Source organism: Zootoca vivipara, chromosome 16 (assembly GCF_963506605.1).
Source record: "Zootoca vivipara chromosome 16, rZooViv1.1, whole genome shotgun sequence".
Taxonomy (NCBI): domain Eukaryota; kingdom Metazoa; phylum Chordata; class Lepidosauria; order Squamata; family Lacertidae; genus Zootoca; species Zootoca vivipara.
In genome coordinates, this window is record NC_083291.1 from 36034163 (window position 1) to 36176369 (window position 142207).

The following is a 142207-nucleotide window of genomic DNA, read 5'->3' on the forward strand; positions in this document are numbered from 1 at the left end:
CTACTCCAGAAGGAGCATGAGGTGTCTCCCACCAGAGGTGGTATCCCTCCCCTAACACCCCACACATGCCAGAATTCTTCAGAGACTCCAAGTGGGGCACAGTTGGGGGGTAGGTTTGGTAAGACTGGTCAAATGTTCTTATCATTGTCTCCTAGAAGGGATGTAAGAAACATTTAATTTCTGTCCTCTCCCACTCCTGGCAGACCTGAGTTAAGATCTAAAGCTGGCATCCCCAAACTGCGGCCCTCCAGATGTTTTGGCCTATAACTCCCATGATCCCTAGCTAACAGGACCAGTGGTCAGGGAAGATGGGAATTGCAGTCCGAAACATCTGGAGGGCCGAAGTTTGGGGGTGCCTGATCTAAAGAATTGTGAAACTAATTCTTGAAGGCCAAGGGAAGTAAGGCTTGCTGAACTCAAAGGACTTATTTTAAAACGTGTATAGCCGGCACCCCCAAACTGTGGCCCTCCAGATGTTTTGGCCTACAACTCCCATGATCCCTAGCTAGCAGGACCAGTGGTCAGGGAAGATGGGAATTGTAGTCCAAAACATGTGGAGGGCCGAAGTTTGGGGGTGCCTGGTGCATAGGCTTTTAAGCAGAGGTTGGATGGCCATCTGTCATGGATGCTTTAGGTGAGATTCATGCATTGCAGGGCGTTGGACTAGATGACCCTTGGGGCACCTTCCAACTCTATTATTCTTTATTAATCCTCAAGTGTATGGGACTGCTTGACATAAAAGGCAGAGACATTTGGTTGTTTTTTTTATAACTGCATACAAAGCCGTCTATAAACTTAAATGGTTGTTTTTGAAAGCTTGTCTTCTGTCCCCATGTACATGTTATTTTGGGGTTCAGGATTGCCCTAAGCCTGCACTACCAGCCATGTCTATGGAGTGTGGCAGCCCACCCACCTGTTTTGGCTGGCAAATTGTCTTTGGGCTACAATGCTAAGCTGGAAAACTTTGCATCTGAAACTGCACTTGATTTGAGGCAAGGACTTCTCCCTCCACAGAAGCATGGGCAGGTTTTACCTCTCCTCTCCTCCCCACTTTTTATGCATCCAAAACGGGTGTGGGTGTAGAAGGAGAGAGATTGGGAGCTCTCTACTGGAAACCCTGCTCTAATGTGAATGTACTCTGTACTACTCTAGCAGCAGCTAGAATCACCAACCACATGTAACAAGATCCTGGTGATGCCCTTTAAATTTTATTCAAATAAACATGTAAATTTTAATGGCTCAGTGGAGTCTTGATTATTGTAGGCTGATTTTATGAAAATTGCTGTTACTAGAAAACGGCAATCTAGAGTACAGTGGTACCGCTGGTTAAGAACTTAATTCGTTCCGGAGGTCCGTTCTTAACCTGAAACTGTTCTTAACCTGAAGCACCACTTTAGCTAATGGGGCCTCCCGCTGCCGCCGTGCCGCTGCCGCACGATTTCTGTTCTCATCCTGAAGCAAAGTTCTTAACATGATGTACCGGTACTATTTCTGGGTGAGCGGAGTTTGTAACCTGAAGCTTTTGTAACCTGAGGTACCACTGTATATTCCAAGTGTGGTGTCAAAACCACACATTTCAGCAGGTTGTGCTTACTGTTTACAGCACAGTCCATGAATAATAAACAGTCTTGTGGCACCTTAAAAACTAGCAGTTTTGTTGTGCGTAAATTCTCAATGACTAGAGTCCACTTCACTAATTGAAGTAGATTCTAGTCTACAAAATCTTATGCCATGATAAATCCATTAGTTTTTACGGTGCCATAATACTCCTTTTGTTGATGTATCCTTGACAACTGACTTAGCCTCGAAGCCCAATATTTACTTTTGGAACTGCTGCCCTTGATCTTTGCCATTAGCATGGAATGGAGATTCCACAGCTTCCTTGTGTAACTTTTGAAAAATATATACATAAAGAGTTTTCAGACAGACTGGGTAAATCTGCATTCTACAATGATGCTCAAGTTTATTCTTGCAGCATTTAGGAGTTAACTTTAATGTGAAGGGAGAAGAGGAAACATTGTCTCAATGCTCTTCCTGTTTCCGGCTGAAAATGAGGGGGAAGGACATACTGGGTGGCAGTGAAGAAAATAAAGAACAGTAAAGGGCATGGAAGAAGATAAAGAGGAGGCATGTGAAAAAGAATGCTAGGATCAGAAAGGTACAGAAATGTCAGCGAAAACCTGGATGGGGGAGGAAAGCTGAGAAATTGTGATCAGTGTTGGAGGAAGAAAGGTGAAGCATTAAAGTAGTTCAGGAACAAAAGAAGGCAAATGAGCTGAGGCTGAATGTTAAGCAGTTGCTTTCTTAGGTCTAGCCATTTCTCTTGAGCAATTCGTCTTGGAAGACTTCAAATTCCTAATTTTCTTCTTATAAATGTAAATGGTGCTGGATAAAGGATAAAGAAAGGAATAACAGAAAGCTTCATCCCCAAAGAAATCAGGGTGGCAGCAGGAAGGATGAAGTTAAATCAGAAACACTGCATGACACTTTTAAAGACAAAACCGATCCTGCCAGTCACAGAGCCATCTTCCTGGTAGGAGTTTACCTTGACAGTGTGAAAAGTGTTGAGAATGGCATAAACCAAGCAACTCTCAAGAGTGAATGGGGTGAGGAAGAGTAAGTGGTGGCAACCTAAGAGGAGAAACCTGCCTCCCACCCTATTTTTCAGCAACCCAAGTGCCAGTCATCAGGCCCACTTGCTGCGTCTGCTGCTGGCTGCTGCTGGTCATGCTGAAAAGGTTCAGGGGCAGAAAGCAGGTGAGGGCCAGCTACTACCAAAAGAAAGAAAATAGGAGACGGAAGCTATTGCCTTCCTGTCCTCCTGTGCTTCCTCCAGGCAGCTGCTAAGCCACAGGGAAATGAGACAGTGGCTGCTTGCTTGGTCTGATCCAGCAGCCCTCATGTTCTTAATGTCCCAATAGCAACTTGATTTTGTCACTTTGCTTTAGCACACACACTAATAATAATAATAATAATAATATTTTATTATTTGTATCCCACCCTCCCCTGCCGGAGCTGGGCTCAGAGCAGCTAACATATTAATAACACAATATACATAAAAACAATCAATCAATTAAAATTAATTCAAATAAAGCCTTTCCAGGTATCCCCTCTTTGCTAACAGACAGGCAGCTCCTGTAAGGTACACCTGTATTTCCAATCTAACACTAGAACTCAAAAGACACCCACAATGTATTAGAAGATTCAGGACAGCTTAAAGAAAGTACATTTTCATGCAGTGCATAGTGAAAACCATGGAACTCGCTCCCACAGGAGGCAGTGATGGCCACCAACCTGGATGGCTTTAAAAGAGGACAAGAGCAGAGGGCTATTATGGATGGCTACTAGGAACGCGGGTGGCGCTGTGGGTTAAACCACAGAGCCTAGGGCTTGCCGATCAGAAGGTCGGCGGTTTGAATCCCCGTGACGGGGTGAGCTCCCGTTGCTCGGTCCCAGCTCCTGCCCACCTAGCAGTGCGAAAGCACGTCAAAGTGCAAGTAGATAAATAGGTCCCGCTACAGCGGGAAGGTAAACGGTGTTTCTGTGCGCTGCTCTGGTTCGCCAGAAGCGGCTTTGTCATGCTGGCCACATGACCTGGAAGCTGTACGTTGGCTCCCTCAGCCAACAGAGCGAGATGAGCACCGCAACCACAGTCAGTCACGACTGGACCTAATGGTCAGGGGTCCCTTTACCTTTATAGATGGCTACTAGCCATGATGACTATGCTCTACCTCCACAATTGGAAGTAGCAATGCCACAGAATATCAGCTGCTGGAAACCACAGAAGAGAAGGGTTGCTCTTGAGCTTGTATTCTGCTCCCTGATTTCCCACAAGGGGCATCTGGCTAGCCACCTTGAGACCAGGATGCCTGATCCAGGAGGATATTATGTTCTTAAATGTTAGCAATGGTAGCTGCTAAATGTAGTGGTATCTACATTTAGAAACCTTGCACCTTAACCATCGGTATTGGCAGTGCCGGATTTACATATAAGGTAAACAAGCTATAGCTTAGGGCTCCACTCTCTTGGGCCCCCCCAAAAAAGATTTAAGGGGGGGATGTACATTTCCAAAACATAAGATAAAAAACAAATTAAATAAAACATACAGGAACAGTGTGTTTCACTGTTTAAAATTTTATTTCAGTTCAACAATTAATTTGATAAAATACATATTTTGTTATGTGCAAATGACTTTAGATACCTATTAGGTCCATAAATTACCATATAGCATACTGTATATTCAACACAAAAAACAGCGACAATTTGTGACAAAGGACAGCTGGACATATAAAGAGCCCCATTACCTTCAGTAGCTTAGGGCCTCATTAAAACCTAAATCCGGCCCTGGGTATTGGTGCATTCTGCAACAAGAATAACACATGAAATAGATCATTCATATATACAGAAAAAGCAAACACCTGGCAATAGGCTGGGGGCGACTCAGGCTCCCGCCGAGGCTGCGCGCCCGATTCGCCCTCTCCGGAGCCCTACCGGTTACGCACGCTCGCTTCACTTTATTCGGTGCCGCCCGCCTGCTCCGGCCGGGCTTTGGCACCACGGCCTGGAGCCAACTCCGCCCTCAAGCGCGCGGCGGGACGAGGTACCGGAAGAAGAAGAAGAGCGAGCAGCCACCTCCCGCGCCAGACCGCGAAGGGTTAATCACCCCGCCCCGCGCCCAGCCCGGCCCTATCTCATTGGTGCGCCCGACCAACGACTGCCCGGGGGGCGGGCGGAGTTCTTACTCAGGCCAATGGGCTGGCGCCGTGACGCCGACGCCGCTCTTTCCCAACCCTTGCTCTCGCTGATCTTAGCCTGAGGGCGGGAGAAGAGAACGGCTGGCTCCCAAGATGGCGACGGCGGTTGTGGCGGGGCTCTCCGCGGGGGTTCCCACGGCGGCGGCGGCCGACTCTGCTTCGTCGGCCCCGGCCAGCGCCCGCGAAGAGGAGCTCCCTCGCCTGGAGCCGGCCGAGGTGAGGAGCCGCCTGGAGAGGAGCGCCCGGCAGTTCCGCAACCGGCGCAAGGTGCTCGTCCGGGGGCTGCCCGCCGACGTCGCTAACCAGGTGAGCCTTCTCCCCGCCCCCCTGCCGCTTTTCTCAGTCACCTTCTTCTGCCTGCGGAGGAGCTCTGCTGAACCCTGAAGCTTGCGCGCACGCGGCGAAGGGCGCTTCACTCACGAAAAGCGGCAAACTAATCTGCCTGTGGTTGAGAGTGCCTGACCCTACTGCCTTTCAGAAGCGCCATCTGAAAAAGATTCGAGATCTGGGTGCGGTAATTCGCCTTTGCTAGCGAAGCATCTTCACTACTTTTCTCACTTCAGTTCTCACCAAGTAAGAGCTGAAACAGACGAACAAAAAGTCCTTGGCGATTTATCTGTTTCCTGGCTGTACCATTTCCTACAGCAAGCAGTGGATCTTCTCTAGCCTTCAAGAAATAGATCTTTGCAAACAAAGCTAGTCAAGGAAAAGTTAGCGGAGAACCTTCTCTCTGACATAGGGTTCTATGTGTAGGGAGTATGGGGGAATATTCAAACACACCTCACACACCCCAGCTGCAACCCAGTACAGATGCAAATGTGTGAACACACAGTGAACACATGAGGGAAAGTTGGATGACGCCTTGTAGATGGGCCCCTGCCAACATGGCAACGTATTTTCTGTTCACTGGTATAGTTGTACGCAAACAAGGCTCATGCCTTTGTACATCCCTTTCACGCAGACACTGAATGTGCAGCCTCCAGGGGAGGAAGAGCTGGTGTCCAGGGTGTGTGTCTAGCAGCTATATAGCCACGTTGGCCCCTCACACATTTGCTGAAGGAAGGGCATGTTCTGAACGCCCTGCTAGTGGGAAGAGATGTGTGTTCTGCAATACAGACACTCAGACACCATGGTTCACAGACAGACTTCAGACCATGGATTTTGAATCTGACTCACACACCATGGCTCAGTTTGGACACCATACCACAAACTATAGCTAAGCCATAACCATAATTCAGCATGTCTGAATTGAGCCAGACACATCATCAATCTTTTCTATGGCTGTTGTAGAAGAATGCACATAATCCTATGGGGCTAGGGCAGGCATCCCCAAACTGCAGCCCTCCAGGTGTTTTGGCCTACAACTCCCATGATCCCTAGCTAACAGGACCAGTGGTCAGGGAAGATGGTAATTGTAGTCCAAAACATCTGGAGGGCTGAAGTTTGGGGATGCCTGGGCTAGGGGCAACCTCTCAGTTGTGTATTGTTTTGTTCTCAGCTGTGTATTATTGATATATTTCACTACACTTTTAATTTGTATGCCATCTTTCTGTATTGTTGTACCCAAGGTGGCTTACAAGCTGCAGAAACAACAGAATATACAGCCAGGATCACACGTCTCATAATGATCTGATCCAGTGAAAATAAGTCGTAATAAAAAGAACAACTTTAAAATAAACAAGTTCTATCAAATACTGTAAAGTAATATTCAATAATCTGTTAGGCAAAATATCACTCTCAAAATTATCAGCAAATAATAATTAACCAAATTCACTCTCAACAACCAGTAAATCATTACTAAACTATCATAAAGTCAAGTCACCAAACATAATAATACCACAATACATTCCCATAACCTACGCATTATGTTTTGAAATGCATGAACCAGAAGTAGGGTTGCAAACCATGAATTTAAAAGGCAAAGAAGTGCAAGGGGCATTAGTAGGTGTGGTATTTCTATGCAGAGTCCAAATGCATTCAAGATATTCACAATAGCAGTCACTGGTGATAGCCATTCATGTTGGTGAAAAAATGCTTATTATCTTGTTACATTTGGACTTTCTAGAGAACTCTGACACATCTGCTGCTGCTTCCTTGTATTGGATAGAATTTGGCCCTAATGTTCGATCTTTTTTCTTCTATAACCCTGTCACCTGTCAAGTGGGCAACATGATGTACCTGCTGAAGTGGCTTTTACTCTGAAACTTAAGCAGTAAGGAATATGTTGGCTTTTAAGGCGCCTGCAGGCTTCTTATGTTTTGGTGCATACATTACTAGAGAGATATAATTGTTTTCTTGAGTTAGTTGGCAACCACTTAGTGAGGTTGATGAGCAGCAGTTTTAACAAAGAAGAAAGATGACAAGTTATTCACACAACACACCATTAACATTGCTGAAAACCTTTCTCTAGGGATTGTAAATTAAACTGGCCATAGTTATCTGCTTTTGAGGAAACAAATGAGCATGTTTTATTACAGAATAGTGGCACTCCCACAGGATTGTTAAGGGAAATACAATGGTAAGGAAGCAGTACACTATCATTTTGTCTGTGTGTGTTTACGTATTTGCATCTCTTTCAAGATGTGTCACAGAACATGTGATGCAGTAACTTTGCTGAAGCTAATCAAGTGTGGGTTGACTGGTCATTGCCCACCTTGAGTTGGATGAATGGTGGACTAGAAATGTAATGAATCTACGGCCTCTATGCATATTCTCAGATTTAGTTCATAGAGACCTGAGGGGAGAGTGCTGAAGCCGGAAGAACTCTGATTTCAACCTTGAGCAGTTGAAAGACGATTGGTTGAAATGCCTCCAATTAATTGCATGCAAGGTGGAGAGCTTAAAAGCTTCTTTTGTGCTAGATTTCCTGGCACAGAAAGAGCTTTTAAGCTCTCCACTTTGCTTTTTGGTCTCTCTGAGGTTCTTGTGGGAACTCGGGCAGCCTTGTTGGCGTCTCCCAGAGCTCTGTAAGCAAAGCAGAGAGTTTTGGCCCACTATAGGTGGGCTGAAACTCCTAAATGGATAGATACCATTTCTTAGAGATAGGTGTTTTATAAACAGGTTCTAAGATGCACCTCTGTATAAACGTCTCATTTAAAAAAAAAAATTCTTATGAGGATTACATTTACATCCGCATCCTGTATGTAGTGGAGTGAATTGTCTGATCAGGAAGGGCAATTGAACTTTAGAAAGCACAGTGGAACTTCATAGGAAATCCTCATTGTGTACATTTTACATTATTACATAGAAACAGTTGAACAGCCCACCAGGTAAAGGTTTGACCCTGTGACCTGTCCTCATTGTTTGGGTGAGATCACTTGATTCCCAAGCCCTATTGATTGCTGCCAAAGTATCAGAGGCAGGCTTCTAGAATTGCCTTTAATTGGAATGTCTGCCTTTTCAAGGGCGTCAATAACACCCTCTCCCTAGAGTTTGTCTAGGTTTATGTTGGAAGAGTACATTGGAGTGTTTCAAGCTGCCTCTGGGTGGCACATTTCAAGCCAGAGTCTTGCTTATCCATCTACCGTATGCACTCTTGCTCTCATGGTCAGAATGTGGAGCTAGCTGGCTTGGCACAGTATGACCTTGAGCGAGATTGACTCCTTTCTGTGAAAAGATCACACATGCCTCAAATGAGGTAACCTGTTCAGCTCGCCTGCTTGCCAGAAGTGAAAAGTGTCTTGAGTAATAAGTGAAAGTGTTGCCTCGGGCAGCATAAAGCGCATGCTAATACTGACTTGCTGCTGATCAGGAAGACTGCAGTCTGGAAAGGAAGCTGATCTCCTGTGGTGCCAGCTGTTCTTGTTGATGATTTATGCTGATTATGCAATTCCCTCAGTAAATACAGACCATAATGTCATATTTAAGTGGAGGTATAGTGCCTTCTGGTTCTTTTCAATTAAAAGATCATCTTAGTTGAAAAACATTTAATTCCATCAACACAAAGTCATTTGGCAACTAATCCTTATAATGGTGAATGTAGGCCAGTTTTGTTTGTGAATCGTACCTTGAGACAATATTTATTACAGTACTAGATTTCTATACCGCCCTTCATCAAAAGAACTCTGGGCCATTCACAAGATAAAAATACAAGATAAAAGCACGAATAAATAGTTAAAACGGAGACAACAAAACAATACCCCCCCCCCATGCACATTTAAAAGGCTGTAGAGTATTGTTCAGCCAAAGGCCTGGTTGAAGAGGAACATTTTTGCCTGGAGCCTAAATATATATAATGAAGGTGCCAGACGAACCTCTCTATGAAGAGCATTCCACAAACGGGGAGCCACTGCAGAAAACACCTCAGTTGCCAAAAGTGAAGTTACAGGGAACCAGGCACAGGGCCTTTTCGGTAGTAGCACCCACCCTGTGGAACACCCTCCCATCAGATGTCCAAGTGATAAACAACCCTTTAAGTTTTAGAAGACGTCTGAAGGCAGCCCTGTATAGGGAAGTTTTAATGTTTGATGTTTTATTACGCTTTTATATTTGTTGGAAGCTGCCCAGAGTGGCTGGGACAACCCAGTCATATGGGCTAATAATAATAATAATAATAATAATAATAATAATAATAATAATAATAATAAAGCATATCCAAAACATCCATTGAGCAGGTAAGTTTGTTCCTCGTTTATCTCAGAATGGATGAGTTCAGAATAAATTACAACATTTAAACATATTTTACTATTTCAGATACATCATGTGAAAAGGAAAAGAGGCTATGTCAACCAGACCTTATTATAAACTGGCCACAGGGATTGTCCATGATCTTCAGTGTTAGTAGATATTCTAAAATCAGACCACACCACAGTAAAGTTATTCTTAATCTGACCTAACACAAGTCTCAGATAATTCAATAATTTTCTAATAATGTATCCCATATAAAACAGAGAGGGACTTCTGTTTTCCATCACATTCAGTTTTGAAGTTACAGCACTTAAACAAAGAATTATTTGTTTAAAAAGACTTCCCAAAACCATATTTGATTATTATAGGGCTTTTATGGACTTAGGATCAAAATGTGTATCTGATTACTTTATTTGGGGGGTGGCCAGTAATATTACTGAGTTTGAACCCAGAAAGGGGACTTTTAAGAGCAGAGCATATTTGCTATTTGACTTTGTCAGTTCACGCACACAGTGTTGCCAAACTTTTCTGTTCAACAAGAGGGAGCTTTTCAAACCAGTTCTGTGAAAACCTGAATTGTATGGCATGTTTAGTTGGACTTTGTCCAAGCCTGCAAGATAAATCTTCAGATAAAAAAATCCAGAACCAGGAAATGCTCAAAGTATTGATTAGGCTTTGCTGGAGTTACTGCCAGGATGTGGATGCAGCTTTTACTATCAAATGAAATACTCATTTCATGCTCTACAGTTTAGCAGGGGGGCTTGACTGGCTTCAGGAATGAGGGCAGGGTGTATTTTGCTGAAACTATCCTCTAGGCAGATTCTGGCCTCTGTGGACTGGGGTGGGGGAAGTGGCTGGGATTCCTTTTGATGAAAGAGGTAATGTTTCCCACTCTGGTTCAAACTGGATTTCTTCTGTTGACTTTACACAGGAAGTTCATGATCTGCTGAGTGACTACGAACTTAAGTACTGTTTTGTGGATAAATACAAGGGAACTGGTAAGTAAACTAGCATTACAGAATTCTCCTTTCTATCATAGGGTGGGTTATAGGGTGGGTTGACTGTTCAATTCTTGACAAATAGAAAATAATCTGCTGAACCTAGCTGAATGGACACCCCCTTTCAATAAATCTCCATTGAATGCAGATTCATGGGTAACTAAAAGATTGGGTTGATGCACATAGTTTTGAGAATGACATGGGTTGATGCACATAGTTTATGTAGGAGGGGATCTTTTCTAATATTCTTCTTGCTTGCTGGTGTGGACATTTTGTTTGTCTTGGTCTTACTGTCCTCTGTGTGTGATCATCCTTCAGTTTTGCACATTCAACCATATGTGAGGTGGCTAGTAACTTCATTTGGAAAATTAGAAGCCCAGGAGCCCCATGAGGTCTTGTATGTGCCACATGGGAGTATCTGGTTTTTGTGCTGGAAATAACACCATTGGCTTTTTCTGTTCATTTCTGAATATCCATAACTCACTCTCTACAGACTGGGCAAGGCTACATATATCTTCTGTCTTGTTTAAACAGTATAGTATTGTTGTGCATTCGAAATTGTTCATGAAAAGGAAAAGCTTCTGGCATGCATGCCTGAAGGTTGGTGATTCTAATAGTGGACCATTCATCACATCAATCCTAACATCAATCAAGGGATGCTGGTGGCACTGTGGTCTAAACCACCAAGCCTCTTGGGCTTGCTGATCGGAAGGTCGGTGGTTTGAATCCCTGCGACGGGGTGAGCTCCCATTACTCTGTCCCAGCTTCTGCCAACCTAGCATTTCGAAAGCACACCAGTGCAAATAGATAAATAGGTACCACTGCGGTGGGAAGGTAAACGGGGTTTCCGTGCACGCTGGCACTCGTCACGGTGTCCCGTTGTGCCAGAAGCCCAGAAAGCTGTCTGTGGACAAAAGCTGGCTCCCTCAGCCTGAAAAGCGAGATGAGCGCCACACCCCATAGTCGCCTTTGACTGGACTTTACCATCTCTTAATAAAATATTAATTTAAAATGGAGTAAAATTGGGATATAGATGTATGTGTAAATACATAAATGAAAAAAGAGGGAAGAAAGCAAACTTAGCAAGGGATGAATATCAGCAAATTTAAGACACTTCTATATTATTTGAACAGAGTAGTCACCAAGTTTATAAAAGGCACAAAATTTATTTAGGATGGGGAAACACCAAGAGTAACCACAGATGTGCTCTTAAACTGGATGTGTAACTCACTCCGTAAGCACCTAAAAGTCATGGGGTAAACAATATTAATTTATCATGTCCCTGGCAGTTAGTTTTATTATGGCATCTTTCAGCTCTGAATGTCAGATGTTGGCAATGAAAAGAAAATATTTGTCTGACTCATGCTGTGTTTGATATATATTGCTTGGCCACAACTAAGGACAGATTGCCGGACTGGGTAGATTTTCTGTCTAGTCCAGCATGACAATTCTTCTGTTGCGTACAGGCAACAACCAATTAACGTGCATCCGAATGACGTACGATTGTGTATGCATGCATACCCAGGAGTGACCCAAAAACATCACTAAACACATCAGAGGCACAACAGGGCGGGGCATACCAATGTGCAGTGGCCGGGAGCAGAACCTCTGCGCAAAATTGTGATTGACGGTATACACCTTGAAATCTATGCAGAGGTTTGTGGGCATTGACTTGTGTGTTGCTATGTAACGTCTTGTCAATAGCTTTTACATAACCTCCATCTCTTGCAGCTTTCGTCACGTTACTGAATGGGGAACAGGCAGAATCGGCCATTAAGCAATTCCACCTGAGCAAGCTGCGAGACAAAGAGATCACAGTGCAGTTACAACCTACAGATGCCTTGCTGTGCATTGCCAACCTGCCCCAGCTTTACACGCAGCAACAGTTTGAGGACCTGGTTCGGCCCTTTGGGAACCTGGAACGCTGCTTCTTGGTGTACAGTGAGAAGACGGGGCACTCCAAAGGCTATGGCTTTGTGGAGTACATGAAAAAGGATTCAGCAGCCAGAGCAAAATCTGACCTGCTGGGCAAACAGTTGGGAACACGGACTCTGTATGTTCACTGGACAGATGTTAACCAGTTGACCCTGGACCTCATTCATTCAAAGTGCTTATGTATAGATAAACTGCCACACAATTACAATGATATAGAAGAACTGAGGCAGACCTTCTCTGCCATCTGCCCTCCAACATTCTGTCAGGTAAGCACCTTGGGCCACAGGGAAGAGGGCTGCCCTTCATGCGCTTAGTGCAGCACTCAAAGCAGTTTCGCACAACAGGCTTATTGCACTTACTTTAGAATCCACTTCCCAGGATATTTCTGAAGCAACAAAAGATCAGGCTGCCACCCCTTCCAGTTTGCTTCTGTGAATAGCACAACAGTGTTGTGTTGCAAACTTCTTCAATAATGAAATTTAGAAACTTGCTGCTGGTCCTAAGTGCTTGGTCACTCACTTCCAGGGGATTAACATTTAGCACAATTTCCAGCTCAAAGAAATTTGTTTGCTTGAATCACACAACCTATCCCAAAAGCAAAAAGTTTGTTTTTCTGTGTGCTCAACATAGAATAATAGAAATGTAGAGTTGGAAGGGACAACAAGAATCATGTAGTCCATGTTGATTAGATTGCACTTCTGGCCAGGGTCAAGGAAATGTATAGAACGTGGAAGCCTAATCCTGTGGCCACAGACAGTCTCTGTTCAAATTCTATATAGTTTTGAAATCTTGGAATCTGTCTCCTCCATATTTTTGTGGTTTTCTGTAAACATGAGATGAGCTACTGTATATCCTTTTTGCCATCTGATAGCTGTAGCAACAGATGCAACCACACTAGTAAACTGTTTGCCACGCCAATTTAAGTAGAAGTATTAATCTGTTCTGGTTCAGGCAGTTGCATATTTTAAAAGCCGCACAAGCCCCATCAGTGCAAATGGGATATAATTAGCCAAATTACCGTACTTGCTTTAACAGTTTGGTAATGCTAGTAGCAGGGCTATTGGCTATAACTCCACCTTCCTCCGCCTCCCAATTCCATATAACAAAATGTGAATTGCAACATAGTGGTTTCTTTGACTGCATTGTTTGTCTTTTTGAGGGGGAAAGTGCTTGTTGGTTACCAACCTTAAGGCAAAAGAGGGATGAGGTTAGCTGTTGTGATTGTGCCAATGAGCCTCTTGTGGGGGGTTGCTGTAAGATTGTCCTGTCATTCGCCCCTAGCTCAGCAATTCTCTTGTAGTAGCTTGGTTCTCTTGACAAAATGAGCTGATACATGTCCCAGTAAGCCAGAGATAACCATTCTGGCTCTTTCCATATGTTGGACTACAATTCCCATCATCCCTGACTACTTGCCATACTGGCTAGTTCTGATGGGTGTTAGAATTCAACATCTGGAGAATATGCATTGACTACTCCTGCCCTAAGCGCAGGAGGATTTACTGATGCAGAATCTTGCTGGGATTCTCTGAGGCTGTAGGTTCTTCAGCTTTGGTTGGCTCAAAGCATATAAAGCAGCCATGTCCTCTTTCTTTTGTGCCGAGTCACCTTCTTACTGCCTTCTTTTCCTTTTGCATAGTTGGCATGTGGACAGGATGGGCAGCTAAAGGGCTTTGCAGTCCTCGAGTACGAGTCAGCTGAGATAGCAGAGATGGTCCAAGAGGCCACCAATGGCTTGCCACTCGCTGGAAACCACATCAGAGTGTCCTTCTGTGCTCCGGGCCCTCCTGGGCGAAGTATGCTAGCTGCTCTGATAGCAGCACAGGCAACAGTAAGGTTCAATTCACAATAATTACTATATGGTTTTATGTTGTGAGCTGCACTAAGATTTTCTTCCTAGCAAGTGGTATAAATATGTTAAATGATGCTTCTTTCTGTGTGTAGTTTGAAATCATCTTCTTGCCAATGCCACCTTTTGTTCCTTTCTCCACCTTTCTCCTCGTGCCTGTATCTTTTTTAGAGGTTTATAGTTTGGGTCCAGAGTTGGGTGTTGCATCTCCAGGGACTGACACAATGCCTCCATTGTTTTGGTTTTGGACAAACTTCTGCTCATCAACAAGGCTTCCTCCTGTAGCCATTATCTGTTCTATATGGGCATCCACTGTATTGTGCGGATGGTTTGATACTGATAGACTCATTAAGTAAAAAGGAGAGCAACTTAGTTACATGTTCAGCTCACCTCATTACAAGGGTGCATGTGTGATTCAAAACAAAATACAGCTCACAGAACCCCAAAGGTCTCCCTCCAATGGCCCAATGTGGCAGGCTGTCTGTCTTAAGTGTTCTGTGTTGTAAACTGTTAATTACTTTGTGAGCTGAAACCTTAACTGTACACTCGGATGCTCCCTTCCTGCATGGTTAGAGTCATGATCATGAAAAGGTTCTTCTATCAGTTAGTGGGTCCAGCTGCCTCTTGATTTATTTGTTTATTTGTTTTTTTGCTGCTGTTGCTTTTACAGGCACTTAACCGTGGAAAAGGGCTTCTTCCCGAGCCCAATCTTCTTCAGATTCTGAACAGCTTAGGGAATCCTACGTCAGTCCAGCTCTTATTCAACCCTCTCCTTCATGGAGCCATTGGAGGAAAGCAAGGCAAGTATGCATAAGGGGCCCTCAAATAGGATGTCTCTGAAAGCACCTTTGGTATTGAGCTATGTGATCTTGGGGTTTCCTCCCACAGTGAGCCCATTGAGTATGTTTGATCTCCTCAGCCCTAGTGGCAAATGCTAATGGCCAGATGTGTTATCACTGACTTGATTGGAGCTGCAATCGGACAGGGATCACTTGTATTCACGATATAGATATGTCAGTTGTTGTTTTTATATTGGGCTGTAGAAGAGCAGGTTCAAAAAGAGCAGGAATGTAACCTTCTACCAAGCTTTAAAAAGCGTGGCATGTATTCAGTGCTCATTATGCCGTATGTTCCCTTGTGAGGGAAGCTTTCCTCAGATCAGAAAGAGCTTGAATTCTTACCAAATATTTGTGTTTCATGCAAAATGGATAAGATGGCACTTTTGCAGATGTAGTATGTGCTTCAGAGTTCTTCATGAGGCAACCAAAATGGTGTTCCTTCTTACTCGTAGTTTATCTAATGTGAGGATTTGTATCTAACAAACTAGTGCTGTCAAGTAAAGAAAAAAAAACTAGCCTGGACTCATTCATCAAAAGCAAAAGTGAATAAGGTATTCTGACATCTTTAAAAGATGAAGGGTTTCACGATTTGGGCTGTCCTTTTTGGTTCAGTTTGCATTACAGCAGTATTTTGAGGGGTTGCTAAGGGATTCCCCACCCCATTACATTGGAGAGTTTTTAAAACTTTCCTTTTCTTTTTCAGGAATCCTAGGAGCCCCTCCATCAGTGCATCTGCTAAGCAACCCTGCCCTGTCCACAGCTCTGCTTCAGCTAGCACTTCAAAATCAAACACAAGCACAACAGGTAACTGCCATTCAGTGTTGCAGGTAAAACAACATTGATGTTAATCTTTGCCCTATCCATGGATGGGCTGGTGTTCCAGATTGTGGAAAGATAAAGAACAATCTCCTTGTCTCTCCCCCCCCCACTCCTAATAAACCCCCTCTATATACAGATACATATCTCTGCAGGGGCAGCGACTGCTATTGAAAACAAGTACCTTGGGTTTCTACATGGGGATCATTCTCTTCTGTCATTGGTGATCCTTCCACTACTCACCTGCAGCCTAACTCACTTTAGCCTCACACTCAAAAGAATCCAGTTGTATCTATTATTTAATTCTTCACTGGAGTTTCTCTGTGTACAGTTGCAATGCTTTGCCGAATGGCAGGGAGAATTTTAGCAGCTCTGGTTCCATCTGGTTCCTACAGGGCAAGATCTAGTCTGCTTGATCTCCTGGTAATAGAAATGTCCTTGGAGTGGCTTGCCTTTGTACACAGCAGCAGTTTGATGCAGGCTCTTACTTTCCAACTTCCTTCTCTGTTTTTTTTTCTTGTCTGTTTTAATTCTCTTGGCTTTTAGTAACCCTGTCTCTGGTCTCTATTTGCTTTCTGCTCCAGAAGGCATTTCTTGGAAACTTGCTCTTAGTCCAAAACCAGGTCTGGACACAACTCCTGCAGAACAAGGAAAACCAGGCCATATTCCATGTGAGTGCTGGGCCAGACCTGTGTGTGAAAATCATGCTGCTTGTGTGTGGGTGTTTATTGTGTGTGCGCTGCATGAAGGAGCACTGCAGGGACCATCCTCCAACTTTAATCATATTCTAGTCTCACTGGGGAGGATGTGTTGTGCAAGACATTCCCCTAGAACTAGGACTTCACTCTGTTTAAGCCTTAAACCCCATAGTTTCAGGGGGGTTGGCTTGCAGTAGCATTTAGCATGACTAGTACAAGGCTTTGTGATAAAGCGAGGGTTCTTGGTTGATGAGGAGCTCTTCACTGCCTCTTCACTTCCTTAAGGCTGAATGGGGACATATTTATTCCAGTGAGTGCTGTGTGCCTATGCACCACCAATTGAGCTGTACCGTTGTGGAGCAAAATTAATTGTGCATGATGGAGCAGTTCTGTCCATGGTGGTCTGAAGTTTTCCAAATATCTAGCATTATTTGACAAGGAGCCGTGGAGTAGAGGGCAAAGAGGTAGAGCTGCAAAAAAAAAAAAGAACAGGTCTGTTTTCCACATTTCCATCTCCTTCTGGGAGTATATCCAAATGGGTTGACATAGGCCCTCTGAATTTGGATGGGGTAAACCTCCTCCTGATGCCTCCTTGTTGAAAACCATTGCTTATCAGACTTCAGACTTTTGTTCTCAACAAGTTGGGTTTCAGAGCATAGCTTTCTAGGCTTCTATTCTGCTTTGCTGCCTCCAACCATTGATGGAAGAGTCTGCCACAAACAACTATTAGAACTTGCTGTGGTTGAGGTGGCATAGCTGCCAAGTTTTCCCTTTTCTCGCGAGGAAGCCTATTCAGCATAAGGGAAAATCCCTTAAAAAAAGGGATAACTTGGCAGCTATGGGGTGGAGTTGCATTGGAATTAAATAGCCCTGAATGTTGTGGTTTTGCCTGCTGTTAATGTTGTCCCTGTTGCAGCTGAACAGCAAAATCCATCCCAACTATCACAAAGAGGATCTTTCAAATAATAGTAACTCGTATACTCAGTTACAGGTAGGTAGCCGTGTTGGTCTGACGTAGTCAAAACAAAATAATAATAATAATAATAATAATAATAATAATAATAATAATATAATTAAGGTGCTACTGGAAGGAATTTTCTGGAAGGTGCTACTGGAAGGAATGTCTCTAAGGTGCTACTGGAAGGAATTACTATTATTATTATTATTATTATTATTATTATTATTATTTTGTTTTGACTATGTCAGACCAAGACGGCTACCTACCTGTAACTAGTACTATGGAAGGCACCACATTGAGCCGCATGAAATCAACCTCACTACACCCTCTGACTATTCATAAGGGTCTGGTGACTTCTGTTTCAGTGTATCTGAAGAAGTGTGCATGCACACAAAAGCTCATACCTATGACAAACTTAGTTGGTCTCTAAGGTGCTACTGGAAGGAATTTTTATTATTATTTTGTTTCGTATACTCAGAACAGTGGTGCAAGGAAGTTAGCAGCTGTATTGGATTGTCTGGGGGTTGCTTTGAAATGGAAATACAGCAGTAGAAGAACAGTTGGAGAATGGGGAAAGGGCATGAGTGTGCTGGAATTTAAGCTAACAGTTTGTGCTGTAGAATTCTGTTTGTGTTGCATTTCGGCCACTTGCAACAGCTAAACTCACTCAGTCTATACCGCAAAGTCCTGTGAAGTCCATCTGAAAGACATTGGTGCACTTCTCTCCTATCTGTAAAGCGCCATCTTTTTCAGGCTGTTCTGTATCTGAACATAGCTTGCCAGGAGTGTCCGGTGGTATTGAGTTACCTGGGCACTGGTTTAGCAAAATGATCTGCCTGGCGTCTGTAAGCTGCATTCAGGTGGTCTGCAGTATGTATGCATTAAATAGTCATACTGGTTTTAAATTGTATTATTATTGCTTCTTTAGATTCTTATATTGTACTTTATTGTGTTACAGTCTGAATTTAACAGAATGCAAAATGTTAGAAATAAAAGAAACAGTAAAAATAAAATTAAAAATCATACATCATCTAGCACAGCGCAATTGCTGCAACAGGCAGAAAAATCATTAAGTGGTCTATCAGCAATTTTCAAGTGGTCCTTGGGGGGGGGGAAGCTTGGGAACCACTGCTCTAGAGACATGAGTGATGTGGCTGTATGTAGTTGATCCCCCCCCTTTTTTAACCATTTGGATCAGTATGCCTTTGCCATTGCCTTGCTTGAGATTAGTGGTTTGTAGTGGATTATTGGCTTGAGTGTGTTGGATTTTAATCACACACAGTCTTGTTTCCTGTCTTAATTGTGGGAACGTATTGATTTGTTTGTAGAAACCAGGAATCTTGGGAGAGTCTCCACTGGGTTCCTTGCAGCATGCTTTGGGAATGCAAAACACACCAGCTTCTCAAACAGGAAATCAGTTGCTGAGTGAGATGTCCTCAGGTAAGTGCTTTGTGGTATAGGGTCATAACAACATCCTCTCCAGAATTTTATTTTTGAGTGATGGTTTCTACTAAAAGCTACGGAAATTATGTTCTTTTTCTCATTTAACTTACTTTGTAGATTTTTTCTTTTAGTAAAAGGTGACGATTTATACAAAATCTTTCAGAAACTAACCAGAAGAGAAACCACTTTAATAACTGTTGATTTATACTATTGTTATACAGTACTTTGTATTTTGAGTCTGCAATAAAGCTGTGTGTGATTTTTACCTTGCTGATCCAAGTCCAGAATTCTTTCATCACAACAGAAGCGTTTACTTGGGTTGCTGTATAGCAGACTCTCCTTTGAATAGGAGAAAGCTTTGGGATGTAGTGAGAGGGCCAAAGATTTTTTTTAAAAAAATCTTAGCATATGGTAATTGGTGCTGCACCTCACAGCAACTTCATCTCATCAAGATCTACTCCTACAGCAACTCAGTAACTGTTGGTATTTTTGCAAGCCACAGCAGTTGCTTCTTCAGCTATGTTCTGCTTGTGGTTCTGGCCCATAAGAAATCTTTCTGTGCATTTTATTTTCACTTCTCTTCACTCCAGAGTAGCTCCTGCAGCCCTGTGTGGAAATTAGGTTGGTGCCACTCCCTGTGTAGGAAGATCGGCAGAGCAAAGAACTCTGCTTACAGATCAAACAAGTATATCCTCAGGCCTGCAGTTGTTGATGAGGAAGGGAGAGGTTTCAGGCTAGTTGCACAGCAAGTTGTTCAGCAAGTCCTCATTTGGAGCAGGATAGCATGGAAGGGAGCAAATTAACTCTCCTTCCATGCAGTGAGTCCCGTAGTGTTTAATGAAGGGATGTTTTGAGTCTTAGCTCCACAGGAAGCCACCAACCTGAGCAATATAGGAGGAGAGTAGGATTTGCTACTTTTCTTGCATTGTCTGAAGGAGTCTCCCCACCCATGCCTTTGCTGAAGGTGGTGAAATAAACGATAAATTACAAGAACTCAGGCCAAAAGAAGATGGATTTCAAATAAATCTTCACAAGGTTTTATTGATGTGATGCGGAGTTTAAATGGGAATCAATCCCAATGTTGAAGGCAAATAAAGGTAAATTCCAGTAAAAATCAGGACAAGGCCCTGTTTCGACTATTCTTCGTCAGCAAAGATTCACAGGTCAAAGTGTACCAAATATGTTTGCCTTGAAGACGAAGAATAGTCGAAACAGGGCCTTGTCCTGATTTTTACTGGAATTTACCTTTATTTGCCTTCAAAATTGGGATTGATTCCCATTTAATCCACATCACATCAATAAAACCTTGTGAAGATTTATTTGAAATCCATCTTCTTTTGGCCTGAGTTCTTGTAATTTATCGTTTATTTCTGGACTTTGTTGAAGGTGGTAGCAAACTTTCACCCACCCATTGTGCTCTTGCCCCCATTGGAGCTTTTCCTTGTTCCTGTGGAAAGGACTCAGACCAGCAGTCTATGTATAAATCCCTACCAGGTTGTGTGGCCCCATTTTACTCCCTTCCTCACTGGCAAAAGCCCAGCAAATGACCTTCTGCAGCTTAAGGTATTTTAACCACCATGAATTAAAGAAGTGGTTAGTTGACAACATTTGAACAGTAAATTGACTGTTCCAACCTGATGATTTGGGTTCCAAAACTACTTTATTTTTGGAGGTGGCTCTCACCTGGGTGCATGTTCTCTCCTTAGGTGGCTCCCTACCTTCTGATATGGCTCCAGGACCTGTGAAGTCTCCAATCTTGCCTTCAGGAAACTTGCCTTTGCCATCCTTTCTGGGACCATTGGGAATGGAGAGGGAGAACTCTGTGATAGGACCCCACCTGACCCCGCCTGGGCTGCAAGGCCTCACCACTTCCATCCTGGGGTCTGTGATCAGTGGGCTTCAGAAGCCAAAGCAGACAGAAAATGGGCCTCCATCATCTGGGGTAAGTGTGAGGCTATCAATGAACTTTTGCGAGGAATCTGGTACCTTGTGAAGGTTTACGTTTGTGAAAATCTGAGTATATGTTATGTGGTGCCTTTCTGTCCTTCAGCATTGCAGTTCAGAAAGATGTGAGGGTCTTGACTGAAGTGCTTTTATATTGCATGACAGCTTCAGTTGTGCTTTTCCGTCCTATACACCGCCAGTGTGGTGTAGTAGTTAAGAGCTGTAGACTTGTAATCTGGGGGACCGGGTTCGCGTCTCCGCTCCTCCACATGCAGCTGCTGGGTGACCTTGGGCTAGTCACACTTCTCTGAAGTCTCTCAGCCTCACTCACCTCACAGAGTGTTTGTTGTGGGGGAGGAAGGGAAAGGAGAATGTTAGCCGCTTTGAGACTCCTTCGGGTAGTGATAAAGCGGGATATCAAATCCAAACTCCTCCCCCTCCTCCTCCTCCTCCTCCTCCTCCTCCTCCTCCTCCTCCTCCTCCTCCTCCTCCTCCTCCTCCTCCTCCTCCTCCTCTTCTTCTTCTTCTTCTTCTTCTTCTTCTTCTTCTTCTTCTTCTTCTTCTTCTTCTTCTTTACCTTTTCCCTTACAGCTCTCCTCCTGCTTTTGAATTCTTCAGTTCTCATGCCCCCATTGAAACCCTGGGTTGAAACTGTTGCAACTGGATAGAAACGTAACCAGTTCCTAGACTTCTAGATATTATTATCATTAAATTTATTACCTGCCCTTCACCAGCAGGTCCCAGGCAGGTTACAACAATTTAAAATTCAGAATTGAAAACAGTTAAAGCAAATTACAGTCACAGGAATAGGGTGTGCTCTGAAAACACCTATCTTGGATAGCATAGGCCAGGGTAAAGAAACCCGCATAGTGAAGAAGCCAGATGTACATTTGTGGTGAGGAGATTCCTCATCTTCAGGGCTGCCACAGAGAAGGCCCTGGGCCACACACACCAAACTTCTGAGGGAGGTATATCCCTCAGGAGGTGGAACTACCAAGAGGAGCCCCTTATAGCATAACTGGCTTCAGGGGTTTTCAAAATCGGGCTGCAAGTGATCAGCCGGAAGATGTTCAGCATAGTGTAGGCACTGTGTTTAGCCTGTCCACCCTTCTGTAATCAGTGCGTCAAAAGTATGTATATCCTCTTGCACATTTTATTAGAAGAAAAACTGCCAAGTGTTTGTCGCTGGGAATCTCTTTAAAACCAATACCGTGTTTCTCATATTATAAGACATGTCTTATATTTATTTTTTCCTCAAAAAAACACACTATGGCTTATTTTCAAGGGATGTCTTATTTTTTTCCTCCTCCTCCTGCCGCGTCCGGCATTGCTGCTGCGCCTATCACTATGTCTTATTTTCGGGGTATGGCTTATATTCCTTGAATGCTTAAAAATCCTGCTATGGCTTATTTTATGGGTATGTCTTAAAATATGAGAAACAGGGTAGATCACTTCACCAAGCGCCAACATTGGACTTAACGTTTAACTTTTTGTTTTTTAATAAAGGATGCATCCACCTTTTCTTCAAAAAAATAAAACTGTTTAACTTTTTTTATCACACAACGTGTGATTTGTCTTTGTTAAGGGCACCAGCTGGAAACCTCTAGGAAATGGTGCTCACTATTGCCTCTCTTACAGGTCTCTCTGCTAGGAGAGCCACCCAAAGACTTCAAGATTCCACTCAATCCTTACTTAAATCTGCAAAGTCTTCTCCCTACGAACAAGCCTGGAGGTAAGGTGGCCACATCTTAAGTGGTATTTGGCTAAATTGGACCTATTGAAATTAATGGGCCAAATTTAGACATGTTAATTTCAGTGGGTCTACACTGAATAAAAGTTAGCTGAATGCCATCCCTTATTTGGCACAAGAGAAATGAAAGTACAAAACTGTGTTCTCTAGTACTTGCTAAAAAAAATCATAATTTATGGTGTGTTTTGCGCTGTCTTATGGAGGCAGAATGGGTAATACCAGGGCAGAGGCATGGCAGTTTTTAGTGCTCTTTCTGCCTGCAGCTATAGGCCTTGCATGATTAGACAATGAGGGTGTTTCCTGCAGCCCTGAGGTGAGTCTAGAGTGGGACAAAGCCTATCCCATCCCTGGTTCTTCTACCGTGCTGCTTGCATGCTAATAGTCAACTCTTTTGATTTTGCAGGTGGGGCCAACAAAGCATTCAGCTTGAAGACTGGTGTACTGGGCAATGTTTCAAATCCCAGAATCCCACAGGCCTCCCTATCTGATGCTGGGTTGCCTTCTTCTGGGTTGACAGGAGAAGGCTGTGCTTTTGACTACCAGCCAGTGAGTACTTGAAGATCCATTATGAGCCATGGCTTCTGAATATAAACAGCAAGGTTAAAGAGCTGGAGTTGCTTTCATTTATCTTAATGCCCTTTAGGCTCTGCTTCTTCATTCTGTATTATTATTCTGTGTGACAGCATCTGCTAAAAAACATCCTTGTTTAGACAAGCCTGCCCAGATGCTTAGGGTGTAATTTTAATCTCTTTTAGTACTTTACCTTTTGTATGTTTTAGGGTTGTACTTTTTTATTGAGTTTATTGCCTTTTTTTGTAAAGCGCTTTGACTTTATTTTGAGATCGAGTGATGTATAAATTTTATGAAATAAATGTTATGTTCTTGTATGCACAGATTTCTAGTTCTCATTGGTGACCATATCAGTTCAAATGACATAGAATCAGAGTTGGAAGGGACCTTGAGGGTCATCTAGCCCAACCCCTGCAATGCAGGGTATGCAGCTGTCCCTTTAATGGGGATCAACCTGCAACCTTGGTGTTATCAGCACCATGCTCTAACCAACTCAGCTATGAAACGTTTGGGGCATAATTATATCCAGTTTACACAGCTTGGGATTAAAGAGTTCCTGCCTTTTCTCTTTTTCTATCAAAAGGACTTGGGAACGCGAATGTATCCCCAGGCCAGAGAGACAGGGCCCCAGCTAGGTGGATTTGCACACAACAAGCAGAAGGTAAACATCCATTGTTTTAAATGCCTCTACCTACCGTAGCTTGGATGGGGTAGATCCAGACACAGCCAACATGGTGCCCTTGCTGAACTGCAGCTCCCATAATTGCTGGCATGAATTGATGGGAGTTGGGAGTCCAGCAGCATCTGGAGGGCACCGTGTTGGCTACCCCTGGGCTAGTCCCAAGGGAGCTGCCTCTGTCGTATTTATATTCCTAAATACCATGTTGGATTTGATATGGTGGCACTAAAACATGTCGACTCCTGGCCTCATCTACTGAAAGGCAGTAGGTTTAGAATGCTGCAGTGCCATAACTATGAGATTTGTCGTTATGAAATGATGTGATTTGCGCTAGTTTAATGTGCATAGAAGATGGTCCGGTAAGGAACACCCACAAACTTGGTGGTTAAGAGCAAGCCGTCCTTGAAACGGCCGCTAACTGTGTAGCAGAATGCACAAGGAGGGCACAGAGCTGTGGAAGGTTGTGGGCAGGAAATGGACTCTTTCTTCTAACCATCCTGCAGTGCTGAACTGGTGACAAGCGCTGCTGCCATCCTCCTGTAGAGAGTGATTTGCAAATTGTATTATTGAGCTACCGGTAGATCTGATCCTATAGTTTGCATTGCCTGCATTGTATGAATTCTGACTGTATAGGCTGTAGCCCTGGGATGTCGTGCGTAAAATGCTTTTTTCTTTGCCTCTCTCTGTGTGCCAAAGGGTAAGAAGGAGGCATTGCATAGAACTGACAGGAAGACAGAACAGCCTTGTAAAATGAAAACATTCCTCTTATCAAAGGGAATGATGTGTTAGCTGCCGAAGACACGGAACTTACCTAAGGGCACCAGGGCCAGCCAGAGATATGAATTCGACAGTAATTGACAATACGCATAGATGATGTGAAGGGGGGGGGGAAGATGCGCAAATCACCATTGTCCCCTATAGTCCTGTTTATGTTACCACTGCCTAAGCCAGCATATGTTTACGCACAGAACGTGTACTAGTGACCTCCTTGCGTGCGTGAACCCCTTGCGTGCGCACTCTTACAGAGGAGGGGGAAAGAGCCCAAAAGAAGGGTATAAGAGAGCTTTGCAATTTGTGTTTCTTTACTCTTGTCGTGGAACTAACCACCTTGAGTCTCTTATTAATAAGAAATAAAATTCTTTCTCAACTAACCACCTTGAGTCTCTTATTAATAAGAAATAAAATTCTTTCTCTGGAAGAACTCAACCCCGGTGTCGTTTTGACTATTTCTGTCCTGCTTGGGGCAACTTAAAGGACCCTTAGTAGCTGATAAGGCTGCACTCCTTTCTCTCCCTCTCCAAGGCAAGTTGCATAGGCTGGTGGGAGGGGATCAGTCATTTTTAGTTGTTGCTGTCCTACAGTGTGGAGAGGGGTGTGAGAAGCTCTGCCCACAAGTAGCCGGTGTGAATCTTGTTCCCCTTTTCCAGGTGTCATCACCTGGGTTTGAACGGAACAGCCTTGGAGCCCCTCTGCCTCCGTTCTATTCCGGATCCCCAAGCTCCTATTTCACCAGCGGCCTTCAGGCTGGGCTCAGACAGAGCCACCTAAACAAAGTAAGATTTCCCATAATGCCGGTTGTGCTTTGTGTTAGGAAGCAAATTTGGATAGTTTTGGATGCTACACTGGCACACTTAACAGCTCCAGTCACTTGCTGCTGTGGTCTCATTTTTTTAATTTTTATTTTTGTTACTTGTTAAATTTGTATACCTCTCTTTACCCCAAGATCACAGGGCAATTGACAACATAAAAATACAAAATGAGAACACAAAATACATAAAAAACAATGACAAACCCATTCATTGGCTACCATGCTTTTCACTTGAGTTCGTAGCCACTAGTTTTCCCTATGACAACAGCTTTTGCACACAGCTGAAGATAGAAATGTCCAAACCTCAGTAGAATATGATCAAGGGAGATTGCAGACACTTTCAGATATAACCCACAAAGAGCATGAGTTGCAGATCCTGTAAAAGAAAAGGTGAACATGGAATTGCTTTGTTTATAGTGGGAATAGAGAATCTATTGTGCTGTTGGGTTCTAGCTCCCATCAGCCCCAGCCATCACGGCTGCTGGTCAGCGATCACAAGAATTATAGTCCCAATAATACCTGAAGGGCAAGAGCCTGGAATAAGAAGGAAAATATTGGTAGAATTCTCCAAGACTGGAAACATTGGCTGGGATCCAAATAACAAGAAAACTAGGTAGTTTATGTGCCTATTCTGTGCTCTGGGCTTGCTTTGCCAACATGATATATTGTAAACCTTTTGGAAACTGATGATGCTTTTTTAAAAAAAGCATTCTGATCTTGCATTGATCTGTTTAAAGTGCAAGATCCTAATGGACATGCCTTGGCAAGCGTAGTGATCCGTACTTGTATTACTAGCAGTCTCAAAATCTGCAACTTTAGACCCTTCTGTAGATTGACCCCAATATATAAATTAAATTAGTCTAATTTTATTCTATTATTTTGCACAGGGGGGTTTCTGGCTTCATTTGTTAGCGTGAGATTCTTGGATGCTTTTCTTCAGGAACTTTAAAGGAAAAGTATTTGGAGGGAAATCTCACAGGACAGCCAGAGAACCCGGGGTGTGTGTGTTAAAGTCATGCTAAGCAAACAAGCCAACCCATTCAGGCCACTTGTGAGAGCTTGTTTTGCCTCCGTATCCCTGAAGGATTGACATATTGCCTTTATCAGTGTAGTGTTTTTCATAGTATCACGCTGGGTAGTGGAGGGGAGTGTCAGCCTCGCAGTCAAAAATGATGTTCGTTCTCCTCTTGCCTTTTCTTCCAGGCAGTTGGGATGCCCCCTGTGAGTGCAGCAGATGGCATTATGGGACTAGGACCAACAAGTCACTCACACAGCACCTACTCAAAGGTGGGTTGGTACAACTTTGAACTTTGAAACCTTTAGCTCCTCCGTGTCTTGTCATTTCCCTAATTCTGCCTCTCTTCCCCTTCATTGCTTTTGCAGTCTCCGGTTGGTGGCCAGAAACGGGCCTTTTCCCACCTGCTCCCATCCCCAGAACCCAGCCCAGAAGGGAGCTATGTGGGTCAGCATTCTCAAGGCCTGGGAGGGCACTACGCAGACTCCTATATGAAGCGAAAGAGGATATTTTAATCAGTTTCCTATAGAAGCGCTCACTTTTCTTCTTCCCCAAATATGTAAATTTTTTGTAAAAATGTTTTTAATGTTTTACTTAGACTTGGTTTTAAGACTCTGTGCAGAGGACTTGGCTTCTGAGCATGGGATCCAACGCAAGCACATCCTGGGCTTTGAAGATGAACCCTTGGTGCTTTTTGCAGCAAATGCCCCTTTTCCCTAAGTGAGGCTATTTCGACAATCAGGAGAAGCACCACCAAGCTGCAAACAGCTCCCTACTGCCTCTCAGCCAGCTGGACCAAAATGAAACTGGATGCCTTTTCCCTACTTGGGCTCCTTCCTGTTCTGTGCTCTTATTGCAGTATATTCTACTTGCATGGTCCTGTTGAGCAAGGGCCTTGCTTTCTAGAGATACGAGTTTCTTGCCTTAACACTTTTTTCCAGCAAAGGAATGTACTTGCATCCTGTAGGTGCCTCTGGATTGCTGCAGTGTGATAGAGCAAACTGCTAAAGAGGAAGAAGATGGCAACGGAGAACTCTTGCGTGGTCACGTTGGAAAACACGGCCCTAGTCAGCTGCAGCCTGTCACCATCACTATGCTCCTGCAGCCCCCAGGTAGAGACATGGCTCTGCCTCCCCTGCAATCTGACTTTGCTTTTATTTTTTTAAACATTAAGTCTGTGTACTTATTTTGGTTATGATTAATTTGTAAATTACCTTTTTTTAAAAAAAAATCCATGCTTTTAGTTACTTCATTTAAAAATACATAGTTTAGAAGTGTGCGATCTTGGTAAACTCTATGAACTTGATTTATTTGTTTTAAATTCTCTCCCTCCTTGGGTTGTTGCTGTTCTTTTTCATTGGTTTAGACCAATTCCTTCTTGGGTGCAAAGGTTTTTTGAGTGAGTGTGGTTTTGTCTTAATGCTGATCCTGCAGTCTGATAACACTTAAGCCAGGCTCCTGTGGCTGGGTCTGCCTTTGGGTGTTGTTCCCTGGGGTGACTTAGAATTTTGCATAGCGTTTTTCCATCTTGGTGGCAACAGGAGTCCTCCATTTGGCTTTTTGAGAGGACCCAGCCTTGAAGCTACACCTGCACTTTTTGCAGAGCTAAGATTTTTGAGTGGGTTCCACTGAACTGGCATTTACAAGCTCCAGTTTGAACGGGCTGTGAATGATCCTCTTCCCCTTACACCGAGGGAGAAAAGATGGAAAGCACAACCCTATTCTGCCAGGACATTCTCCGAACAAGGTTTAGCTTGGTACAGAGATAAACGGCCCTATAAGTTGCTTAGGTTCACAATAGGAGATAGTTCCGTATTACCCTTTCTCAGCGTGTGGAGTTTGCTTTGAGACAGAGAAAGGGGTCTGTGGCCTTTTTCCTGGGGGATTTGTAGTTTAGCCTATATACATTTTCTGTTTTATAAACATGCTATGATGATTCTACTGTAGATACTGCTTGGTTAGCTGTATATGTCGTGGGATTTGAAATCCATTGGCAGCTGGATACCAACTTTCCAAAGTAAAGTTATATTTATATCAGACCTTCTCTCGCTTTTTCATTCTTTGTGCATGGAGCTTTAAGAATAATGAGCAGTGGAAGCAGATGTTTTTGAGCAAGCTGGATTGCCTAATCTCTGTACCATGATTTAGAACTGTATATACAATGGTAAAAATACACTCTAGAGCGGGTCGGCAACCTTCAGACCCGGGGGCCTCTCTGTATGGATCATGAGACTCTCCCCAGGCTGCTCTTCTCCCTGGGTTCCACCATTCCCTGACCCTGTTTGACACCGTACGCCAGCTCCCTCGGCCAGTAAAGCGAGATGAGTGCCGCAACCCCAGAGTCGTTCGCGACTGGACCCCGGTCAGGGGTCCCTCTTCCTTTACCTTTACCTTTAAATGAATACCACAACTTCTAATTTCTGGGTGGGGTGGGGATGGATTAAGTTTGAATGATATCCTTCCAGCATTGATTTGTGTTGTCTTTTGTAATATTTTTTTTCCTGTAAAGTATACTTAATTCCCTCCTCTATGACATATTGTATAAAATATTGAAACAAAATTACACATATACGGTACTTGCTTTGCTTCAGCATACAATTCAAGTTGTACAAAGTGCTCTCACTCCACTGGGCCAAGGAAATAATCTCTTCTCAGTTTATGAAAGGCTTGTCAGCCCTCAACCACTCTTGAAGGGATAGTATCTCCATTTGTGCCATAGATTTTAAACATAATACCTGCCAAAATACCGGTATTTAAAGTTTATATAAATGGACCTTGTTATAACAGTGTTGATGGAGGGCTTATTTACACCTTTGGTGCTAACTAGTGTATAAATCCAATATGCAGCAGAAGAAAGTGAGAAGGCTTATACCATAGTGATGTCCCAAAAGGAAAAACATGTAAGATTTAATGGTGACATGAGACAAGATGGAATAGGGCTACCATTGGCTTCTGGTTAAAATATTAAGATCTGCCATTTTCCAGAGAAACGGGTGCTACCATGGCTAACATGGTATTGAATTTAAGTGAATTCATGCACAGGACCTTTGGGACTTAATCCTCTTATGTTTAAATATGCCTGACTGCTCTGGGTGTATCCCAGCCAAGACTGTCGTTCTCTGAAAGACTGTACCTTGTTCTTCCCTTGTCCATGAGGAACTTACAAAATTGTTATTTTAGTCCTTTCAGCATCTGCAAAGTTAGGGGATATCCTGCGTTTCTAAGATGCTAAAACAGAAGCACTGAAAGTTCTCAAGGAGTGTTGTGCCCAAATGACTTGCAATAAAGCAGATCTGATTGGGTCTTCTGATTTGTTGCTTAAAAGCAGCTTGGGAAGGTGTAGTTGGTGGGCTCTAAACACTATTAAAAGCAGCAATGTTTGGTGGATTCTTATGGACAAATAGCTCCAGGGATGCAATTTGGGGGAAATGATGGTAAGGAAGGGTTAAGCCTTCTCTGCCAGCACAACTGCTTTGATCAAAATCCAGTTCCGCTTCCCCCCAAGCTACTTCTAAGAATAAAAAAGTCCTGTGGAAGAACCACTCACACAAATCTTTAATAAAAATTAATTTTTTAAAAAAAATGTCTTTTATTTGCAGCTTTTTAAATAAAAAAATGCAACTGATCTCTTCAGTCTCTTGCTTCTTATGTGATTTTGCTCTTGGCAAGTAACTTAATTCAGCCCTTTAGTATCATGATAGGGCCGGGCAGAAAAGTTTGGCAGGATGTTTTTCTCCAGGCGTCATATACCACTGAAAGAAAGATGCGATAATGAGACAGGAGGGCATCTAAAGACCCTTTCCTTTGGAGTACATCATCACATTTTATTTGTATGGCCTTTCCACAGTTAAAACAATGTTCAAGGCGGCTTACAAAATGAAAAGATCTACATAATTACAAACAGCGAAGTAGTTATAAAAATAAATGAAACACATTAAAAACTGCATAACCACATAAAAACTACAGTACTGTACTAATGCTTCTGCAGATTCTGCCCAAGGCCAGATAAGCGACCAGGCCACATTCCATCAATTGAGCAAGTTGAATTGTTGACAGTATTTATCTCGCATTTGGTAATTCGAAACGCTTCTCAGCCAACACTTTCTAGCCTCCGCCCACAAATGTTTCCAGCCGGAATACGCAAGGGAGAATATTTTTAAAAGGGGCGGAGGAAGAATAAGATAACGCCGCTTTCCAGGAGTGGGGAAGATCCCCGCGCAACGAACGAGGCTCCCCTTCCCCTCCGTTTCCACGGAAACAGCCGCCGCCCTCTGACCCCGGCGGTCACGTGGCGCCTGTCATGGCGGCCTCCTGGGCCGCGAAGGGCGGCGCTGGCGTCTCCCGGTGCGCGGGGCGCCGTCGGGTCCTGGCGGCGGCGGCCGGCCGGCTCCTGCCCCGGGGCTTCCGCACTGCAGGTGGGCGAGGAGAGAGCGGGGCTCCGCTCTCCCCAGGGGTCAGGAAAAGACTACCGGGGTGGGGGGAGGCTGGTTGCTCTTTCTTCCCTCCCCTCCCCCTTCCCTGTAAGCTTCCCCTGTCAGGGGAAAAGGCGGTGTGTCAATAAATGTACAACAGCAGCACAACTTGGTCACGAAGCGAGGGGCGCCTCGGGATTCATCGGCGGTGTTTTTGTACCAGCAGGATCCCTCTCCCCCTGTTGTGGCGCCAACAGCTCAGATTGTTCTTCGTAAGAAGTTCGATTTGGCGACCCAAACAAACTTTCTCCGAATTGGAGGAATTCAGAGGATCGCTGCTCCTCCTGCTATGCAGCCTTCCTCCAACCTGGTGCCCTCCAGAAGTTTGGGGGCAAATAGGAAACCTATACTGGGCGCCAGATTGCCATAGTCTACTATGCTTTAGTGTTATGCAAGAGGAGCCTTGTTGCTGTATGTACCCTGCCTTGAGATTGAATAGTAAAAGGCAAGGCTCTAAATGCATATAAATAAATAAAAATGCTGTGTGTTTTTCCCCCCAGTGACCTTTCAAGCAGAAGATGAGAACTCTGCCGCAGAAGTGTGAGTACCACAAAATGTAGCAGGGTTTAATTTTGGGGAGTAGAGTGGGTTAAACTAATCTTGGATCTTCTTTGAACGGTTGACATATTTTGTGCTGTTGATAGCATCATCTCAATGAGAATTTGTGGTTTGAAATATTGCTTGTTAATTGTAAGTAGCGTACATAGTTAGGCTAGGTCAGGCATCCCCAAACTGCGGCCCTCCAGATGTTTTGGCCTACAACTCCCATGATCCCTAGCTAACAGGACCAGTGGTCAGGGATGATGGGAATTGTAGTCCAAAACATCTGGAGGGCTGAAGTTTGGGGGGGGCTGGGCTAGGTGGTTGCAAGAGTCCCAGCAGCCTAATTTCTGCAGTGGTGTGTCCAGGTGGCAGCTTCACAAATCCTTGTGTGTGTTAACTGGAACTACAGGAAGCAAAGCACACTAGGTACAATTGTTTGTAGGGGGGGAGGCTGTTTTCAGTACATCTGGACTGCATACCAGATGTATATCTGTCTCCGTTCACAGCTGCTATGTTGATACACACCTGTTCCAAACTTTGAACACTTACAACTCAATTGGCTAGAGGAGCTTTTTGCTCTGTTGAGTCTTCAGCACTTCCTGATTGTTTCTTTTTAACATTACTAGGGACTGGCTTACCAGTTCTGCCTGCTGCATCCCACACCCCATTTGCCAACCTCCTGCACCTTGCCCAACCCTGCCCCCATCCATCCCCTCAAAAGTCCCCAATCGCCACGCTCCCCACATTGCTTTCTCTCCTTCGCCCATTGGTGCTGCTGCGGGGAATGAAGAAGAGGCGGTTCCCTCGTTGCGAGAAGCCAAGTTGCAGGGAACTAGGCAGAGGGCCTTCTCGGTGGTGGCGCCTGCCCTGTGGAACGCCCTCCCAACAGATGTCAAAGAGGAAAACAACTACCAGACTTTTAGAAGACATCTGAAGGCAGCCCTGTTCAGGGAGGCTTTTAATCTTTAATCGATCATTTTATTCTTCTGTTGGAAGCTGCCCAGAGTGGCTGGGGAAACCCAGCCAGATGGGCGGGGTATAAATAATGTTTTATTATTATTATTATTATTATTATTATTATTATTATTATTATTATTTAGTCTAATTATTATTATTGTCCCACCACCACTGACAGAATGCAGGCTTCCTTCTACCTGGAATGTATCACAGCAGCAGGGGAAGAACAAAATGGAGACTTTCCCCTCCTATTTCTGCCAGCTGTGGGGCCACCCACTTCTTCCTCCAGCCTACTCAGGTTGGGCATGCATGCATCCTTGTATTTTTATTTTATTTATACCCCACCCATCTGGCTGGGTTGCCCCAGCCACTCTGAGTGGCTTCCAACACTAATAATAATAATAATAATAATAATAATAATAATAATAATAATATCAAACATTAATAGTAACAATCAGATCCTATCTAAAAAGTCACAATAACAATGCCAGCATGACAACAGATGAGTGCAAATATAGTATAGAGGGATGAGAATATTTGGAATTCCAAACCTATGTCAGCTGTTAGATGTTGCTTGGTAATCTGTGCCTTTATGCAGAATCACAGGAGACTTCCAACCATGCTTGTAGCTTTTCAGCACCTGACAATTAGGGGGGGGGTCATTGATTGAAGATGTGCCTATGCTTTTTATCCTGCCTCAGAGTGAACGTGGTGTTTATAGACCGGTCTGGGCAAAGGATCCCAGTGCAAGGCAGAATTGGGGATGATGTGCTGCGCTTGGCTCAGAAACATGGCATTGAGCTAGAAGGTAGGTCTTAAGTACCCTGCTCTATCCGGCTACGTAGCAGTCCAGGCTAGCACCCTCTTTCCAATAGTGGCTAGCTAGATGCCGTTGAGAAGTCCAAATATAGCCCCTCTCCTGCACGCTTTCTTTTCTGATATGTACTGTCTCTGCACATGGAGGTAGCATTTAGTCATTTGGGCTAATGGTATGCACAAGAATGTGCAAGTATGCTTTTTTGGAAGTGCCCCAGCACTGTAAAATCCCTTCCTATTGACTTGCAACTCATCCCATCTGTTTAGGCAAGTTCAATTGAGATTGTAAATAACTTGGGTGTTACAGAGCAGCTTCTTAATTATTCTGTGTGCTTGCTAATGTGGCTATTGTATAATGACTTGCTCCTGTCTGTTGCTTTGTGAGGGCATAGCCCTAAAACTACTTAGCCAATGTTATTTGTTTCACTTTGTGTGGCAATGGGTGCTTTTTTCAAGTAACCTGGTCACAATATCAAGTTCTGGTATTATAACGGAAGGAGTAAAACTCAACCCTTCCTCCACTGTTCATCAATGTATAAATATTACACTCTCCCTCCCTCCTATCTCTCCCCTTGTTGTATGGGGGAGGGGACTAAGTCCCAACAGCTCTGGTATTTCCTCATATCAAAGGTGCCACAACTCCTTGATCATTTTGGTTGCCCTTTTCTAGTTTTATGATACACTTTTTGAGAGGCCAGGTAATTGGAATAGCACACAGCCTTCTCTGGACTTAGCAGCAAAAAATCTCTCCTTGTCTTTGCCTCTTATCACAGGTGCCTGTGAAGCTTCCCTAGCCTGTTCCACTTGTCATGTCTATGTGAGCCATGATGTTGTAGACAAGCTCCCCCAGCCTGATGAACGGTAAGGACCACCTTAGAACCATAGAATTGTAGAGTTGGAAGAGACCCTGAGACCCTTAATCTAGTCCAACCTCCTGCAATGCAGGAATCTTTTGACCAATGTAGAGCTCAAACCCATGACCTCGAGATTAAGAGCTCCAGGCTCTACCAACTGAGCCATCCCTTGACACTCTCCTTGTAGCAGAAATGGCCTTTCTTAGCTCCCTGCTGATGGCGTTCCACAACTTCCTCAGCGTGGCTGGGAGGGCCCTGCTCTCCAAGCCTGAAGAAACCAGATTTCTGGTGCAAAAAAAGGAGGCAGTGCCCCAGAGACAGAGAGAGACTAGTGGGGTAGGAGAGCTGAACATCATGCCAAAAAACTTCACATCGGGCAAACAATGCACCCCTTGGGTTTCATATAGTACATGAATAGGTAAAGGTAAAGGGACCCCTGACCACTAGGTCCAGTCGTGACCGACTCTGGGGTTGCGGCACTCATCTCACGTTATTGTCCGAGGGAGCCGGCGTACAGATTCCAGGTCATGTGGCCAGCATGTCAAAGCCGCTTCTGGTGAACCGGAGCAGCGCATGGAAATGCCATTTACCTTCCCGCTGTAGTGGTACCTATTTATCTACTTGCACTTTGACGCGCTTTCGAACTTCTAGGTTGGCAGGAGCTGGGACCGAGCAACGGGCGCTCACCCCATCGCAGGGATTCAAAGTAATTTGCTGTAGTTAGTGTTACCTCTGGAAGTGGATACTTGATTCTGACCAAACTAAGCCCCGTAGAGCACAATATATACATCAGGATGTATATTGATCAGAGGGATCGTTTCTTCTGGCAAGTTGCACTGCTTGCATGGACGTGAACGTTCACCATAGTGCAGTGTTGAATTTCATCTAGTGACTTCATTGTTTTTTGTTTAAAATGTGTTCAGATGAGCTATAATGTGGACTTGCTTGGTATTTTAGCACTGGTCATATCAACTCTTCTTCATCTTCTTATCAACCTTGGGAGTTATGGGTTGGAAGTCACTCTTCTTGTCTTCTTGTAGGGAGGAGGATATGTTAGACATGGCACCACTGCTTCAGGAGAACTCTCGCCTTGGCTGCCAGATTATCCTCGACAAAGAATTGGAAGGAGCAGAGTTCACCCTCCCCAAGATCACTAGGAACTTTTATGTGGACGGGCATGTCCCCAAACCCCACTGAGTGCAATGGAGCCAAAGGCTGGACCAATCTCCAAAGTGAGCCTGATCTCTTAAGCAGCTGTCGGAGAGCAAGACACCGATGCGGTCAAAGCATGCCTGATGCTTTAAAAAAATAAAATTGTGTTCTATGAACAAAAGACTGGTGCAAAGAAAAGAAATGTGTGTCTGCCAGAGGGCTACTCAGAATGAGTAAGGCCAGAGCTTTTTGCCTCTCTGAACCTCCCTTAAGCTATTGCTTAACTGCCTTCATGGCTTGAGAAGGGTGTTGGGAGATGTACCTCCCCCAGCCTAGAAGCACTTTCCCAAGCCCTGTGGGCAGCAGAGTGGGAAATGTTTCAAGGGGAGAAGAGAGGCTCCTGCACAGTAGCAGCACTGTTTTAAGGTTGGCACAGCCAGTAATGGCTTCATGGAAGGAAAGTACGGGGTTGTGTTGTGTTCTTTCTCTCTGTTTCTGTGTTTTCTCTTGGTGTACAAGCAAGTGTGTTAATTTTCATTGGGGGCTCCTTGTCTCTCACCTGCAGAGAAGATCAGTCACCAACATCATTCATAGCACCAAATAAGCTGAGAGGAGGAAGGCACTCGCCCCACAGCCTCTCTGGTTTTTATCAGTAAAAAAATAAAAGCGGCCTATTACTGTTGATCTTATATATACAGAGTTGTGTTTGATTGGGACAGGCAAGAACAATCTAGCTACTCTTCAATAGTATCTTCACATTAAAATTAATTGCAATAACCCAGGCATCCCCAAACATTGGCCCTCCAGATGTTTTGGACTACAATTCCCATCTTCCCCGACCACTGGTCCTGTTAGCTAGGGATCATGGGAGTTGTAGGCCGAAACATCTGGAGGGCCGCAGTTTGGGGATGCCTGCAATAACCCCTCACTCTTCTATTCCAACTTAACCCTAATGGCTAGGTCTCCCAATGCTTTAAAAAAAAATGCACAAGTTTGCATATTGGCAAGTCGTTTGGGGAGGAAGGAAAATAATTCCATTATAGCTCAGCTTTTAATACCATCCTTCTGGACATTCTCATTAAAAAGCTGACATGAACCTTTCTTCTACCATCTGTGACTGGATTAAAGACTTTCTGATAGATCAGACACAAACACTGAGGACTGGACATGTAACATCTAATTCCTTAAAAATCAGCACTGGCACACCACAGGGATGTGTGCTAAGTCCCTACCTGTATTCATTGTATACATACGATTGTGTATTACCTGACCCGTCTACTGCAATTATTAAGTTTGCAGGTGACACCACCATAATGGGTTTAATAACAGGTGGAGACAAATCAGCATATAGAGGGGAGGTCCAATATCTACATGGTGCCTAGGGAACAACTTGCACCTTAATATCAGCAAGACAAAGGAGATGGTGTTGGACTTTCAGAGGAAGAGAGGAGAACTAGCCCAGCTGTACATCGGGGAGGGCTGTGTGGAGAGTGTCTCTTCCTTTAAATTCCTAGGAGTTTATCTCAGTAAAGACATTACAGTGGTGCCTCGCTTTATGAATGCCTCGCACAACGAAAAACTCGCTAGATGAACAAGTTTTGCGCTCCGCGAGGCATTCATAAGATGACAAAATTTTCTATAACCGCCGCTTCGTCTTACGAAGCGCGGCCATAGAAAGCAGCAAAGGAAGATCAGCTGTCAGCGAGGGAAGCTGACAGCTAATCTTCCTCTCCCGGGGGGGGGGGGATGGAGCCAAAACGCGGCGGCGCGGCGGCTGCCCCTGCCTGTCTTCCCCTTGGCTCGGGGAAGACAGGTGGGGGCAAGCAGCGGCCGCTGCGATTCGGCTCCGTCCCCCACCGCCGCCTCTAGCCCCGCACCCCAGACACGGAGCGCAACTTCGGACGTCTCCGAAGTTGCGCTCCGTGTTCGCGGAGGCTGGCAAGAGGCGGGGGCGGGGGGAAGGTCTTCCCCCGCCCCGCCTCTCACCCTGCACCCCAGACACGGAGCGCAACTTCGGAGACCTCCAAAGTTGCGCTCCGTGTCTGCGGAGGCTGGCGAGAGGTGGTGGCGGGGGAAGGTCTTCCCCCGCCGCCTCTTGCAGCGCACAGCTGGCACGGAGCGCAACTTTGGAGACCTCCAAAGTTGCGCTCAGTGTTGGGGGAGGCAGGCAAGGCGGTGGCTGGGAGAAGAGAGCTTCTCCCCCTGCCGCCTTGCACACAGCCAACATCGGACGGGGCTTCGGAGACCTTCTCCGAAGCCCCGTTGCATGCCGCTGCCAGTCCCCCTGAGCCTATAGGAACTCATTGATTAAGTTTCAATGCATTCCTATGGGAAACTGGGACTCACTAGACGAAAAATTCGTTACACGAATTGACCCGTGGAACGAATTAATTTCGTCTAGCGAGGCACCACTGTACTTGGAAAATCAATACACCCAGGTGGTTAAGAAAGCCCAACAGAGACTCCATTCCCTCAGAGTATAGCGAAAGAACGATGTCAATCAACATTTGATGATCTCCTAATGGTCCACAATAGAAAGTGTCCTTTCATACTGCATCACGGTGTGGTACGCTGGTTTGACATTAACGGATAGGAAATGCCTACAGAGGGTGGTGAATACAGCACAAGATATTATGGGCTGTCCCATGAATCTGCTGGAACACATCGTGGAAGAATGTTGCCTCAGGAGAGTGAGGAAAATTCTCAGGCATGATTCACACCCTGCCCGGCACTTTCTTGATCTCCTGCCCTCGGGCAGAATATACATAAGCATGATTAGTTGCACCAACAGGGTAAAGAACAGCTTCTATCTGTGGGCTGTTAGGCTGCTGAATGAAAAGATAACAACAGGGCAACTGACTTTCGGGTTTGGTGGGTGTGCGTCAGTAAAGGAGGGGAATTAAGATTAGGAGCTGAGTGGGGGGTGTTCATGTAACCTCACTGTTTACAAGTTGTACAAGTGACAATAAAGTTTCACATTTCAAATAGTGCAAATGGTGACACACATGGGCGTACCCAGGATCAAAATTAGGGGGTGGGGGCAAGCCATGGTCATCCAGGTTGTGACATTTCAGCACGGAAAAGGCAAATGAAACCAAAATTTTATTATATTATATATATATATATATATATAATAAATATATATAAATCCGTCAAATCCAAATCCAACACAATTCTCAGAGATTCTGATCAACCAAAAAACGCTGAATTGTGCTAGCGATTGTAGGGGCATCTTGAGATTTCAGCTCAACATAGCTTACGAATTCCTCTCTGATTTTTTCTTGACTCTCATCATAAAACCGCAATCCGATAGAAAGCTGTTCTTTTCCAGTGATATCTGCTGTTTCACCAGCCATTACAGCGTAAGCTTTTGCTTGTTTACAATCTTCGATAATTCTTTCTTTGACAACTTCACCACATAATCTTATAATCTCAAAATGGATTTTTGGTGAAGTTTTTTCGACATCTAAGTGACTCTTTAGCTTCTCATCACCACAGTCAATTCTCAAATTTAAAAGGTCAAAGAAAACCCCCTCATCTCCTTTCCTCTAAGCGGCAAATCATGAGTTCCACCAAATATGATGCAAGAAATAAATGATGACAATATTTGTTTTCTTTAATCGTCTTCTGGTGATCACTTTGCAACTGGACATCAACAGGAACATTTTCCAGGAACACTTTTGCAGCAGCTGTTGACGTTTTGTGGTAGTGACTGCCGTGTTTTCTGCAATCTTCATGTATATCTTTAAACTTCCTGTACGGCCTTACTATGAATGACCCCAAAACTCCTTTTACTGTACCAATAGCAGGAGGAAACAGAAGGCAGTGGATGCAAAGAGCACCTTTCAAAAGACTTGAGTAAACCAACCAAGGAGTATATTGATCTAACCAGGGGCGGTTAAATTTTCTTTTCAAATGGTTGGCATTGGAACCAAAATCATACTTTGGTGGTGGAACCCAAGGATTTGAAAGCAATTCCTTCTTTTTTTCTGGTGGCAACTTAAGTGTGTGATCAAGATAATGGCCAATGTCATTTTCATGGTAGCCACCATATTCTTCAATGGTTGTTGAGGTCTCAGTTCCAGGAGCAGGTGAAGAACTACTGGACCCTTGATCCATAACAGTATCTGATGGTTTGGTCCGTTTAGTTCCATCTTCACCACTGCTTTCACTACTGTCATCGTCCTTTTTCTGTTTGATAGGTTTTCCACCTGAAAATCATAGAAAATAACATAGTAAACAAACAGTTAACAATCATTCACCCAAAAAATTGAAATAAAATGATGTAATAACTTTAGCATTAGATTTGCCTGCAGACAAGTCAGACGACAAGTTAGACTCGGCTCCTTTGAATAATACACATAAGAGCGTAACATTGATTATAATAAACCTCTCTTATTATTACTTGTTGGTGAACATGTAATAAACGTTATTTTGGATTTGTATTTGGGAAATTTGAAAACTCCACTGGTGTCACTAAAGATCTAAGCAATACTATAAAATAACTTTCACTCATAAATAACTGAAATTCATGGAGATAGAAATGAAAATTTAAAAATTATTAACTAACTTTTTGGAACCAGTTTCTTATATCCATTTAGGCAGCAGCCACGCACGATGTCTTCTAAATGTAAATAACTGGAATAAATGTGAAGAATTGGCTGTTTCAAAGAAACACTTATAGTAAACATCAACAGTGAATGCTAACTAACGCCTCACATTCAACTAAAATACTGATGAACTAGCAGTGGGCAGCTCAGTACAGTGGCGCAGAACTCACTAGACCCCTCCATGGGCGTACCATTTTGCCTTAGGCAAAAGCAAACTGAACAGTACAGTCTGATAAACACCCTAAGGACTTAAGCAAAAGCAAAAACTTGTAAAAAAAAATGGTCTCAATTGAACCCCCCAGAACAATAAGAATTTGACGACTTCCAGGCAAATCAAGCACCAAAATTTCCTGCAACCATCAAATAAATCGCCACCCTTGTTGTTGTTTAGTCGTTTAGTCGTGTCCGACTCTTCGTGACCCCATGGACCATAGCATGCCAGGCACTCCTGTCTTGCACTGCCTCCCGCAGTTTGGTCAAACTCATGTTCGTAGCTTCGAGAACACTGTCCAACCATCTTGTCCTCTGACGTCCCCTTCTCCTAGTGCCCTCAATCTTTCCCAACATCAGGGTCTTTTCCAAGGATTCTTCTCTTCTCATGAGGTGGCCAAAGTATTGGAGCCTCAGCTTCACGATCTGTCCTTCCAGGGAGCACTCAGGGCTGATTTCCTTAAGATTGGATAGGTTTGATCTTCTTGCAGTCCATGGGACTCTCAAGAGTCTCCTCCAGCACCATAATTCAAAAGCATCAATTCTTCAGCGATCAGCCTTCTTTATGGTCCAGCTCTCACTTCCATACATCACTACTGGGAAAACCATAGCTTTAACTATACGGACCTTTGTCGGCAAGGTGATGTCTCTGCTTTTTAAGATGCTGTCTAGGTTTGTAATTGCTTTTCTCCCAAGAAGCAGGCGTCTTTTAATTTCGTGACTGCTGTCACCATCTGCAGTGATCAAGGAGCCCAAGAAGGTAAAATCTCTCACTGCCTCCATTTCTTCCCCTTCTATTTGCCAGGAGGTGATGGGACCAGTGGCCATGATCTTGGTTTTTTTGATGTTGAGCTTCAGACCATATTTTGTGCTCTCCTCTTTCACCCTCATTAAAAGGTTCTTTAATTCCTCCTCGCTTTCTGCCATCAAGGTTGTGTCATCTGCATATCTGAGGTTGTTGATAAATCGCCACCCTATTTGTTATATAATTGATAATATGAAATTCACAGCATGCTATAGTCTGCAGGAGAACAATATGAAAGTATTCTATAGGTGGCACTTTACCCCCCAAAAACTTGCAAAAATGTATGGAGGACCAAGTCCCCAATGCTGGCGTTGTAAAAAAGAAATTGGAACATATTACCACATGTGGTGGACCTGCCAGGAAATTAAAAGATATTGGAATAATATATATGAAGAAATAAAAAAACTATTTAAACAACCAATAAAAAAAAGGCCAGAAATATTCTTATTAAACATACTACCACCAGAAACTCCAAAAGAAACAAAATTCTTACTGCTGTATGCAAAGACTGCGGCCAGGGTACTAGTGGCAAGAAAGTGGAAGAGTGAGATCTTACCCACTGTATTGGAGTGGCAAACACTCGTGCTAGAATACGTACAATTGGCCAAACTTACTGACTCAGTAAGAGAATCATCAACACAAAAAGTATCCAAAGAGTGGAATGTCTACAAAAAATATCTAAAAGTGTATTATCCTAATAATTCCATATTGGCAGATATAGAATAACGTTTGTAATATAAAAATGAGATTAAGGAAAAATAGAGAAGAAAGGAAGAAAACTATAACGAAGACCCGTAGAAAGCAAAGAATCTGAAACTGTAACATTAGAAGGACGGGAAGTGTCTAAGAGGGAAGAAATAGGATGTAACATAAAGATGGTATACGGTTCACATTGCGAAGAAGAATTTATTTTGAATTATACATTTAGTTTTTTGTACTTATCTTTTTGTATGAGATACGATGAGAAGAAAATTTCCGTTGTATTTATATCATGCATATGTTATACTCTGTATTATTTTAAACAATAAAGTCTTATATTTATAAATATATATATATATTTGTTATATAATTATTACTTTACTTCAAATCAGGCACCAAACCCTGTCCACAAATGAACTGAAATAACAAGCCCCTACCACGGATATAAATTCAAATTGCTAACCAACTCAGATTAAATTACCTTAATCTACCAACAAATTAAAGATAATTCACCTCTGCTCACCAGTGCAATTTTTTTTGCCCCCTAGATTAGCATGAACCAAGCTCAGGTCTAAAGGGGGGGAAGGGGGTGACCAAATTCGGAAAAGAACACTACCGGGCCAAATCACGGGATAATTCCCAAGTTATTTATTTATTTATTTATATAAACTATTAACAGTATCAACTATTTATCTATCAACTTCAAATCCAGACTGGAAAACAGTTTATTTTAAATCCCCGTAGGCCACGTAGCTAAGTGGGGGGGGGGGAGCCAGCTGTGGTCTCAGCCCTGGGTGAAGCCTCTAAAGGGGCACCACTGAGGCTCCCAACCTGCCAGGGGCTTTCTCCAACCACAGCCCCTCCTTGGGCTCCAGAGTCTAAAAATGTCCCTGATCACTGGAGGGATGATTAGCAGTAGTAGGAAAATGGGGAAAACAACCCCCCCCCGGGTCTGTTTTTGGTATCAGAACATCACCTCCTGTTTCTTTTTGGACACAGAAGCACTTTGAGTACAGTACGTACTGTATTGCTTGCTTATTTGGAGTACAGTACTGTATTGCTTGCTTAGGGAGCCAGATGGCGCTGTGGGTTAAACCACAGAGTCTAGGGCTTGCTGATCAGAAGGTTGGCAGTTCGAATCCCTGCAATGGGGTGAGCTCCCGTTGCTCAGTCCCAGCTCATGCCCACCTAGCAGTTTGAAAGCACATCAAAGTGCAAGTAGATAAATAGGGACCGCTCCGGCGGGAAGGTAAACAGCGTTTCCGTGCGCTGCTCTGGTTCTCCAGAAGCAGCTTTGTCATGCTGGCCACATGACCCGGAAGCTGTCTGCGGACAAACGCCGGCTCCCTCGACCTATAGAGCGAGATGAGCGCGGCAACCCCAGAGTCGGACACGACTGGACCTGATGGTCAGGGCCCCCTTTACCTTTACCTCTAATATTTAAATCATTAAACAAAATGAACTCATTAAATGCAACACCAACTCAGGAAAGTGGCTCACACATGTTGCTGCACAGATATGTGAAGTAGGTTGTAGTCTTGATGTTTGTGTGTGTGTGTTTTGGGGTTGTGCAGAGAAAGAAAGTTGCTGGCTAGAAAACAGCACCAGAAAGGCCTTGGTTCAAATGTCTAGCTTTTGAGAGAGTTTTGCTGAATCAGACCCAACACTGTTTCCAATATTGTCTCTGGAAAGCCATATGCAGGTGATGCCCCCAGTATCTGCCCCTAGTAGATACACTGCAGTTGAACATGGAGGCTCTGTTTAGGTACGGCTACTAATAGCCCCATAGGGAGCCACCCTTCCACTACATTACCTCATTCTTCTTAAAGCATTTCCTGCTCAACCACAAACACTGAGGACCCTCAGTTAATGCCTCTGCTGCCTCAGTTTCCCAATCTGTAAAAGAAGGCATTAAGTCCTACCTTGACAGCATCCCCTCCTACCATGGAAGGGACAGGTCATTTGGCACTCTAGACGGGACTCCGGAAGACAACACTCTTTCCTCAGGGATGCTACCGCCAACCTCTCTCCACACCCCATCCCGCGACCCCGGCCCTTTTGTAGTCTTCCTAATGGTCCGCACCCTCCCCTTATGGCTGCCGGCTCCCTGGGCTTCCAGCTGTATCCAATTAAACGCCCTCCCCGGATCACTGCAAGCAATATCTGGTGGGGTCGGGAGAGCCGCGCTTCCCCGCTCCTTCTGGGCCGCTAAGCATGGAGGGCGAGCTTTTCGTGGACGGGCAGCTCCCGGATTTCTCCGTCCTGCAGGAGCTGCTCAGCCCGCCGTGCCTGGAATCCGAGGCAAGCAGCAGCTCCAGCGGGTCCGATCCGGCGGGCGCTGGGCCAGAAGCCGCCGCTCCCAGAGGATTCAGGTTAGCTCCTCTTGACACCTGCTCGTGAGAATGGGGCGAATCCAGATCAGTTTGACCCTAAAGGAGGGAGGATCCGAAGCGCCCCCTTCTTCTAGATCGGCCCCAGGGCACCGGTCCCTGACCGCAGGCAGGCGAATCCAATTTCACTTTAGGAGCCCATTGAGAACAAGCGAGGGCTGCAGCCTGCGGACGCCCATTTCAGAGCAAGCCCCTAAACTCCGTAGGGTTTACTTTCGAGTCAATGTCCGTAAGATCGGGTTGTGCGGGCTGATCTATGCGTATGTCTTGCATGGGTGTAGTCACAGGGGGACAGCTGGATCCTCAAAATCAAGTAAGTAAATAAAATTTATTAATTAACTGACCAGTTGTCGCAGATAACTCGGTTCTACTTCCACCCCCAACATAAAGCTTGCCTCCCTAAAATAAATCCTGGCTACGCTCATGCTGCTAGGGAATAAATCCCCTTTATGGGAAGATTAATTTCTCGATAAAACTGCTTAGGATCGGCCTGCGAGACCGATTCTTCGCGCGCTTCCTCGAAAGCAAGCCCCCACCTGGGCGCGCCAATCCTTACTCCTAAGTAGCAGCGCGTCCGGTGGACCGGCTTCCAAGTCAGCAAGCATTGGATCCGGCCTTCGGCGCAGCTCCACGTGCGTGCGTGCGGCCCGGGCAGCTCCTTAGCGCGCGCGCGCTGCCCCGGATCGCCAGCCCGCCAAGCGGCGCGAGCCTCCGCACGGGCCACCGCCATTGGCCGAGGATTCGGGTGTGGCAGGGGCGCCTGAGGGGAGAGGCAGCAGGAGGGCGCCTCCGGGGAGGTCAGTCAGGGGTGAGAGGACGGACGGAGGCGGCGACGAGCGCTGAGAGCTCCGCCTCGTCAGGGCTGGTGAGACAGAGGCGCCTGTCCTTGGCGCAGCCCCGGGGCGGAGCGGCGGCGGCGGGTCGCCCCAGTTGGGCGGGGCAGGGGGCCGCGGGCCTCCCCCTGGGCGTTCCGTCTTTCACAGGGGCCGCGCCAGCCCTCCAGGGCGTGGCCTCGCCTCGCCTCAAAACCCTTTGGAAAGGAGGGCGAGCCAACCGCTTCCACTGAAAGGATGAGTCCCTTCCCACCTGGAGGGAGAACCGGGACTGTTGGTTGGTCCCCCTTCTTCCCCAGGTAGTTGTGCTCCAAACTCAGCCGCCCAAATTGCTCGAGGAATCCTCCTCAAGAGTCGAATTCCCCTTCCCTCTCAGGACGGCCACCTGCTTTCTGCTGAAGTGATCCTGGGAGATATAAGGAGGCCCGTCAAGGGTCAGCTAGTCCTCCCACTAGGGCAGGGCCGGATTTAGGTTTGGTGAGGCCCTCAGCTACTGAAGGTAATGGGGCCCATTATATGTCCAGCTGTCCTTTGTCAACAAGAAATCGTCGCTGTTTTTTGTGTTGAATATATGGTAATTTATGGACCTAATACTGTAGCTGTCTGAAGGCTTTTGCACATAACAAATAGGAGCCTACGCAACACAAAACACTGCTGCTGTATGTAGGTTTCATTATATTTGTTTTTTATCTTATATTTTGGAAATGTACATCGGTTTTTTCCCTTTGATTTTCTGGGGGCCCCCAAACTATAGCTTGTTTAGCTTATACGTAAATCTAGTGCACCACCTATCCATGAGATCTGAGTGTCTGGACGCAGAGTTGCTCGCTCTTCTCATCTGTGCGGCAGCCCTTTCCAGGGCCGCTTCTCGTCCCGCCCCTTCAGCCGGTCTGGGAAGCGGGCATCTCCGGGCCCGGCTTTTTGAAGACCTTCATTTCTGTAACTCGGGAGTAAGAAAATCTCTCCACGGGATCTCTCTCCTTATGCCACACCCGCCCGCCTTCCGAGTCGGGATAACTTGGGGAAGCTCCTTGGTTTCAGGAAGGTGCTCATTGCAAGGAATTCCTGAACTTAAAAGCAACTGTTTGTAGTTAGTTTAAAGTCCCTGCTTCTACAAGCCCTCGGCGCACGAAGGCAGGTGGTGTGTGGGGATCTGGCCAAGGGGATCTAGAAGTATCTGACAGTTCGCAGGGAATGATCCGGTCTCGCTCTGAAAGTGTGTCAGCGCCCCTAACGAGGCTGGCCAACCCGGTCCCGCCCCGCCCCCGTGCTGTTTTTGGCTTTTCTCCTCGCCGCAACAGCCCTCGGGTTCCATCTACTGGCTATCATTGGGAACCGTTAAAGAGCCGCGGGTGCTAACTGTGCGAGCTTCGAGGACACCGCGACACTGGAGGGTTTGCTATTGCTGCAGGCAGCTCTCGAAAAAGCTGCGCTTGGTTTTGGCCACTAGTCCGTCCGTCCTGTCCCGGGGGGTTGAGGGCAGAGCGGAGGGATGCTTTTTACTGGGTTCGTTGCCTCGTGGCCGCAACCCACCCAGAGCCGTCCCGTGGGAACACTACCCGCGTGGATGGCGAAACGTGCTCACGATCTTGCCTTTCAAAGAGTTTGGGGAGGTGGGGACGCGATCGCCAAGCGCGAAAGCGGCTCGCTCGGACGCCGGGCGGCTCTTCCCGGCTGACGGGCTGCCCTCTGCTTCTCCCTCCTCCGCAGGTGCGAGACCCTCGGCGCCATGGCCTGCTGCCTCCAGCTCTCGGACCCCAACGCGCTCAGCTTCCTGCAGGAGACCGCCCAGCTTCTCTCCCCGCCGGAGCCCATTGGCAGAAAGCCAGACAGGCCCCCGAGGCCGGCGGACCGGGACGCGCGCCCGAGGCGCAGCGCCAGGGCGTCTCCAGGCGCCGCTTTGGATGCCCTGAGCCTCCTCAGCCTGCACTGCGTCAGCCTCGGCGCGAAGCCCACGGATCCGGTCGAGCGCGCAGAGGCCGATGCGGCTGCCCGGGAGAGAATCCCTGGCACCCTCGCCAAAGAGCTCCCAGCCCAACGCCTGCGCGCAGTCGGCGCGGAGGCGCAGCGCGAGACGGACGCCTTCCCTGCGGCCGAGTCGCCGCGGGCAGGGAGGCGAGTCTCCCGCAAGCAGCCCAGACCCCAGCGGAGCTGTGAGGCCAGGGACCCCGCCTTCCAGGGGGTCACGTTTCGGATGCAGCTGAGCTTCTGCAGAAAGAGCTCCGGGGGTTGTCGGCTCCTCATTCGCCCGCGATACAGCAGGTACAGCCCGCCAGCTTGGGAAAGAGCAGGTTGCGTTTCTCTTCTGCTTGGCTGCAAACGCAAAGCCGGCATGAGATGTTTCATGAGATGCTTTGCTTTTTCCGCCTCGTCTTTAACGCCCCCTTAGAGCCCTAAGAAGGCATAGATGTACCTCTTGTAGTCTGCTTCTATGGCCATTCAATGGGGCTTCCTCCGCAGCAAGTCTACAGGGCAGGCAGACGTCTTGTGGTGAGGAGGAGGCCTAACGCTTCGCCTGATGGGAGAGTATTTGCAGGATAGCCAGACCTAAATACAGGCAGCCTAATATGTTTGAAGTTAATGAGTGACCTCCAACTGCATTCATACTCGAGATCTAATGAAATCAATGAACTCCAGTCTTCTCTCAGTATGAATAACACTGGAGTCGAAAAAATGAAATTTTGTTAAATTAAAAAGCACCTAGTACAAGCATCCCCAAACTTTGGCCCTCCAGATGTTTTGGACTACAATTCCCATCTTCCCCGACCACTGGTCCTGTTAGCTAGGGATCATGGGAGTTGTAGGCCAAAACATCTGGAGGGCCACAGTTTGGGGATGCCTGACCTAGTATAACAGCACTTTTGTATTTATTTGTTAGATTTCTGAAAGGCAAGGACAGATTTGCCGGTCAGTTAACAACTGAGGTGAATCTTATTGGCACAGGATATGTTGACTTATCTTATTAGTGCTTGCATGGTGTAGTTTTATTTAGAAGTCTCTTTTTAACAAACAAAAAACAAAAAAACAGCATGGCGGGGATTGGTCAAATTGGATTGAAAGCATGGCATGGAAGGAGGAGGTGTTTTGCCCCTTTTATCCTGAGAATAAAAGTTCAGAGGAGCCAATTTCAACTAACAACTTATGTCTTCCTGATTGAAAATATATTGCCCCTTTCTTAGAACACTGGATAAAACAAATTCTGTTTAACATGCTGGAAGGGAGTGATTAATGCTGCTGTTTTTTCAACCACACCTGTGATGTAATTTTGACATGTTCATTTAACACACTATTATACATAGATGCCAAGTTTTCCCATTTCTCACGAGGAAGCCTATTCAGCATAAGGGAATTTCCCTTAAAAAAAGGGAGAACTTGGCAGCTATGTATTATACCACATTAAACAGCCATGGCTTCCCCACAAGGAATCTTGGGAACTGTAATTTGTTAAGGATGCTGAGAGTTGTTGGGACACCCACCCACCCCTCTTCTCTTCACAGAACTACAATTTCCAGAGTGGTTTAATAATCAATCCCTCTGCTCGGGGAACTGTAGCTCTGTGAGTGGAATATCCCTGAAGTGAGCTGCAGCCCAATATAGGAAAAGAGGTGGTAAGTGAACCCCTAGCTACTTTAAATGAATTCAGATCTCCAGGGACTGATGAGATGCACCCAAAGGTACTAAAGGAGCTTGCAGATGTAATCCCAGAGCCTCTGTCTATAACAGAGAATTCTTGGAGAACAGGTGAGGTCCCTGCAGGCTGGAGGTGGGCAAATGTTGTCCCCATCTTCAAAAAGGGGAGAAAAGAAGACCCTGGTAACAACTGACCGGTGAGCTTGACATCAATACCAGGAAATGTCCTAGAAAAATAATTCAGCAGTTAGTCTGTGAGCACTTAGAAAATGATGCTGTGATTACTAAGACCCAGCATGGGTTTCTCAAAAACAAATCATGCCAGACAAGTCTCGTTTTTCTTTCTTTTTGATATAACATACCGGTACATGATGGAACATACAAGGGAATGTTGTGGATGTAGTGCAGGCATCCCCAAACTGCGGCCCTCCAGATGTTTTGGCCTACAACTCCCATGATCCCTAGCTAACAGGACCAGTGGTCAGGGATGATGGGAATTGTAGTCCAAAACATCTGGAGGGCCGAAGTTTGGGGGTGCCTGATGTAGTGTATCTTGATTTCAGTAAGGCTCTTCACAAAGTCCCACATGATACTCTTGCAGAGAAGCTGGCAAAATGTGGGCTGAATGAGGTTACTATTGGGAGGATTTGTGGCTGGTTGACTGACTGAGCCCAAAGAGTACTCATTAATGGTTCCTCGTCATCATAGAAAAAGGGACAAGTGGGATGCCATATGGTTCTGTCCTGGGCGCATTGTTGTTCCAACATCTTTATAAACAACTTGGATGAAGGAATTGAGGGGATCCTCATCCAATTTGCAGATGACACCAAACTGGGAGGGGTAGCTAATACCACAGAAGACAGATTGGGGATTCAAAATAACACTAACAAATTGGAGAACTGGGCCAAAACTAACAAAATGAATTTCAGTTAGAACAAATGTAAGCTGGACAGAAGAACCAGCTGCACAAATACAAGATGGGGGACACCTGGCTTACCAAGTGTGAAAGGGATCTAGGGGTCTTAGTGGATTGAAAGTTTAGCATGAGTCAACAGTGTGATGCAGCAGCAAAAAAAGATAATGCTATTCTAGGCTGCATCAACAGAAGTATAGAGTTCAGGTCAAGGGAAGTAATAGAGCCACTCTATTCTGCCTTGGTCAGACCACACCTGGAATACTGTGTCCAATTCTGGGTACCTCGATGTAAGAAGGATGTGGGTTAAACAACAGAGCCTAGGGCTTGCTGATCAGAAGGTCGGTGGTTCGAATCCCTGCGACGGGGTGAGCTCCCGTTGCTCGGTCCCAGCTCCTGCCAATCTAGCAGTTCGAAAGCACATCAAAGTGCAAGTAGATAAATAGGTACCGCTCCAAGCGGGAAGGTAAACTGTGTTTCCGTGTGCTGCTCTGGTTCGCCAGAAGTGGCTTTGTCATGCTGGCCGCATGACCTGGAAGCTGTACGCCAGCTCCCTCGGCCAATAATGCGAGATGAGCACTGCAATCCCAGAATCGGTCACAACTGGACCTAATGGTCAGGGGTCCCTTTACCTTTACCTTTTATTGACTAGCTGAAATGTGTGCAGAGGAAAGCAATCAAGATGATCAAGGGACTGGGAAGAGATCTGATAGCTATCTTCAACTACATCTTAAGGGCTGTCACATGGAAGATGGAACAAGCTTGTGTTCTCCTGCTCTGTAGGGTAGGACCTTTACCAATGGCTACAAGTTACAAGAAAGGAGATTCCAAATCAACATCAGGAAGAACTTTCTGACAGTAAGAGCTGTTTGACAGTGGACTAGACTCCTTCATTGGAGGTTTTAAGCAGAGGTTGGGTGGCGTTGAGATTTAGTTAAGATTTGTCCATTACAGGGGGTAGGACTAAATTACCCTTGGGGTCCCTTCCAAGACTATGATTCTGTGATTCTATGGGAAGCATAGCTAATGCCACAGAATACAGAATCAGGATTCAGTGTGTTCGTAACAGATTGGAGAACTGGGCCCAAACTAACAAAATGAAATTCAACAGGGACAAATGTCAGGTTCTACACATAGGCAGGAAGAACCAGCTGCACAAATATAAGCTGAGGGACACCTGGCTTGCTAGTAGTACATGTGAAAAGGATCTAGGGGTCTTTGTAGACCACAAACTGAACGTGAATCAACAGTGTGATGCAGCAGCAAAAAAAAAAAGCTCATGCTATTCTGCACCAACAAAGGTCTAGTTTCCCAGTCAAAGGAAGTAATAGTACCACTCTATTCTGCCTTGGTCAGACCACACCTGGAATATTGTATCAAGTTCTGGGCACCTCAATTTAAGAAGGATATTGACAGGCTGGAACATGTGCAGATGAGGGCGATCAAGATGATCAAGGGTCTGGAAACCAAGCCTTATGAGGAAGAGTTGAGAGAGCCATCTTCAAACAACTGAAGGAGTGTCTGTCACGTGAAAGATGGAGTAAGCTTGTGTTTTGCTTTGGAGGGTAGGACCTGGACTAATGGATTCAATGGAAGGACTAAACATCAGGAAGAACTTTCTGTTTGACAGTGGAATGGGATCCCTCAGAAAGTTTTGGACTCTCCTTCCTTGGAGGCTTTTGAGCACTGGTTGGATGGCCATCTGTCATGGATGCTTTAGTTGATATTACTTCATTGCAGGGCATTGGTCTAGATGACCCTTGGAGTTCCTTCCAAGTCCACAATATATGATTCTATGAATAGGGGTACTCCAATAACTCTCAGCATCCTTTACAATTTTCTGGATTTTTTGGGAGAAAAGAGGCAGTGTGGTATCATGGTTTGAGTTGGGCTAGGACCTGGATTACCTCACAGGGTTGTTGTGAAGATAAAATGAGGAGGAGGGAATGCATGTACGTACACCACCTTGAGCTTCTTGGAGGAAAGGTGAGGTGCAAATGTAATATACAGTATATATATATGCCATGATTATTTAAAGTGGTGTAATAGTGCGTGCCGTAGGTGGCACTGTGGGAGGGACACGGGTGGCGCTGTGGGTTAAACCACAGAGCCTAGGGCTTGCCGATCAGAAGGTTGGTGGTTCGAATCCCTGAGATGGGGTGAGCTCCCTTTGTTCCGTCCCAGCTCCTGCCAACCTAGCAGTTCGAAAGCACGTCAAAGTGCAAGTAGATAAATAGGTACCGCGGGAAGGTAAACGGTTTTTCCATGTGCTGCTCTGGTTCGCCAGAAGCGGCTTTGTCATGACCACATGACCTGGAAGCTGTACGCTGGCTCCCTCGGCCAATAACACGAGATTAGCGCTGCAACCCCAGAGTCGGTCAAGACTGGACCTAATGGTTAGGGGTCCCTTTACCTTTAATAGTGCTTTAAATGTATGGGGCAGAGGGGCCTTAACTCTGAAATATTTTCAGTCGGAGAAGGTAAATATAATTGTAGCTCCATTTCTGGGATGAGTTACATATAACTCTAGAAGCATATAACTCTAGAGGCTTTAAATACCCGGGCCTGATTTTACTACTCCACGGGCTTTCACATTCATTAATGTTTTCTTTTTAAACATGTGTTGTATGGTATAATTCTAGTAAACCTCGCTTATTTTGCTTCTGTCTGTAATGGAAGTGGATTAAGTGGCAAATGATGATTCTAGGAGATGTCATAGGTTTCTAATCCCTCACTCAGCAATAGATTATTGATGTTTAGGTCTCCTTGAATGCATGACACAACTCTCAGCCTCAATTCCCCAGTCATCAAAATGGGAATAAGGTGGCCTGTTTTGCAATGATTGAAGACAGTGAGATGAGAAAAATGGTTATTGGTTCTCTTGAGTCTCGGGAATCACTGCAGAGTGCAAAACTAAGTCAATTAGTTTAGAAATTAGGTTTCTGAAGCAGATCTAAAATAATATACATCTAATCTGTGTTCAGTGGAAAACTTGGGAAAAGAAGCCGAACCCCTTTAGCAAGAGAAGAATGCAAAGCTGCCAGTTCCAAGGAGGAAGAAGGATGTCCCTCTACCCACAGTATGTCAATAATTTAGGCAATAATTACTTGTAGTATCAGCTGGCAGTACTTGGGATACTAAGGACTAAAAAAAAGCACTTGTTGTGATAATTTTTTCTCCAGGAGAAGTACAGAGCGGGGAGGGTCTTGTTCCACTTGCCAAGCATGTGGTTTTTCTGTAGCAAACCAATGCACAGTTGTTGTTTCACCTTTTGGTAAAGCTAGTTTTTTTAAATACAAAAAACAAAAAAACAAGGGAGGGGGAGAGAATGAGAGGAAGTAAATGGATGCCTACTCTATTTCAATGTTTTCATTTATTTTTTTAGAAAACCATCCATCCCAGAGTCACTTCATGCCTTTAGTGGTTGCTGTAATAAACCCACAAGTTTGAAAGGGGGGGGTTATTTCTCTAAATACTCAGTATGCCTTAATGGTGGGTTGTGATGAACTAAGTGTAGCCATAAACAGGACATGGGTTTGCTGATCAGAAGGTTTGCAGTTCGAATCCCCGCAATGGGGTGAGCTCCCAGCTCCTGCCAACCTAGCAGTTCGAAAGCACTTCAAGTGCAAGTAGATAAATAGGTACCGCTCCAGTGGGAAGGTAAATGGCATTTCTGTGCACTGCTCTGGTTCACCAGAAGCGGCTTAGTCATGCTGGCCACGTGACACGGAAAAACTATGCGGACAAACGCCAGCTCCCTCGGTCTATAGAGCGAGATGAGCGCCGTGACCCCAGAGTCGTCCGCTACTGGACGTAATGGTCAGTGGTCCCTTTACCTTTAAGTGTAGCCATGTGCAACTTTCCTAAACACTTTAAGGGCTTACTGTAGGAAAGGCAAGTGAAGCTTGGCTGCTGTATCATCTGAGCCAGTTCTGACCTGTTAGTCTGATCACAACTCAGCTGATCAGAGTAACTTTTATTCACACTTTGATATGCTGCTCTGGAATCTTTTGATGAAGTGCAGTTAAGAAATATTCCAAATAAGGTATGTCAGGCTCTTTGAAATTAATACTATATGCAAGAGGGAGGTGCTTTGATCATCTGATAAACATTAAGTATTGTTTATAATGAGATATGTATTAATCCATTAAGTACCACCCAGGGTTGTGGCTTATAAACTGCTATTTGACCCACTTGCCCTTTGTCTTTAAGGGGATAAGTGCTGTGCGTCTTGCAAGACCAGGAAAACACCACTATGGAGAGATGCTGAAGATGGGACCCCCCTCTGTAATGCTTGTGGCATTAGGTACCTTATGACTGCTGAAATGGCATGGCATATTTCTTGTTGGTTTCCTTAAAAGTTATGCCCAGCATATCTTCTGGCAGTGCAAAAAGTTTAAAGGAAGGGTGTATTCGAGATAATACACAACAGCACTGACTACAACTTGCCGTGCAGCCTGAAAACGGCTCTTCTCTGTTCTCTGAAGCCTATGGTGAGATCAACAAACAGATTTAGAAGCCATTGCAGCTCTCCTAGCAACAGCTAGAATTTGCATCGCTAAATACAGTGGTACCTCGCAAGACGAATGCCATGCAAGACGAATTTTTCACAAGACGAATGCGTCTTGCGATCTGATGGTGACTCGTAAGACGAATTCGTTTTGTGAAAAATTCGTCTTGCGAATCGCGGTATCCCATAGGAATGCATTGAAATTTAATCAATGCGTTCCTATGGGCAAAAAAAAAAAAAAGAAATTTCAATGCATTCCTATGGGAAACTGTGAATTCGCAAGATGAATTTTTCGCAAAACGAATTGACTCACGGAACGAATTAAATTCGTTTTGCGAGGCACCACTATACAGGAAGTCTGAAGCAATTCATGAGTTAAAAGATGGGCTGGAGCAGACACAGCAAGTGTTAACATGCATTCAAAGAGCATGCTAAATCACATAAGCCAGAAACCAACATGAGTGCTGTTCATAAGTTTGTAGAATGCAGGAGTATCTACCCTTACAGCTTATCCTCAGTGATCTGACTCCTAGATACTCTTTCTTATTCTTCCCCTTTAAACACCCCTCATTTGTGGCAACTGCTAATATTATTTTAATATTTCAATAGGCTAAGATACCTGTGTAACAATGTCTAACAAACTCTGCCGTTCTTCTCTCCATTTATTTTTGATTTTTTACTATATAGGCACCCCCGCCCCCCCAAAAAAGCGATGATGAGACAAAAGTGATGATCTGAACCGCATGACAATATGAAAGCATTTATCTGAGCTTTTTTCAAACATGAAAAAAAGTTATACCCAACTTTACACCACAAAGCAGCTTATAAAAATTAAAAAGCTACAATGGTCAAAATTTTATGCATTGAAGAGTAACACATAAGAACAGTATGTATTGCCAGGGCCTCCTACAATAAAACAAATTAACCTGTTTGTTCAAGGCTTGTTCATCTAAAAGGGTCTAACAGTTACCACTGTGCAGAAACAAGCTGTAACAAATTATCTACTTAATTGTGGCATACTACAGTATATAACAGGCCACAGCACTTGAGGCCATTGCAGTCTCTGGCCCAGTGCTCTAATTGACCCATATCATATTCCACCATCACCTCTCTTTCCTATTTCCTGGCATCTGGGATCCTTAGCCTGATGTTTCACCTGACACCCCTCTGAAAAATGATGCATCTCCACTTTCATGCCATTTGGAATTAACTGGGAGATTAAGTTGGGGTGGGAAGGTTACTACAAACAGACCTAAATGAATGGAATGACCTGCCACATGACTTAATCAACTCTGTTTTTGACCTTCAGGTACAAAAAGTACAGAATCCGGTGTTTCCAGTGCTGGAATATTCCAAAGCATGGTGGAAATCCCTTTTCTCATTGTTCCAGTTGTGGACGCAGGCTTCATTTAGTTGCTGCCCAGGAGAAATCTAGGAAAAGGTAAAGGGGGTGATTAAGGGGCAGCGGCGGGAGAAGCAGCTTCTAAAACACACCAGCCCTACATTAGCCCTTCACCGGTAGGAAAAAAACCTAAGGGCTCTCTTTTCTTTCCATTTCTAGATGTGGAAGCTTTCTAAGGGTTTGCAGTTAGCTGGATATCAAAACAGCTCTTGGTTAATCTGGCCGACTCGTCTGAAGGGTCTGGCTGAACAGCCTGGTAGATTGGTCATTAGGAGGTTCAGTGGATGAAGGGCTCTTCTTTGTTTGTCTTTGTTTGTCTGTATGCTGCTTTTGTTTTTGAAGTCAGTGCTATGCCTTATGTTGGGTGTTTGTTTGGAGTGTGTGGGAGGAGGCAGGAAAGAAGGGGATGTTTTTGGCAAGGAAAAAAGTGTTTGCTTCCATTAACTTTCATAAGCAATTGGGGCTACTATATGTTGGAACAGAATGCGATGTTCCCATTGAGGATGGACATATTGAAATTGCAATTTCAGGCAGTGACTCCCACCCAGCCTTTTAGCACTTGGGGTTGCTGCCTTCTTGTTAATAGTTCTTGTAGTGATGGACTGGAAAGTACAAAGAAACATTTCCACAAACTGTAAACTTTGGGAACAGCAGTCCTTGAGCAGTTGTGGTGGGGGAGGGAGTTTGTTTAAAAGACATGAAATGCAGCTCTTTCATGAATTCCTGATGGTTTTCTATTGCACTAAATACAGCAAGTGTAAATATATAATATTTATGATACAAAATATTTATATACTTGATTCAAGTATTTGTTGGGGATGCTGATGAATATCCATTGTTAGTACAACATGCAGCATTTCTGAGTGTGTCTCAAAAAGTGTGTCCAACCAGGATTGTGCCATGTGGCACTTTTCTTTTCAAAGTGGTATTTATTTTTGTAAATAGTCTTTATATTTGAAGTATTTGTTTTCTGTATTCTCCCTTACATAGCACAGCCAAAAGAAAATGAACATAAAAAATGTTGTGAAATTGAAAGCAATTACTCTGATTTTCCTGTAATTTTTCACTTAATATCCCAAGTTCAAGAGTACTGAACTTCTTGATGGTTATTTTGCTGGTTATAAGCTTCTGCAATAAATATTATTTATTGTAACTGAGTGTGGGAAATTCTTTTAATTCCTACCGGTATTTTTTGAGTCAAACTTGGAATAAAGCATTGAATGGGCAGGGAGGCAGGAAAAGTAGCCTGAGACATACACAACTGAATTCAGGTGTGGTTAGGCAATTACTGTACTACTTTGTAGTCCTTATTATAACAGTAGAGGAAGCCTGCAAAATAGGAGCTCATGATGTGCTTGGGATTCTGATGGTGGCTAGCTGTTTTCTAAGCAGAGACCTGGGCCTCTAGTACAGGGGTAGGCAACCTAAGACCCATGGGCCACAGGCGGCCCATGGGGGTCGTTTAACCAGCCCCCCAAACCGAGCTGCCCGTTTGGCGAGTTCCCATGTGCTGCGCTAAACTGGCGCAGCACGGTGCGGGGACTCGCTTCTGCAGTGCCGGAAGTCACGTCTGCGCATGCTCAGACGCCGGAAATCATGTCTGCACAGATGCCGACGCCAGAAATCGTCGTCGCGCGCACGATCCGGCCCACGGAGGGATATCCGCTTGAGTGAACCGGTCCAGGTGATGTAAATCTTGTCAATCACTGCTCTAGTAAAATGGTATGAAATTCCACAAGAGACCTCGGAAAATGATCTGGACCCAACAAGCCCTACAGGGGCAAACCCCTGAAACTGATCCATGCTACTCCCCCCCCCAAGTGCCCCAAAGGTCTAACTGAATCGGATAACCAATCTGCCTCTGACAACAGAGCCATCATTAATTCCCTTCTATTTCCACCTCCCTACCCCAGGACAGAAAGCCAGATCCAGTATGTGTCCTGCCAGATGCATTTTGGCCTGATGTAGTTTGATAGAGGACCACAGTTGTCATAGCAGACATAAGAAACAAGCTGCCACAGACAAGACTTACTTGGTGTGTATGTACAAGTTACCCAACCAAAAGCCTTTTAAGGTCTTCAGTGCCACATATGAGGCAACCTTCATTAGGTCAGGCAGGAAATTTTCTAGCCAGTGGGGTGTCCAGTACACCAACAAAATCCCAATGCCAGGTACAAAGACTTGAAAATAGAAGAATGCTGGACCAGGTATCTGATCAATAAGTCAGCCAGACTTCCTTCTCAATAGATATGCTCCAATAATAGCAACTGTTACAGTATGTGTTGAACTCACATGTGTGTCTACCACTCACATTATACTTACTTACTTGCTTGCTTGCTTACTTATTTATGCATTTTCCATAATTTGATACATCCACTTTACAATTATCATAATTTATCCTATATTCTTCGACTTCCCCGCACATCCCTCCATGGGTTCTTGTTTAATCTTGTGGAGCTGCATTTCCTTAATTTCCACCCCACTTCAAGCTGTTTTTAGCTGCTGCTCATATGTCTAGCCCTACTTGGAAATTTATCTGGCTATTGTATTTCTTTAAATATTCTCCAAAATATTCCCACTCCTCTCTTATATCAGACTCATCCGGATTCCTTATCTTTACAGTCAACATTGCTAACTCCACATATTCTATTAACTTGTTCTGCCTGTCTTCTTTTGTAGGACTCTTTTTGTCCTCCCACATTGATGTATAAATTGTTCTGGCTGCTGCAGTTGCGTAGAGAAAGAGATTGAGTACCTTCTTGGGTACCTCACCCTCTATTATACCCAATAGGAACATCTCTGGTTTTTTTGGTATCTGAAGAAGTGTGCATGCACGTGAAAGCTCATACCAATGACAAACTTAGTTGGTCTCTAAGGTGCTACTGGAAGGATTTTTATTTTGTTTCGACCTTCTGATAGATCTTCTAAGAAGTGGAAGCAACTGAGGATATAAAGTATGTGACCCACCTCTGCTATTCCTTTTTCCTCACTTTTCTTGTCCACTAGGTGTTACCCTGTTTCTGTATAAACCACCTGTACATGCTCCTAATTTTGTCTCCGTCTCTGGTTAATTTCTGTCCCTTTTTTATTTTTTATTGTTACTGTTTTTTGTTTTTTATTCAGAGGTCCTTCCTTCCACCTCTCTTTGCCCTGCGGCTGTTTTCTTCACTCTGCTATACACCTACTATAATCAGGCTCAAGGGTATTTGAATATTCCTTAGATCTGCTGGCATTATAATACCTTGCCCACCACCTTTTCCCCTTGCCAGGTTCGCACTTTACCATCTGTTCTTCCTTCGCTTATTTTTTCAAGTTCCACCACTCACATTATTGTTGTCGTTCTTGTTCTTGTTATTTGTTAATTTGTGTGCTGCCCTTCATTTGTAGATCTCAGGGCGGTTTGCAACATAAAAATACAAGATAAAAACACACAATACATAATAAAAACAAACCAATAATTTTCCCCAAAACACATTTAAAAGGGGTGCATCAGACTGTTGTCTCATGTTAAGCTTGTGGTCTACTAAGACTCCAAGATTATTTTCACAAGTACTGTCAATAAGCCAGGTGTCCCCCATCTTATATTTGTGCAGCTGGTTCTTCCTAACATCTGGAGGGCACCATTTTAGCTATTCCTAGTTCAGGGGAATTTAGATTATTGTCTGCTGCCTTCTCTAGGAAACTGCTTTATATTAAGACTATTGGCCCACAATGCTCACTAATTATATTCACTGCCTGACAGCAGCTCTCTAGGATTTCAGAGTGAAGTCTTTCCTCGTTATATTTGGAGTTGTCAGGAATGGAGCCTGGAACATTTTGCATGCAAAATATATGCTTTGTTGCTGTTCCTTCACTATTGTTACAGGCTAGAAGGGAAGTGGACTGCATTCTTCCACATGTGGTAGACATGTAAAAAGGTAAAAGTGTATTGGGAAATGATTTATGATGAATTGAAAAAAATGTTCAAAACTACTATTCCCCCCCCCAAAAAACACCAGAGTCCTTTTCCTTGGGGATAATCCAGACTGAAATTCCCAGGTGTTGGAAAAAGGTTACTTATGTATGCAACAACTGCGGCCCGTGTTTTATTAGCCCCCAAATGGAAAGTGAGCGAGGTCCCTACTAAAGAGGATTGGCAACTTAAGTTGACAGAATATGCACAACTTGCAGATTTAACATATAGAATAAGAGAGCAAGAAGAACATATGTTTAAAGAAGACTGGAAAACATTTATTGAATATATGGAAAATAACTGTATACAGCTCAAAACACTGGCAGCATTAAAATAAATTCAACAATTTTTGATGGATGTAAAAGTGGAAAACTGATCTGAATGGTTACAGTAAAATGTGCAGGAATGTAGGATACGTAGAATGAACCATGGAATCACTGGATATTTTAAAGTTTGTAAAATGTTTATTTGAAATTGAAAAATTGAAAATTTTATAAAAATTATTATAGAAGAAGAAGAGAGGTGGAATGCAAATATTTAATGAATGAACGTATGTTGAACAAGATCCCATTATTCTCTGAATCAGATTCAGTACATCATAGCTGATACAGTGGCAACATGAGATGCCTGTTAACCAACCTCTCACTATTACTGTTGAAAAAAGACCCTCTTCCCCAGGAGATCCCACAGAGCTTCCTTAACATCTTTGTTCCTGAGGCTGTAGATGTAAGGGTTGGACATCGGGGTGAGGACAGTGTACACCACAGCAAAGACAGCCCCTCGCTGGGATGAGTAGCTGGATGTTGGCAGAAAGTAGACAGCAATGATAGCTCCATAGAAGAGGGTCACCATGGTGAGGTGGGAGCCACAGGTGGAGAAAGCTTTGCGCCTCCCCGAAGAAGATAACTTCATCACAGCTACCACAATGCGGACATAGGTGAGGATGATGAAGACAAAAGGTCCAAGAACGACAATGACACCTTCAAAGAAGATTACGGCTTCATTGACGCTGGTGTCTGAGCAGGATAGCTGCAGGAGGGGCTGATGGTCGCAAAAGTAATGGAACAAGTGGTTGTCCCCACGATAACTGAGACGCAGGAGGAGGCTGGCATGGAGCATGGAGTGGAGGGTAGAAATAATCCAGCAACCAGCTACCAAGTATCCACAGACCTTCTGGTTCATTACCGTAGTGTAGTGTAGTGGATTGCAAATTGCAACGTAGCGATCCAGAGCCATGACGCTCACTATCAGAAGGTCAGTCACGCCAAACATGTAGAAAAAGAAGAACTGAGCCATGCAGCAGTAGAAAGGGATAGTCTTGGAAGTGGAGATGATGTGAGCCAACATCTGAGGCACGGTGACTGATAGGAAGCCCACATCCACCACAGAGAGGCTTCGAAGCAGGAAATACATGGGAGTCTGGAGTCGGGCATCCAGAGAGATGAGAATGATCATCATGATGTTGCCCAGAAGTCCTGCTGCATACATCAGCAGAAAGATTAGGAAGAAGAGTGGCTGCTCTTTAGGCTGGGTGGAAAAACCCAGAAGGACAAACTCGACGATGTCTGTGCCATTCTCACAGTCCATGGGACCTGCAGATAGAAACACACCACACAGCTGGAATGAGGCAAAGGGCTTCAAAGCATAACTACCTGCCTAAAGGAAGACCCATCTAACACAACACTGAAAGGGATGGTTCAGTGGTTAAGATTGCAGATTTTGGAATGCAGATTCTGAAGTTGAACTCTTAATACAGTATTTGAATTTTGGCCTTTTTACACTTGTTGAGCAGTCTTTTTGTTTTGTGGTTTTATCAGATGGAAAATGCCGGCTGACATTAACAAACTGTCAGCTACCAAATACTGTCAAATCCTTTGGATACCGCCCACCATTTCATATCAACAAAGTCCTGTCAACATTTCTAAATACGATACCATATAGAGAATCAAATATTTTTGCTTGATCAATATTCTGGCATAGCTACCATTAAATACTAAGTGGTCATTCCCCCCCTCATTCAATTGTTTGAATATTGATAAAGGTCATCTCCTAAACCAGATATGGGGGACTTGTCGCCTTCCAACTGATGTTGGACCTCAACTCTCACCTGCCCCAGTTAGCACAGCCAATGGCCAGGGATGATGGAAGTTGAAGTTAAACATCTGAAGGACACAGGTTATCCACTCCTGCTCTGAACTATCCTTCTTTCCTGCTTACAATGATTCTCCATTTTTGTTGCATTATATCTTGCTAATGACCACCAGTCACACTCATTGTTTCAACACACCTATTCGTTTGTGCTTCCACCTTGACAGTTTTCATAGGATGGAACAAGAAATGGTGACAAACAACACATGACAAGCATGCATTTCCCAATTGTTAACATTATTTTATAATTATTAAAAAATGAAAAAAAAATGGTGCAAGGCTGCCTTTTATGTGCTTTCAACACATAAAGATGCATTATATTGAGTAAAGCCCAGTCATCTTTACTCTGACTGGCAGCAGTGTCCCAAGATCTAGGGCCGGGATTGCCCCCAGTGAGTCAATTTAAGAGTATTTGTCGTGATCATGAATCTGTGGAACAAAGTAGCACATTCACATGGCATGCGTTATCTTTTGCAACCTCATGATGCCATGGAAAACCAAGGCAATAACTGATCGAAGAAGAATCTGACAGATTCGGGGACCACAGGGCACATGTGAATGAAGTATAGAGACCATGAATGACTGAGTGGGGGAAAGTGGATGGCAGATGATAATTTACCCCTGTGCATCTTACTAGACAGTCAAGTGCAGCAGCAGATATAGACAGAAGATGGGGAGGGAGAGATAGGGAGGGAGACAGAACATATTTTTTGGTGGTGGTGAGCCATGTTCTAAAATAGGGGTTTGCTGTTATCATGTCTAGTAAGATCACATCATCGTCTGATCACAAAGTTTCATGGATATTGAACTAGATGTAGGGATGTGTGAATCTGTCCACTTTGGTTCCTTTCAGTTTTTTGTTTTCATAATCTTAAATTCAATTCTCTACACTGCCACATCAGTGTGCTTTTTATTTTATGTCCTTGTGGTGGAAATGGGTGATAGACTGACTGATAGCTGTTGACGACTGAAAACGACTGCAAATGGACTTGCATGAAAAAGCAAGGGGTGAGGACTGTTCATGCAAGTCCATTTGCAGTCGTTCGCAGTCGTCAACAGCTATCAGTCAATCACCCATTTCCACCACCCCTCCCCACCCTTTCTCTACATATAAGCGTCTGGGGACTTCTGTCTCAGTGTATCTGAAGAAGTGTGCATGCACACGAAAGCTCATACCAAAATAAAAGCTTAGTTGGTCTTTAAGGTGCTGCTGGAAGGAATTTTTTTATTTTGTTTCGACTACGTCAGACCAACACGGCTACCTACCTGTAACTTGCTTTGAAGTATCATTTGAAGTATCATGCAGTATCTCTGCACACAAATCAGAATGAGTGCTAATTAAATGCCCATTATCATCTAATCTCCCTGCAAATTAATAAACAAGTTTTCTGGAAGCAGGCTGTTAGTCTGCTCCAGTGCAAACAATGAAGGGGGCTTCCTGATGGCTGTTTATTGTAGGATCAGTGTTCCTCATGCATGCAAAGGTTTGGGTTTGTTTTTGGTTTTTTTGGTAGAGGACACACCACATTGTTTTGATATTTCAAGGACCCATTTGCAAGTTAAGTCCTCACCTGAAAGCACCCAAAGAGGTGGAAGATGGTACCTTAAAGACTGTGATAAACACTTGCCCCCCCCAAAATGGGGCAGTATAATTCACAACAAGAAACTTAGGATGTGAAGGTGAGCAATCAAGCTGAAACTACAGCACATATTAGAGGTCTTCTACTGTCCCATAATCACTTTACCTATTTTGTGTTTTACATTGCCCTTCCTTATATCAAATGTCCACATTTTACATCCTTGTGTACAACATATCCACAGGCTTTCCATTCACAGATATACAGACACAGACACACAAGCATTTTCTCTCTCCAAACTTTTATGCCAGGTTGATTTTGCATCAAAAGGGCTGCCATGTCTTGCCTTGGTCTGGGCCAGACAAATTCAGTCCCACCACAGACTCTCATTCTGTCACTCAGCTGATGAAAGTCTAAATAAAGGGTGCCTAGCACACTGTTCTCGAAGCTACCAACACGTGTCACGAAGAGCTGGACATGACTAAACAACAACAACAACAACACACTGTTACAGACATTGTATTAAAAGTTAATGGGGCATCAGAGACTGTAGCGTGCTACAAGATAGTAGCTAAATCCATCCTTACCTGCCTCTGTCTGGATGCTCTTAACTCCTCACTCACTTGATCTTCAGGCTTGAACAAAAGCCCTGGGTAAAATGGAACAAAACTCAACAGAACTGCTTTGCTTAAGTATCTCTAAGTTCTGATTTAAGAAACAGGAAGGGTCTTGTTAAAGATTTGCATTGGGAGCCTGTAGAGATCTCTCACAAGCCGCTTGTATAGCTGCTCTATTTTTTAAAAAAAGGAAAGAAAAGGGAGATATTAAAAGCACAACTTCAGACAATACCAATGAGACGGAAACATGGAAGGTGTCTAAAGAAGCCAGGGTGGCTATCTAAATAACTTTTAACTGAGTTAAGATTTAAAAGGGATATGTACCAAAAATGGGAAAGGGGGGAAATCACCAGAGAGGAATTCAAACAAATAGCCAGCACGTGTAGAGACAAAGTCAGAAAAGCTAAAGCACAGAATGAACTCGGGCTTGCTAGAGAGGTTAAAAGCAACAAAAAGGGCTTTTATGGTTATGTCCGTAGCAAAAGCAAGAACAAGGAAACAGTGGGGTCACTTAGGGGAGAAGATTGTGAAATGCGAACAGGGGACAGAGAAAGGGCAGAACTCCTCAATACCTTCTTTGCCTCAGTCTTCTCCAAAAAAGAAAACAATGCCCGACCTGAAGAATATGGAGCAGATGATTCAGCAGGGGAAACACAGCCCAGAATAAGTAAGGAGGTAATACAAGAATACTTGGCTAATTTAGATGTATTCAAGTCTCCAGGGCCAGATGAACTACATCCAAGAGTATTAAAAGAACTGGCAGAGGTGATTTCAGAACCACTGGCAATAATCTTTGAGAATTCCTGGAGAACAGGCGAAGTCCCAGCAGACTGGAGGAGGGCAAATGTTGTCCCTATTTTCAAAAAGGGGAAAAGAGAGGACCCAAACAATTACCGCCCAGTCAGCCTGACATCAATACCAGGAAAGATTCTAGAACAGATCATTAAGCAAACGGTCTGTGAGCACCTAGAAAGGAACGCTGTGATCACTAAAAGTCAGCATGGGTTTCTGAAAAATAACTCATGTCAGACTAATCTGATCTCATTTTTTGACAGAATTACAAGCCTGGTAGATGAAGGGAACGCTGTGGATATAGCCTATCTTGATTTCAGCAAGGCCTTTGACAAGGTGCCCCATGATATTCTTGTAAAGAAGCTGGTAAAATGCGGGCTAGACAATGCTACCATTCAGTGGATTTGTAACTGGCTGGCTGACCGAACCCAAAGGGTGCTCATCAATGGCTCCTCTTCATATTGGAGAGTAGTGACTAGTGGTGTGCCACAGGGTTCTGTCTTGGGCCCAGTCTTATTCAACATCTTTATCAATGACTTGGATGATGGGCTTGAGAGCATCCTGAGCAAGTTTGCAGATGACACCAAATTGGGAGGGGTGGCTAATACCCCAGAGGACAGAATCACACTTCAGAATGACCTTAACAGATTAGACAACTGGGCCAAAGCAAACAAGATGAATTTTAACAGGGAGAAATGTAAAGTACTACACTTGGGCAAAAAAAATGAAAGGCACAAATACAGGATGGGAGACACCTGGCTTGAGAGCAGTACATGTGAAAAGGATCTAGGAGTCCTGGTAGACCACAAACTTGACATGCGTCAACAGTGTGATGCAGCAGCTAATCAATAGGAGTATAGCGTCTAGATCAAGGGAAGTAATAGTACCACTGTATTCTGCTCTGGTCAGACCTCACCTGGAGTACTGTGTCCAGTTCTGGGCACCACAGTTCAAGAAGGATACTGACAAGCTGGAACGTGTCCAGAGGAGGGCAACCAAAATGGTCATAGGCCTGGAAACAATGCCTTATGAGGAACGGCTTAGGGAGCTGGGTATGTTTAGCCTGGAGAAGAGAAGGTTAAGGGGTGATATGATAGCCATGTTCAAATATATAAAAGGATGTCATATAGAGGAGGGTGAAAGGTTGTTTTCTGCTGCTCCAGAGAAGCGGACACGGAGCAATGGATTCAAACTACAAGAAAGAAGATTCCACCTAAACATTACGAAGAACTTCCTGACAGTAAGAGCTGTTCAACGGTGGAATTTGCTGCCAAGAAGTGTGGTGGAGTCTCCTTTGGAGGTCTTTAAGCAGAGGTGTGACAGCCATCTGTCAAGAATGCTTTGATGGTGTTTCCTGCTTGGCAGGGGGTTGGACTGGATGGCCCTTGTGGTCTCTTCCAACTCTATGATTCTATGATTCTTCAACTCTAAAAAGAAAACTTAGCAATCGTAGCAACCTAGAAAAGACCCTGATGTTGGGAAGATTGAGGGCACAAGGAGAAGGGGACGACAGAGGACGAGATGGTTGGACAGTGTTCTCGAAGCTACAAACATGAGTTTGACCAAACGGCGGGAGGCAGTGCAAGACAGGAGTGCCTGGTGTGCTATGGTCCATGGGGTCACAAAGAGTCGGACACGACTAAACGACTAAACAACAACAACAGCAATCGTGTTCTATATATCAAGTATAAAAATTCCACCCTTTCCCCATCGTATGTTTCCCACCATATACTGGATTGTATCTTATCTGTTTACATGAAATCAGGCCACCAAAGACTGCAACACAATTCAGACTACAACCGACCTTGCCTTTTAACCTCTATCGATTCAGCTAGACTGGTAACAAAAATGCAATTTATATGCGTTGTATGTGCGATATAACATTGTGCCACCAGATGGCGACCCGGAGTCCCGTTTTTCTCGACCTGTTTTCCCTGTTTAAATTTACAACGTTTTATACCTGCCTATGTCAGGCAGGGCAGGGCTAAGACATTTTGCCACCTGAGATGAACCACGAAATGCCCCCACTGCAGGGAGGAAGGGGGACATGAAGATCTACATGAGGAACAAGGGGGAGAGGGAAGATCAACATCGGGAACAAGCAGGAAGTAAAGAGCTACATTAGAAAAAAAAAGGGGGGAGAGATTTACATTGGGGACAAGCGAGAAGAGACATTTGGAATAAGGGTGGGAATCAAATCAACCTTACCCAGTGGATAAACTGGGAATCAAGGGTTGCGGATCCCAGGAGACTCCAGAGGGCAGCTCCTGCCGTTTCCTCCCTAGTTACTATGGTTTAAACAGAAAGATGACAAATCTTCCCAGCCATTGCAAGTGACCTGGTCTGCTGTCTAGGTGCTAGTCATGGGTGGGCACATTCAAGGGCCATCTACCTGTTCTCCCCTTTGGGGTTAAAAGGTAAAGGTAAAGGGACCCCTGACAATTAAGTCCAGTTGTGAACGACTCTGGGGTTGTGGCGCTCATCTTGCTTTACAGGCCGAGGGAGACGGTGTTTGTCCACTTCCGCAGTTTTTCCAGGTCATGTGGCCAGCATGACTAAGCCACTTCTGACGAAACCAGAGCAGCGCACGGAAACACCATTTACCTTCCTGCCAGAACGGTACCTATTTATCTATTTGCACTTTGACATGCTTTCAAACTGCTAGGTCGGCAAGAGCTGGGACCGAACAACGGGAACTGTTGCGGGGATTTGAACTGCCTACCTTTTGATTGGCAAGCCCAAGCGGCACAGTGGTTACTTATCTTTAAAATGGACTTGGAGCCAGACAGCCTTTCACATAGAGAATGCCTTCCAACAGAGGACTTTAAAGGAGGACCCAGGACCATTTACGTACATACTAGGCATGTGGTGGCAATTATGACATTTCTGAACTAGTATCAGGGTACATTGAAGGAGTAGCCTGAACAAGTGGAGAATTAATCCAGCAAGACAGAGATACTGTTTCCTGGAGAGTCACGAGTCGTGGAGAATGTGTATGATGGGGTTGCGCTTTGCTTTGTTGCTTATGGGTACACCTTAATCCAGCACTGCCTGAGATTGCCCAGGTGGTTGGGATGACTTCCTAAAACACTCTTGGCTGGTGTAGCTGTTCTGTCCTTTTCCTGGAGAAGTCAGCCTTGGCCACAGTCATCCATGTGTTGCACGCCCACCCAATCTCCCAGTGCTGTAAGATTCCAGGGGTTCTAGGCACTTACTCAGGATTCACTTTCCTCGGAATGAGTGACAAATGAGACTGTGGTGTCTTTGTGATATATGGTTTATTTACACATGCTTCTCCCATAGTCACAGCCTTGGATTCCAGCAGAAATCAAGCATGTCTCTCCCTCACAGGCTTCAGCCTGCAGCCTGCTTCTAGCTCACACACGCACACAACACAACTTTGGCTTTTGTCCTTATAACTAACAGCCAATTGAGGCAGCCGGCCCACCCATTTGTTTTCTGACACAGAGCCACTTCCTTTGTTACCTTAATGACCCATACTTGAGGGACCATTACCTCATCAGGAAGCTGGCTATTCCAGCAACTGAATCCTTGCTGGATCCAGGAATTAAGAGTGCATGCACCCCGCTCCAACTGCCAGTGTGGTATAGTGGTTAGGAGCGGTAGACTTGTAATCTGGGGAACCGGGTTCGTGTCTCCGCTCCTCCACATGCAGCTGCTGGGTGACCTTGGGCTAGTCACACTTCTCTGAAGTCTCTCAGCCCCACCCACCTCACAGGGTGTCTGTTGGGGAGGAGGGGAAAGGAGATTGTTAGCCGCTTTGAGACTCCTTCGGGTAGTGATAAAGCAGGATATCAAATCCAAATCCAAACTCTTCTTCCAATTTACAGCATATGAATTTATGATATGCAAATTAGACTACAATAATACAATGAAAGTCAAGTGCATTTAAAGAGTTTTGAGAGATTTCAATTGATTCAAAATGTGGCTGCCAGGATATTAACTGGAGTTAGTCACACACAATATATAACTGCTGTGTTGCTTTTTAGAATTGTAGAGTTGGAAGGGACCCTGAGGATCATCCAGTGCAGGGGTGCCCCACAGGTCAATTGCGATCTACCTGTCGATCGTGGGATGAACCTAGTCGATCCTGGTTGATCGCAGGACCCTGATGCCTCCCCCACCCCCCAAAAAAGCTCACCTTTGGCTGATCCTTCCCCCCAAAACTCAACAACTTCGATCAATTCAATGGGTAGTATCACTGCCAGTTTATTTATAGTGGGAGTAGATCACAGTCTCTTGGAAGTTGGCCACCCCTAGTGCAACCCCCCCCCCCCCCGCCATGCAGGAATAGGCTGCTGTCCCATATTGAGCTCCGTCATTGAGAGGAGAGGTGGACCTACAGAGAAAGAAATTGCTGTATCATCCATAACTGGTGAACACCACTCTGCTGTGTGATGATGAGTAATCTTCCCTTGGAGTAATTTCAAAGCTACTCCATTGTCCTACAAAAAGTCGGATTTTGTGAGTGGGGATGAAGGCTAAACAGGGAAGGCATACCTGATGTCAAGCATGTTCTTTGTCAAAAGCGGGTGAGCAAAATGTGTCTTTCCCAAGTGTGGAAAAGTCAATGCCAAGTGTGGTCGCAACTCTGACTATTTCTAAGATTGCTGTTGGTTTGTTTAGCAGCTGTACCGTAGTTGGTGTGCAACATTAATCTTTAAATTGTTTGGTGTATTTTATTGATTTTTCTAGCTGCCTTGATTATTCTTTTTATGGACAGATTATTTTTTTAATATATCAACATCAACATCAACAACACATTCAATACATTCATGAAAAAGACTCTGTGCCTTTCCCAGGCGCTTGCTTCCTCAGAAAATCTCTGATCCTGCTGAGAAGCCTCCGTGCAGCTGCCTTTATGTCCTGGTTCCTCAGGCTGTAGATGAAGGGGTTCAGCATGGGTGTGACCACTGCATACAAGAGAGAGATGACGGTGCCTTTCTGGGCTGCGTAAGCAGAGGGAGGCTGGAAATAGAGGGAGCTGATGGTGCCATAGAACAAGACCACTGCAGCCAAGTGGGAGCCACAGGTGGAGAAGGCTTTACGCTTCCTAGCGGTAGGTGGGACTCTCATGATAGCACAGAATATGTGGATGTAGGAGATGAAGATGAGAACAAAAGGCCCTAGGATATCCACAACACCCTCTGTCTGCACCAGGATTTTTATGAGCCCTGTGTCGGAGCAGGAGAGTTCCAAAAGAGGGTAGACATCGCAGAAGAGGTAGGGGATCTCCCTAGAGCCACAGAAAGAGAGGCGGGATACCAGAAGCGTGTAGAGCAAAGAGTGGAGAGCAGAAACGATCCAGGACCCAGATGCCAAAACGATGCAACACTTGTGGCTCATCACGGTGGTGTAATGTAAAGGGCGGCAGATGGCCACATAGCGGTCATAAGCCATGCAGGCCAAGAGGAAATTATCCGTGTTGCCGAATGTCAAGAAAAAATACATCTGGATCAAGCAGCCATTGAAGGAGATGGTCTTGGTTTCGGACATCAAACTCATCAATATCTTGGGAACAGTGGTGGAGGCAAACATGGCATCTGCCAGCGAGAGGTAGCTGAGGAAGAAGTACATTGGGGTGTGACGGAGGTGGTCGTCAAAGCGGATCAGCAGGATTATCAAAAGGTTCCCTAGTAGGGTTAACAGGTAGATGAAGAGAAAAAGAAAGAAGAGGAGGCTGTGATGTTCTGCTAGGGCAGAGATACCCAAAAGGACCATTTCAGAGATGCTTGTTTGGTTCATTCTGGCCATTTTACATCTGTAAAAGGGAATGAGAGACCAAGATAGAAGGATATCGTTTAACTGCTGCTGTGCAACTTTTGCAACTTATCCACACAACGAGAAGGGTTCGGTTGGGTCTTGCTTACCTGCAGCAGGTCACAGATTTCCCTTTGGAGAATGTGGCAGCTGAGCTCACAAAAGGCACAAACACAAACATCAAGACATTGTCAGCAATTGGGTATAGTATATAAAGAGCAGCGTGTACCTCTCTCAATACCTTGGTGAATGGGTCAATGGATGGGTCATACTTATAGATTTAATGTAAGAGGAGTTTTTGTTTTTCTAATTAAAGCCAAGCAAAATATATTTTTTGTGTTTCTTCATTGTTTCCTGAATGTATGGTCTCCCCAGCATGCTTTCTGCAGCGCAATTAATCTGCTAAATACGTCCAATGGTGTGTATGGGTGTGCGCGCCAGGAAGGCCATTGACCCGAGCGCACATTGGGGGAGCATGAACGCCCCCCCGACACCTGAGCACCCCCCCGTCAGCGGCAGGCGCTGGGGAACACAGAAGATACTCTTCACCCTCTGTGCCCTGCCCCTGCTCAGCGTACAAATGCCTGCCTGGCAGCAGTGAGTGCTGGGGGGCACAGAGGGTGAACAGCCCCCTCTGCGCCCTGTGCCTTCCCAGTGGCATCGGCAGCAAGGGCTGAGTGAGCGCCCCCTGGCACTGGTGCACCCGCTCCAGGCTCTGGCAGATGGCGCTATGCCCTTGTTTATATGCCCCTGTTTATTTTCTTCCATCCTGGTACTTAAGGAGATGTAAGCTACATTCATGCCATACATGTAAATCATGACTGCCCTGAAGAATCCTGGGAATTGTATTTTACCTTTCACAGAACTACAATTCCCAGCACCCTTTGTAGTTCTCAGGCCTCTTTGGGGGAAGTCACTTTATTTTACATGGCCCAAAATGCCCCCATTCTGGATTAGTTGTAGTTTCCAGGTCACCTTCAAAGGTAGCCCCACATAGAGTGCATTGCATTGCAGTAGTCCAAGCAAGAGATAACCAGAGCATGCACCCCTCTGGCCAGACAGTCCACGGGCAGATGGGGTCTCACCATGTGTACCAGATGGAGCAGGTAAACAGCCGCCCTGGACACAGAATAGACCTGCACCTCCATGGACAGCTGTGAGTCCAAAATGACTCCCAGGCTGCACACCTGGTCCTTCAGGGGCACAGTTACCCCATTCAGGACCAGAGAGTCCTCCACACCTGCCCACCCCCTGTCTCCCAAAACAGTACAGTACTTCTGTCTTGTCAGGATTCAACCTCAATCTGTTAGCCGTCATCCATCCTCCAACCGCCTCCAGACACTCACACAGGACCTTCACTGGTTCAGATTTGAAAGAGAGGTAGAGCTGGGTATCATCCGCATAACTGATGAACAATTGAAAAATCAAACTGCCCTATGTCAATATTATAATGCCACCATACAAATATGTGACCACACCTGGAACGCTGTGCATTGTTCTTCTCACCTCTCTCATAATACTAGAAATCAGTATTCTCCAAGGAAGCTGAACACTGCAAGATTCAGCATGGAGCAATGAAAGTGATTCATCGATTCGTCAAAGAGTGCTTACTTAAACTATGGAATGTTCTCCACAGGATGATCACCAGTTTGGATGACTTTAAAAGAGGATTATTATTATTATTTACAATTTTATTATATATTCCTGTTGTCTTTGTCCATGGAGTTTTCTTGGCAGGGATACTGGAGTGGCTTGCCAGTTCCTTCTCCAGGTGGATCACGTTTAGTCAAAACTCTCCACGATGACCTGTCTATCTTGGGTGGCCCTGCACGGATAGCTCATAGCTTCTCTGAGTTATTCAAGCCCCTTCGCCACGACAAGGCATTGATCCATGAAGGGGAGAAAAGCAATGACAAACATAGACAGCATCTTAAAAAGCAGAGACACCACCTTGCCTACAAAGGTCCGTATAGTTAAAGCTATGGTTTTCCCAGTAGTGATGTATGGAAGTGAGAGCTGGACCATGAAGAAGGCTGATCGCCAAAGAATTGATGCTTTTGAATTATGGTGCTCTTCACTTGGAGAGTGAAGCCAAATGGGCCTTAGAAAGCACTGCTAATAACAAGGCCAGTGGAAGTGATGATATTCCAGCTGAACTATTTAAAATTTTAAAAGATGATGCTGTTAAGGTGCTACACCCAATATGCCAGCAAGTTTGGAAAACTCAGCAATGGCCAGAGGATTGGAGAAGATCAGTCTACATCCCAATTCCAAAGAAGGGCAGTGCCAAAGAATGCTCCAACTACCGCACAATTGCACTCATTTCACACGCTAGCAAGGTTATGCTGAAAATTCTACAAGGCAGGCTTAGGCAGTATGTGGACCGAGAACTCCCAGAAGTGCAAGCTGGATTTCGAAAGGGCAGAGGAACCAGAGACCAAATAGCAAACATGCCCTGGATTATGGAGAAAGCTAGAGAGTTCCAGAAAAACATCTACTTCTGCTTCATTGACTATGCAAAAGCCTTTGACTGTGTCGACCACAGCAAACTATGGCAAGTTCTTAAAGAAATGGGAGTGCCTGATCACCTCATCTGTCTCCTGAGAAATCTCTATGTGGGACAAGAAGCTACAGTTAGAACTGGATATGGAACAACTGGTTGGTTCAAAATTGGGAAAGGAGTATGACAAGGTTGTATATTGTCTCCCTGCTTATTTAACTTATATGCAGAATTCAGCGAAAGGCTGGACTAGATGAATCCCAAACCGGAATTAAGATTGCCGGAAGAAATATCAACAACCTCAGATATGCAGATGACACAACCTTGATGGCAGAAAGTGAGGAGGAATTAAAGAACCTTTTAATGAGGGTGAAAGAGGAGAGCACAAAATATGGTCTGAAGCTCAACATCAAAAAAACCAAGATCATGGCTACTGGTCCCATCACCTCCTGGCAAATAGAAGGGGAAGAAATTGAGGCAGTGAGAGATTTTACTTTCTTGGGCTCCTTGATCACTGCAGATGGTGACAACAGTCACGAAATTAAAAGACACCTGCTTCTTGGGAGAAAAGCAATGACAAACCTAGACAGCATCTTAAAAAGCAGAGACATCACCTTGCCTACAAAGGTCCGTATAGTTAAAGCTATGGTTTTCCCAGTAGTGATGTATGGAAGTGAGAGCTGGACCACAAAGAAGGCTGATCGCCGAAGAATTGATGCTTTTGAATTATGGTGCTGGAGGAGACTCTTGAGAGTCCCATGGACTGCAGGAAGATCAAACCTATCCATTCTGAAGGAAATCAGCCCTGAGTGCTCACTGGAAGGACAGATCCTGAAGCTGAGGCTCCATTACTTTGGCCACCTCATGAGAAGAGAAGACTCCCTGGAAAAGACCCTGATGCTGGGAAAGATTGAGGGCACTAGGAGAAGGGGACGACAGAGGACGAGATGGTTGGACAGTGTTCTCGAAGCTACGAACATGAGTCTGCGGGAGGCAGTGGAGGACAGGAGTGCCTGGCGTGCTCTGGTCCATGGGGTCATGAAGAGTCGGACACGACTAAACGACTAAACAACAACAACATTATGTATTCCATTTCTATACCTCCCATCACCTGATAATCTCATGGTGAAGTAATGGTCTGATCGGGCAATACGAGACAGTTTTCTAGGTACCTCCCTGGAATTTGTATTTTTATTTACTTTAAGCTGCATAAAAAGAACCACGTGATGAAGAATTGCTATAGAATGAATGAATGAATGAATGAATGAATGAATGAATGAATGAATGAATGTCCAATGTCCAAAATGTCTGGATTTGGCTTCCATGTTTCTTATACTTTCAGTCCTCCTCACTCAATTCCAGCTCCCATCAGCCCCAGCCACCAAGACGGAGAGAATTGAAGGTCAACATCTGGGCCATCAATTCTCCATTCCTGACTTATGGGAGCAGGAGATGGTGATGCACACTGGTTATATGGCTCTTCAATAAAGTGACTGGGACTCACCTGATAAGGAGGTGCTAGTTGCACAAAGTTGGTGCACCCTCCTGCTGACAAAACAGGAATCTGTGTGTGGTAGGAAATGGTATATCCATTCGGGGGGAAAAGCATCATAGCCAGCTTGGAAACTGGCTCAGAGAAATTCTTTTTTTCCTTCCTGCAGGCTCCATAAGATCTCTTTTATTTGGATGATAGATAAAAACATTACAAAGTGTAAGGGGGCAGTTGTTTAAAATGAACAGGACGCCTTCTCCATCTTGGATGTACACGTTCCACTGCACCTTGTAATCCTGAATGGAGCATATATTTCATTTCATGGAAGTTGTGCAATCTCCAAGGAGGAAAGAGGCCTCTTGACAGTTGAAATTTCGCTGGGCGGCAGCAATGAACAACACCTTGACCATTAGGATCTGTGAGAAATTACAACTGGGAGAAATGTGTGATATGAATAAAATAGATACATGAATAGACTGTTTCATTCGGCTGAGAAACAGTCCCCAGTGGATTGATAACAGTGGAGAACTGTGCCAGAGAGAGCTTGTTAATTGGCACAGTTCTCCACTGTTCCATCCATATCAACACGTAAAGCCCAGACTTTCTGTCCCTTAGGTAGCAAAGTTCTGGAATCATAGAGTTGTAAAATAAAGTGACTTCCCCCAAAGAGGCCTGAGAACTACAAAGGGTGCTGGGAATTGTAGTTCTGTGAAAGGTAAAATACAATTCCCAGGATTCTTCAAGGGCAGTCATGATTTACATGTATGGCATGAATGTAGCCTACATCTCCTTAAGTACCATAATGGAAGAAAATAAACAGGGGCATATAAACAAGGGCATAGCGCCATCTGCCAGAGCCTGGAGCGGGTGCACCAGTGCCAGGGGGCGCTCACCCAGCCCTTGCTGCCGATGCCACTGGGAAGGCACAGGGCACAGAGGGGGCTGTTCACCCTCTGTGCCCCCCAGCGCTCACTGCTGCCAGGCAGGCATTTGTATGCTGAGCAGGGGCAGGGCACAGAGGGTGAAGAGTATCTTCTGTGTTCCCCAGCGCCTGCCGCTGACGGGCGGGTGCTCAGGTGTCGGGGTGTGTGTGTGCCTAGTTCATGCTCCCCCAATGTGCGCTCGGGTCAATGGCCTTCCTGGGGCACACCCCCATACACACCATTGGACATAAATGTGTTGCGTATTTAGCAGATTAATTGCGCTGCAGAAAGCATGCTGGGAGACCACACATTCAGGAAACAATGAAGAAACACAAAAAATCTATTTTGCTTGGCTTTAATTAGAAAAACAAAAACCCCTCTTACATTAAATCTATAAGTATGACCCATCCACCAAAGTATTGAGAGAGGTACACGCTGCTCTTTATATACTATACCCAATTGCTGACAATGAACTCAATAAATGCAAGACCAACTCAGGAAAGTGGCTCACACATGTTGCTGCACAGATATGTGAAGTAGGTTGTAGTCTTGATGTTTGTGTGTGTGTCTTTTGTGAGCTCAGCTGCCACATTCTCCAAAGGGAAATCTGTGACCTGCTGCAGGTAAGCAAGACCCAACCGAACCCTTCTCGTTGTGTGGATAAGTTGCAAAAGTTGCACAGCAGCAGTTAAACGATATCCTTCTATCTTGGTCTCTCATTCCCTTTTACAGATGTAAAATGGCCAGAATGAACCAAACAAGCATCTCTGAAATGGTCCTTTTGGGTATCTCTGCCCTAGCAGAACATCACAGTCTCCTCTACTTTCTTTTTCTCTTCATCTACCTGTTAACACTACTAGGGAACCTTTTGATAATCCTGCTGATCCGCTTTGACGACCACCTCTGTCGCACCCCAATGTACTTCTTCCTCAGCTACCTCTCGCTGGCAGATGCCATGTTTGCTTCCACCACTGTTCCCAAGATATTGATGAGTTTGATGTCCGAAACCAAGACCATCTCCTTCAATGGCTGCTTGATCCAGGTGTATTTTTTCTTGACATTCGGCAACACGGATAATTTCCTCTTGGCCTGCATGGCTTATGACCGCTATGTGGCCATCTGCCGCCCTTTACATTACACCACCGTGATGAGCCACAGGTGTTGCATCGTTTTGGCATCTGGGTCCTGGATCGTTTCTGCTCTCCACTCTTTGCTCTACACGCTTCTGGTATCCCGCCTGTCTTTCTGTGGCTCTAGGGAGATCCCCTACCTCTTCTGCGATGTCTACCCTCTTTTGGAACTCTCCTGCTCCGACACAGGGCTCATAAAAATCCTGGTGCAGACAGAGGGTGTTGTGGATATCCTAGGGCCTTTTGTTCTCATCTTCATCTCCTACATCCACATATTCTGTGCTATCATGAGAGTCCCACCTACCGCTAGGAAGCGTAAAGCCTTCTCCACCTGTGGCTCCCACTTGGCTGCAGTGGTCTTGTTCTATGGCACCATCAGCTCCCTCTATTTCCAGCCTCCCTCTGCTTACGCAGCCCAGAAAGGCACCGTCATCTCTCTCTTGTATGCAGTGGTCACACCCATGCTGAACCCCTTCATCTACAGCCTGAGGAACCAGGACATAAAGGCAGCTGCACGGAGGCTTCTCAGCAGGATCAGAGATTTTCTGAGGAAGCAAGCGCCTGGGAAAGGCACAGAGTCTTTTTCATGAATGCATTGAATGTGTTGTTGATGTTGATATATAGTTTATAAAGATAAAAACAGATACATTTCACCCATTGGAATTGGTTGACGTGTTGCCTCCTTCTTCTTTTTTGTATTTTGGTGTTTTGACTCAGGTCTGCAACACAGGGGTTGTTTCATTAGCATTTAGGAAGGAGGTGCCAGGGAAACATTTAGGGAACTAGCCTAGTCCCCCTATTCCAATGACTGCACACCACGGGGTAAGATGGAGGGTGATATATCTACCAGTCTTTTCTGCTCATTTTCTCACTCCCCCTTCCTTTATGCAAGTCATGGCAGAGATCTCCATTGTATCCCTCAAAGCTCAATGTGCAGAAACTGAACCCCTGCTGACAATTTCTGCAGCTGCTTCAAACACAATTCTAGGATCCCAGCTGCTTCCTCTCTGGTACATGGAGAATCTCCTTTCTGGGGCCCAGTCCATCCCATCCCATCTCCTGTTCCAAATCAAAATCTTGCCAATGTAAAATGTTTAAAAAGAAGGCAGCCCTTAGACCATTGTGCTGTCATGCTCCTTTGGGTATCAATCTGTAGATCAGGCACCCCCAAACTTTGGCCCTCCAGATGTTTTGGACTACAATTCCCATCATCCCTGACCACTGGTCCTGTTAGCTAGAGATCATGGGAGTTGTAGGCCAAAACATCTGGAGGGCCGAAGTTTGGGGATGCCTGCTGTAGATTATCCCTCACATCTTTTCTGATCTGTGCATAGACCGCCCCCAGCCCCCAGAGATTATGCTTCTCCCCAGTTGTGGAGCAAACCAGAATCCTCTTGACATCCATACTCAAAGGAAAAAAAACTTTTCTAAGACTTATTAATGAGGACAAGCTAATTTGTTAAGCTGAATGATGGGTTGGGTCTCTGAATGATGATTCTCCAGAGTTTATGCTATTGCATTATATTATTTCTGGAGGGGGAACCTGTTTGAGACGTCCTTGGACCCTGGAGAGCACCACCCTTAAGCAGAGATGAACACTGCTTCCCTTGCATCAGAAAACACAGAGCTAATCTCCTCAGCAGATGAAGGAGGCCAGTTTCCTCCTATGCAGAACAAGTCCACTTCCTTTGTTCTTCACATTGACAGGAGCAAGTGAGCAAACAGGAAGTGCCTTTACTTAAGTAAGTGTGAATATAGTTATGTTTTTGGGGTGGGAGCAAGACTCCCCTAAAATATCTGGATTCAGTGAAGGGTTAGAATTTAAGGAAACCCCTAAATTACTGGGCCTAATGGGCCTTGAGTTTAAAGTGGGTTTTCCATGTCCAGGAAACCACTTGGCGGAAGAACCATCAAAAGGTAATCACTGGAATGGCCGAGACAAACCCATTAAGAAGGTCAGTTTCTGTCTGGGCTGGACAGAAAATGGGGAAAGCCCTCTCTGAGGTAAGAGATAATTAGCAGAGACAAAAGGACAGAGTTTCAGGAGGGTGGAGAACTGCAGTGGGCAATGAGGTAAGCAAACAGGAAAGAATTGTCATTTTTGAAGCTGGAGAGTGGGGGGGGGGCAAAGCATGAAGCTGCAGAAGAGGTGAGACATGATATTTGGAGTCTCTTGGAATCTGAGGCTGCAGCAATGGAAGAAACAGGACCCTCTTGGGATGTGAATGCTCTGATCTCTCTCAATCTAGACACAGATTGCATGCATATGTAAATAAACCATGTATCATAAAGAGATCACGGACTCCACTTGGCCTCATTGTTCCAAAAGTAAACACAGACCCTGGTAAGCATGCATGGCACCTCTAGAATCTCTCACTGCTCATAGATTGGTGAAACAATGTGTCACCCACTTAAAAGCTTCTAACATCCAAGAAACCTATTGAGGATTATTTAATGGTTACTAATCAGTATCTGCTGAATTCACCCAGTACAATTAAAGCCCATGACCCCTCAATTTCTACATTCCAGTCATGAGTCTTATCCCACCAGGTTTCAATAATTTCTATTAGGTCATATCTGCCACCCTGCATTAAGAGTTCAAATTCGTCTTCATTGTTTCCTATACTCTGTGCATTTGTATAGAGACAACTGAAACCACAAGACGTTCCCTCCAGCTGCTTCCTTCTTGTAGTTTCCTGCCCTTTAGCAGGTTTCTGTAGCACCACCTCAGTTTCCTGTGCATCAACGTGTTTTCCTTTCATCTGTAATATTGTCTCCCTCCTCCTCAGGATTTAGTTTAAAGCTCTCCTGATGGGGTTCATGAGACCCTTAGCAAACACATTCTTGCCAACCACTGTGAGGTATAACCAATCTCTTGCCAGAAGTCCATCCTCAAGGAAGCAGGAACCATGGTCCAAGAAGCCAAACCATTCCTGACAACACCTGAGCAGCCACTGGTTTACCTCCAGTATCTTCCCCTCTCTTCCTGGGCCACAACCTTCAACAACAAGCAGTGATGAAAAAACCCACCTGTACCCTAAGGCTCTTCAGCTTCTAATCCAGAGTCTTAAAGTCCCTTGCTATGTCTGTGTCTGTCAGTATCTCAAAACCAGAATACAATATGAGGGGAGGAAAGAGGGATTTCTGCATAGCTCAGTTTGGGCAGCTAGCAAGCAGAGGGTGGGGAATTTACTAGCCTAAACATTTCTTCTTCTTGCCCCTACAGCAGCTTTCGCCTAATGAGTCCTGGGAATGCAACAGACTTCTCTGAATTATTCCTCCATGGCTTCCCAACCCAGCCAGAGTTTCAAGGGCTCCTCTTCCTGCTATTCCTCTCCATGTACCTGCTGGCCATTCTGGGGAACACAACAATCATCTTCTTGATCCGTTCTGATTTACAGCTCCTCCACGCTCCTATGTATTTCTTCCTCAGCAACCTTGCCTTAGCTGACTTGGGCTTCATCTCCACCACAGTCCCCAAAGTGCTAGAAAACTTGTTGTCTCAAAAAAAGACCATCTCCTATCGTGCCTGCCTGGTGCAGATGTACTTTTATATGTCTTTTGGCAACTCAGACAGCTTCCTGTTGGCTTCCATGGCCTACGACCGTTTCGTGGCCATCTGCTTCCCCTTGCATTATTCTGCCCTGATGAGCCGTCAGCGTTGCCTCCTCCTCGCATCAGTGTCCTGGGTTGTCCCTATTGTCCACTCTCTGCTTTATACCATTTTGATGTCCCACATTTCTTTCTGTGACTCTAGGGAGATCCCACATTTCTTCTGTGATCTTTACCCAGTGTTGGATATCTCTTGCTCAGACAGCAGTGTCATTGAAATGCTGCTTCTGACTGAAGGGGTGATGGAGATCCTAGGGCCATTTGTGCTGATCATCATCTCCTATATGTGCATTTTCTACACCATCCTGAAGATTCCATCAAACTCTGGAAAGAAAAAGGCTTTCTCCACCTGCGGGTCCCACATTGCTGTGGTGGTCTTGTTCTATGGCACTGTGAGCTGGGTTTATTTCAAGCCACGTTCCAACAACTCGGATCGCAAGGACACTTTGGCTGCTGTCATGTATACCATGGTGACCCCTATGCTGAATCCCTTCATTTACAGTCTCAGGAATAGTGAAATGAAAGCGGCCATGAAGAGGGTCATTAGGCACCATTTTCATTAGTGTCTTTAGCTGTCACATCTTATAGTAGCAGGAGTGGGAGCCAACATCACTTGGGCAGCAGAGCACACAGATGGTGTGTCCGCTTTCGGGTCTGTTTTAAACTTTGGCCAAAATGTTGGGTATCTGTAATGGGGAAATGGACTGCAATCTGTCTTTCAGGTATTTGGGGCATGCATGTGCTAGGATTAGCTGAACTTTTGTTGTTGTTGTTGTTGTTTAGTCATTTAGTCGTGTCCGACTCTTCATGGACCAGAGCATAACTACCATAAGCAAATATCTTAACCCTAATACATGCAGTAAAGATCAGCATCATAATCATATATTTGCCTTATATTAACTATCACTCCCCTGTAAGTAATAACCAGACTTCAAATAGATAATTAAATTTTGCAAGAGTAGATTTATGATTTAGGAATAGTATATACAAATCCATGCAACGGGGTGAGCTCACATTGCTAGGTCCCAGCTCCTGCCCACCTAGCAGTTCGAAAGCACATCAAAGTGCATGTAGATAAATAGGGACCGCTGCGGCGGGAAGGTAAATGGTGTTTCCGTGTGCTGCTCTGGTTCGCCAGAAGCAGCTTTGTCATGCTGGCCACATGACCCGGAAGCTGTCTGCGGACAAACGCCAGCTCCCTCGGCCTATAGAGCGAGATGAGTGCCGCAACCCCAGAGTCGGATACGACTGGACCTGATGTTTATCGGCCCCTTTACCTTTACCTTTATAGGCAACCAAATGGTCTTTGCATTATTCACTCACACAGGAAGCCTCCCCCCTCTCTATAGGGTATAGTTGGATTCAAACTAACCATCTCCCTTGTTCTCTCTCTTTTTTAGCATGTGTCTGTGGCATATTGTTACACCCACGCTTTAGGGTTTTTTTGGTTCACTGGGGACTTATTTTACTCTTTAGATATAAGTTGTATACTGTATATGTGCTTAATGCAGTGTTTCTCAAACTTGGGTTTTTTTCAGCTATTGTTGAACTACAACTCCCATCATCCCTAGCTAGCAGGATCCCATCAGTGGTGATGGGAATTCTTGTTCAACAACAGCTGGAGACCCAAGTTTGAAAAACACTGACTTAATGATTGCATTGCTGCCCATATATGTGCAGGGCCATCTGAAGCATATCCAGAACCATGGTGCAAAGATCCCTCCGGCGCCCCCCCTCCCCGTTTGCCAGAGTGGTTGACCTTTTCCCAAGTCTCTGCAGGGATAGCTCTCCTCCCGCAGAGGCTTGGGAGGCAAGCTGCATGCCAGCCAGCCATATGGTTGATGGAGCACAGCTGGTGGGCATGCAGGGAAAGGGGAGCCGAGCAGCTCCCCCACTCGCTGGGGTGCCCCTGAGAGGCCAGTGCCCTGGCACAATGCGCCAGTAAGCCCAATAGGAAAGACAGCTTTGTATATGTGTAATCTTGCTGCCCAAGACAACACCCATTTAGAATCATAGAATCATAAAATTCCTGAAATGTAGAGTTGGAAGGGACCCTAAGGGTCATCTAGTTCAACCCCTTGCAATGCAGGAATCTCAACTAAAGCATTCATGGCAGATGGCTATCTAACCTCTGCTTAAGAACCTCCAAAGAAGGAGAGGTCACCCAGGTTCGAGGAAGCTCGTTCCACTCTCTTCAGAAAGTTTTTCCATATGTTTAGCTGGAATCTCTTGTAACTTGAAGCCATTGGTTCAGATTGTACCCTCTGGAGTACAATCTTCCTCCATCTTCCATGTGATAGCCCTTTAGGTATTTGAAGATGACTACTATCATATCTCCTCTCATGGAGGACTTTGTCAAAAAGCCTAACTGAAATCAAGTGTCAGCATAGTGTCAACAAGTGAACACGCACAGCTGACTGATTTGGACGGTGGCCCAGAATTGGGGAATGCAGAAGAGGAGCAGAGTGCCCAGTTCAGAGAGATAGCAGGAAACAGCTCTCCCAAAGCTGTTAATAATCCACCCGGTGTGAAGCAGAGGCGGAGGTGTGGGTTACAAGAGAGGGGGAGGCTGACGTCACTTAATAGACGAAAGAAGGCGTAGTTCCCACAGTGGGATAAAGGGAGGCGGAACAACGCCAAGCACTCAGATAAGTCATCAGACTAGTCATAAGTCAGTGAGAGCAGTGGGCTGGAGACCTGTGGCTTGGTTGTATTTTATTACTGTAAATAAACTTTCTCTTCAACGTTGAAATGTGTGGGCGTCTTGAGGTCGCGACTTAACATCAAGATTCTCCACAGCATTCCTCTGATCCACTTGCAACGCTATAAAAAATAATAATGAGATTTGTCTGGCATGACTTGTTTTTGAGAAAGCCATGCTGGGTCTTAGTAATCACAGCATCCTTTTCTAAATGCTCACACCGATCAAGTAATTATTTGTTCTAGGACCTTTTCTGGTATCAATGTCAAGCTGACTGGTCTTCCTCCCATCTCCCTTTGAAGATGGGGACAAAAATTGCTCGCCTCCACACCGCAGGGACCTCACTTGCTCTCCAAGAATTCTCAAAGATTATAGAGAGAGGTTCTGAGATTACATCCTCGAGCTCCTTCTAGGACCCTTGGTGCAGCTCATCATTCCCTGGAGATTTGAATTCATTTAAAGTAACTAGATGTTCCCTTATCTTTTCCTATTTTGTTCTTCAGCTCCCTCCTTGCATTGCTGGGCACTGTTTTCATTTATGTGTAATAAACCAATCTTCCTCTATTTCCTCGTGTGCAGATTCTTTGTTGGGCAAAAGGGTAAAGGTATACAACCATTTTAAATGGATGCATGCAGTGACTCCACAGAAAAGTTTCCAATCCTCTCAGAGTTGCACAATTAAAATATTTGTAATGCGTGAGCCATGGCCAGTGCAAGACCTTTGGGCACGTGAAGTGAACCACAAAATGGTGTCCCCCTCCGGGGAAGAAGGAATGAGTGAAGATCTAGATCAGGAAGGAGCAGCAGTGGCCAGTTCATTCATTGGAGACCAGATCTGCTGCCCCATGGATCCTGCTGCCTGAGGCAATCACATCACCTTGCTTCATGGGTGGGCCAGCCCTAGTGTGAACGTCTTGCCACCTGGAGTGTGTGTAGCAAGTTTTGAATATCAGAACATCACACATTAAACGCTTCCCGATACAAGGCTGCCTTCTGATGTCTATGGAAGGTTGTATAATTATTTATCTTTTTGACATCTGACAGGAGTTCCACACCGTGGGCGCCACTACCCAGAAGGCCCTCTGCCAGATTCCCTGTAACCTCACTTCTCACAAGTTCTACATGCCTGTCTTTCTTCCCTTACTTTTCACAGCTGAGCCATGGGAGAAGAGAACCACACAGGCCCATTGCAGTTCATTCTCCTGGATGTCTCTGCCCAGCCAGAGCATCAGCATCTCTTTGCCTTGCTCTTCCTCACCATGTACCTGTTGATCCTTCTGGGGAATCTGCTGATTGTCCTTCTGGTCTACTCTGATGCTCATTCACTTGAAACCTCCCCAAGCTTCCATCCATAAGTTTGTCAAAATAAACTTTTGACATGAATTCTAGCAGGATCTCTATAACACAACAGTAGAAACTGTTATTTATTATTTTTTTACAATCTTCTTATGATATAAAAACCTCTGGAATTTAATTATTACAAAAAATAATGCAAGTTAATTGGATTCTAAGGGAAAGGAAGATCCTGATCATTTCTATTCAGTATGTGTTATTTTATTTCATACAATTTATTTCCCAGATTTACTAGCATTTCTACTGATGAGAAAAAATGTTTCTCATGATTTTAGATTCTGTGTTATTATATGTTTACATTTTGTATGCCCTGCCTTTAGTTGCCTATATTAATGAATTGTTTAGTTTGTGATTTATCTTTCTGTATTCCTTGGGTATGATATGGCATTCTACCTGTTAGCTTCCAAATTAAGAGACAAGTATCTATGAAATCTCCAGAAATTCTCTGCTATTTATGGGGAGCGATCTCGTCTTGAATGCCTCCAGACTGTGGGTTTTATTGCTCGAGGCATTCAAACATATTCTGGAAAATGTAAGTTTGTGCAATTAAAGTGGATTGCTCTATCACCCTTGTGCAACAAATCCACTTTAGGGGGGGGGGACTACTTATTGTGGTCATTAAAGTGATAGGAAAATGCATTGAAAAGTGTGGAATGAGGTAATTAAGAACCAGAGAGAAGATACATAAACACCAAGGAAGGAAACCAGGTCTGCTCACTGTCCTATAACAGTGAGAAGACAAACCAAGTCCAACCCAAATTAAAATTTCTCAATAAAGACCAGATGTGGTCTAACCTGTGTGGAAGCCTTGTGCAAGTAAATCAGGATGAGGTCATTATATAATCATACATTTTCCAAACTTACTTTTATTAGTTTTCATATTGTTATGGAACCACAGAGACAAGTAAACAAAGACAAAAAATTCATTAATATAGCCAATTAAAGGCATGGCATACAAAATGTAAACATATAATAACACAGAATCTAAAATCATGAGAACCATTTTTCTCATCAGTAGAAATGCTAGTAAATCTGGGAAATAAATTGTATGAAATAAAATAACACATACTGAATAGAAATGATCAGGATCTTCCTTTCCCTTAGAATCCAATTAACTTGCATTATTTTTTGCAATAATTAAATTCCAGAGGTTTTTATATCATAAGAATATTGTAAAAAAATTAAAAATTAAATATTTACATGTCTAATTTCTAAAAGATTTTCCACAAGGTGACTTGCAACAAATTTCAAAGGCACTCAGGTTTACATTCTAGGTTTACAGACCTCCAAGCTAAGGCGCCTCCCCTGAATATTTGTCAACAGGCAAGTCTCTCTTTGAAGAGAAGTGTGTGGCCACCACAGAAAAGGCTCATTTCATGTCTAACGTCTGAAAGTGAGGGCGCAGAAAATGACCTCCGTATTCAGGAAAGTTCCCATGGAGCAAGCAGCCTTTCTTTTAGACACCTCCATCTTAAGCCACCCAGGTGGCTTAAGGGACCCAGGTGGTGCTGTGGTTAAACCACTGAGCCTAGGGCTTGCTGATGAGAAGGTCGGCGGTTCGAATCCCTGTGACGGGGTGAGCTCCCGTTGCTTGGTCCCAGCTCCTGCCAACCTAGCAGTTCGAAAGCACGTCAAAATGCAAGTAGATAAATAGGAACCGCTACAGCGGGAAGGTAAACGGCGTTTCCATGTGCTGCTCTGGTTTGCCAGAAGCGGCTTTGTCATGCTGGCCACATGACCTGGAAGCTATACGCCGGCTCCCTCGGCCAATAATGCGAGATGAGCGCGCAACCCCAGAGTCGGTCACGACTGGACCTAATGGTCAGGGGTCCCTTTACCTTTTATCTTAAGCCAAACAGGGCTCTGAAGGCTACACTTTGAATTGTACTCAGAAGCAGTCCAGCAACTGCAGTATAAATTTAGCTGGCGCAAAGAGTGTGGTTTTATTTATGTGGCAAATGGCTGAAAAGCTAGATAAAAGTTGGCAACTTCCCATTGATGGCCCTCTTTGTTGGTTTTCCAAACTGGTGCACGGCTGACTCTTGAATCATCTCATATCCTCTATGCCTCTTGTCCTCTGAAACCAAAGCCTTAGTAGCCTTCTCATTGCCTCGTGCATCTCAGTGTTCCTCAGGCTATATATGAAAGGATTGAGCATCGGCGTCACCACCGTATAGAATATAGATGCCACTTTCAATCTGGAGCCAGAGTAGGTGGACGAGGGGCGGATGTAGGTGCCCATCAGGCTGCCATAGAATATGGCCACAGTGGTGAGGTGGGTGCTGCAGGTGGAGAAGGCCTTATACTTCCCCGAAGCTGATGGAACCTTCAAAACCACCGATAAAATGAAGAGGTAGGAGAGGAGAATGAGTGTGAGAGGTCCAAGCATTGTTGCGGTGCCTTCAATCATGAGCAGTGTTTCAGCTGATGAGGTGTCTGAGCAGGAGAGCTTGAGCAAAGGGTGCATGTCGCAGAAGAAATGGGGGATTTCCCGGGAGCCACAGAAGGAAAGTTTAGAGATGGTAGATACATACAGTATCCCTTGGGAAAAAGACAGGAGCCAAGACCCAGAAGCCAACAGCAGGCAGCGCTTGTAGCTCATGATTGTCGTGTAGTGTAGCGGGTGGCAGACGGCCACGTAGCGGTCGTATGCCATGGAGGCCAAGAGGAAGTTATCTGTGGTGCAAAAGACCACAAAGAAATACAGCTGGGCCAGGCAGCCGTTGTAGGAGATGGTGTTTGATTGAGAAACCAAGATGTGCAGCATCTTGGGCACAGCGTTGGAGCTGAATCCTAGGTCAGCCAAGGACAGGTGGCTGAGGAAGAAGTACATGGGGGCGTAGAAGAGAGAGCTGTTGGAGGAAATCAGGAAGATGATCAAGAGGTTCCCCAGAAGGCTAACGAGGTACATAGAGAGGAAGATGGGGAAGAGGAGCCCCCCGAATTCTGGCGCAGAGGAGAGGCCCAGGAGGATGAATCCAGCAACGCTGGTTTGGTTGTCTTGTCCTGTTTCCATGGCTCTGCTGAGAATGGGAATAAAAGAAAGGGAATCACGTTTTTGTTTACACCCAGGTTCTGTACTTCAGCGTATGCAATAATAAAATAAATAAATCTAGTTTCCAAGGTGACAGATGCGGGGACAGGGAAGGAGAAACAGTGACCATCATAATATAACCAAGCAGAGAAACTGGGCTTCCTCTCTACCTTGGTGCCCTTTGGAATAATTATGGCCTTTCAAACAGGGAGGGTCTTGCTTTTGTTTATTACTGTGTTGTGTGTTTTTGTGTTTCTATACTGTAAACTACCCTGTGATCCTTGGATGAAGGGAGGAACAGAAATTTAATAAATGTATAAAAGAATAGGCTGGCTTTATTCAAGATGTGCTGGTTTTGCACTGACTCCCTAACTATGTACCTTGTGGTCCTTACTCACAAGAATTCCAATGCTACAATCCTGTACCCGCTTACCTGGGAGTAAACGCCATTAAATACAAAGAGCCTTACTTCTGAATAGGCATGCAGACCATTGTACTGTAGGGACTCGGCTGTACAGCTGCAAATAAACGTTTTAAGTGCGTTTTAAGTACAACATACAATGTGACGCTAGATGGCGATGGTGAGCCTTATGGAAAATTCAATGTACTGTATTTTTAAAAACGCTTAAAGACACATTTTCAAAGCAGTTTTTATATTTGTCTAGATTCCACTTTCCTGCCAACCTAGCAGTTCAAAAGCACAAAGTGCAAGTGGATAAATAGGTACCACTCTGGCGGGAAGGTAAACGGCGTTTCTGTGCGCTGCTCTGGCTCACCAGAAGCGGCTTTGTCCTGCTGGCCACATGACCCAGAAGCTGTCTGTGGACAAATGTCGGCTCCCTCGGCCTATAGAGCGAGATGAGCGCCGCAACCCTAGAGTCGTTTGTGACTGGACCTAACGGTCAGGGGTACCTTTATCTTCTTAGATTCCACCTAGGTTAATTATAGACTGAATTCTTAATGACTGCTTGGATTTCAGCTTCTTATTATGTCGTAGCATTTGCAGACAATCAGGGCCGTCTTAACCATGCCGGGCGCCCGGGCACCGTGGTGCGGAGATCGCTCCGGCGCCCCCGCTCCGCCCCGTTTCTTGCCGTGGCTGGTGGGTGGGCGCAGGGCGCAGCATGGCTTCCGGGCGGCGCCCTGGCGCCCTGCGCCACCCAGCCTACCCCTAGAGCCGGCCCTGCAGACAATACAGTAGTATGTAGGGAGTGCCTTCTCTCATATTAAACTACCAGAGGAAAGATAAGTCTTGGTTGTTAGGAAGAAAGGGAGGGGGAAGTGGGGAAGTTAGTAGGTCTTCAGAATTACAGAGACTCCAAGAAAGAAAGAAAGAAAGAAAGAAAGAAAGAAAGAAAGAAAGAAAGAAAGAAAGAAAGAAAGAAAGAAAGAAAGAAAGAAAGAAAGAAAGAAAGAAAAGTTCACTAAAGGGGAGGGGGAAGGAGCAGCTCTTTAGAATACCAGAGATTTCTCTAGTCTGGTGTCCAAATAGCTGAATCATCAATCACAGTCCTGATTTCACTCGTGGCTAAAAAATACTGAAAGTTGGCCTCTCTCCTGCCCCCCCTTTTATATGCATCCCTTTACATTTACTTACTGAACTGCATTTGCCACTTCATTGCTCATCTGCCAGTTAGCCTCCCTGAGTTTAAAAATGGAATTCATTATTTCCCTCTGCACTCACCCAAAATAATTGTTGTTTCCTGCAAACAATGCTGCTGGGGTCAAATAGCACCGGGGAGATTAATGTTGGGGAAATAGTGTGGAACTGAATCCAGATCAGAAACACTTTCTGGTTTAGGCTCCGTGCAGCTGCTCCCCCACCCACCCACCCCGCCTTTTTTCAAAATAAAAATGGCCAGATAATGAACACATATTTAAAAGAATAAATAATATCTAATTTGACTGCAAGAAGATCAAACCTATCCATTCTGAAGGAAATCAGCCCTGAGTGCTCATTGGAAGGACAGATCCTGAAGCTGAGGCTCCAATACTTTGGCCACCTCATGAGAAGAGAAGACTCCCTGGAAAAGACCCTGATGTTGGGAAAGATGGAGGGCACTAGGAGAAGGGGACAACAGAGAACGAGATGGTTGGACAGTGTTCTTGAAGCTACGAACATGAGTTTGACCAAACTGCGGTAGGCAGTGGAAGACAGGAGTGCCTGGTGTGCTCTGGTCCATGGGGTCATGAAGAGTCGGACATGACTAAACGACTAAACAACAACAACAACAATTTGTCCCAGAGACAACGGCAAAATTACATTCAGAGGGATACCAGGGCAGAGGGCCTTCTCGGTAGTGGCACCCCGCCCTGTGGAACGCCCTCCCACCAGATGTCAAAAAGAAAAACAACTACCAGACTTTTAGAGGACATCTGAAGGCAGCCCCGTTTAGGGAAGCTTTTAATCTTTAAGAAATTAGTGTATTTTAAGCCGCCCAGAGGGGCTGGGGAAACCTAGCCAAATGGGCAGGGTATCAATCAAAAATTATTATTATTATTATTATTATTATTATTATTATTATTATTATTATTATCATCTTGAAAAGGCATTAATGAAAAATCGCAGCAGTTTCTAAAATAAGGTTCCTGCTTCTATCCTGTTCCTTTTGGAGCTGTATAGCAGGGATGGCGAGCCTGTGGCTCTCCAGATGTTGTTAGACGTCATCTCCCATTAGCCCCAGACAGTATACCCAAGCATGAGAGATGATGGCAGCCCAGAAACATCTGGAGGACCACAGTCACCAACACTGCTGTATCGGGTCAACTGTGCAACATCAATCAACACCCTGGAAACAACAGAATATTACCTACAAGGTTCAGACTCACCTTGTTGAATCTTGGTAATTTGACAAAGGGATAGACCCCGGATGGTAATGACGATGATGATAAAATGTTTTCTGCTTTCCTATATGGAGGGAAAGCAATTGGAGATTGCACAACTAACTTGAGGCGGCAATCGGCCTAAAACATTTCAATGTGAAATTAATGAACCAATGGAAAGCAGGAATTCCAGTGAGAAAATAAGTCAGAGAACAGAGGAGATATGCAATCAACTGTCGGGTATAGGGGGGATCCACTTCCTTATTTACTGAAGGTCATGCCAAATGGCAATGAAGACCCCAGCTATGCTTGCAAAGTTGAAAGGGCAAGAACGACTTGCATACCTGGACATTGGTTTCGCTGAAGTAAATAAACTGAAGCAGTAGCACAGAAGAGCATATAAACGTATCAAACTGGAGAGGATTTCAATGGTGTGGGCTTTGGTTGCCAAGGACAAAAGCAGCAGGAGAGCATATCTCCACAGGGAAGTTGTTAATCAAAATTAGAGCAAAGCACTGCAGGTTCTGTGGTATGAAATTTCCAAGTCCCTCCATACAGTCAACAGGAGATTTTCCAACCCAACTTTTACTCCCTTTTCCACTTTAGTGAAAGATCACTTATGACACAGGTCCTCAACCTTTGGGGGCCTTGGAGCACACCTGGAAATCTAAGAAACTCTTATGGGCACCAGAAAAATACCCTTTTCACAGAAGAGAAATTGGCAAGTCTCAGAAGAACAGCCCCCTCCAAACAGGCAAATTACCCTCCAAAACGAACACCAAGAAATAAATAACAGAAAACATCCTCCCACGAAAAAAACCCAGACAAGGCTCCCATAGAATTGTGTTATATTATTTGTGGCTTGTACGAGTCCGCTGTTTTATTTGATTTATTTTGTTGTGTTGTGTTTTATGATGGGCGTAAAGCCGAATAAACATCCTGATTGATTGATTGGCTCCCATAGCAAATAACTCCCATCCAAAAAAACCTCAATTAATTTTTAAAAATCATGGTAGGGGCATGGGGCCTTGTTGTGAAGGTACTATGATGCCCACAGCCACATTGGGGACCCCAGACATACGCCATATCTAAGGATGAGCTTTCAGAGGAAATTTCAGAAAATAATACAATGCATGATCTTCAAACGCACTATTTCAGTCATCTTTACAACAAACCGATAAGTAGGTCAGTTGTGTGTTTTTTTATTATTATTGCCGTGTTGCAGATCAGGGACTGAGACAAAGACTAGTCATGCACATTCCAATTTTTGCCTATCAGATAAATTTGTTTGTGAAATGTTTTCTTCAGTTTGGGGCTGGTGTGTTTTACCAACATGGAGGGTATTGGGTGGTGAGCTATGTGAAACCTCTACTTAATCCATAAGGCTTGACAGGGTATAGAACTGATGGACAAGGTGGAAGTACTGGGAACCTTGGGAGGAAGTCAGCTTGCTGTTGATACCAGGAAAGGTCCTAGATAGAACAAATAATGAAACAGTTGGTCTGTGAGCACTTAGAAAAAGATGCAGGGATGACTAAGATTCGACATAGGTTTCTCAAAAACAAATCATGGTACATGAATCTCATTTCTTCTTCTTTTTGATAGTGCTGCAGGATTGTCGGAATGCTGTTGACATAATGTACCTTGATTTCAGTAAGGCTGAAATTTCTGTGCAAAATAACAATAAAAAACAGGGAAAATTGGTACGACAGGCTATAAGAAAGTATTATATAATATAAAAAGAATAAAGTAATAAATAATAATAATAATAATAATAATAATAATAATAATAATACTCTGGGCGGCTTCCAACAAAACATTAAAATACAGAAATCCATCAAACATTAAAAGCTTCCCTAAACAGGGCTGCCTTAAGATGTCTTCTAAAGGTCTGGTAATCGTTGTTCTCTTTGACCTCTGGTGGGAGGGCGTTCCACAGGGTGGGTGCCACTACTGAGAAGGCCCTCTGCCTGGTTCCCTGTAACTTGGCTTCTCGTAGCGAGGGAACCGCCAGAAGGCCCTTGGCACTGGACCTCAGTGTCCGGGCAGAACGATGGGGGTGGAGGCGCTCCTTCAGGTATACTGGACCGAGGCCGTTTAGGGCTTTAAAGGTCAACACCAACACTTTGAATTGTGCTCGGAAATGTACTGGGAGCCAATGTAGGTCTTTCATTATTATTTTTATAATATTTTTTATTAGAATTTTCCAAAATATAAAAATAGGTAAACACAAAAAGAAAAAACTGTAACAATAACACTATACAAAAAAGATAAAAAGATAAAAAAAAGAAGAAAAGAAAACACACAATTAAAGATACTTGTTCCTTTGTATGTTCACATTGTATATAGGGACCCCCTCGGGTTCCCTTCCCCTGTGGTTCATTAGCACGTTTATACTTTAGCAAATTCTAAACCATTTAATCACCTTGTATAATCTTATTTTACTCCTTTCATTTAACATATTCATAAGTTCCACAGTTTATTTACAACCTAATTCTGATCTTGATATATCACTTTTGCATATTTTTTAAAATATAGCTTAAAGTCTTTCCATTCTTCTTCTGTCACTTCCTCTCCCCGGTTGCGGATTCTTCCGGTCATCTCAGCCAGTTCCATAAACTCCATCATCTTCATCTGCCAGTCGTCGATCATTGGTAGTACATGTGATTTCCAGTTCTTGGCGATTAGAATTCTTGCCGCCGTCGTAGCATACATGATGTAGCATCATGTATGCAATGTAGGTCTTTCAGGACCGGTGTTATGTGGTCTCGGCGGCCGCTCCCAGTCACTAGTCTAGCTGCCGCATTCTGGGTTAGCTGTAGTTTCTGGGTCACCTTCAAAGGTAGCCCCACGTAGAGCGCATTGCAGTAGTCCAAGCGGGAGATAACTAGAGCATGCAGCACTCTAGCGAGACAGTCTGCGGGCAGGTAGGGTCTCAGCCTGCGTACCAGATGGAGCTGATAAACAGCTGCCCTGGACACAGAATTGACCTGCGCCTCCATGGACAGCTGTGAGTCCAAAATGACTCCCAGGCTGCGCACCTGGTCCTTCAGGGGCACAGTTACCCCATTCAGGACCAGGGAGTCCTCCACACCTGCCCGCCTCCTGTCCCCCACATCTTTACAACAAACCTATAAGTAGGTCAGTTGTTTTTTTTTTATTATTCCTGTGTTGCAGATCAGGGACTGAGACAAAGACTAGTCATGCCCATTCCAATTTTTGCCTATCAGGTAAATTTGTTTGTGAAATGTTTTCTTCAGTTTGGGGTTGGTGTGTTTTACCAACATGGAGGGTATTGGGTGGTGAGCTATGTGAAACCACTACTTAATCCATAAGGCTTGACAGGGTATAGAACTGATGGACAAGGTGGAAGTACTGGGAACCTTGGGAGGAAGTCAGCTTGCTGTTGATACCAGGAAAGGTCCTAGAACAAATAATGAAACAGCTGGTCTGTGAGCACTTAGAAAAAGATGCAGTGGTTACTAAGATTCAACATAGGTTTCTCAAAAACAAATCATGGTACATGAATCTCATTTCTTCTTCTTTTTGATAGTGCTGCAGGGTTGTCGGAATGCTGTTGACATAATGTACCTTGATTTCAGTAAGGCTGAAATTTCTGTGCAAAATAACAATAAAAAATAAGGAAAATTGGTACGACAGGCTATAAGAAAGTATTAGATAATATAAAAAGAATAAAGTAATTAATAATAATAATAATAATAATAATAATAATAATAATTTATTTATACCCCGCCCATCTGGCCGGGTTCCCCCAGCCACTCTGGGCGGCTTCCAACAAAACATTAAAATACAGAAATCCATCAAACATTAAAAGCTTCCCTAAACAGGGCTGCCTTAAGATGCCTTCTAAAGGTCTGGTAATTGTTGTTTTCTTTGACCTCTGGTGGGAGGGCGTTCCACAGGGTGGGTGCCACTACCGAGAAGGCCCTCTGCCTGGATCCCTGTAACTTAGCTTCTCGTAGCGAGGGAACCGCCAGAAGGCTCTTGGCACTGGACCTCAGTGTCCGGGCAGAACGATGGGGGAGGAGATGCTCCTTCAGGTATACTGGACCGAGGCCGTTTATAAGTACATTCGATAACAGAAATGGTAAATACATTGGGAGCTGACAGGAAGTCTTTTGTATTGTAGTAAGAATGTATGATGAAACGGATTGTATAGGATTGAATTAATTTTTATTTGTATATTCAATACACAAGATTTGTTTTTGTTATTAATCAATTTCAATAAAGCATTAAAAAAAATGATATGCTTGTGGATTTTGTAGCTGATTGACTGACTGAACCCAAAGAATACTCATTCATGGTTTCTCGTCATCCTGGAAAAAAATGGCAAGTGGGATGCCCCAGGATTCTGTCCTGGTCCTGTTGTCTTTATCAATGACTTGGATGAAGGAATTGAGGGGATGCTCATCACATTTGCAGGTGACACCAAACTACCAGAAGGAGGGGTAGCTAATGCTGCAGAAGACAGAATCAGGATTCAAGATGGCCTTAACAGTTTTGAAAAATGTAAGGTTCTACACTTAGGTGGGAATAACCAGCTGCACAATTATAAGATTTGGACATATAAGGACACCTGGCATGTGTCTAACTCTGGCTTGTGTGCCAACTTTCCTTTTATGTTTTGGTCATGTGCAAATTGAATAAGCACCTCCTCTCCCCAGGTGCAGACACAAGAGCTATCCAGAATCACATCTGATCAGCCTGAACAACTGAGGTCCAGCTCCGAGGGCCTTCTGGTGGTTCCCTCATTGTGAGAAGTGAGGTTACAGGGAATCTGGCAGAGGGCCTTCTGGGTAGTGGCGCCCACCCTGTGGAACTCCTGTCAGATGTCAAAAAGATAAATAATTATACAACCTTCCATAGACATCAGAAGGCAGCCTTGTATTGGAAGCGTTTAATGTGTGATGTTCTGATATTCAAAACTTGCTACACACACTCCAGGTGGCAAGATGTTCACACTAGGGCTGGCCCACCCATGAAGCAAGGTGATGTGATTGCCTCAGGCAGCAGGATCCATGGGGCAGCAGATCTGGTCTCCAATTGTAGCCTTATTAGCTTCCAAGGGTCCTTTAGTTGCGCCCAGGCAGGACAGAGACAGTCAATAATGACACCGGTGGTTGAATTCAGAGAAAGAATTTAATCCTTATATTTAAGGGACTCTCGGTGATCCATGTTTCACGACAAGAGTAGAGTAACACAAATTTGCAAAGCTTCTTATATACTTCTTGGGCTCCTTCCCCCTCCTCTGTAAATGTGCGCACGCAAGGGGGTCACAAGTACATATAAGGAAGATCCGTGTCCGGTCCTGTGCATAAACACATGCTGACTCAGCCTTGAGTAAGACTATGCGTCAAGCATAGCAGCTTCCAGCGTCAAGCTTATCCACTGATAAGGCTTTCTCTGTGTTCCACACAAGGTCAGCTTATTCGGCCTTGATAGGAAGCTGTCTCACTTACATTACACTTTGACACACAGAGAGAGGCAAAGAAAAAGCATTTTAAGCAAGGCATCCCAGGGAAAGGCGGAGGGTGGGGCTAAGCCACACAATCAGAATTATACAATGCAACTATATGATCAGATTTAGCTCAATAATACAATTAGCAAACCCCTCCCTTCACAATGAATGAACTGGCCACTGCTGCTCCTTCCTGATTTAGATCTTCACTCATTCCTTCTTCCCCAGAGGGGGACACCATTTTGTGGTTCACTTCACGTGCCCAAAGGTCTTGCACTGGCCATGGCTCACGCATTACAAATATTTTAATTGTGCAACTCTGAGAGGATTGGAAACTTTTCTGTGGAGTCACTGCATGCATCCATTTAAAATGGTTGTATACCTTTACCCTTTTGCCCAACAAAGACTCTGCACACCAGGAAATAGAGGAAGATTGGTTTATTACACACAAATGAAAACAGTGCCCAGCAATGCAAGGAGGGAGCTGAAGAACAAAATAGGAAAAGGTAAGGGAACATCTAGCTACTTTAAATGAATTCAAATCTCCAGGGAATGATGAGCTGCACCAAGGGTCCTAGAAGGAGCTCGAGGATGTAATCTCAGAACCTCTCTCTATAATCTTTGAGAATTCTTGGAGAGCAAGTGAGGTCCCTGCGGTGTGGAGGCGAGCAATTTTTGTCCCCATCTTCAAAGGGAGATGGGAGGAAGACCAGTCAGCTTGACATTGATACCAGAAAAGGTCCTAGAACAAATAATTACTTGATCGGTGTGAGCATTTAGAAAAGGATGCTGTGATTACTAAGACCCAGCATGGCTTTCTCAAAAACAAGTCATGCCAGACAAATCTCATTATTATTTTTTATAGCGTTGTAAGTGGATCAGGGGAATGCTGTGGATGTAGAGAGTCTTGATTTCAGTAAGGCTTTTTGACAGAAGTCCTCCATGAGAGGAGATATGATAGTCATCTTCAAATACCTAAAAAGCTATCACATGGAAGATGGAGCAAGATTGTACTCCAGAGGGTACAATCTGAACCAATGGCTTCAAGTTACAAGAGATTCCAGCTAAACATATGGAAAAACTTTCTGAAGACAGTGGAACGATCTTCCTCGGTCCTGGGTGGCCTCTCCTTCTTTGGAGGTTCTTCCTATAGATAAATTTTATTGTTTAAAAGCACGATGAATAAAAACACAAATATACATCAGAAAAATACAAAAAGTTACAAATACAGGAAAAAAGAGGGGGGGGGAGAAAAAAGCTAGAAAGCCTAATCTTAAAAAAAAAAACATTCCTGTTCGTAGGAACCTGTGAAAGACAAGATAGATAAAAATGTATAACAAAAGGGATGGGAAGTATCTGTGTACAAAGGTAATGAGTGTATATATTCTGTATCTTTTCCTTTTTTCTAGAGGATAGATTTGGTTGGAATGTTTTCTTTGGAGGTTCTTAAGCAGAGGTTAGGGACCCAGGTGGCACTGTGGGTTAAACCACAGAGTCTAGGGCTTGCTGATCAGAAGGTTGGCGGTTTGAATCCCTGCAACGGGGTGAGCTCCCGTTGCTCGGTCCCAGCTCCTGCCAACCTAGCAGTTCGAAAGCACATCAAAGTGCAAGTAGATAAATAGGGACCGCTCCGGTGGGAAGGTAAACTGCGTTTCCGTGTGCTGCTCTGGTTCGCCAGAAGCAGCTTTGTCATGCCGGCTACATGACCCGGAAGCTGTCTGCAGACAAACGCCGGCTCCCTCGGCCTATAGAGCGAGATGAGTGCCGCAACCCCAGAGTCGGACACGACTGGACCTGATGGTCAGGGGCCCCTTTACGTTTACCTTTAAGCAGAGGTTAGATAGCCATCTGCCATGAATGCTTTAGTTGAGATTCCTGCATTGCAAGGGGTTGAACTAGATGACCCTTAGGGTCCCTTCCAACTCTACATTTCAGCAATTCTATGATTCTAAATGGGTGCTGTCTTGGGCAGCAAGATTACACACATACAAAGCCGTCCTTCCTATTGGGCTTACTGGCGCATTGCGCCAGGGCACTGGCCTCTCAGGGGCGCTCCAGCGAGTGGGGGAGCCTGCTCGGCTCCCCTTTCCTTCCTGCATGCCCACCAGCTGTGCCCCATCAACCATATGGCTGGCGGGCATGCAGCTTGCCTCCCAAGCCTCTGCGGGAGGAGAGCTATCCCTGCAGAGGCTTAGGATGGAAGCTGCGCCCTGCCAACTATATGGCTGGCGGGTGTGCAGCTTCCTTCCCAAGCCTCCAAGGGAGGAGAACAATCCCCGCAGAGGCTTGGGAAAAGGTCAACCACTGTGAGAAATGGGGGGAGGGCGCCGGAGGGATCTTTGCACCACGGCGCCGGATATGCTTAAGACGGCCTTGCACATATATGGGCAGCAATGCAATCATTAAGTCGGTGTTTCTCAAACTTGGGTCTCCAGCTGTTGTTGAACTAGAATTCCCATCACCACTGACCACTGGTCCTGCTAGCTAGGGGTGATGGGAGTTGTAGTTCAACAGTAGCTGAGAACCCAAGTTTGAGAAACACTGCATTAAGCACATATACAGTATACAACTTATATCTAAAGAGTAACATAAGTCCCCAGTGAACCAAAAAAAGCCCTAAAGCGTGGGTGTAACAATATGCCACAGACACATGCTAAAAAAAGAGAGAACAAGGGAGATGGTTAGTTTGAATGCAACTATACCCTATAGAGAGGGCGGAGGCTTCCTGTGTGAGTGAATAATGCAAAGACCATTTGGTTGCCTATACTAGTCCTAAATCATAAATCTACTCTTGGAAGATTTAATTATATTTGAAGTCTGGTTATTACTTACAGGGGAGTGATAGTTAATATAAGGGACATATATGATTATGATGCTGATCTTTACTGTATGTATTAGGGTTAAGAAAATATTTGCTTATGGTAGTTATGCTCTGGTCCATGAAGAGTCGGACACAACTAAATGACTAAACAACAACAACAAAAGCTCAGCTAATCCTAGCACATGCAGGCCCCAAATACCTGAAAGACAGATTGCAGTCCGTTTCCCCATTACAGATACCCATCATTTTGGCCAAAGTTTAAAACAGACCCGAAAGCGGACACACCATCTGTGTGCTCTAGTGTCCAAGTGATGTTGGCTCCCACTCCTGCTACTATAAGATGTGACAGCTAAAGACACTAATGAAAATGGTGCCTAATGACCCTCTTCATGGCCGCTTTCATTTCACTATTCCTGAGACTGTAGATGAAGGGATTCAGCATAGGGGTCACCATGGTATACATGACAGAGGCCACAGTGTCCTTGCGATCCGAGTTGTTGGAACGTGGCTTGAAATAAACCCAGCTCACAGTGCCATAGAACAAGACCACCACAGCAATGTGGGACCCGCAGGTGGAGAAAGCCTTTTTCTTTCCAGAGCTGGATGGAATCTTCAGGATGGTGTAGAAAATGCGCACATAGGAGATGGCGATCAGCACAAATGGCCCCAGGACCTCCACCACCCCTTCAGTCAGAAGCAGCATTTCAATGACACTGCTGTCTGAGCAAGAGATCTCCAACAAAGGGTAAAGATCGCAGAAGAAATGTGGGATCTCCCTAGAGTCACAGAACGAAATGCGGGACATCAAAATGGTATAAAGCAGAGAGTGGACAATAGGGATAGCCCAGGACACTGATGCGAGGAGGAGGCAACGCTTACGGCTCATCAGGGCAGAATAACGCAGGGGGGAGCAGATGGCCACGTAACGGTCGTAGGCCATGGAAGCCAACAGGAAGCTGTCTGAGTTGCCAAAAGACACATAAAAGTACATCTGCACCAGGCAGGCATGAAAGGAGATGGTCTTTTTATGAGACAACAAGTTTTCTAGCACTTTGGGGACTGTGGTGGAGATGAAGCCCAAGTCAGCTAAGGCAAGGTTGCTGAGGAAGAAATACATAGGAGCGTGGAGGAGCTGTAAATCAGAACGGATCAAGAAGATGATTGTTGCGTTCCCCAGAATGGCCAGCAGGTACACGGAGAGGAATAGCAGGAAGAGGAGCCCTTGAAACTCTGGCTGGGTTGGGAAGCCATGGAGGAATAATTCAGAGAAGTCTGTTGCATTCCCAGGACTCATTAGGCTAAAGCTGCCGTAGGGGCAAGAAGAAGAAATGTTTAGGCTAGTAAATTCCCCACCCTCTGCTTGCTAGCTGCCCAAACTGAGCTATGCAGAAATCCCTCTTTCCTCTCCTCATATTGTATTTTGGTTTTGAGATACTGACAGACACAGACATAGCAAGGGACTTTAAGAAGCTGACATAGCAAGGGATTAGAAGCTGAAGGGCCTTAGGGTTTTTTCATCACTGCTTCCTGTTGATCGCTGTGGCCCAGGAAGAGAGGGGAAGATACTGGAGGTAAACCAGTGGCTGCTCAGGTGTTGTCAGGAATGGTTTGGCTTCTTGGACCATGGTTCCTGCTTCCTTGAGGATGGACTTCTGGCAAGAGATTGGTTATACCTCACAGTGGTTGGCAAGAATGTGTTTGCTAAGGGTCTCATGAACCCCATCAGGGGAGCTTTAAACTAAATCCTGAGGAGGGAGACAATATTACAGATGAAAGGAAAACACGTTGATGCACAGGAAAATGAGGTGGTGCTACAGAAACCTGCTAAAGGGCAGGAAACTACAAGAAGGAAGCAGCTGGAGGGAACGTCTTGTGGTTTCAGTTGTCTCTATACAAATGCACAGAGTATAGGAAACAATGAAGACAAATTTGAACTCTTAATACAGGGTGGCAGATATGACCTAATAGAAATTATTGAAACCTGGTGGGATAAGACTCATGACTGGAATGTAGAAATTGAGGGGTCATGGGCTTTAATTGTACTGGGTGAATTCAGCAGATACTGATTAGTAACCATTAAATAATCCTCAATAGATTTCTTGGATGTTAGAAGCTTTTAAGTGGGTGACACATTGTTTCACCAATCTATGAGCAGTGAGAGATTCTAGAGGTGCCAGGCATGCTTACCAGGGTCTGTGTTTACTTTTGGAACAATGAGGCCAAGTGGAGTCCGTTATCTCTTTATGATACATGGTTTATTTACATATGTATGCAATCTGTGTCTAGATTGAGAGAGATCAGAGCATTCACATCCCAAGAGGGTCCTGTTTCTTCCATTGCTGCAGCCTCAGATTCCAAGAGACTCCAAATATCATGTCTCACCTCTTCTGCAGCTTCATGCTTTGCCCCCCCCCCCCACTCTCCAGCTTCAAAAATGACAATTCTTTCCTGTTTGCTTACCTCATTGCCCACTGCAGTTCTGCTCCACCCTCCTGAAACTCTGTCCTTTTGTCTCTGCTAATTATCTCTTACCTCAGAGAGGGCTTTCCCCATTTTCTGTCCAGCCAAGACAGAAACTGACCTTCTTAATGGGTTTGTCTTGGCCATTCCAATGATTACCTTTTGATGGTTCTTCTGCCAAGTGGTTTCCTGGACATGGAAAACCCACTTTAAACTCAAGGCCCATTAGGCCCAGTAATTTAGGGGTTTCCTTAAATTCTAACCCTTCACTGAATCCAGATATTTTAGGGGAGTCTTGCTCCCACCCCAAAAACATAACTATATTCACACTTACTTAAGTAAAGGCACTTGCTCACTTGCTCCTGTCAATGTGAAGAACAAAGGAAGTGGACTTGTTCTGCATAGGAGGAAACTGGCCTCCTTCATCTGCTGAGGAGATTAGCTCTGTATTTTCTGATGCAAGGGAAGTGTTTGTTCATCTCTGCTTAAAGGTGGTGATCTCCAGGGTCCAAGGACGTCTCAAACAGGTTCCCCCTCCAGAAATAATATAATGCAATAGCATAAACTCTGGAGAATCATCATTCAGAGACCCAACCCATCATTCAGCTTAACAAATTAGCTTGTCCTCATTAATAAGTCTTAGAAAAGTTTTTTTTTCCTTTGAGTATGGATGTCAAGAGGATTCTGGTTTGCTCCACAACTGGGGACAAGCATAATCTCTGGGGGCTGGGGGCGGTCTATGCACAGATCAGAAAAGATGTGAGGGATAATCTACAGCAGGCATCCCCAAACTTCGGCCCTCCAGATGTTTTGCCCTACAACTCCCATGATCCCTAGCTAACAGGACCAGTGGTCAGGGATGATGGGAATTGTAGTCCAAAACATCTGGAGGGCCGAAGTTTGGGGGTGCCTGATCTACAGATTGATACCCAAAGGAGCATGACAGCACAATGGTCTAAGGGCTGCCTTCTTCTTAAACATTTTACATTGGCAAGATTTTGATTTGGAACAGGACATGGGATGGGATGGACTGGGCCCCAGAAAGGAGACTCTCCAGAGAGGAAGCAGCTGGGATCCTAGAATTGTGTTTGAAGCAGCTGCAGAAATTGTCAGCTTCTGCACATTGAGCTTTGAGGGATACAATGGAGATCTCTGCCATGACTTGCATAAAGGAAGGGGGAGTGAGAAAACGAGCAAAAAAGACTGGGGGATATATCACCCTCCCCCGTGGTGTGCAGTCGTTGGAATAGGGGGACTAGGCTAGTTCCCTAAATGTTTCCCTGGTGCCTCATTCCCAAAGCCTGGGAATCTTCTTCCCAGCTAAGGAAGGAGGCGCTATGCTCACGGGCACAACATCAACACCCCCCCATTGCCCTTGCAAGCTGGTGCCCCTACGAAAAAATTCGCCGCACAGCACTGCTCTTACCCCAAGTATATTTGGATGGGTGGGCTTCTGCCCACTCCATATTTTTGAGGGTTTTTTGAGCAGTGAGTATTTCCCCAGTCAGCTTGGTTTCATTTCGCAGGGGCAATAATGTCCTTGCAATTTTTTGGACATCCAAAACCACAGATTCTGGATCTACCCTGAGATGTCTTTTTAACAGTGCATTCTGCCTTGGAAATGTGAGAACCATCCCCAAAACATCCTGAATCCAGCCAATGCACACAACTTTAGTTGGGCTCAATAAACCCTCCAACTACCCCTCCTATTTTTTTAACCACATCATGACCTCCTGGTAGCGACCTTCTTAAAAAACCCTAAGGGGCTAGTCCCTCTACTCAGGTAGTTTCCCAAGCCACTAAGGGTTTTATGTCCCAACACCTTGAATTCGGCTCAGTTCCAGAAAAACGTCTACTTCTGCTTCATTGACTAAGCAAAAGACTTTGACTGTGTCGACCACAGCAAACTATAGCAAGTTCTTAAAGAAATGGGAGTGCCTGATCACCTCATCTGTCTCCTGAGAAATCTCTATGTGGGACAAGAAGCTACAGTTAGAACTGGATATGGAACAACTGATTGGTTCAAAATTGGGAAAGGAGTACGACAAGGTTGTATATTGTCTCCCTGCTTATTTAACTTATATGCAGAATTCATCATGCGAAAGCCTGGACTGGATGAATCCCAAGCCGGAATTAAGATTGCCAGAAGAAATATCAACAACCTCAGATAGGCAGATGACACAACCTTGATGGCAGAAAGCGAGGAGGAATTAAAGAACCTTTTAATGAGGGTGAAAGAGGAGAGCGCAAAATATGGTCTGAAGCTCAACATAAAAAAAAAAACCCAAGATCATGGCCACTGGTCCCATCACCTCCTGGCAAATAGAAGGGGAAGAAATGGAGGCAGTGAGAGATTTTACTTTCTTGGGCTCCTTGATGGTGACAGCAGTCACGAAATTAAAAGACGCCTGCTTCTTGGGAGAAAAGCAATGACAAACACTAGACAGCATCTTAAAAAGCAGAGACATCACCTTGCCGACAAAGGTCCATATAGTTAAAGCTATGGTTTTCCCAGTAGTGATGTATGGAAGTGAGAGCTAGACCATAAAGAAGGCTGATCGCCGAAGAATTGATGCTTTTGAATTATGGTGATGAAGGGGACTCTTGAGAGTCCCATGGACTGCAAGAAGATCAAGTCTATCCATTCTGAAGGAAATCAGCCCTGAGTGCTCACTGGAAGGACAGATCGTGAAGCTGAGGCTCCAATACTTTGGCCACCTCATGAGAAGAGAAGACTCCCTGGAAAAGACCCTGATGTTGGGAAAGATGGAGGGCACTAGGAGAAGGGGACGACAGAGGACGAGATGGTTGGACAGTGTTCTCGAAGGTACAAACATGAGTTTGACCAAACTGCAGGAGGCAGTGGAAGACAGGAGTGTCTGGCGTCCATTGGGTCACGAAGAGTCGGACACGGCTAAACGACTAAACAACAACAACCTGGTGTTTTATTTGTGGGGCATAGGAATTTGTTCACCCCCCAAAAAATATAGTCCGGCCCACCACATGGTCTGAGGGACAGTGGACCAGCCCACAGCTGAAAAAGGTTGCCGACCCCTGCTTTAGATAGAGCCCCTTTTAAAACCATGTTTGGAGCACAGTGTGTTTGAAGAGCATGCTCTTGTTTCTTTTTGAAACACAATTGTAATAGCCAATGAATTCATTTATTTTTAGGGTTGAAAATATTTGTGCCTTTGGCATGCATGTCTACTGCAGAAGACCATCTACGGTAATTACTTATAGCACTAGTGAGTCATATGAATGAACCAGCAAGTTGTTCAAAAACACAATAAACTGGAGTGGTCTGAAATATAACACCCACCCACGAATTTTGCCCCGATGGCTTTTGTAGCGCTTTGTATTTACCCCTTTTATGATTTCTATATATTTAAACACTGCCGTCCACACAGACACCACCAGGGGAGATTCCACTTCCATGGGCTGTGATTTTAATGAAGAACTAGATCCTAGGGAGATCCTTTAAAAGACTCACATAGAAACAGTCACTGTGCTCCAAAGCCCAAATTGAGTATTTACGAAGTGTGCCAATTGCTGAACACGGGTGGCGCTGTGGGTTAAACCACAGAGCCTACCTAGGGCTTGCCGATCAGAAGGTTGGCGGTTCGAATCCCCACAATGGGGTGAGCTCCCGTTGCTTGGTCCCAGATCCTGCCAACCCAGCAGTTCAAAAGCATGTCAAAGTGCAAGCAGATAAATAGGTACCACTCCGGCAGTAAGGTAAATGGCGTTTCCGTGTGCTGCTCTGGTTCGCCAGAAGCGGCTTTGACCTGGAAGCTGTACGATGGCTCCCTTGGCCAATAGAGCAAGATGAGCGCCGCAACCCGAGAGTCGGTCACGACTGGACCTAATGGTCAGGGGTCCCTTTACCTTTTACCAAGTGCTACTCTGATTTTCTCTCTCTTGCTTTTAACACTGGAAAGCTCCCTGGGACATTGACTTCAAAGGGTGGGATCTTTGCTACTCAGGATGAATGCTTTTTAAAAAATGAGAACAGCCATAATTTAGTAGGTAGAGCAGACTAACATTGATGAACACCCCTGATACCTTCATATTCATCCCAATTTCTTCCCTTTCCTGATTTGATAGCTATGAGCTCTAGGATAGCTATGTAGCTTATTCTTTATATGTGTCTATTATTATTATTATTATTATTATTATTATTATTATTATTATTATTATTTATTTATTTATACCCCGCCCATCTGGCTGGGTTTCCCCCACCACTCTGGGCGGCTTCCAACAAATACTAAAATACATTAAAATATCACAGATTAAAAACTTCCCTAAACAGGGCTGCCTTTAGGTGTTTTCTAAATGTCAGGAAGTTGTTTATCTGCCTGGTTCCCTGTAGCTTTGCTTCTCGCAGTGAGGGAACCGCCAGAAGGCCCTCGGCGCTGGACCTCAGTGTCCGGGCAGAACGATGGGGGTTGAGACGCTCCTTCAGGTATACAGGACCGAGGCCATTTAGGGCTTTAAAGGTCAGCACCAACACTTTGAATTGTGCTCAGAAACGTACAGGGAGCCAATGTAGGTCTTTCAGGACCGGTGTTATGTGGTCTCGGCGGCCACTCCCAGTCACCAGTCTAGCTGCCGCATTCTGGATTAATTGCAGTTTCCGGGTCACCTTTAAAGGTAGCCCCACGTAGAGCGCATTGCAGTAGTCCAAGCGGGAGATAACTAGAGCATGCACCACTCTAGTGAGACAGTCTGCGGGCAGGTAGCGTCTCAGCCTGAGTACCATATGGAGCTGATAGACAGCCGCCCTGGACACAGAATTAACCTGCGGCTCCATGGTCTATTCATTATATATGACCCCATTGCAAGATGAGCAGCTTTTATACTTGATTTACAATATTGTCTTATTCCTTATATATTTCTATTTTTATTTTCATATATAAATTCATTGCTAGATAAACAAAATATAATTCCATTTTTCAAGTTAAAGCAATTGGCAGGTTCTACTGTAAACATTTTTATGTTTAAATAGAGTAATTTAATTTAATCTAATTAAATTAAATTAGAGTAATTCAAACTATAGTAAACTCACACTGTGGAAGCAATGAGGTTGCTCTAGAATAACCTTACTCTCATGCCTAAAAAATATGTTGGGGCAAAAGGTAAACACTACTTTCATCAATAGTCTCTGACTCGCCTTATTCAATGGAGGGAACCTCTAGACCCCTCAGTAACGCCATGGATACCCATACCGATTTGAAATGTTCATTTCCTTCTCACGCTCCACAAAATATTTCACCCTCCCTACGGAAGTCCAGTGTGATGCCTCCTCCCTCTCTCTCTGAGCTTGCCTTTTCATTGCCTCTCGGATGGGCCGTTGTTCTTCAGTTATTGGCAAGGATTCTTCGAGGTCGTCTGGAGGTGTCCTCCAGGGAATAAAAGTATCCCCTCGGTATGGCGGAGAGGCTGGTGGTTGCACTTGCAAGGGCTGAGCTCTCGTTGCAGATGACCGGATGTTGCTTAGGAACCTGGGGATTTCATCTGGCACAGCTGGCCGGTGAGGTCGGGTGGGCAGCCTCTCAGAATCGGGGGGATGTGGTCTCCACCAGCTGGGGTGGGGAAGCTGAGAGCTGGATGGCCATCCTTCATGGGCGTGTGAAGCTGATGGCTTTGGCAACGGCTTTGGCAATGGATGTTCACAATGGGTGGGCAGTCTTTGGGAAGAAGAAGAAGATTGCTGCCGAGGAAAGGAGAGGGGTGCCAGCCTCCGCGCCAAGAAGGGTGCTGGCCTTGGCAGGGAGGGGGGCTGGGGAGGGGGCACTGGCTTATGCAGGGACTTCAGAAGAGGTATTTCCTGTGGAGCCTGTGTGTTCCCAGAAATACTGCTGGTGGCAGTTACCGGAGGGAGGTTTCTGGCAGCCATGGATGTAGTGTTCTTCTTCCCAAGGGGATGGAAGACTTGTACAGACTCCATCATGTGCCAAGCCAGATTGGTCCTGGGGATTGGCATAAAGTGGCGGTCTTCCAATTTGATCTTTTTCCCTTTAAAACCCGGTGCGCTCCCTTTCACGGCAGCCTTCTCTTTGGTTTCAGGTCCCATCTCATTTTTCTCCAACCCTGTCTGGCAATGTTTGGAGTTTCCTTTATCCGAATTGTCCTCTTCGTTTTTAAAACTTCCCTCCTCTTGAAATGGAAGCTTTCTCTTCTCCTTACCTTTTTTCTCCTGACCAGGATGACTTTCCTTAGAGTCCATTATGCTTGTTCCCTCTATGCTCAGAAAACACTTGGGAAACTTTGGTGAAGCTTCTGCCTTTGTCAAAGGGCCTCTCCTTTTCCCTTTAATCTCTGGTAATGCCTTTGGCGGCTTCATGGACTTTTCATGGGCGAGCTGGCATTTACTAGAGCCCTCTGGGATAGGTTCCAGAGTGATTCTGGGGAGCTTGGTTAATGTCTGGGACTCAGCAACACCCCACTTTCTTCTCCCTGTCATGCTGGTGGCTTTGCCTTCAGTTTTCCCGTTCCCCTCGCGTTTTCCTTTGCTTTGGGTGGAATCACATTTTGACTTCTGGGTTTTCTTCAAGGATTTGGGTCTCAGAGGATCTGGTGGAAACGGAAACCCGATATCTTTTAAGATGCAGACTGGGCGCTGGATCAATGGGTTACCCCAGGGCTTATTCGGTTTTGTATCCTGCTCATCTGTTGGAGGAAGCGGCGCCTGTCCCTGTGTTGCTGAGCCCTTTCTGAGTATGGTCACCTCTGCGCTCTTGATGTTTGGAACATTCACCAAGGAATGTGGGTGCTGGGCTTTTGGCACCTCTTTGCATGACTCAGGGGCGTCCGGGATTGACTTTGCCTCTACTCTGAAAGACCTTGTGGACACTGGTGCTAATGACTGGTGGCTCCCCAGGGCTTCCTCTGGAAGGCAGCGCTCCATCAGCACCCCTTCACTGCCTTTGGTTGTCTCACCGGAAGCAAGAGGTGGAAATAGGCCTTCTGGAATAAGCGGCTCCAGTGAAGCAATCAGGGTCTCTATCTCGGGATACTTAGAGAGGAGGTCCTCTGGCAGCTGGAACTCGTCTCGGAGGAGACTTTCTTCATCAGCTGGTTGGGGAGGTGGCGGCGGATGTTCCACCACTGAAAGAAAACAAATGAAAAGCATAACTCTCAGTGTTTGAAGACATAGAATCTACTCCAGTTGGCTGATACAAACTTGAGGAAGTCCAAGACTCCCATGACTAGCTGTTAGAGCATCTCCATATTAAATAAAGTTTTAAAATGGCATATGGATCTGGATCCATGTTTATCATGTGTAGATTCTTAGCCAAACTATCAGAAGTGCTAGATTGGGCCATGACATCTAGCCCGGAAAGTAGACTTGGAAAGCACATGGTCTCAGTCACTGTATGTTCCCACACTTACCATTCAGCCCAGCATTGTTGAGCTGGGTTCCTTCCAGTTTTCCTTGTGCTATAGATGCACCCAGGACACCTGTCACTTGGGCACTGACTGTTCCTGTCCCCTGAAGTCCATGTGGGACTTGTACCACTGAAAGAAATTAATCAGGAGAGATCAGTGATTCTACAGCCAAGGAAGACCACCAATTAATTAATTAATTCAGTTACTCTTTCTTCTGTCCAGAGGAAGGTAAGTGAAGGCCTTGTTCTCTCCCTAGGGAGGCTCAGCAGCCATAGACTTTCCAACTAGATAATGCACACAACTGTCTAAAGGTGGGCAGGCTGCCTGCCTGGAGGTGGGTTCAGGGGCTAAAGTGGCCTCTGGGCTCTATGTGTTTTCAGTGATATAAACTGGGGTCCATTTTTTTATACACCTCAGATTTCAGTGTTCAGTGATGAAGTGAAAGCGGGGAAACTGAATAGTATGAGGTACCCTGAATCCAACATTGTCCCAGAGGATTATGGGTGGTAGTATATGGTGTGTGGTATGCTCACATGACATGCTGTTTTGGATTAAGAACATAAGCCCATGAGAAGAGAACTGGTGGATCAGGCTAAAGGCCCATCTCCTCCAACATCCTGTTCTTGTAGCAGATGCTACAAGGAGGACCTGGGTGCAACAGTGTTTCCCCCACTTGTGATTCTCAGCAACTGAGAATAGGGAAGGTAGAATATGGCTGTTGTGGCCAGTAGCCATGAATAACTTCAGCTATGAAATTGGATTGTTTTTCTAAACATACTTGTCTCTCCGCTGCGATAAGAGGTTGTCCCTTGCTATCATAATCTTGAAACTAATATAAATGGTGTTCCTTCCATACCTTTACATTATGTGATTTGTTTTTATCTTGAAGTGGCAGTTAAAGAGCTAAAACTGTTGCCCATTTCCCCATAGTCTAAATGATGTGAATCAATAGGGATTAGTAAACCAACTCAATGACTTCATTAAGGATAATACCCTTATAGGTCAGTCCAACTGAAATTTAGGCCCCAACCGTTCTACAAAAGGGAGTTACTCCAACCCCTTAATAATCTTGGTTTCTCTTTTCTCAACCTTTTTCAGGTCTCAATTACCTGTTTTGAGCGGGGAGGCAGAATTGTGCACTGTACAGTATTCCAAATGTGGTTGCATCGTAGATTAGGATAACAGTTTTGGGATATTGCAACTTACTCCGTTCCAATATACCCAACGCTCACCCACACTGCAGGGCCATGTGGAAATGGTACTAGGAAATGGTACCTACTGAGGTTAGGTTAATTGCCTGGTGAGTTGGATGGTCCCAGACACCCATTAGAAAGCAAATGATCCCTTTACAAAGATGAGCACAGACCTTGTGAAGCTGGAAAGTACCCAGTGGCTGGGGTAGGTTCCAGGGTGGGTTGCTGGAGGACCAGAAGCATCTCATTGTTCGCAGCTGGTGGCATAGGGACAGTGCTACCAATCCGGACGATGGGGTTCCTCTGCTCCAGTGGGATGGGGGCTAATGTTCCATGGTGGTAGAGGCCCACCCCATCCTGGAAGGAGGTTGGGCGAATGGGACCAAGACCAGGAGGCTGCAGCTGAACCAGCTGGAGGTGAGGTTGTCTATATAATTGATTCATAGGTCTGGCCGTTGCAAAGTCCCTGTGCTGTGTTTGCAGTGGTGCATACAAAGGCACTGAGAGATGTCCAGTTGTGCTCCACCCATGGAGAGAAGGATGCAGAGCCACTGGGGTGAACATCTGCTGCTGATCATTCTGTACACCCTGCAAGAGAGGTATTTCACCATGAAGGTATCCCTGGGTGGTGGTGCTGCTGCCTTGGTTTTGTTGGAAGGGCAGAGCTGATCCTTGAACCCGCAGCCAACCACAGGTCTCACATGGTGCTGATGAGTGGGAGAGGCTGTGTTGACATTCTCCCACCGTGGAGCTGGCAGTCACTGGGGTGCTCTGAGGCTGGCTGTTACCCCCTTCGGTCCGCCTGCTGTTCGGAGCCGGATCTGCAACGCAAACAAAGGGAGCAGGAGTGTAAAGATCCCTGCAGTTCCTGATCAGCCTTCGCAAGAATCAGCCCTTCCTTAGCAAAGTGGTTTTCTTACTGTTAGGTCAGCCTCTAGTTTATGCAACAAATAATCTCTAGCAGACTTGCCATGGAATTGCACCAGTAGTGCTAAATCTTTTTTTAAATGTTTTTATGGCTATTGTGGTTTTCCCTTTTGTTCCCCCTGTGAACGATGCCATCACCTTTGGCTTGCGCAATAAAGTTTATGAATTGAATTGGTGACTTATGATCCCATTGGGGAGGAATCTTCGTTCCATCCTATCTCCTTCCCTCTCTCTTCCACAGATGAAAAGCCCCACCCTGCTGCTGTTGCCATAGCAGCTTCTGTCTTTCATGATGTTCTGCTATGTCCCGTCTCCCCCAGGGTAAACATGAAGGTGAATTTTTCCCAGTGTTCCTCAAATGCACCCATGCTCAGTGTCAATTCTAGTCAGCATCCCACAGTGGGAACCCATGGAACTGAGATCATAGGAACCTGTTTGCTCCTGTTACCACAGTAACCAGCAAGATTCTAACTGGCCAGAGAATGTTATGGTGCAAAAGGCAGTGCAGAGTCATGGGCAGTTGGCCTGAACTGAAGGTGCCAGGATAACAAAGATGTCTGTTAGGGGAACTGAAGTTATGGCAAGTTGGGGGAACTGAAGTTATGGAAACTCTTGAGTTGTGAGCTGCTTTGGACAAAGTACAATGTACCTTATTCTACAAAGTGCAATGAAGGTTGACAGTGGTTCCGAAATGATTCTGTGATTTTGAAGGCGCCTCAGACTTGATTGGCGCATCTCGTGAAAGTAATATTCAAGACTAAGTCCCATTGAAGAACACTGAATAGGCCTTAGTCGTGGCTTATCTAAACCCCATGGATGATACTGGGACTCTGGAGCGGATTGTGATTGGTGGCTTTTTAATGGAATCCCCCTTTCTCACTTTTCTCTTATTTCCGCTTCCATGTATGTTGCCTTCTCTAAGTTGTCAAAAGATTTACTCCATTCCCCTGCTATAACAACTTTTCAAATGGCTTCTCTGTCTGCTTCATGGGACAATGAAACAGAACATCTGAACATTAAATGGCACAATTTCCTACCTGCCATGCCGACAGGAACACTGAAATAGCACGAATATAAAACGAGCCAATGGAGAGCCGTCCTTGCACTTCTCATGGATCCAATGTCCGGTAAGAAGTGGGCAACGGAATGGCGATGGTACAAAGTTGTTTATTGGTGTCTCTACGGTAACCCTGCAGAATGTGAGGAAGGGGCTAGGAGAATATTAGAATCAGAATCAGATGATGTCATCGTGGAAGGTGGAAGAGCAGCCCAGGGGTGAGAAAAGGGTGATCAGTTCACACTACCTGGTTGACAATTCACAGGCTCCCTTCAAATTTTAAACATGGTCATCTAAATTTTCCTTGGGGGTGGTGATTTTTGAATGGAAGACCAATGTATTATTATTTTTCCTTATTAAATGCTTGCTCCACATCCTGTTAAGGTCAACACACCTCTAGCTGTGTCCCATCATGTTAAGTATAATGGTTTAATTGACATTGAAATGGAAAATGCTTGTATGTATGTTGCCGAAGGCTTAACTGGAAAATTCCATTGGGCTATATGGAAGCTAAGAAGAGCTATCTGAGAACTGAGAAGGGTTGATAATTAGCTGTTTATGAATATGTTCTCTGCTAGCTCTCACATGGTGAGAGATGGATTCAATTGCAAATGCAGGCATCCATGACAGACGGACATCCAACCTCTGCTTAAAAACCTCCAAGGAAGGAGAGTCCGCCACCTTCCAAGATAGTTTGTTTCACTGTCAAACAGCTCTTATCACCAGAAAGTTATTCCTGAAGTTTAGTCGGAACCTTCTTTCCTGTAACTTGAAGCCATTGGTTTGGGTCCTAGCCTCCAGAGCAGGAGAAAACAAGCTTCAGCTTCCATGTGACAGCCTTTTAGATTATTTGAAGATGGCTAGCATATCTCCAATCTACGTTTTTCCAGGCTAAACATACACAGTTCCCTCAACCATTCCTCTTAAGTTTGGAACAAGGTGAATAGAATGAGATGTGGGACCGATTGTAAAGTCAGTGGAAAATATTAACGTTCACCCAAAGGTGAAAGGCAGACACCTTTTAATGGACAAGTGACATGACGGGTACCACAATTTATCTTCAACGCCTCCTCTTCCTGTGACATGCCATGACGTGTTATTGTTGCCACTCTTATTCATGGGGTGGGATTGCTGTAATGGTTTCTGTCAGGAGTATGGGCAGGAGTCAGGCTCTGGGGCCTGTAGTACTTTGTAGGACTGGGGGCTGCCTCAGCTTGTGCTGGAGAGGCAAGGAGTGACCACTCAGGTGAGGCCACTTGATACCTCACTGCGCCTGGTGGCAGGAGCTGGGAGGGATAAAAGCTCAGCATTTCCCTTCAGATCTTGGCCACAGCAACGCTATCCTTGCCTGGTTGCATCTGGCCTCTTGATCCTTGCTCCTTGGACCCTTGCCTTGCCGACGCCTTGATCCTCGACCCTTGGACCTTGGCCTGTCGACACCTTGCTCGTCGACCCTTGGACCTTTGCCTTGCAGACGCCTTGCTCCTTGACTCTCAGACCTTCGCCTCTGCCTTGCTCCTTGACCCTGAGACTCCCTGCTGCTGGACCCTCAGCCCTGCACCTGTTCCTGCTTCTACACCACCATCTTGCCTCTGGTCCTGACGTCCTCAGCCAGGGCTTCAACTGCTCGCCGACCGCACTGTGACAGTTTGGCAAAAACAATGCCGTTATGTTCTTTATTTGAGGCTGCTTCTTCCTCTAGCCTTTGGGAGTGAAAACCTTGTTGCAATAAAATAAAGATCAGGCTTAATAGTCACTTTGCTTCTTGCCTGGCTGGTTTCAACTTCTGATCACTTTCTCTGACTGGCAAGCAGACCTTGTGGGATCGTGGTGAGTCCCTCGAGCAAGGGGTGGGCAGTACTGAGTGACCCCCTATTTCTTAAAACACAGGTTATATTGAAAGCCCCCCCTAAACCTTAAAAGCCCCCTGAACCCTGGAACAGACTACACACCTCTCCAAATCAGGACATTCAAAATTCCTCTTCCTAATTCAGCTTTCCCTATCAGCACTTGCCACCGTGGTCAGCATACCAGTGTACCAGAAGAAGCAAAGATAACCAGTGTTGAAGCAATGATTCTTCAACATCAACTTCGTTGGTCTGCTCATGTTGTTTGGATGCCTGATTATCGTCTTCCAAAGCAACTACTCTATTCCGAACTAAAAATTGGAAAGTGTAATGCTGGTGGTCAACAAAAGAGGTTTAAAGACAGCCTCAAGGCAAATCTAAAAAAATGTAGTACCTTAGAGACCAACTAAGTTTCTCATTGGTATGAGCTTTCGTGTGCATGCACACTTCTTCATATAAAAAAAAGTAGTATAAACACCAACAATTGGGAAACACTTGCCTGCGAGTGCTCCAATTGGAGAACAGCCTTTACCAAAGGTGTCATGGGCTTGGAAGACGCTCGAACTCAGGATGCAAGGGAGAAATGAGCTAAGAGGAAGGCATGCTTGGCAAATCCACACCGTGATCAACTCCTACCCGGGAACCAATGACCCCACTGTGGAAGGACGTGCGGATCCAGAATTGGCCTCCACAATCACTTATGGACTAATTGTTAAAACCGCGTTTATGGAAGACAATCTTACTCAGCTATGAGTGATCACCGAAGGAGGAGGAGGAGGAGGAGGAGGAGGAGGAGGAGGGAGGAGGCACGGGTTGAGGGGAGTTGCAGTTCAGAGCCCCCAGGGGCCACCAGGTTGAGGGAAGCTGCACCAATTCAATATTAATGCATTCATCTTTGCCCTCCCTTCCCCACACTAAAAGCGGATGGAGACTGCAATTTGAAGTGGACCGCTCACTACATTGCCCTCATATTGAGGCTCCTCTTTCTTTTGTATTTGCATTTCCCTGTGTTTTATTTATTTATTTATTCATAAAAGTTATATACCAGAGATCAATGGTGTACTGTGGAGGGGTCAGGGCGGCCATTGCCCCGGATGCAAACTTCTGAGGGGGCAATTATTTGCAGATGGTATTTAACTCTGAGTAGGCTTGCTAAGATGTATAAGACTGAATCAGATAAGTGCTGGAGATGCAAAGAGGGAACGTTCTTCCATACGTGGTGGATTTATAAAAGGGTAAAAGAGTATTGGAAACTGATCCATAATGAATGGGAAAAGATGTTTAAAAGCACTTTCCCCCCAAAAAACCAGAGTCCTTTCTGTCGGGGATAATTCAGACTGAAATTCCCAGGTGTCAAAACAGGTTATTTATGTATGCCACTACTGCGGACTGTGTTTTGTTAGCCCCAAAATGGAAAACGAGTGAGGGCCCAACCGAAGAAGAATATCCACTTAAGTTGACAGAATATGCACAGGTTGCACACTTAACATATAGAATAAGAGAACTAGAAGAACATACGTTTAGAGAAGATTGGAAAACGTTTATTGGATATATAGGAAATAACTCTATACAGCTGAAAACGCTGGCAGCATTAAGATAAATTCAACAGCGTAAATAGGTTTGGATAGATGTAATAATGAAGTAATGAATGGTATAGTTTCTGTAAAATATGCAGGCCTTTCTGGTATGTAAAATGAACCATGGAAAGAGAAGAAGGGATGTCATTGATATCTTAAGGATATAAAAATGAGTACTTTAGTAAATTGTAAAACAGAAAATTTAACTAAAAATTAAACACACACACACACAGCTCTGAGAGGGCACAACCAGGCACCCACCAGCAGGCACCAGCTTCCGTGGAGACCCCTGCCACAGCAATGCGTGTTCTGGTGTGCCCCATCCCTTGCTCCCCATCCTTCCCTTCCTGCCTGTCGCCTGGGGTCTCTGTGCCGCGGAGCTGTGCCTGGCCTCACTGTTGCATTCCTGGCGGAGGCTGGCACCTGTGGCACAGGCCAGGCGGAGGGCTATATCCACTTTTCTCATGCTCCTGAGTTCTTTAGCTATTCAGGTATGTCAAATGTCTCGGCATAATGTAAACTCACAACGCTTGGTGAGCAGGAGGATGAGCATGAACAGGCCTGCAGGCCACCCTAGGCAATATCCCACAGTCTTTGCTCTAGTGATCTGAAGACTATGTTGAAGCCCTTGTGTTCAAGAAGAGATGGGGACAGCCCAATTGAGCAGGTTTTTGGGCGTTGTGCTTGGACCAGCAACTGATGAACTCGTCCTGAGCTAGATCTTGGAGCAGTCCTATGCCCATTTTGAAAACATTTACCTTATGCCTGTGTTTTAAGGCTACTCACCAGGCCCTGATCAGTAGAGGGCTTTCCCCAGTTTCCAAGAAAATGACTGCGTTAGGCATACATCTGGGGATCTGGAGGAGAGCCCTCAATTATTTAGCCTGGAGATTATCCAGCTCAGATGCTACTCTTCTACTCCAGGCATATAGTAATTGGGCAGCTGTCTTTTTCTCGCTTTTTTTTTTGAAAAGATTTTTATTGGTTTTACAAAACAAATCTCACATTTAACACATCCTTGGGTCCTTTATATATCTACGTCAACTATAATTCATCCGCATTATAGTCCTCCAAACTAACCAAAGACTTTGTACCATTGCAAGAGTTATTGAAGACTTGCCAAAGAGCTCAAGTGATTACAAGGTTCTTTTAAGTAACAATCTGTATTTGTCCCATTCCCTATTGAAGTTTTGATTTCTGATCTTCCCTGTCAGCCTCTGCATAATCTACCGTAGTAGTTTCATCTGCCAGTCAGCTTTTGTCCGCATCTTCTGCCCTTTCTCCCCCCTCCTTTATTTATTTATTAAATAAATTACCGTACAATTTCAGCACTCTACATAGCATATATTATATTAAATATACAGATTCCCCACATCTAACCCATACCCTATTCACCATTTACCCAAATACCCATGTGACTTCCCTCACCCACGTGCATGATGTCCTTCTCGCTACATTAAAACTCTATCATTGTGTTTGTATTTATTCATCACATTAATCAATCTTCTATTCTAGAATCATTGCATCTTAGCTTAATGAACTCATAGAATCATAGAGTTGGAAGAGACCACAAGGGCCATCCAGTCCAACCCCCTGCCAAGCAGGAAACACCATCAAAGCATTCTTGACATATGGCTGTCAAGCCTCTGCTTAAAGACCTCCAAAGAAGGAGACTCCACCACACTCCTTGGTAGCAAATTCCACTGCTGAACAGCTCTTACTGTCAGGAAGTTCTTCCTAATGTTTAGGTGGAATCTTCTTTCTTGAAGTTTGATTCCATTGCTCCGTGTCCGCTTCCCTGGAGCAGCAGAAAACAATCTTTCTCCCTCCTCCATATGACATCCTTTCATATATTTGAACATGGCTATCATATCACCCCTTAACCTTCTCTTCTCCAGGCTAAACATACCCAGCTCCCTAAGCCGTTCCTCATAAGGCATGGTTTCCAGGCCTTTGACCATTTTGGTTGCCCTCTTCTGGACACATTCCAGCTTGTCAGTATCCTTCTTGAAATGTGGTGCCCAGAACTGGACACAGTACTCCAGGTGAGGTCTGACCAGAGCAGTACTTAACTCAATCAGTACTTATTCAAAGATTTCGATTGAAGTAATATTGTACAATATATTTTTCAACACACTTCCATTCCTTTCTTAATTCTTGTTTTGATTGCATTTTATTGATGCTGTGACCTTGGCTAGTTCAATATATTCGCAGAATTTAATTTGCCACTCTGACATTGAGGGAGTCTCCTTGCTCTTCCAATTTTTGGCCACGTATAAAAAGACTCTGACCTTGTCTTTAGGGATATCGTCTGAGACTAGACCAAGAAGAAACACCTTAACCTTTTTTGGGACGCCATGGACCATAGCACGCCAGGCACTCCTGTCTTCCACTGCCTCCCGCAGTTTGGTCAACAACCTCAGATATGCAGATGACACAACCTTGATGGCAGAAAGTGAGGAGGAATTAAAGAACCTTTTAATGAGGGCGAAAGAGGAGAGTGTAAAATGTGGTCTGAAGCTCAACATCAAAAAAACCAAGATCATGGCCACTGGTCCCATCACCTCCTGGCAAATAGAAGGGGAAGAAATGGAGGCAGTGAGAGATTTTACTTTCTTGGGCTCCTTGATGACTGCAGATGGTGACAGCAGTCACGAAATGAAAAGACGCCTGCTTCTTGGGAGAAAAGCAATGACAAACACTAGACAGCATCTTAAAAAGCAGAGACATCACCTTGCCGACAAAGGTCCGTATAGTTAAAGCTATGGTTTTCCAAGTAGTGATGTATGGAAGTGAGAGCTGGACCCAAGGGCGTACCCACCATGCGGCAAGTTAGGGCAGCTGCCCTACTCTAGAAGCAGGGCTGGTGGGCAGAGGCGGAGCACAGCCCGGCGGAGCGCGAGTTCGCCATTCCCGCCGCACCGCGCCGCACCCTCCCTCCAGCTCCCCGGCGCGCCCTCAGGCAAGGCCAAGCGCGGCGGGGAACCAGGGAGCGCGGCGCGGTGGGCGGGAACGGCGAACTCGCGCTCCGCTGGGCTGGGCTCCGCCTCCGCCCACCAGCCCTGCTGCTAGGGAGGGGCACAGCCCAGCGGAGCGCGAGTTCGCCGTTCCCGCCCGCCGCGCTGCGCCCTCCCTCCAGCTCCCCGTCGCGCCCTCTGGCAAGGCCAAGCGCGGCGGGGAACCAGAGAGCGCGGCGCGGCGGGCAGGAACGCTGAACTCGCGCTCCGCTGGGCTGGGCTCCGCCTCCGCCCACCAGCCCTGCTGCTAGGGAGGGGCACAGCCCGGCGGAGCGCGAGTTCGCTGTTCCCGCCCACTTTGTGGCCCCTCCCCTTCCGTGCCTTGGCCCCTCCCCTTGCCCCCCCCTAGTTTTGATCCTGGGTACGCCCATGGCTGGACCATAAAGAAGGCTGATCGCCGAAGAATTGATGCTTTTGAATTATGGTGTTGAAGGAGACTCTTGAGAGTCCCATGGACTGCAAGAAGATCAAATCTATCCATTCTGAAGGAAATCAGCCCTGAGTGCTCACTGGAAGGACAGATCCTGAAGCCGAGGCTCCAATACTCTGGCCACCTCATGAGAAGAGAAGACTCCCTGGAAAAGACCCTGATGTTGGGAAAGATGGAGGGCACTAGGAGAAGGGGACGACAGAGGACGAGATGGTTGGACAGTGTCCTCGAAGCTACAAACATGAGTTTGACCAAACTGCAGGAGGCAGCGGAAAACAGGAGTGTCTGGCGTCCATTGGGTCATGAAGAGTCGGACACGACTAAACGACTAAACAACAACAATCTGGTGTTTTATTTGTGGGGCATAGGAATTTGTTCATCCCCCAAAAAATATAGTCCAACCCACCACATGGTCTGAGGGACAGTGGACCAGCCCACAGCTGAAAAAGGTTGCCGACCCCTGCTTTAGATAGAGCCCCTTTTAAAACCATGTTTGAAGCACAGTGTGTTTGAAGAGCATGCTCTTGTTTCTTTTTGAAACACAATTGTAATAGCCAATGAATTTATTTATTTTTAGGGTTGAAAAGATTTTTGCCTTTGGCATGCATGTCTACTGCAGAAGACCATCTATGGTAATTACTTATAGCACTCGTGAGTCATATGAATGAACCAGCAAGTTGTTCAAAAACACAATAAACTGGAGTGGTCTGAAATATAACACCCACCCACGAATTTTGCCCCGATGGCTTTTGTAGGGCTCTGTATGTACCCCTTGTATGATTTCTATATATTTAAACATTGCCGTCCACACAGACACCACCAGGGGAGATTCCACTTCCAGGGGCTGTGATTTGAATGAAGAACTAGATCCTGGGGAGATCCTTTAAAAGACTCACATAGAAAGAGTCACTGTGCTCCGAAGCCCAAATTGAGTATTTACGAAGTGTACCAATTGCTGAACACGGGTGGCGCTTTGGGTTAAACCACAGAGCCTACCTAGGGCTTGCCGATCAGAAGGTTGGCGGTTCGAATCCCCGCGACGGGGTGAGCTCCCGTTGCTTGGTCCCAGATCCTGCCAACCCAGCAGTTCAAAAGCATGTCAAAGTGCAAGTAGATAAATAGGTACCGCTCCGGCAGGAAGGTAAATGGCGTTTCCGTGTGCTGCTCTGGTTCGCCAGAAGCGGCTTTGTCAAGCTGGCCACATGACCTGGAAGCTGTACGCCGGCTCCCTTGGCCAATAACGCGAGATGAGCGCTGCAACCCGAGAGTCAGTCACGACTGGACCTAATGGTCAGGGGTCCCTTTACCTTTTACCAAGTGCTACTCTGATTTTCTCTCTCTTGCTTTTAACACTGGAAAGCTCCCTGGGACCAAAGGGTGGGATCTTTGCTACTCAGGATGAATGTTTTTTAAAAAATGAGAACAGCCATAATTTAGTATGTAGAGCAGACTAACATTGATGAACACCCCTGATACCTTCATATTCATCCCAATTTCTTCCCTTTCCTGATTTGATAGCTATGAGCTCTAGGATAGCTATGTAGTTTATTCTTTATATGTGTCTATTATTATTATTATTATTTATTATTATTTATACCCCGCCCATCTGGCTGGGTTTCCCCCACCACTCTGGGCGGCTTCCAACAAATACCAAAATACATTAAAATACTTCCCTAAACAGGGCTACCTTTAGGTGTTTTCTAAATGTCAGGTAGTTGTTTATCTCCTTGACCTCTGATGGGAGAGCGTTCCACAGGGCGGGCGCCACCACCGAAAAGGCCCTCTGCCTGGTTCCCTGTAGCTTTGCTTCTCGCAGTGAGGGAACCGCCAGAAGGCCCTGGGCGCTGGATCTCAGTGTCTGGGCTAAACGATGGGGGTTGAGACGCTCCTTCAGGTATACTGGACCGAGGCCATTTAGGGCTTTAAAGGTCAGCACCAACACTTTGAATTGTGCTCAGAAACGTACAGGGAGCCAATGTAGGTCTTTCAGGACCGGTGTTATGTGGTCTCGGCGGCCACTCCCAGTCACCAGTCTAGCTGCCGCATTCTGGATTAATTGCAGTTTCCGGGTCACCTTTAAAGGTAGCCCCACGTAGAGCGCATTGCAGTAGTCCAAGCGGGAGATAACTAGAGCATGCACCACTCTAGTGAGACAGTCTGCGGGCAGGTAGCGTCTCAGCCTGAGTACCATATGGAGCTGATAGACAGCCGCCCTGGACACAGAATTAACCTGCGGCTCCATGGTCTATTCATTATATATGACCCCATTGCAAGATGAGCAGCTTTTATACTTGATTTACAATATTGTCTTATTCCTTATATATTTCTATTTTTATTTTCATATATAAATTCATTGCTAGATAAACAAAATATAATTCCATTTTTCAAGTTAAAGCAACTGGCAGGTTCTACTCTAAACATTTTTATGTTTAAATAGAGTAAATTAATTTAATCTAATTAAATTAGAGTAATTCAAACTATAGTAAACTCACACTGTGGAAGCAATGAGGTTGCTCTAGAATAACCTTACTCTCATGCCTAAAAAATATGTTGGGGCAAAAGGTAAACACTAGTCCCTCGCCTTATTCAATGGAGGGAACCTCTAGACCCCTCAGTAACGCCATGGATACCCATACCGATTTGAAATGTTCATTTCCTTCTCACGCTCCACAAAATATTTCACCCTCCCCACGGAAGTCCAGTGTGATGCCTCCTCCCTCTCTCTCTGAGCTTGCCTTTTCATTGCCTCTCGGATGGGCCGTTGTTCTTCAGTTATTGGCAAGGATTCTTCGAGGTCGTCTGGAGGTGTCCTCCAGGGAATAAAAGTATCCCCTCGGTATGGCGGAGAGGCTGGTGGGTGCACTTGCAAGGGCTGAGCTCTCGTTGCAGATGACCGGATGTTGCTTAGGAACCTGGGGATTTCATCTGGCACAGCTGGCCGGTGAGGTCGGGTGGGCAGCCTCTCAGAATCGGGGGGATGTGGTCTCCACCAGCTGGGGTGGGGAAGCTGAGAGCTGGATGGCCATCCTTCATGGGCGTGTGAAGCTGATGGCTTTGGCAACGGCTTTGGCAATGGATGTTCACAATGGGTGGGCAGTCTTTGGGAAGAAGAAGAAGATTGCTGCCGAGGAACGGAGAGGGGTGCCAGCCTCCGCGCCAAGAAGGGTGCTGGCCTTGGCAGGGAGGGGGGCTGGGGAGGGGGCACTGGCTTATGCAGGGACTTCAGAAGAGGTATTTCCTGTGGAGCCTGTATGTTCCCAGAAGTTACCGGAGGGAGGTTTCTGGCAGCCATGGATGTAGTGTTCTTCTTCCCAAGGGGATGGAAGACTTGTACAGACTCCATCATGTGCCAAGCCAGATTGGTCCTGGGGATTGGCATGAAGTGGCGGTCTTCCAATTTGATCTTTTTCCCTTTAAAACCCGGTGTGCTCCCTTTCACGGCAGCCTTCTCTTTGGTTTCAGGTCCCATCTCATTTTTCTCCAACCCTGTCTGGCAATGTTTGGAGTTTCCTTTATCCGAATTGTCCTCTTCGTTTTTAAAACTTCCCTCCTCTTGAAATGGAAGCTTTCTCTTCTCCTTACCTTTTTTCTCCTGACCAGGATGACTTTCCTTAGAGTCCATTATGCTTGTTCCCTCTATGCTCAGAAAACACTTGGGAAACTTTGGTGAAGCTTCTGCCTTTGTCAAAGGGCCTCTCCTTTTCCCTTTAATCTCTGGTAATGCCTTTGGCGGCTTCATGGACTTTTCATGGGCGAGCTGGCATTTACTAGAGCCCTCTGGGATAGGTTCCAGAGTGATTCTGGGGAGCTTGGTTAATGTCTGGGACTCAGCAACACCCCACTTTCTTCTCCCTGTCATGCTGGTGGCTTTGCCTTCAGTTTTCCCGTTCCCCTCGCGTTTTCCTTTGCTTTGGGTGGAATCACATTTGGACTTCTGGGTTTTCCTCAAGGATTTGGGTCTCAGAGGATCTGGTGGAAACGGAAACCCGATATCTTTTAAGATGCAAACTGGGCGCTGGATCAATGGGTTACCCCAGGGCTTATTCGGTTTTGTATCCTGCTCATCTGTTGGAGGAAGCGGCGCCTGTCCCTGTGTTGCTGAGCCCTTTCTGAGTGTGGTCACCTCTGCACTCTTGATGTTTGGAACATTCACCAAGGAATGTGGGTGCTGGGCTTTTGGCACCTCTTTGCATGACTCAGGGGCGTCCGGGATTGACTTTGCCTCTACTCTGAAAGACCTTGTGGACACTGGTGCTAATGACTGGCGGCTCCCCAGGGCTTCCTCTGGAAGGCAGCGCTCCATCAGCACCCCTTCACTGCCTTTGGTTGTCTCACCGGAAGCAAGAGGTGGAAATAGGCCTTCTGGAATAAGCGGCTCCAGTGAAGCAATCAGGGTCTCTATCTCGGGATACTTAGAGAGGAGGTCCTCTGGCAGCTGGAACTCGTCTCGGAGGAGACTTTCTTCATCAGCTGGTTGGGGAGGTGGCGGCGGATGTTCCACCACTGCAAGAAAACAAATGAAAAGCATAGCTCTGAGTGTTTGAAGACAAAGAATCTCCTCCGGTTGGCTGAGACAAACTTGAGGAAGTCCAAGACTCCCATGACTAGCTGTTAGAGCATCTCCATATTAAATAAAGTGTTAAAATGGCATATGGATCTGGATCCATGTTTATCATGTGTAGATTCTTAGCCAAACTATCAGAAGTGCTAGATTGGGCCATGACATCTAGCCCGGAAAGTAGACTTGGAAAGCACATGGTCTCAGTCACTGTATGTTCCCACACTTACCATTCAGCCCAGCATTGTTGAGCTGGGTTCCTTCCAGTTTTCCTTGTGCTATAGATGCACCTAGGGCACCTGTCACTTGGGCACTGACTGTTCCTGTCCCCTGAAGTCCATGTGGGACTTGTACCACTGAAAGAAATTAATCAGGAGAGATCAGTGATTCTACAGCCAAGGAAGACCACCAATTAATTAATTAACTCAGTTACTCTTTCTTCTGTCCAGAGGAAGGTAAGTGAAGGCCTTGTTCTCTCCCTAGGGAGGCTCAGAAGCCATAGACTTTCCAACTAGATAATGCACACAACTGTCTAAAGGTGGGCAGGCTGCCTGCCTGGAGGGTGCTGGGTTCAGGGGCTAAAGTGGCCTAGTTGCACTACTTGGCTCTATGTGTTTTCAGTGATATTAACTGGGATCCATTTTTTTATACACCTCAGATTTCAGTGTTCAGTGATGAAGTGAAAGCGGGAAAACTGAATAGTATGAAGTACCCTGAATCCAACATTGTCCCAGAGGATTATGGGTGGTAGTATATGGTGTGTGGTACACTCACATGACATGCTGTTTTGGATTAAGAACATAAGCCCATGAGAAGAGTCCTGGTGGATCAGGCTAAAGGCCCATCTCCTCCATCATCCTGTTCTCAGAGTGGCCCAAGGAGGACCTGGGTGCAACAGTGTTTCCCCCACTTGTGATTCTCAGCAACTGAGAATAGGGAAGGTAGAATATGGCTGTTGTGGCCAGTAGCCATGAATAACTTCAGCTATGAAATTGGATTGTTTTTCTAAACATACTTGTCTCTCCGCTGCGATAAGAGGTTGTCCCTTGCTATCATAATCTTGCAACTAATATAAATGGTGTTCCTTCCATACCTTTACATTATGTGATTTGTTTTTATCTTGAAGTGGCAGTTAAAGAGCTAAAAATGTTGCCCATTTTCCCATAGTCTAAATGATGTGAATCAATAGGGATTAGTAAACCAACTCAATGACTTCATTAAGGATAATACCCTTATAGGTCAGTCCAACTGAAATATAGGCCCCCAACCGTTCTACAAAAGGGAGTTACTCCAACCCCTTAATAATCTTGGTTTCTCTTTTCTCAACCTTTTCCAGGTCTCAATTACCTGTTTTGAGGGGGGAGGCCAGAATTGTGCACTGTACAGTATTCCAAATGTGGTTGCATCGTAGATTAGGATAACAGTTTTTGGATATTGCAACTTACTCCGTTTCAATATACCCAACGCTCACCCACATTGCAGGGCCATGTGGAAATGGTACTAGGAAATGGTACCTACTGAGGTTAGGTTAATTGCCTGGTGAGTTGGATGGTCCCAGACACCCATTAGAAAGCAAATGATCCCTTTACAAAGATGAGCACAGACCTTGTGAAGCTGGAAAGTACCCAGTGGCTGGGGTAGGTTCCAGGGTGGGTTGCTGGAGGACCAGAAGCATCTCATTGTTCGCAGCTGGTGGCATAGGGACAGTGCTACCAATCCGGACGATGGGGTTCCTCTGCTCCAGTGGGATGGGGGCTAATGTTCCATGGTGGTAGAGGCCCACCCCGTCCTGGAAGGAGGTTGGGCGAATGGGACCAAGACCAGGAGGCTGCAGCTGAACCAGCTGGAGGTGAGGTTGTCTATACAATTGATTCATAGGTCTGGCCGTTGCAAAGTCCCTGTGCTGTGTTGGCAGTGGTGCATACAAAGGCACTGAGAGATGTCCAGTTGTGCCCCACCCATGGAGAGAAGGACGCAGAGCCACTGGGGTGAACATCTGCTGCTGATCATTCTGTACACCCTGCAAGAGAGGTATTTCACCATGAAGGTAGCCCTGGGTGGTGGTGCTGCTTCCTTGGTTTGGCTGGAAGGGCAGAGCTGATCCTTGAACCCGCAGCCAACCACAGGTCTCACATGGTGCTGATGAGTGGGAGAGGCTGTGTTGACATTCTCCCGCCGTGGAGCTGGCAGTCACTGGGGTGCTCTGAGGCTGGCTGTTGCCCCCTTCGGTCCGCCTGCTGTTCTGAGCCTGATCTGCAACGCAAACAAAGGGAGCAGGAGTGTAAAGATCCCTGCAGTTCCTGATCAGCCTTCGCAAGAATCAGCCCTTCCTTAGCAAAGTGGTTTTCTTACTGTTAGGTCAGCCTCTAGTTTATGCAACAAATAATCTCTAGCAGACTTGCCATGGAATTGCACCAGTAGTGCTAAATCTTTTTTAAAATGTTTTTTATGGTTATTATTATTATTATTATTATTAAATTTTTATTTATACCCCGCCCTCCCCAGTCAAAAACCGGGCTCAGGGCGGCTGACACCAACAGAACCACAATAAAACATAAAAACAATTAATTAAAATACAGATTAAAATACAGTATTAAAATTTAAAGTGCAGCCTCATTTCAAGTAGGCCATAAGTGGCTGACACCAACAGAACCACAATAAAACATAAAAACAATTAATTAAAATACAGATTAAAATACAGTATTAAAATTTAAAGTGCAGCCTCATTTCAAGTAGGCCATAAATCCAAGCCATGAGGGAGAAAAACACAGGGGTCAGGCTGAGTCTAACCCAAAGGCCAGGCGGAACAGCTCTGACTTGCAGGCCCTGCGGAAAGATGACAAATCCCGCAGGGCCCTGGTCTCCTGGGAAAGAGCGTTCCACCAGGTTGGGGCCAGTACTGAAAAGGCCCTGGCTCTAGTAGAGGCCAATCTAGCCATCTTATGACTTGGGATCTCCAGAATATTATTATTTGTGGACCTTAAGGTCCTCCGCGGGGCATACCAGGAGAGGCGGTCCCGTAGGTACGAGGGTCCCAAGTCGCATAGGGCTTTAAAGGTCAAAACCAGCACCTTAAACCTGATCCTGTACTCCACCGGGAGCCAGTGCAGCTGGTAAAGCACTGGATGAATGTGATCCCGCGGCCGGGACCCTGTAAGGAGCCTCGCCGCGGCATTCTGCACCCGCTGGAGTTTCTGGGTCAGCTTTAAGGGCAACCCTGCGTAGAGCGAGTTACAATAGTCAAGCCTGGAGGTGATCGTCGCATGGATCACTGTGGCCAGATCAGGGCGAGAGAGGTAAGGGACCAACTGCTTGATGCGGCGGAGATGGAAAAATGCCACCTTTGCTGTGGATGCAACCTGCGCCTCCATGGAAAGGGAGGCGTCAAAGGTTACACCCAAACTCTTGACAGAAGGCGCTGGTACCAATTGAGCCCCTGCAAAAGATGGGAGTTGGCCCCCCAACCCCATGTCGCCCCGACCTAGCCAGAGGACCTCTGTCTTCGAAGGATTTAACTTCAGTCGGCTCCCACGTAGCCATCCAGCCACAGCTTCCAAGCACCTGGTGAGTGTGTCCGGGGCCGAGGCAGGGCAGCCGTCCATCAACAGATAGATCTGGGTGTCATCAGCATATTGATGACAACCCAGCCCAAAACTCCAGACAATCTGGGCAAGGGGGCGCATAAAGATATTAAAAAGCATTGGGGAAAGGATTGCGCCTTGCGGGACTCCACACACCAAGGGGTGCCGCGGCGACAACTCCCTCCCTAGCGCCACTCGCTGTCCCCGACCTGAGATGAAGGAACGCAGCCATTGTTGGACTGTGCCCTGAATCCCCACGTCGGCAAGGCGGTGGTCTAAAAGTTCATGATCGACCATATCGAAGGCTGCTGACAGGTCTAAAAGAATCAGCAGTCCCGACCCACCTCGATCCAGCTGTCTACAGAGATCATCTGTTAAGGCGACCAGAGCTGTCTCGGTCCCATGACCAGGGCGAAAGCCGGACTGAAATGGATCTAGAGCCGATGTTTCATCCAGAAACCTACCAAGCTGTTCGGCAACCACTCTCTCAATTATCTTACCCAGGTGGTTTTCCCTTTTGTTCCCCCTGTGAACGATGCCATCACCTTTGGCTAGCGCAATAAAGTTTATGAATTGAATTGGTGACTTATGATCCCATTGGGGAGGAATATTTGTTCCATCCTATCTCCCTCCCTCTCTCTTCCACAGATGAAAAGCCCCACCCTGCTGCTGTTGCCATAGCAGATTCTGTCTTTCATGATGTTCTGCTATGTCCCGTCTCCCCCCCCCCCTGGGTAAACATGAAGGTGAATTTTCCCCCCAGTGTTCCTCAAATGCACCCATGCTCAGTGTCAATTCTAGTCAGCATCCCATAGTGGGAACCCATGGAACTGAGATCATAGGAACCTGTTTGCTCCTGTCACCACAGTAACCAGCAAGATTCTAACTGGCCAGAGAATGTTATGGTGCAAAAGGCAGTGCAGAGTCATGGGCAGTTGGCCTGAACTGAAGGTGCCAGGAAAACAAAGATGTCTGTTAGGGGAACTGAAGTTATGGCAAGTTTGAGTCAAAACAATTTAGTGCGATAGGGGCCACAACTGCAACAAAGAGCATCATTCTTCTAAGGACACCACTCCTCTCAAAGAACAATTGCTGTTTCTGGCTCTCAGATGAGAGCAGAATCAAACCAACTTGCTTTTGGCTCTGGATCAGTAGATCATTTGTGGATATGTACTTATTCATCTACTGCTTTTCATCCCAAAGTGAATGTACTGTGCCGTTGCTCCCTGGAAACTCTTGGGTTGTGAGCTGCTTTGGACAAAGTACAATGTACCTTATTCTACAAAGTGCAATGGAGGTTGGCATTGGTTCCGAAATGATTCTGTGATTTTGAAGGCGCCTCAGACTTGATTGGCACATCTCGTGAAAGTAATATTCAAGACTAAGTCCCATTGAAGAACACTGAATAGGCCTTAGTTGTGGCTTATCTAAACCCCATGGATGGTACTGGGACTCTGGAGCGGATTGTGACTGGTGGCTTTTTTATGGAATCCCCCTTTCTCCCTTTTCTCTTATTTCCGCTTCCATATATGTTGCCTTCTCTAAGTTGTCGAAAGATTTACTCCATTCCCCTGCTATAACAACTGTTCAAATGGCTTCTCTGTCTGCTTCATGGGACAATGAAACAGAACATCTGAAGTTCTGAACATTAAATGGCACAATTTCCTACCTGCCATGCCAATAGGAACACTCAAATAGCACGAATATAAAATGAGCCAATGGAGAGCCGTCCTTGCACTTCTCATGGATCCAATGTCCGGTAAGAAGTGGGCAACGGAATGGCGATGGTACAAAGTTGTTTATTGGTGTCTCTACGGTAACCCTGCAGAATGTGAGGAAGGGGCTAGGAGAATATTAGAATCAGAATCAGATGATGTCATCGTGGAAGGTGGAAGAGCAGCCCAGGGGTGAGAAAAGGGTGATCAGTTCACACTACCTGATTGACAATTCACAGGCTCCCTTCAAATTTTAAACATGGTCATCTAAATTTTCCTTGGGGGTGGTGATTTCTGAATGGAAGACCAATGTATTATTATTTTTCCTTATTAAATGCTTGCTCCACATCCTGTTAAGGTGAACACACCTGTAGCTGTGTCCCATCATGTTAAGTATAATGGTTTAATGGACATTGAAATGGAAAATGCTTGTATGTATGTTGCCGAAGGCTTAACTGGAAAATTCCATTGGGCTATATGGAAGCTAAGAAGAGCTATCTGAGAACTGAGAAGGGTTGATAATTAGCTGTTTATGAATATGTTCTCTGCTAGCTCTCACATGGTGAGAGATGGATTCAATTGCAAATGCAGGCATCCATGACAGACGGACATCCAACCTCTGCTTAAAAACCTCCAAGGAAGGAGAGTCCGCCACCTTCCAAGATAGTTTGTTTCACTGTCAAACAGCTCTTATCATCAGAAAGTTATTCCTGAAGTTTAGTCGGAACCTTCTTTCCTGTAACTTGAAGCCATTGGTTTGGGTCCTAGCCTCCAGAGCAGGAGAAAACAAGCTTCAGCTTCCATGTGACTTTAGATTATTTGAAGATGGCTAGCATCTCTCCATTCAATCTACTTTTTTCCACAATTCACAATTCCCTCAACCGTTCCTCATAAGTTTGGAACAAGGTGAATAGAATGAGACGTGGGACCGATTGTAAAGCCAGTGGAAAATATTAACGTTTACCCAAAGGTGAAAGGCAGTGACGTTTAATGGACAAGTGACATGACGGGTACTACAATTTATCTTCAACGCCTCCTCTTCCTGTGACATGCCATGACGTGTTATTGTTGTCACTCTTTTTCATGGGGTGGGATTGCTGTAATGGTTTCTGTCAGGAGTATGGGCAGGAGTCAGGCTGTGGGGCCTGTAGTACTTTGCAGGACTGGGGCCTGCCTCAGCTTGTGCTGGAGAAGCAAGGAGTGGCCACTCAGGTGAGGCCTCAGCTTGTGCTGGAGAGGCAAGGAGTGACCACTCAGGTGAGGCCACTTGATACCTCACTGCACCTGGTGGCAGGAGCTGGGAGGGATCAAAGCTCAGCATTTCCCTTCAGCTCTTGGCCACAGCAACGCTATCCTTGCCTGGTTGCATCTGGCCTCTTGATCCTTGCTCCTTGGACCCTTGCCTTGCCGATGCCTTGATTCTTGCTCCTTGAACCCTTACCTTGCCGATGCCTTGATCCTTGCTCCTTGGACCTTTGCCTTGCCGACGCCTTGCTCCTTGACTCTCAGACCTTCGCCTCTGCCTTGCTCCTTGACCCTGAGACTCCCTGCTGCTGGACCCTCAGCCCTGCACCTGTTCCTGCTTCTACACCACCATCTTGCTTCTGGTCCTGACGTCCTCAGCCAGGGCTTCAACTGCCCGCCGACCGGACCGAGACAGTTTGGCAAAAACAATGCCGTTATGTTCTTTATTTGAGGCTGCTTCTTCCTCTAGCCATTGGGAGTGAAAACCTTGCTGCAATAAAATAAATATCAGGCTTAATAGTCACTTTGCTTCTTGCCTGGCTGGTTTCAACTTCTGATTACTTTCTCTGACTGGCAAGCAGACCTTGTGGGATCGTGGTGAGTCCCCCGAGCAAGGGGTGGGCAGTACTGAGTGACCCCCTATTTCTTAAAACACAGGTTATATTGAAAGCCCCCCAAACCTTAAAAGCCCCCTGAACCCTGGAACAGACCACACACCTCTCCAAATCAGGACAATCAAAATTCCTCTTCCTAATTCAGCTTTCCCTATCAGCACTTGCCACCGTGGTCAGCATACCAGTGTACCGGAAGAAGCAAAGATCACCAGTGTTGAAGCAATGATTCTTCAACATCAACTTCATTGGTCTCGTCATGTTGTGTGGATGCCTGATTATCGTCTTCCAAAGCAACTACTCTATTCCGAACTTGTAATGGAAAGTGTAATGCTGCTGGGGTCCCTTTACCCTTTACCAAGTTCTACTCTGATTTTCTCTCTCTTGCTTTTAACACTGGAAAGCTCCCTGGGACATTGACTTCAAAGGGTGGGATCTTTGCTACTCAGGATGAATGCTTTTTTAAAAATGAGAACAGCCATAATTTAGTAGGTAGAGCAGACTAACATTGATGAACACCCCTGATACCTTCATATTCATCCCAATTTCTTCCCTTTCCTGATTTGATAGCTTTGAGCTCTAAGATAGCTATGTAGCTTATTCTTTATATGTGTCTATTATTATTATTTATTATTATTTATACCCTTCCCATCTGGCGCCACTCTGGGCGGCTTCCAACAAATACCAAAATACATTAAAATATCACAGATTAAAAACTTCCCTAAACACGGCTGCTTTTAGGTGTTTTCTAAATGTCAGGTAGTTGTTTATCTCCTTGACCTCCGATGGGAGAGCGTTCCACAGGGCGGGCGCCACTACCAAAAAGGCCCTCTGCCTGGTTCCCTGTAGCTTTGCTTCTCGCAGTGAGGGAACCGCCAGAAGGCTCTCGGCGCTGGATCTCAGTGTCTGGGCTAAACGATGGGGATGGAGACGCTCCTTCAGGTATACAGCACCGAGGCTGTTTAGGGCTTTAAAGGTCAGCACCAACACTTTGAATTGTGGTTGGAAACGTACTGGGAGCCAATGTAGGTCTTTCAGGACCGGTGTTATGTGGTCTCGGCGGCCACTCCCAGTCACCAGTCTAGCTGCCGCATTCTGGATTAATTGCAGTTTCCGGGTCACCTTCAAAAGTAGCCCCACGTAGAGCGCATTGCAGTAGTCCAAGCGGGAGATAACTAGAGCATGCACCACTCTAGCGAGACAGTCTGCGGGCAGGTAGCGTCTCAGCCTGAGTACCAGATGGAGCTGATAGACAGCCGCCCTGGACACAGAATTAACCTGTGGCTCCATGGTCTATTCATTATATATGACCCCATTGCAAGATGAGCAGCTTTTATACTTGATTTACAATATTGTCTTATTCCTTATATATTTCTATTTTTATTTGCATATATAAATTCATTGCTAGATAAACAAAATATAATTCCATTTTTCAAGTTAAAGCAATTGGCAGGTTCTACTGTAAACATTTTTATGTTTAAATAGAGTAAATTAATTTAATCTAATTAAATTAAATTAGAGTAATTCAAACTATAGTAAACTCACACTGTGGAAGCAATGAGGTTGCTCTAGAATAACCTTACTCTCATGCCTAAAAAATATGTTGGGGCAAAAGGTAAACACTACTTTCATCAATAGTCTCTGACTCGCCTTATTCAATGGAGGGAACCTCTAGACCCCTCAGTAACGCCATGGATACCCATACCGATTTGAAATGTTCATTTCCTTCTCACGCTCCACAAAATATTTCACCCTCCCCACGGAAGTCCAGTGTGATGCCTCCTCCCTCTCTCTCTGAGCTTGCCTTTTCATTGCCTCTCGGATGGGCCGTTGTTCTTCAGTTATTGGCAAGGATTCTTCGAGGTCGTCTGGAGGTGTCCTCCAGGGAATAAAAGTATCCCCTCGGTATGGCGGAGAGGCTGGTGGGTGCACTTGCAAGGGCTGAGCTCTCGTTGCAGATGATCGGATGTTGCTTAGGAACCTGGGGATTTCATCTGGCACAGCTGGCCGGTGAGGTCGGGTGGGCAGCCTCTCAGAATCGGGGGGATGTGGTCTCCACCAGCTGGGGTGGGGAAGCTGAGAGCTGGATGGCCATCCTTCATGGGCGTGTGAAGCTGATGGCTTTGGCAACGGCTTTGGCAATGGATGTTCACAATGGGTGGGCAGTCTTTGGGAAGAAGAAGAAGATTGCTGCCGAGGAACGGAGAGGGGTGCCAGCCTCCGCGCCAAGAAGGGTGCTGGCCTTGGCAGGGAGGGGGGCTGGGGAGGGGGCACTGGCTTATGCAGGGACTTCAGAAGAGGTATTTCCAGTGGAGCCTGTGTGTTCCCAGAAATACTGCTGGCGGCAGTTACCGGAGGGAGGTTTCTGGCAGCCATGGATGTAGTGTTCTTCTTCCCAAGGGGATGGAAGACTTGTACAGACTCCATCATGTGCCAAGCCAGATTGGTCCTGGGGATTGGCATGAAGTGGCGGTCTTCCAATTTGATCTTTTTCCCTTTAAAACCCGGTGCGCTCCCTTTCACGGCAGCCTTCTCTTTGGTTTCAGGTCCCATCTCATTTTTCTCCAACCCTGTCTGGCAATGTTTGGAGTTTCCTTTATCCGAATTGTCCTCTTCGTTTTTAAAACTTCCCTCCTCTTGAAATGGAAGCTTTCTCTTCTCCTTACCTTTTTTCTCCTGACCAGGATGACTTTCCTTAGAGTCCATTATGCTTGTTCCCTCTATGCTCAGAAAACACTTGGGAAACTTTGGTGAAGCTTCTGCCTTTGTCAAAGGGCCTCTCCTTTTCCCTTTAATCTCTGGTAATGCCTTTGGCGGCTTCATGGACTTTTCATGGGCGAGCTGGCATTTACTAGAGCCCTCTGGGATAGGTTCCAGAGTGATTCTGGGGAGCTTGGTTAATGTCTGGGACTCAGCAACACCCCACTTTCTTCTCCCTGTCATGCTGGTGGCTTTGCCTTCAGTTTTCCCGTTCCCCTCGCGTTTTCCTTTGCTTTGGGTGGAATCACATTTGGACTTCTGGGTTTTCCTCAAGGATTTGGGTCTCAGAGGATCTGGTGGAAACGGAAACCCGATATCCTTTAAGATGTAAACTGGGCGCTGGATCAATGGGTTACCCCAGGGCTTATTCGGTTTTGTATCCTGCTCATCTGTTGGAGGAGGCGGCGCCTGTCCCTGTGTTGCTGAGCCCTTTCTGGGTATGGTCACCTCTGCGCTCTTGATGTTTAGATGTGGGTGCTGGGCTTTTGGCACCTCTTTGCATGACTCAGGGGCGTCCGGGATTGACTTTGCCTCTACTCTGAAAGACCTTGTGGACACTGGTGCTAATGACTGGTGGCTCCCCAGGGCTTCCTCTGGAAGGCAGCGCTCCATCAGCACCCCTTCACTGCCTTTGGTTGTCTCACTGGAAGCAAGAGGTGGAAATAGGCCTTCTGGAATGAGCGGCTCCAGTGAAGCAATCAGGGTCTCTATCTCGGGATACTTAGAGAGGAGGTCCTCTGGCAGCTGGAACTCGTCTCGGAGGAGACTTTCTTCATCAGCTGGTTGGGGAGGTGGCGGCGGATGTTCCACCACTGCAAGAAAACAAATGAAAAGCATAACTCTGAGTGTTTGAAGACAAAGAATCTCCTCCGTTTGCCTGAGACAAACTTGAGGAAGTCCAAGACTCCCATGACTAGATGTTAGAGCATCTCCATATTAAATAAAGTTTTAAAATGGCATATGGATCTGGATCCATGTTTATCATGTGTAGATTCTTAGCCGAACTATCAGAAGTGCTAGATTGGGCCATGACATGTAGCCCAGAAAGTACACTTGGAAAGCACATGGTCTCAATCACTGTATGTTCCCACACTTACCATTCAGCCCAGCATTGTTGAGCTGGGTTCCTTCCAGTTTTCCTTGTGCTATAGATGCACCTAGGACACCTGTCACTTGGGCACTGACTGTTCCTGCCCCCTGAAGTCCATGTGGGACTTGTACCACTGAAAGAAATTAATCAGGAGAGATCAGTGATTCTACAGCCAAGGAAGACCACCAATTAATTAATTGATTCAGTTACTCTTTCTTCTGTCCAGAGGAAGGTAAGTGGAGGCCTTGTTCTCTCCCTAGGGAGGCTCAGAAGCCATAGACTTTCCAACTAGATAATGCACACAACTGTCTAAAGGTGGGCAGGCTGCCTGCCTGAAGGGTGCTGGGTTCAGGGGCTAAAGTGGCCTAGTTGCACTACTGGGCTCTATGTGTTTTCAGTGATATAAACTGAGGTCCATTTTTTATACACCTCAAATTTCAGTGTTCAGTGATAAAGTGAAAGCGGGGAAACAGAATAGTATGAGGTACCCTGAATCCAACATTGTCCCAGAGGATTATGGGTGGTAGTATATGGTGTGTGGTACACTCACATGACATGCTGTTTTGGATTAAGAACATAAGCCCATGAGAAGAGTCCTGGTGGATCAGGCTAAAGGCCCATCTCCTCCAACATCCTGCTCTCAGAGTGGCCAAGCAGATGCTACAAGGAGGACCTGGGTGCAACAGTGTTTTCCCCACTTGTGATTCTCAGCAACTGAGAATAGGGAAGGTAGAATATGGCTGTTGTGGCCAGTAGCCACGAATAACTTCAGCTATGAAATTGGATTGTTTTTCTAAACATACTTGTCTCTCCGCTGCGATAAGAGGTTGTCCCTTGCTATCATAATCTTGCAACTAATATAAATGGTGTTCCTTCCATACCTTTGCACTATGTGATTTGTTTTTATCTTGAAGTGGCAGTTAAAGAGCTAAAACTGTTGCCCATTTTCCCATAGTCTAAATGATGTGAATCAATAGGGATTAGTAAACCAACTCAATGACTTCATTAAGGATAATACCCTTATAGGTCAGTCCAACTGAAATATAGGCCCCCAACCGTTCTACAAAAGGGAGTTACTCCAACCCCTTAATAATCTTGGTTTCTCTTTTCTCAACCTTTTCCAGGTCTCAATTACCTGTTTTGAGGGGGGAGGCCAGAATTGTGCACTGTACAGTATTCCAAATGTGGTTGCATCGTAGATTAGGATAACAGTTTTTGGATATTGCAACTTACTCCGTTCCAATATACCCAACGCTCACCCACATGGCAGGGCCATGTGGAAATGGTACTAGGAAATGGTACCTACTGAGGCTAGGTTAATTGCCTGGTGAGTTGGATGGTCCCAGACACCCATTAGAAAGCAAATTATCCCTTTACAAAGATGAGCACAGACCTTGTGAAGCTGGAAAGTACCCAGTGGCTGGGGTAGGTTCCAGGGTGGGTTGCTGGAGGACCAGAAGCATCTCATTGTTCGCAGCTGGTGGCATAGGGACAGTGCTACCAATCCGGACGATGGGGTTCCTCTGCTCCAGGGGGATAGGGGCTAATGTTCCATGGTGGTAGAGGCCCACCCCGTCCTGGAAGGAGGTTGGGCGAATGGGACCAAGACCAGGAGGCTGCAGCTGAACCAGCTGGAGGTGAGGTTGTCTATACAATTGATTCATAGGTCTGGCCGTTGCAAAGTCCCTGTGCTGTGTTTGCAGTGGTGCATACAAAGGCACGGAGAGATGTCCAGTTGTGCCCCACCCATGGAGAGAAGGACGCAGAGCCACTGGGGTGAACATCTGCTGCTGATCATTCTGTACACCCTGCAAGAGAGGTATTTCACCATGAAGGTATCCCTGGGTGGTGGTGCTGCTGCCTTGGTTTGGTTGGAAGGGCAGAGCTGATCCTTGAACCCGCAGCCAACCACAGGTCTCACATGGTGCTGATGAGTGGGAGAGGCTGTGTTGACATTCTCCCACCGTGGAGCTGGCAGTCACTGGGGTGCTCTGAGGCTGGCTGTTGCCCCCTTCGGTCCGCCTGCTGTTCGGAGCCGGATCTGCAACGCAAACAAAGGGAGCAGGAGTGTAAAGATCTCTGCAGTTATTGATCAGCCTTCACAAGAATCAGCCCTTCCTTAGCAAAGTGGTTTTCTTACTGTTAGGTCAGCCTCTTTAAAAGGTAAAGGTACCCCTGACCATTAGGTCCAGTCGTAGACGACTCTGGGGTTGCGGCGCTCATCTCGCTCTATAGGCCGAGGGAGACGCCGTTTGTCCGCAGACAGCTTCCGGGTCATGTGGTGAACCAGAGCAGCACATGGAAACGCCGTTTCCCTTCCCGCCAGAGCGGTACCTATTTATCTACTTGCACTTTGACATGCTTTCGAACTACTAGGTTGGCAGGAGCTGGGACCGAACAATGGGAGCTCACCCCGTCGCGGGGATTCGAACCGCCAACCTTCTGAACAGCAAGCCCTAGGCTCAGTGGTTTAGACCACAATGCCACCCATGTCCCATGTCAGCCTCTTTACCACTTCTAATTGTTAGGTATTTTAGAGGCCCTTTTCTTCAGTTCCCTCTCTACTCTTCAGTGCTGTTCTCCATCCCTCCTTCCTTCGGACCTTAACCCCTCGTGAATGCATGCTGCGCTCAACAATGCCCACCTTGTTTGGCTTTTCCACAACTCGTGTTGCTGGAGGTTCTAAACTACTGGATCTTTGAAAAGGGTTGTGGAAAATGCAGATGGGTGGCCTTCTTTTGCTGCCTTGAGGCCTTCCTGCTATTCTATCATCCCCTAGTATCTGGCTGCTTATGAGATAAGCAGTCTACTCCAAAGGGGATTTGGACATTTAAACTGGCATATTTTATCTGAGATTTCCCTGCTATTCTAGTTTATGCAACAAATAATCTCTAGCAGACTTGCCATGGAATTGCACCAGTAGTGCTAAATGTTTTTAAAAAAATGTTTTTATGGTTATTGGTTTTTCCCCCTTTTGTTCCCCCTGTGAACGATGCCATCACCTTTGGCTAGCGCAATATAGTTTATGAATTGAATTGGTGACTTATGATCCCATTGGGGAGGAATCTTTGTTCCATCCTATCTCCCTCCCTCTCTCTTCCACAGATGAAAAGCCCCACCCTGCTGCTGTTGCCATAGCAGATTCTGTCTTTCATGATGTTCTGCTATGTCCCGTCTCCCCCAGGGTAAACATGAAGGTGAATTCCCCCCCCCCCCAGTGTTCCTCGAATGCACCCATGCTCAGTGTCAATTCTAGTCAGCATCCCATAGTGGGAACCCATGGAACTGAGATCATATGAACCTGTTTACTGCTGTCACCACAGTAACCAGCAAGATTCTAACTGGCCAGAGAATGTTATGGTGCAAAAGGCAGTGCAGAGTCATGGGCAGTTGGCCTGAACTGAAGGTGCCAGGAAAACAAAGATGTCTGTTAGGAGAACTGAAGTTATGGCAAGTTTGAGTCAAAACAATTTAGTGCGATAGGGGCCACAACTGCAACAAAGAGCATCATTCTTCTAAGGACACCACTCCTCTCAAAGAACAATTGCTGTTTCTGGCTCTCAGATGAGAGCAGAATCAAACCAACTTGCTTTTGGCTCTGGATCAGTAGATCATTTGTGGATATGTACTTATTCATCTACTGCTTTTCATCCCAAAGTGAATGTACTGTGCCGTTGCTCCCTGGAAACTCTTGGGTTGTGAGCTGCTTTGGACAAAGTACAATGTACCTTATTCTACAAAGTGCAATGTAGGTTGACAGTGGTTCCGAAATAATTCTGTGATTTTGAAGGCGCCTCAGACTTGATTGGCACATCTCGTGAAAGTAATATTCAAGACTAAGTCCCATTGAAGAACACTGAATAGGCCTTAGTTGTGGCTTATCTAAACCCCATGGATGGCACTGGGACTCTGGAGCGGATTGTGACTGGTGGCTTTTTAATGGAATCCCCCTTTCTCCCTTTTCTCTTATTTCTACTTCCATGTATGTTGCCTTCTCTAAGTTGTCGACAGATTTACTCCATTCCCCTGCTATAACAACTTTTCAAATGGCTTCGCTGTCTGCTTCATGGGACAATGAAACAGAACATCTGAACATTAAATGGCACAATTTCCTACCTGCCATGCCGACAGGAACAGTGAAATAGCACGAATATAAAACGAGCCAATGGAGAGCCGTCCTTGCACTTCTCATGGATCCAATGTCCGGTAAGAAGTGGGCAACGGAATGGCGATGGTACAAAGTTGTTTATTGGTGTCTCTACGGTAACCCTGCAGAATGTGAGGAAGGGGCTAGGAGAATATTAGAATCAGAATCAGATGATGTCATCGTGGAAGGTGGAAGAGCAGCCCAGGGGTGAGAAAAGGGTGATCAGTTCACACTACCTGGTTGACAATTCACAGGCTCCCTTCAAATTTTAAACATGGTCATCTAAATTTTCCTTGGGGGTGGTGATTTCTGAATGGAAGACCAATGTATTATTATTTTTCCTTATTAAATGCTTGCTCCACATCCTGTTAAGGTGAACACACCTGTAGCTGTGTCCCATCATGTTAAGTATAATGGTTTAATGGACATTGAAATGGAAAATGCTTGTATGTATGTTGCCGAAGGCTTAACTGGAAAATTCCATTGGGCTATATGGAAGCTAAGAAGAGCTATCTGAGAACTGAGAAGGGTTGATAATTAGCTGTTTATGAATATGTTCTCTGCTAGCTCTCACATGGTGAGAGATGGATTCAATTGCAAATGCAGGCATCCATGACAGACGGACATCCAACCTCTGCTTAAAAACCTCCAAGGAAGCAGAGTCCGCCACCTTCCAAGATAGTTTGTTTCACTGTCAAACAGCTCTTATCATCAGAAAGTTATTCCTGAAGTTTAGTCGGAACCTTCTTTCCTGCAACTTGAAGCCATTGGTTTGGGTCCTAGTCTCCAGAGCAGGAGAAAACAAGCTTCATCTTCCATGTGACAGCCTTTTAGATTATTTGAGGATGGCTAGCATATCTCCACTCAATGTACGTTTTTCCAGGCTAAACATACACAATTCCCTCAACCGTTCCTCATAAGTTTGGAACAAGGTGAATAGAATGAGATGTGGGACCGATTGTAAAGTCAGTGGAAAATATTAACGTTCACCCAAAGGTGAAAGGCAGAGACCTTTTAATGGACAAGTGACATGACGGGGACTACAATTTATCTTCAACGCCTCCTATTCCTGTGACATGCCATGACGTGTTATTGTTGCCACTCTTTTTCATGAGGTGGGATTGGTGTAATAGTTTGGCAAAAACAATGCTGTTATGTTCTTTATTTGAGGCTGCTTCTTCCTCTAGCCTTTGGGAGTTAAAACCTTGTTGCAATAAAATAAAGATCAGGCTTAATAGTCACTTTGCTTCTTGCCTGGCTGGTTTCAACTTCTGATTACTTTCTCTGACTGGCAAGCAGACCTTGTGGGATCGTGGTGAGTCCTTTGAGCAAGGGGTGGTCAGAACAGAGTGACCCCCTATTTCTTAAAACACAGGTTATATTGAAAGCCCCCCTGAACCTTAAAAGCCCCCTGAACCCTGGAACAGACTACACACCTCTCCGAATCAGGACATTCAAAATTCCTCTTCCTAATTCAGCTTTCCCTATCAGCACTTGCCACCGTGGTCAGCATACCAGTGTACCGGAAGAAGCAAACAACACCAGTGTTGAAGCAATGATTCTTCAACATCAACTTCATTTGTCTGGTCATGTTGTTTGGATGCCTGATTATCGTCTTCCAAAGCAACTACTCTATTCCGAACTTAAAAATGGAAAGTGTAATGCTGGTGGTCATCAAAAGAGCTTTAAAGACAGTCTCAAGGCAAATCTAAAAAAATGTAGCACCTTAGAGACCAACTAAGTTTCTCATTGGTATGAGCTTTCGTGTGCATGCACACTTCTTCAGATAAAAAAAATGTAGTATAAACACCAACAATTGGGAAACACTTGCCTGCGAGTGCTCCAATTGGAGAACAGCCTTTACCAAAGGTGTCATGGGCTTTGAAGACGCTCGAACTCAGGATGCAAGGGAGAAATGAGCTAAGAGGAAGGCATGCTTGGCAAATCCACACCGTGATCAACTCCCACCCGGGAACCAATGACCCCACTGTGGAAGGACGTGCGGATCCAGAATTGGCCTCCACAATCACTTATGGACTCATTGTTAAAACCGTGTTTATGGAAGACAATCTTACTCAGCTATGAGTGATCGCAGAAGGAGGAGGAGGAGGAGGGAGGGGCTAAGGGGAGTTGCAGTTCAGAGCCCCCAGGGGCTACCAGGTTGAGGGAAGCTGCACCAATTCAATATTAATGCATTTATCTTTGCCCTCCCTTCCCCACTCTAAAAGCTGGTGAAGACTGCAATTTGAAGTGGACCGCTCACTACATTGCCCTCATATTGAGGCTCCTCTTTCTTTTGTATTTGCATTTCCCTGTGTTTTATTTATTTATTCATAAAAGTTATATACCAGAGATCAGTGGTGTACTGTGGAGGGGCCAGGGCGGCCATTGCCCCAGATGCAAACGTCTGAGGGGGCAATTATTTGCAGATGGTATTTAACTCTGAGTAGGCTTGCTAAGATGTATAAAACTGAATCACATAAGTGCTGGAGATGCGAAGAGGTGGAGGGAATGTTCTTCCATATGTGGTGGATTTATAAAAGGGTAAAAGAGTATTGGGAACTGATCCATAATGAATGGGAAACGATGTTTAAAAGTACTTTCCCCCCAAAAACCAGAGTCCTTTCTGTCGGGGATAATTCAGACTGAAATTCCCAGGTGTCAAAAAAAAAGGTTATTTATGTATGCCACTACTGCGGACTGTGTTTTGTTAGCCCCAAAATGGAAAACGAGTGAGGTCCCAACCAACGAAGAATATCCACTTAAGTTGACAGAATATGCACAGGTTGCACACTTAACATATAGAATAAGAGAACAAGAAGAACATACGTTTAGAGAAGATTGGAAAACGTTTATTGGATATATGGAAAATAACTCTATACAGCTGAAAACGCTGGCAGCATTAAGATAAATTCAACAGCGTAAATAGGTTTTGATAGATGTAATAATGAAGTAATGAATGGTATAGTTTCTGTAAAATATGCAGGGCTTTGTGGTATGTAAAATGAACCATGGAAAGAGAAGAAGGGAAGTCATTGATATCTTAAGAATATAAAAATGAGTACTTTTGTAAATTGTAAAGCAGAAAATTTAACTAAAAATTAAACACACACACACACAGCTCTGAGAGGGCACAACCAGGCACCCACCGGCAGGCACCAGCTTCTGTGGAGACCCCTGCCACAGCAATGCGTGTTCTGGTGTGCCCCATCCCTTGCTCCCCATCTTTCCCTTCCTGCCTGTCGCCTGGGGTCTCTGTGCCACGGAGCTGTGTCTGGCCTTAATGCTGCATTCCTGGCGGAGGCTGGCAACTGTGGCACAGGCCAGGCGGAGGGCTATATCCACTTTTCTCATGCTCCTGAGTTCTTTAGCTATTCAGGTACGTCAAATGTCTCGACATACTGTAAACTCACAACGCTTGGTGAGCAGGATGAGCATGAACAGGCCTGCAGGCCACTGTAGGCAATATCCCACAGTCTTTGCTCTACGGTAGTGATCTGAAGACTATGTTGAAGCCCACGTGTTCAAGAAGAGATGGGGTTGAGCAGGTTTTTGGGCGTTGTGCTTGGACCAGCAACTGACGAACTCGTCCTGAGCTAGATCTTGGAGCAGTCCTATGCCCAGTTTGAAAACATTTACCTTATGCCTGTATTTTAAGGCTACTCACCAGGCCCTGGTCAGTAGAGGCCATTCCCCAGTTTCCGAGAATATGACTGCGTTAGGCATACATCTGGGGATCTGGAGGAGAGCCCTCAATTATTTAGCCTGGAGATTATCCAGCTCAGATGCTAATCCTCCACTCCAGGTATGAGAGGCATATAGTAATTGGGCAGCTGTCTTTTTCTCGCTTTTTTTTTTTTGGAAAAGATTTTTATTGGGGGTTTTTTGGAAAAGATTTTTATTGGTTTTACAAAACAACATTTAGATTTTAAAATAAAACAAGATCCTTCCAAACATTTGGACTGCCCTCCTCCCCTCCTTGGGTCCTTTATACCCTGTTTCTCATATTTTAAGACATACCCATAAAATAAGCCATAGCAGGATTTTTAAGCATTCAAGGAATATAAGCCATACCCCGAAAATAAGACATAGTGATAGGTGCAGCAGCAATGCCGGCCGCGGCAGGAGGAGGAGAAAAAAAATAAGACATCCCTTGAAAATAAGCCATAGTGTGTTTTTTGAGGAAAAAAATAAATATAAGACATGTCTTATAATATGAGAAACACGGTATATCTACGTGAACTATAATTCATCCGCATTATAGTCCTCCAAACTAACCAAAGTCTTTGTAACATTGCAAGAGTTATTGAAGACTTGCCAAAGAGCTCAAGGGATTACAGGGTTCTTTTAAGTAACAATCTGTATTTGTCCCATTTCCTATTGAAGTTTTGATTTCTGATCTTCCCTGTCAGCCTCTGCATAATCTACCGTAGTAGTTTCATCTGCCAGTCAGCTTTTGTCTGCATCTTCTGCCCTTTCTCCCCCCCCTCCTTTATTTATTTATTTATTTATTTATTTATTAAATTACCGTACAATTTCAGCACTACATAGCATATATTATATTAAATATACAGATACCCCACATCTAACCCCATACCCTATTCACCATTTAC

At 45.3% G+C, this 142207-nt stretch overlaps 9 protein-coding genes across 10 annotated transcripts; 5 read left to right on the forward strand and 4 right to left on the reverse strand.

Annotated features, from left to right (window-relative positions):
* The first annotated feature begins 4805 nt into the window (after positions 1-4805).
* Positions 4806-28498, forward strand: RAVER1 (ribonucleoprotein, PTB binding 1). 2 transcript variants are annotated; one of them, XM_060268796.1, is made up of 15 exons: positions 4806-5060; positions 10312-10378; positions 12110-12579; positions 13950-14141; positions 14830-14959; positions 15702-15802; positions 16399-16485; positions 18799-18910; positions 20620-20855; positions 22496-22589; positions 23011-23153; positions 23761-23838; positions 25284-25409; positions 26648-26731; positions 26828-28498. In XM_060268796.1, exons 1-15 carry the CDS (start codon positions 4848-4850, stop codon positions 26972-26974), a joined length of 2280 nt encoding a protein of 759 aa, XP_060124779.1. In that variant the 5' UTR covers positions 4806-4847; the 3' UTR covers positions 26975-28498. The 2 variants fall into 2 exon arrangements, with proteins under 2 accessions (XP_060124779.1, XP_060124780.1); XM_060268797.1 differs by lacking the exon at positions 16399-16485.
* Positions 28499-30389: 1891 nt separating this feature from the next.
* On the forward strand, positions 30390-36849 carry FDX2 (ferredoxin 2). The gene is made up of 5 exons (XM_035141010.2): positions 30390-30874; positions 31432-31471; positions 33133-33239; positions 34021-34108; positions 35142-36849. Exons 1-5 carry the CDS (start codon positions 30760-30762, stop codon positions 35296-35298), a joined length of 507 nt encoding a protein of 168 aa, XP_034996901.1. The 5' UTR covers positions 30390-30759; the 3' UTR covers positions 35299-36849.
* Positions 36850-46529: 9680 nt separating this feature from the next.
* Positions 46530-56381, forward strand: ZGLP1 (zinc finger GATA like protein 1). Its single transcript, XM_035097468.2, has 5 exons — positions 46530-47062; positions 52328-52422; positions 53556-53649; positions 55163-55294; positions 55415-56381. The coding sequence occupies exons 1-5, from the start codon at positions 46530-46532 to the stop codon at positions 55443-55445; spliced, it is 885 nt and encodes a 294-aa protein (XP_034953359.1). The 3' UTR covers positions 55446-56381.
* Positions 56382-59818: 3437 nt separating this feature from the next.
* LOC118075220 (olfactory receptor 1B1) lies at positions 59819-63601 on the reverse strand. Its single transcript, XM_035097107.2, has 2 exons — positions 63520-63601; positions 59819-60799 (listed from the first exon to the last, which is right to left on the reverse strand). Exon 2 carries the CDS (start codon positions 60792-60794, stop codon positions 59856-59858), a length of 939 nt encoding a protein of 312 aa, XP_034952998.1. The 5' UTR covers positions 60795-60799; positions 63520-63601; the 3' UTR covers positions 59819-59855.
* A 5534-nt stretch (positions 63602-69135) lies between these two features.
* Positions 69136-70125, reverse strand: LOC118075343 (olfactory receptor 1361-like). The gene has a single exon (XM_035097254.2). The coding sequence runs from the start codon at positions 70114-70116 to the stop codon at positions 69136-69138; it is 981 nt and encodes a 326-aa protein (XP_034953145.2). The 5' UTR covers positions 70117-70125.
* A 5642-nt stretch (positions 70126-75767) lies between these two features.
* Positions 75768-76757, forward strand: LOC118075344 (olfactory receptor 1361-like). The gene has a single exon (XM_035097255.1). The coding sequence runs from the start codon at positions 75777-75779 to the stop codon at positions 76755-76757; it is 981 nt and encodes a 326-aa protein (XP_034953146.1). The 5' UTR covers positions 75768-75776.
* Positions 76758-79406: 2649 nt separating this feature from the next.
* On the forward strand, positions 79407-87864 carry LOC118097700 (olfactory receptor 1G1-like). The gene is made up of 2 exons (XM_035140843.1): positions 79407-80318; positions 87847-87864. Exons 1-2 carry the CDS (start codon positions 79407-79409, stop codon positions 87862-87864), a joined length of 930 nt encoding a protein of 309 aa, XP_034996734.1.
* LOC118097702 (olfactory receptor 1361-like) lies at positions 85881-86855 on the reverse strand. Its single transcript, XM_035140845.2, has one exon. The coding sequence runs from the start codon at positions 86847-86849 to the stop codon at positions 85881-85883; it is 969 nt and encodes a 322-aa protein (XP_034996736.2). The 5' UTR covers positions 86850-86855.
* Positions 87865-98348: 10484 nt separating the features above from the next.
* On the reverse strand, positions 98349-99284 carry LOC118097701 (olfactory receptor 1361-like). The gene has a single exon (XM_035140844.2). The coding sequence runs from the start codon at positions 99282-99284 to the stop codon at positions 98349-98351; it is 936 nt and encodes a 311-aa protein (XP_034996735.2).
* Between the last annotated feature and the right edge of the window lie 42923 nt (positions 99285-142207).

What these genes read in the sequence shown, in the direction of transcription:
- FDX2 (XM_035141010.2), top strand. Translation starts at nt 30,760, where the DNA reads ATGGCGGCCTCCTGGGCCGCGAAGGGCGGCGCTGGCGTCTCCCGGTGC. An exon ending in CCGGGGCTTCCGCACTGCAG is followed by an intron (nt 30,875 to 31,431) that starts GTGGGCGAGGAG and finishes TTTTCCCCCCAG; the next exon opens with TGACCTTTCAAGCAGAAGAT. An exon ending in CTCCCCCAGCCTGATGAACG is followed by an intron (nt 34,109 to 35,141) that starts GTAAGGACCACC and finishes GTCTTCTTGTAG; the next exon opens with GGAGGAGGATATGTTAGACA.
- LOC118097702 (XM_035140845.2), bottom strand. Translation starts at nt 86,849, where the DNA reads ATGGAAACAGGACAAGACAACCAAACCAGCGTTGCTGGATTCATCCTC.
- LOC118097700 (XM_035140843.1), top strand. Translation starts at nt 79,407, where the DNA reads ATGAGTCCTGGGAATGCAACAGACTTCTCTGAATTATTCCTCCATGGC.
- RAVER1 (XM_060268796.1), top strand. Translation starts at nt 4,848, where the DNA reads ATGGCGACGGCGGTTGTGGCGGGGCTCTCCGCGGGGGTTCCCACGGCG. An exon ending in CCCTACGAACAAGCCTGGAG is followed by an intron (nt 22,590 to 23,010) that starts GTAAGGTGGCCA and finishes TTGATTTTGCAG; the next exon opens with GTGGGGCCAACAAAGCATTC. An exon ending in GTGCTTTTGACTACCAGCCA is followed by an intron (nt 23,154 to 23,760) that starts GTGAGTACTTGA and finishes TTCTATCAAAAG; the next exon opens with GACTTGGGAACGCGAATGTA.
- LOC118075344 (XM_035097255.1), top strand. Translation starts at nt 75,777, where the DNA reads ATGGCCAGAATGAACCAAACAAGCATCTCTGAAATGGTCCTTTTGGGT.
- LOC118075220 (XM_035097107.2), bottom strand. Translation starts at nt 60,794, where the DNA reads ATGGACTGTGAGAATGGCACAGACATCGTCGAGTTTGTCCTTCTGGGT.
- ZGLP1 (XM_035097468.2), top strand. Translation starts at nt 46,530, where the DNA reads ATGGCCTGCTGCCTCCAGCTCTCGGACCCCAACGCGCTCAGCTTCCTG. An exon ending in ATTCGCCCGCGATACAGCAG is followed by an intron (nt 47,063 to 52,327) that starts GTACAGCCCGCC and finishes ATCTGTGTTCAG; the next exon opens with TGGAAAACTTGGGAAAAGAA. An exon ending in AGGATGTCCCTCTACCCACA is followed by an intron (nt 52,423 to 53,555) that starts GTATGTCAATAA and finishes TTTGTCTTTAAG; the next exon opens with GGGATAAGTGCTGTGCGTCT.
- LOC118097701 (XM_035140844.2), bottom strand. Translation starts at nt 99,284, where the DNA reads ATGAGTCCTGGGAATGCAACAGACTTCTCTGAATTATTCCTCCATGGC.
- LOC118075343 (XM_035097254.2), bottom strand. Translation starts at nt 70,116, where the DNA reads ATGGCCAGAATGAACCAAACAAGCATCTCTGAAATGGTCCTTTTGGGT.